A 144,179-nucleotide genomic window follows, 5' to 3' on the forward strand; every position below is an offset into this window, starting at 1 on the left:
GCGCTATAACCACTGTGCTATAACCACCAAGTCTCAAAATAATATTTCTAAATACATAAAATAAAATTTGAAAGATTACAAAAGATATTGATTGTAATGAAACAGTTATCAAAAAGACAAAAAAATTGTGAAATGCTTCTTTATTAATGCATGAAACAACAAGATCTTGCAGTGGACCTAATAATTCCCAGAATTTCAAAATAGCAGTGAGTGCAGATGATAGTTTGAGAGATTCTAATACTTAATAAAGTTGGAAATCTTTGCAACTTGTTACATCATGGTTCCCTAATTTTCTGGCCTCCCTGGCAGCTAGGGGTGGTTATGTGATTTCCTCACTCCTTGAACTTGGACATCTTATTTAAATGTGTAGTAACCTTGCAATGTTGGGGCAACAAGATAACTGTAGAAGCACTGAACCACATATCACTGTCTGCCTCCAAATTCCTTGTTTTGTGAGAAAACACCACCACCCACCCTCCAGAATTTTAAGCCACAGTTTAATTTTTGTGGTAGTCATAGCCAAATATATTTCTAATTAATACAATACAGTTTTCAAAAGAAAGATGTTTTTCCTCATGCTGGCAAGAATTTTAAACATTATTTTAATATTGAAATACATGTTAGTATTAGTTAACAGGGCCTGGGGAGGTGGCTCGCACTTGTAATCCTACCATTTTGGGAGGCTGAGGCAGGAGGATTGCTTGAGACTAGGAGTTCCAGACTAGTCTGAGCAAGAACAAGAACCCCATCTCTACAAAAAAATATTAGAAAAATTAGTCAGGTGTGGTGGTGTGTGCTTGTCGTCCCAGCTACTCAGGAGGTTGAGGCAGGAGGATCCTTTGAACCTAGGAGTTTGAGGTTGCAGTGAGCTATAATGACACCACTGCCCTCTAGCACAGGTGACAAAGCAAGACTCCGTTTAAAAAAAAAAAAAAAGAAAGAAAGAAAGAAAAACAAATCTTTATTAACAAATATGAAGCAGATGACAAAATTCTTGTGGAATTTTAAGGTAATTTTTCAGCATGTGTGGCTCACTTCTTGCTAAATCCCCAGATACCTTGGGATAAAAGTCTTCAATTCTAAGGGATTCTCCTCTGGAAATTTTTAAGGAGCACTTTTAAGAAAAACTAGATGGTAGTTTTTATGAAAGTCAGGGGGCGGCGCCTGTGGCTCAGTCGGTAAGGCGCCGGCCCCATATACCGAGGGTGGCGGGTTCAAACCCGGCCCCGGCCAAACTGCAACAACAAAAATAGCCGGGCGTTGTGGCGGGCGCCTGTAGTCCCAGCTGCTCGGGAGGCTGAGGCAAGAGGATCACTTAAGCCCAGGAGTTGGAGGTTGTTGTGAGCTGTGTGAGGCCATGGCACTCTACCGAGGGACATAAAGTGAGACTGTCTCTACAAAAAAATAAAAAAAAGAAAAAAGAAAGTCAGGGTTGACTGTTCTAAGAAAATAGTAACAGTCAATTTCAAAGACAGCTCTGTCACCTACCTTAGTATGATTCACAATGATGCCTAATAAATATTTGTGTAGTGGAACTAGTGAATTTTTTGTTAAATGAAGAAAACAGGTTTATTAATGGAATCTTTCCAATGGTTAAGAAGGGAGTAGATCCATTCAAATCTGCATATAATGGGCATGTAAGTAAATATGCTGAATGAATAAACGGAACTTCTTTTATGATATATAAAGTTCAGATTCTAACTATGATAGTCACTATATTAAGTGCTCATATAGCTCCACATAAAATAATCATGTGAAGCGGGGAGCACTCCTTTATCTGTGACCAGGTATGGGTTCAGGGCAATCAGAAAAATGGGGTCCCTAAAATTTGTTGGGAGAAAATGGTTATCTGATGTCTTACTTAAGAACATCAGGAGTCTTATAGCCAACATGGAAAAAATCAAAAGCTTTTCTAGATTATATTTAATAATGTTTCAATTTTTAATTATATATTGGGAAGTGCTTGTACTGCTAAGAGTATCTAAAGCTCTTCATCTGGTTCTGGAGGAAGAAGTTATGATTTCGTCCATTTTGCAGAACAAACCAAGGTTCAGAAAGCTTTTCTACTGGCTCAGATCACAAAGGTAGTAGAGCCCATTATGATGGTACTCAGTGTTTATGACACATTATGTTTATGATGGGACATACCAGTTTTCTTTTCAAAGTTGTGAACTTATTGGTGCTTCTTTAATGATTTAGAATTTTAATCAAGTAAAGCATACACCAAAGTTAACCTCAATATCTGTTTTGGGGGTATTGCAATGTATCTTTTTTCCCCCTTTTAACTGAAAGAATGAATGACACACAATTATTATTATTATTATTATTATTTTGAGACAGAGCCTCAAGCTGTTGCCCTGGGTAGAGTGCCATAGCATCACAGCTCACAGCAACCTCCAACTCCTGGGCTTAAGCGATTCTCTTGCCTCAGCCTCCCAAGTAGCTGGGACTACAGTCGCCCGCCACAACGCCTGGCTATTTTTTGGTTGTAGTTGTCATTGTTGTTTTGCAGTCCAGGGCTGGATTCCAACCTGCCAGCTCTGGTGTACGTGGCTGGCACCTTAGCTGCTTGAGCTACAGGTGCTGAGCTGCAATTATTATTATTATTACCTAAATGACTGGGCTTTGTATTAGTTTTGGGGTCAATCCAAGGAAAAGTGAGAAGGAACTCAAGTAGGCCAAGAAATTAGTCCCCTGCCTTTCTGAGGTTGCCAGAATTTGCAAGACAGGGGTTCCTAGATGTCTTTACTTTTTGATCCTTAGCATGGTTCCCATTTGGAAGACTCCCTTCTCCTTATGTTAACCGAATTAGGCAAAGGAGTAGGATTCAAGAAAATGTATTTTATAAGTCCTTTAAGTAATACTTCCTAAGGACTGTATAATCCTGTACTGATAATGGGAAAAGGGAAAGGTGAAATATAAATATGTTCTCTCAATATGCAAAAGTGAGAAAATGGAATTTTTAGTTTGTGTCTCCTACCTCAGAGTGTCTTGAATATTGGTATGCATAAAAAAATCACTTATTTAGGGCGGCGCCTGTGGCTCAGTGAGTAGGGCCCCGGCCCCATATGCCGAGGGTGGCGGGTTCAAACCCAGCCCCTGCCAAACTGCAACCAAAAAATAGCCGGGCGTTGTGGCGGGCGCCTATAGTCCCAGCTACTCGGGAGGCTGAGGCAGGAGAATCGCCTAAGCCCAGGAGTTGGAGGTTTCTGTGAGCTGTGTGACGCCACGGCACTCTACCAAGGGCAATAAAGTGAAACTCTGTCTCTATTAAAAAAAAAAAAAATCACTTATTTAAAAATTCACTTTTCTGAACCTTGTGTAGGCATGAGTGGACCTGGGAGTTGGCACCTCAGGTGATTCTGGTGCTGGTATTCTATTCACCAACCAATAAGAAACACCATCCTTATACAGATTGAGGAAGTTTAAAAAATACAAATTGCATGATGTTTATTTCTGCCATCCTTACAACAGCCTGGGCAACTGCCCTGTTACTGAATTTGCTCTTGTCCCCAAAACATTGACACTCCCTAACCTGAATAGCACTCTTTTGGGTCTCATCTTAAATTGTTTGCCCAACCCAATGTACATCAAAGTATTAATGAGATTTAAATCTTCTTTTAGGGCACTTGGATTAAAAAACGATTTATCTTTTTCTTCTCCTAAAGTAAATATCAGAATGTCTCTCTATTTATTTCTCACTTGGGGAATTAACCTGGCAGTACAGCCTACTTTAATTTAAATGCTGGAGAAGTCATGCCCACTTCCCCCTTCAGCCTATTGAACTCCTATGCTTTATTCTTGACTCATCCTGTCTCTCTGTGAATCCTCTTTGGTAAATTTATCCACAGTGAAGATGCTTTATGTCATCACCACCTCTTGCACACGTTTCAATTATAGCACTTACCATCTTTTACCGGGATTGACTTTTATTTTTGTATCTCCAATTCTATATGCAGTGCTTCGCAAATAGCAGGCGCTCACTAACCATGGAATGAATTGTGAAATTATTTAAAAATCACGGCTAGGAAACAAAACATGAAAATGTCAACGGCTGACTACTAGGCAGTGAGGGCCTAGAAGGAATAAAAATAATCCCTAACAGCACAGAATTTTCCTGAAGGGATCATCTGTCCCACTTTCTCGCGTCGCTCCTCGGCCTCTTCCCACACCCCAATTTCCCGCCCACTCCCTTCCCTTTAGAGACAGGTCAGGCAGGTATATCAGCTCAGCAGCTCTGATTGGCTGGCGATGATTTCATTGTTAGGGAACATCCGGGCTTTTTCCCTCCCGGCAGCACCTCTTGCAACCCTACCCTCCCAGTTCCCACTCGTGCGTGCGCCCCACCCGTGCGGAAGCAAAACAACCGTCTCTTCCTAGCCTGCTTCTTGTCTCCGCCTGTACTACCCCTTCCCGTCTCTACGTCGAAGAGAGGCGTCCTTATCCTCCAATGAGGGCCTAGGAGGACATTGTTAGCCAATCACTAGCCAACGCCCGGCAATTCTGGGTGGGGCTAGGCCTCCACACCTGTAACTGGACAGCTCGTTGGTTCCTTTATGGCGCTTGTTTTACTCCAGGCTTAGAGGTCAAAAAGAAGGGGGCATGGTCTTTACAGAACGTGAAGGACCCGCACTGACTCTCTGGGGTTTGACCGTTTTCGAAACTAACCAATCGCTTTTCCGATACTTCCCCGCCTTTTGCGCCTTCATTTGAAAAAAGCCGGTGTGACGGACTTGGAAATTGGTTCAGTGACGGACGCGCAGAGAAAGCCAATGACTGAGGTTTGGGATCACCATTTTGACCAATAAGAAAAGGGAGTCGTAAGGGCTCGGGCTTGGCGAGGCGGAGCGCAGGTGGGCGTTATTTGATTGACGGAGGGCTCTACTTATGGTTGTTAGGGTGGGCTGGTTCTTGGCGTTCTGGAGGTCGTACCTAAAGGAGGCGGGGCCGAATGAAGTAAATGGTAATGAAAGGTTGGGTCTCACTCAGTGGGCGGTGTTTGATGGATAGTTGACCTTGCCAATTGAAGGTGGTTACTGCTGCCCAACGAGAAATTAGGAAGTCAGAGGCGGGGCCTTATGGGCGGGGAAAACTAAGTATGGAAGTATTGGGGGAGCCGAAATGGGAGGGATAACTGTGATTGACAGGACTTTCGGCAAACCGAAGACCGTAAAAGGGCGCGCGGCATCCCACTGGGTGAGAGCCGGAGGCGGGGTTCTCCAAGGGGCGGGGAGGGACGAGGCTCGGGGAGGGGGTTGCAGAAGGAGCCCAGCGGCTGCTGCTCAATGGCGGAAAAGCCGCCGGTGCTCTGATTGCCTGGTTCCCCTAGCAGTTGCGGGGGAGTTTCCTGCCGGCGCGGCTGGAGTCTCTGTTTCTCTGCGTTCGGTGGTTGGAAGATGCTCCAGAGAGACGAGGCTGCGGCGGAGGAGGTGGCGGCAGCCGAATCGGCAACGGCGCTAGGGTGGAGAGAAGGCGGCGGCGGCGGTGTGAGGGGCCCGGAGGTCTAAACAGTCCCGGAGGTGGTGGAGGTGGTGGCCGAGACCCCGAGGGGGAAGCGGCGGCTGAGGCAGGGTCGCGCCTCCGTTGGAAACTTGGGCTGAATACGGCGGGGGGCTTTACGGCGGGCGCGAGCGAGACGCCTTAGACTTCGCCTCCCTCCCTCGCCACAGGTAAGGCCGCTCGGCGTCCCGCCGGAGGGGAAACGGCTGGCCGCTGCGCCGAGGCCCCGGGACCGTTTTGCCGAGCTGCGGCCCGGGCCTCTGCTTTTCCGAATCCTCGCCTTTTTCTCTGCTGCCAGGGAGCCTGGGAATCGCAACGCCGACTTGAGTCCTGCGTAGGCCCCTTTCCCGGCCGCCGCCTCCGTTCTCGGTTAAGGGGCGAGAAAGGCGCAGGGAGAGAATAGGAGTTTGCTCAAACGCCTGGAATTCAGCTGCTTCCCCCTTCTCTCTGCTTAAGTCTGCTAGCACCTCTTTCCCGCGAAGGCACTGGCGTTTAACCCAGGCCTTGGCTCATCACTTCCTGGTGCATGCTTATTTGAAAACACTACCTTTTCCCATTTGTTTCCTCGTTAGCTTCTGCCCTACTCTGCGCTTCACTTCACTTCCTTGTTAAATCTGCTTTCTCGCCCTTCTGCCTCTGCTTCTCACCATCTCTTTTCTCCTTAGTGGCTTTGAATCATTTATCCAACTCTGGCTTGTTTTGCCTGCCTTATCCAGCTCCTTCCTTTTTGGATGTCGTTCTTAACAGTGTATTTTTTAATTTCAAACTGCTAGTATCGTCAGTGCCCCAAATCTTCTGGAGGCCCATTAAGAGTAGACTGACCAGCTTTATGTGGTAGATCAGTTTTTTATACTGTAAGCCTACCAGCCTTAGGGAAAAAAATTACCTTAAATGTAGAGTGTGAAAATAACGTTGAAATAATTTTTGAAATGAAGGACTAAGTGGTGAAAATAGTTGCTGCTTCATTTTTTGAAAGTTGTGTGACCTCTAATGTCAGATTTAGCAGATCTAGGATGTTTGCCCATCATACTTGGCAAAATGCTTCTAAAGCATTTGATAGCAGCCCAATTCATCAGTATTCAAGTTGTAAAAGCAACTTGAAAACTTCCAAAAAAGACATTACATGAACAACTAGGGAAGCTATTTTGATAAAGTCACAGTTAAAAAGCTTTTAAAATAGGCTCCACATGTTTAATGTAGCAAATAAAGTTGGCACTAGTCTTGTAAAAGGATTATTTAGGAATTTGAGTAGTCTTAGTGTTATACGGCTATTTTGGGAAAAACATTCTTTTTCTGTTAACAAACGTTTATAACTACTGTGATGAGAATTACTGAGGTTTATTGTAGGATTAACACAGGAACTCTTTTTAAGCTACTGTATGGATGGAAAAGTGGTAAATTGTTAAGGGTGGACAGTGTAAGTCACAGTATGTTCTAGGAGGTAGAGAAACATGCCATGGACACTGAATGTTGATAGATATTATTTCATTTACTTTCTCTGTTGTGCAATAGCAAAGTTCCTATTGTTGGCCTACTTTTAAATAGAGCATTTCTAAATAAATAGTGAGACAATCTATTCTATTCTAATTATTATAATAGTCTTTTCCAAGTATACAGGCCTTTTACAAATAAAACTAAAGTAATATTAGGATGGCAATTTTTAAAGGCATTGTTTTTGTAGGCCTCCCAAATGGGGACAGTGTGTTGTTATGACAGAACTTTTAAAATTAAGTATTTAGAACAGACTATTTTAGTCAACAGATACTCTTTCAGGGGTGATCTTTTTTTTTTTTCTCCTGTGCTGCTTACTTTCAATGCCTCCTTTGTTCTTTTTTTTTTTTTTTTAAATGGTGGTTTGTGTTTTCCCCTTTTCATTTGTTTTTGCTCTCATAAAGTCTTATCACAGTTTCTGCAGTGGCTGTTTATGTTGTGTTATTAGCATGGAGTAATTTTTTTTTTTTTTGAGTACTATTCTTAATTAGAGCTTTCATACCTATTAGGTAAGATTTCCCCAGTTTCTTTTTTTTTTTGTAGAGACAGAGTTTCACTTTATTGCCCTCGGTAGAGTGCCGTGGCATCACACAGCTCACAGCAACCTCCAACTCCTGGGCTTAGGCGATTCTCCTGCCTCAGCCTCCAGAGTAGCTGGGACTACAGGCGCCTGCCACAATGCCCGGCTATTTTTTTTTGTTGTTGTTGTTGCAGTTAGGCCAGGGCTGGGTTTGAACCCGCCACCCTCGGCATATGGGGCTGGCGCCCTGCTCACCGAGCCACAGGCGCTGCCGGATTTCCCCAGTTTCTTATACATTATCCTTTGGGTTTGTTGATGCGATGTTTATTCTCTTAGAGGTGACTAGCAGAACTTTCAACATGTCTTTTCTTATACTGGGTGTCTGATTTCTGTGAAGACTCTAGGAATAGGTGAGAAGCCGTTTCAGTTTGTCTAGTCATATCAGTAATTCTGTTTTATGTTAGTAATTCACATATTATAATTACTAAATCCCTTAAGATTACATCATCTAAAGGAATGGTGTAGTGTCTAAATAGCCGTCCTTCTAAGAACAGCTGATTCACTAGTTGACAAGATCAGAAAAAGTGGCTTTTGTTTAAAGCTATTTTTTACTATAACTCAATTTTTTATGGAATTTTTGAATTAAAATGTGATGCTGTCTGTTGGCACTCTTGGAAGAGTAGAATTTGCCATAGTATCAGTGATTGTGGAGATTCTTTAAAAAGTGGTTGAGCCAATAGTGAAAGGATGCCCTTGTAAATGGGTTGGTAAACATTTCTTTTATTGTACATGATACTGGAAGTTAGTTACACATATAACTGCTATGTAACTCATTGGTGTTAGTTACACATATAATCTGTGTACATGTGTGTATATGTGTATGTTTTTCTCAACTCCATGTTCATAATACAGACCAGGCACAGGGCCTGGGCTTGGGTCTGTATCAGGTAGGATTTACTCTAGCTTCTTCTATATAGTCAGTGTAAGAACATAGCCTATGGTAAGCATTACAAGTCCTGGAATTTATATTTTAACTATTTATGTATTATATATAACTAATTTAAAGTATTATTTGACTTTCCCTAGCACAGGGTGTAATGATAGTATTAATTCCTTTTTTTTTTTTTTTTTTTGAGACAGTGTCATGTCGCCCTAGGTAGAGTACAATGATGTCACAGCTCACAGCAACCTCCAACTCTTGGGCTTAAGCAATTCTCTTGCCTCAACCTCCCACATAGCTGGTACTACAGGTGCCCACCACAACACCTGGCTATTTTTTTGTTGCAGTTGTCGTCGTTGTTTAGCTGGCCCAGGCCAGGTTCAAACCCACCAGTTTGGGTGTATGTGGCTGGCACCGTAACCACTGTGCTAGGGGCGCTGAGCCAGTGAGTATTAATTCTAACTCTAAAACTATCTTCTTAAAATACAACACAGGATACTTTACATTTTCTGTGAAATATCCCTTTCACAATTCACTGACTTTAAGAAAAATTAATTGGCAAATAACTGATGATATCAGAATAATAAAGGTTTTTTTATTCTAAAATTTAATAGTAAAATTTATTCAAGTACTAGTTTAAAATATAAAATCATGATTAGGGGTAAGAGAATTTGTGGGAATATAGTGCTTTTGAGTGATATTTTTCACATTGCACTTGATGCTTTTTTTTTTTTTTTTTTTTGAGACACAGTCTTACTCTGCCCCCCTGGGTAGAGTGCTATGGCATCATAGCTCACAGCAATCTCTAACTCCTGGGCTCAAGTAATCCTCTTGCCTTAGCCTCCCAAGTAGCTAGAATTGCAGGTGCCTTTCACAATGCCCAGCTGGTTTTACAGACAGGGTCTTACTCTTGCTCAGGCAGGTCTTGAACTCCTGAGCTCAGGTGATCCCCTGGCCTTGGCCTCCCAAAGTGGTAGGATTATAGGCATGAGCCACTGCGTCCAGCCATTGATGCTTTTTATATTTTTCCTTGGTGAACTAATTTCAAAATTGAATTCAAATGGACTACTGCTACTTACATTGGCAGCTTTAATGTATCTTACACATTATATTAGTAGAACGGATGATTAAGAGGACTTATCAGATAGGGATATGGGATAAGATTCCTAGAAACTGAGCAGACCTCAGATAGGTAAACTAGACTACTTCCCATCTCACTATTTATTTATTTATTTTTTGCAGTTTTTGGCCAGGGCCAGGTTTGAACCTGACACCTCTGGTATATGGGGCCGACACCCTACTCCTTGAGCCACAGGCACCACCCAGATTTATTTATTTTTGGCCAGGGCCGGGTTTGAACCTACCACTTCCGGTATATAGGGCCAGCACCCTACTCCTTGAACCACAGGCACTACCGCACTATTTAATTTTTAAGAGACAGGGTCTTAATCTATTGCCTAGGTTGGAGGGCAGTGTGGGGTGATTATAGCTTGCTGCAATCTTGAGCTCCTGAATTCGAGCATCCTCCTGCCTCAGTCTTCTGAGTAGCTAGTATTATAGTCATGCACCGCCACGTCCAGCTAATTTTTTAATACTTTGTAGAACTAGAGTTTCACTGTGTTGGTCAGGCTGAACTCCTGGCCTCAAGCAATCGTCCTGCTTTGGCTTCTCAAAGTGTTGAGATTAGAGGCGTGAGCCACTGCAACTGGCTGTCAAACAAAACATTTCTAATATGATTTAACCTCTTAGCTAGGAAGAAGATGGCCACTTTTGAATATTTCATATATATTCCTCCCCTTAAAGACATCTACCTAGAAGACTACAATGATCTGACTAGGTAGTTTTTCATCATTATAAAGAACTGTATACTGAAATTTTTTTTTTCTTTTTTGAGACAGTCTCTGTATAGCTCACAGCAGCTACAAACTCTTGGGCTCAAGAGATCCTCTTGCCTCAGCCTCCTAAGTAGCTAGATTATAGGCACCTGCCACAATAGTGTTTTTCTATTTTTAGCAGAAATGGGGGTCTCACTCTTGCCCAGGTTGGTCTTGAACTCCTGAGGCCCATAGAGTGCTAGGATTATAGGAGTGAGCCACTGTTCCTGGCCTTTTTTTTTTGGAACAAGGAGTCTTACTCTGTGTCCTGGGCTACAGTGCCATGGCCTCAGCTTAGCTCACAGCAACCCCAAACTCTTGGGCTCAAGCAATTCTCTTGCTTCATACTCCTTTGTAGCTGGGACTACAGGTGCACATCACCATGCCTGGCTAGTTTTTTCTGTTTTTAGTAGAGATAGGGTCTTGCTTTGGTCAGGCTGGTCTCCTGAGCTCAAGTGATCCTCCCACGTTGGCCTCCCAGAGTGCTAGGATTATAGCCACTGTGCCCAGACCTTTAGCATGTTCTTAGTAAAGTTTTGACTTACAGTTTTGAAGTTTTCCAAAAGTATAATTTACATACTGTATGTATTTTTTCTCACACTATAGACTTTGAGATTTAGTTCTTAGTAATGTCTAGCATCCTAGGAAACATACATAACACACAGGTGTCCAACCCATGTCCTGTGGGCTGCATGCTCATTTTTTGAGGACTTTTTTTTGCCTATCTGTGATATTGAATATCATGAAAAGTATGTATGAACTTATTTTTTTGCTAATCAGCTTTTGTTAGTACTTGTTTATTTGTTTATTTTTGAGACAGAGTCTGACTGTTGCCCAGGCTGGAGTGTTACGGCATTAGCCTAGCTCCCAGCAAGCAACCTCAAACTCCTGGGTCCAAGTGGTCCTTTAGCTTGAGCCTCCGGAGTAGCTTAGACTACAGGTGCCCACCACAACTCCCAACTAATTTTTCTATTTTTACTAGAGACAGACTGGTCTTGAACTCCTGAGCTTAAAGGCATCCTCCTGCCTTGACTTCCCAGCATTTGTTTATTTAATGTATGGCTCTAGATAACTCTTCTTCCAATGTGTGGGAGAAAAATTCTGCATGATCTATGTTGGACATACCTACATAGATCATATACTTAGATTTTCATTCAAATTTCAGGGTGCTTTATTTTCCCCCTTTAGAGTAATGTTAATAGCATTCCAGAAGCACTTTGCTTCTGAATTAATGGTAAAGTATGATAATAGAAGATATCTCAAGTACATTTTTTTATTCTTTTACTGTAGCTAACTGCAATCACATCTACAATATCTTATTGCTTGGCATAACAACTTTATAATGATACCTTTATAACATACGTTTGTAATAATGTGTTTAACTGCATGAACCCTGTAGCTTATTCAATTTTATTTTAACTTTTTAGTTCATATATTAGACACACATTTACTATGGTTTATAACATTTAAAGCATAGTTCACCAGTTTAAAGCTTTTGGTTTACCAAATAGTTTGTTAGTTTGCTAAATATAAAGTGGGTTCTAAGTTTTCTTTTGGAATATATTGAAATACATCAAGATTACATTTATTAGCTTTCAGTGAGTAGAGGTGAGACAAACTTTGGAAGTTGTCTGTTGACTATTAAGTAACTTGTCTTACTCTCAGAGGTGGAAACAACGGGCAGTGTTTCAGGGAGGGTAAGACCTGTATCTAGGGTTGCTGTGATTTTTTTGTCTATGTAGATTGATCTTCACTTCAGAATACGTTATGAACGAGAAGTTAAATTTGTATGATAGAAATAAGAAAACCTTTTTCCTCTATGGAAAATTTTTAAATGTGGTTGCATTAGCAGGTAGAACCAAATGTGCAATTTAAAATAAAATGAAACAAATGAGAAAGTTATGTTTGATAGCTAGTATATACTTGAGATGAAGCATATTTGATAAGGATATGTGGAGTAATTTGTAAGGGTCTGAGCTCTTTTAAGCTTGAAAGTAATATTGCTGATTCTTAAATCTGATTTCATTGTATTTTCTTGATTTATGTGTCAGGAGCATTGAAGAGGGGTAGTTAATGTTTTTATACATAGGAGAATCTAGTTGTGTCTATCACAAAGTTTTTCTTTTTCTTTATTTTGACTAGAGCATTTTACTCAAGGAAGTGATAGTTATTTGTTGGATACAGGTGACCCTTCTTAGTCCCTTACAAAGGAAATCATTAATTCCAAGCACTCCAGATGATAGACTGTATAAATCAAATTTAGATTTGGGAGGATTTCTGTTATTTAGGCAACTCCCTGAGAAGTAAAGAATAATCGTATTTAGTCTGTAGCCTTCCAACCATTCTTTTTTTTTTTAATAGTCCAGCAGTTTTTTATTCTTTTATAGTTATTAGATCATGAATTCACAGGGTACAAGTTCCAGCAGCTCATGCTTCTTTCCATTAGTTCTTGAAAAGTTTGATTCTCTGAGTGGAACAGGCTGGTGCTTTAATTGAACCTAGGTTATTTTTCTCTTTGGCTTCCTTCTATTTCTGATCATTTTCCTTAATGTGTTTTATTTCACTAAGGTGTCTTGGTTTTTAGAGTAATTGATATGTATAATGGGCACATTAATTTTTTTGGTATCAATCTTGACCTTGTTTGTTTACAGCAGTGACAACAGCATGCTAGGGTAACATTGTAGTCTCTTCCAGTTTTCCCTTGGTAACATTGGTGTGGCATTCCATTTTGAACAGTACCTATTCCCTTAATGTCTACAGTATCACTTTTTTGTAGATTTGCATGTGCCTGGCCAAGTAAACAACTCCATGTTTTCTAAAAGGACTAGAGAACATATATAGGGGTCCTCAAACTATGGTCCGCGGGCCACATGAGGCGGTGTGATTGTATTTGTTCCCGTTTTGTTTTTTTATTTCAAAATAAGATACGTGCAGTGTGCATAGGAATTTGTTCATAGTTTGTTTTTTTTAAACTATAGTCCGGCCCTCCAATGGTCTGAGGGACAGTGAACTGATCCCCTGTTTAAAAAGTTTGAGGACCCCTGAATTATAGTGGGTGCTTATCCTTTTTCCCTTTGTGTCTGTCTTTCTGGGAAATTACGGGAAGATGATTCTGGCTGAAAGGAAGCCCAGCCATTATTTTCAGTTCGCCTAATGCTTTCTGTACACATGGCACCCTTTTATACTGGGGTCTGAACAAAGCAAAAGTCTTGACCTCATAGATCTTACATTCTGGTAACCAACAGTTTTCCCTCAATTTACATTATAACTATGCTCTTTCTGTGGCTGAGTTAAAAAATCAAGTGGAAAATTTGGGATGTGTGTGTTTCCTGGACTAAAAAGCTATGATTAGAGCTTTAGTATTGTTTTTGTTGTTGTTGTTGTTGTTGTCACCCTTGGTAGAGTGCCTTGGCAATACAGCTTGCAGCAACCTCAAACTCTTGGGCTTAAGCCATTCTCTTGCTTCAGCCTCCCAAGTAGCTGGGACTATAGGCACTCGCCACAATGCCTGGCAATTTTTTTTTTTTTTTTTTTTGAGACACAGTCTTACTGTGTTGCCCTTGGTAGAGTGCCATGGCATCACAGTTCACAGCAACCTCAAACTCTTGGGCTTAAGCGATTCTCTTGCCTCAGCCTCCCAAGTAGCTGGGACTACAGGTGTCTGCCACAACACCCAGCTATTTTTTGGTTGCAATTCAGCCGGGGCCCGTTTGAACCCACCACCCTCGGTATATGGGGCTGGTGCCCTACTCACTGAGCTATGGGTGCCGAGTACTGGCTGTATTTTTGTTGTAGTTGTCATTGTTGTTTTTAGCAGGCCTGGGCCGGGTTCGAACCCACCAGCCCCTTGCATGTGGCTGGCGCCCTAACCACTGAGCTATGGGTGCTGAGCCGAGCTTTAGTATTCTTAACAAATGAAAAGGAATAGTTTTTTTTGGTTTTGAATAAAAACTTTAACATGAAAATATATTTTCAACGAAAATAATTTTATGGTGGGGGGGTCACCACAACATGAGGAACTGTATTAAAGGGTCGTGGCATTAGGAAGGTTGAGAACCACTGTCTCAGAGGAAGACATTTATTTAAGATTAAAAGATAACTCAATGAAAGAAAAGAGATTTCTATATTAGACAGGTATGAGGGCAGTCTTGGGAACTATGTATTTCTATTTACTATTCATCCTTAGGTAGATGAGTTCCTGGAAAGGAGGATGGGAGAAAAGGTAGAATAATGAGAGGAAGGTAAATAAGACTGTTAGTGAGCCTGGTTTAAATAACTTGGGATATACCTATAAAATATATGTTTTCATTGTGTTTGAAAAAGACTTTGTGCCTGTAGTCCCAGCTACTCGGGAGGCTGAGGCAAGAGAATCGCTTAAGCCCAGGAGTTGGAGGTTGCTGTGAGTTGTGTGAGGCCACGGCACTCTACCGAGGGCCTTAAAGTGAGACTCTGTCTCTACAAAAAAAAAAAAAAAAGAAAAAGACTTCATGGTTTCTGTCCTTAAGCAAGTGTACTAGTGGTTGACCAATAGTTTGGTCATGCTGTCACTGATTTGTGACTGCTACTTTTGTGCTCTGATAAAAGACGGTTTGTGGATCCAATTAGTCTCTTGGTTTATTGTGCTGAAATTGATTTGTTTATTTATCACTACTTCCCTAAATTCCATAGCTATGGTGTTACTTGAGGTTTTGCCTTTGTTTTTCCTGCATTGTAAATTTCGGCATGAGGTTGTCATATTGCACTTAAGATGTGAAGCAGGTTCTTCCTTTCTGCTTTTTCTTTTTTTTTTTTCTTTTAAACATTATAGGAAAGGCGAGTGGCAGCTGCAGGTATTGTACTGACCTAAGCTGTCAAAGTCTCTCCAGATTGTTCTTGCATGCAGTTGGAGATCCTTTCTGCTTTTTCTATAGCTTTTGTAGTGTAGGTCCAGTTGGGTAAAGATATGTCTTGAGTTTACACAAGCATTGCAAAGGAGATCTTTCATCTTTTTGTTTCTATTCCTGGTGGTCTTTTGCTTTCATTTGTGAGTCAGTTTCACGTGATCCTGATTGTTGAAGTGACTCAAGATTGATTTTTTTATTTTTTATTTTTTTTTTTGAGGCAGAGTCCTTGGTGGAGTGCTGTGAGCTGTGAAGTCACAGCAACCTCCAACTCTTGGGCTTAAGCAATTCTCTTACCCCAACCTCCCAAGTATATAGAACTACAGGTGCCCACCACAAAGCCCAGCTAATTTTTGGTTGCAGTTGTCATTGTTGTTTAGCAGGCCCGGGCTTGGCTCAAACCTGCCAGCTTTGGTGTATGTGGCTGGTGCCCTACTCACTGAGCTATGGCCACCAAGACAAGATTGATTTTTTTTTTTTTTTAGAGATAGAGTCTTGCTTTATCGCCCTTGGTACAAGAGTGCTGTAGCGTCACAGCTCATAGCAACCTCTTAAGTCCTGGGCTTAAGTGATTCTCTTGTCTCAGCCTCTCCAGTAGCCTGGACTACAGACGCCCGGCACAACACCCGGCTATTTTTTTTTTTTTTTTTAAAGGACGTTATGTGAGTGGGTCTGCCCTAATTACATAAGTCCTTTATTTTTATTTATTTATTTATTTATTTTTGTAGAGACAGAGTCTCACTTTATGGCCCTGCGTAGAGTGCCGTGGCCTCACACAGCTCACAGCAACCTCCAACTCCTGGGCTTAAGCGATTCTCTTGCCTCAGCCTCCCGAGTAGTTGGGACTACAGGCGCCTGCCACAACGCCCGGCTATTTTTTGGTTGCAGTTTGGCCGGGGCCAGGTTTGAACCCGCCACCCTCGGTATATGGGGCTGGCGCCTTACTGACTGAGCCACAGGCGCCGCCCCATCCGGCTATTTTTTATTGCAGTTTGGCTGGGGCCGAGTTCGAACCTGCTACCCTGGGTATATGGGGCCAGTGCCCTACCCACTGAGCCACAGGCGCTGCCCAAGATTGATTTTTTTTTTTTACGTAAATTGACTTGTTCTTATGTCACTGCCTCAATATAAAAAGACATTGGTTTCATTTATAACCTAAGAGGCCTCATTTATTGTACCCAGATAAGCCTTTGGATTACTAGTTTCGTCTAATTGTCACTGTATTGCTATATGAAAATGCTGATGTACAAGAGAACTTGAATTTTTTGAATATAAAAAATTTAATGTTGTAATTCAGACCAGTTCCTTAGGCTGAATTCAACATTTGGCCTTCTTTGACTACCTATGTATATTTAAAAATAACTAAAAATAATCTTATTTGAATTTCTTTTATTATTTCCTATAATTGGTTTTATTTACATAATTTAAACTTTCATTAAACTTTGGTGCTTTGAAGTTCCTAAACTTAAAGAAACTCAGTTTATTTCTATCAGAATGTGAAACTGAAATAACTTTTCAGCTTAATATGTAATAATTTTCAGTTATACCCTTCCCTTTTTTTGTTTTATGAACTCTAGTTTGTAAAGGTAGTTGAGGTTTGGAAGTATTAATGATGATATTGATTGCTTTATTGCTCTTACCCTACATCCTGAATTTTTTTCTTGGTGAAAGGTTTGTATTTTTAGTTCAGGTTATGTGGGTTGTTGTGTTTTTGTTTTTTGAGATAGGGTCTGTCTTGCTCTGTCTCTTGGGCTAGAGTGCGGTGGCATCATCATAGCTCATAGCAACCTTAAATTCCTAGGCTTGAACTATCCTCTTGCCTTAGTCTACCAAGTAGCTGGGATTAGAGGCATGTGCCACCTCACCTGGCTAATTTTTCTATTTTTTGTGGAGATGGGGTCCTGCTCTTCCTCAGGCTGGTATGAAGCAATTCTCCCACCTACCTGGGGCCTTCCACAGTTAGAGGGGTGAGCCACTGCCCCTTGGCTCATGTTCTGTGCTTTTGCTTTGAGTTGCTTTTTCTGCCTATGTCTTTCTTTATATGATTTTCATTGACAAGGTGGCCACCAAGTTTGGAAACAGATGGATACACAATAAATTATTTATTGATGTTATAGAATGTATTAAAATAATATCTATGTTTTGTGACCACCTCAGAGAGGGCAGTTCATGTAGGTGGATCTTTTTGTCTTCATTCAGATTTATTATTGTGTGGCCAAATTCCGGAGTCAGGTATTAGACATTTTGAATATAAAGACATAGAGATAAATAGTTAATTATAGAGAACTGGATGGAATCACATCGACCTTGTGTTCCTAAGTACTGAAAACAGTCCAACAAGATAAAAATACGTGTGGTATTTAATTGGCTGTCAGATGTTTTGGCTAAAAAGGCTTGGGAGATGGTAGATAACAAGAGTTTAAGGAGTACGCTTGAAAGATGGTTGCCTTTGGGTTGGTATTGTTTCTGAAATGTACATGAGGCATCTTTCAACAGATTTACATAAATACAGAAGAACCATACACCCAAGGGACTGTAATAAACTGGTCAGTATATAGAGGTAGTCAACATAAGGAATGAGGCCTAGTACATGTGGTGCATGTCCAGTCTATGAAAATTAGGTCAATTTAAGGAGGTGGTCAGTATAGGGAGGTGGTCAACCTGGAGGTTCTACTGTATTTCTGAATTGTTGTTACTCTGTGCTTTCAAGTAATGCTGTAGACTGCTTAGCACTGGTTACTTATGTATGTTTATGTGTATGTTAATTGTAAGAAGACTTTATATTTAAAGTGAGTTATCTTTCTGGAAAAAAGAGACTAGTGATTGGGAGCATTAGACACTTGGATTTGAATCCCTGCTCTAACACTTTATAGTAGGTGACTTAAAACAAGTTATTTAATATTTCTGAACCTCAGTTTTCTCATTTGTAAAATGAGGGTGGTGATAGTATATTTCATAAGATTTGGGGTTGAGATAATCTATATAAAGCTGTTGGCATAGACTGGCATGTCATAATTGCTAACATTTATCGAGTGCTCTCTGTTACTATTACTACTCCTAAATGCTATATGGTAAGTTGAAAGACTCCTTAGACTTGGGAGAAGACTCTGTGGTTCCCACTCAACCTTCTAATGTTTCTGTGACATGAGAGCTACATTTATTCTTCCTAGGATTTAGTAACTTTACTCTGTAATCTTAATATTTTTACCAGAATTAAAGCAAAGGGCTGGACATATTGATGCTCTTTTGACTCTAAAATCAAGAGTTCTGTTCTGAGATTCTGATTCACCATAAGAGTATAAGCACTTAAGGGCAATTACTGTGTGTGTTTTGTATGCTGATTTTTCCATGTATCTATTGTATTGTGCAAATATTTGCTGCATACATTTTCCCATAGAAACAGTATCTTTTTTTTTTTTTTTTTTTGCAGTTTTTGGCCAGGATTGGGTTTGAACTTGCCACCTCCAGCATATGGGGCAGCACTCTACTCTGTTGAGCCTCTCTGAGGCCCTAGAAAAACAGTATCTTATGGGGAGGCAACAGGGAGTAGGAGGAGGGAGAGATTTTCTTCTTAAGGATTTGATAGTGATTAAAGATAGGAATACAAGTTTTCCTGCTGCTCATTTCTGTTTTGTGAGTAATTATTGTTTATTAGCATTGGGCACTTTGGGGAAGAAAGATTTTGTGAGATTGACGTCTGGAGGTGTGAGGAAAGGGGTAGAACAGGTATATGAATAATTTTACAAGGTAAAAAGTAAAAACGCTATAAAGAAATTATAGATAACATTTCGTATTTAAGAGTCTTGGCAGGGTGCAATGGCTCTTGCCTGTAAGCCCAGCACTTTAGGAGGCAAAGGCAGGAGGATCTCTTGAGATCAGGAGTTTGAGACCAGCCTGAGCAACAAAAAAAAATAGAAAAATTAGCCATGTCGGCGGCGCCTGTGGCTCAGTCGGTAGGGCGCCGGCCCCATATACCGAGGGTGGCGGGTTCAAGCCCGGCCCCAGCCAGACTGCAACCAAAAAAAAGCTGGGCGTTGTGGCGGGCGCCTGTAGTCCCAGCTACTCGGGAGGCTGAGGCAAGAGAATCGCTTAAGCCCAGGAGTTGGAGGTTGCTGTGAGCTGTGTGAGGCCACGGCACTCTACTGAGGGCCATAAAGTGAGATTGTCCCTACAAAAAAAAAAAAAAAAAAAGAAAGAAAAATTAGCCATGTGTCGTGGTACATACCTGTAGTCCCAGCTACTGGGGAGGCTGAGGCAGGAGAGTTACTTGAGCTCAGGGGTTGGAGATTACAGTGAGCAGCTCCAGTCAGCCTAAGCAGCAGAGCTTGATACTGTTTGTCTCTCTAAAAAAGAAAAAAAAAAAACTAAAAAACTTTTTCAATTAATAAAAATCAAGTAGTAGTATTAATTAATCAGAGTATCTTTTGAGTTTTGCCTTGTCCTCACTGTTATTTTTTGAGACAGGATATTGCTCTGTTACCTGGGCTAGAGTGCAGTAATACCACCATTAGCTTAGTGCAGCTTAATACTCCTGCACTCCAGTGATCTTCCAGCGTCAGTCTCCCAAGTAGCTGGGACTATTAGGTGCAGAACATTGTGCCCAGCTAATTTTTCTTATTGTTCTATAGGCACAGGCCTCACTATGTTGCCCAGGCTGGTCTCTGCCCTCCTGGCTTCAATTGATCCTTTGCGTTGGCCTCCCAAAGTGCTATGATTACAAATATGAGCCATTGCATCAGGCCTTCTCACTTTTAGAAGAGAAAGCATCAGGGTTATGAACTTTCAGAGAATTTCTTTTGGGTAGATTTTGGTTTATAATCATGAGAACTTTGGGGACACTTAGTAATATAATGTTTGGGGGAGAGTGAATACAGTTTAATAAACTGAAAATTATCTCATACTGCATTTTTGTTTTTTATTATGAAAAACTTTAATTAATGCCATTGGACATTGTAACAGTACACTGAATACCTGTACACCTACCCCCTAAATTCACCAGTGTTTTGTGTTTTTACCAGTCTTAGTTCAGGCTGCTATTAAAGAATACCATAACTGGGTGGCCCATAAACAAAAGAAACTAACTTCTCACGGCTCTGAAAGCTGGGAAGTTCTAGATTGTGGTACTAACAAATCTCTTGTCTGGTTAGGGCCCTCTTACTGATTTTTAGGTTTTTTGGCCAGGGCTGGGTTTGAACCCGCCACCTCTGGCATATGGGACCGGTGCCCTACTCCTTGAGCCACAGGCACCATCCCTCTTACTGATTTTTAGATGGCTCTCACATGGTAGAAAGAGCTAGAGAGCTTTCTGAGGTTTGCCTCCCCTTTTTAAAATAAGGGCAGTAATCTATTCATGAAGGCTCCAGCCTCCCCACTATTTACTACCATCATCATTGCAGATTAGGATTTCGACATACTAATTTTGGGAAGTTATATTCAATCCATAATGTTGCTATATAATTTTTGCTCAGCCATTAAAAAATAAATTATAGACATAATGTCATTTTATCCCTAAATACTTAAGTATGAATCTCAAAAGTGACATTTTCCTCTCTACAAAATTATCACATCTAACAAAATTAATTTCCAAAAATCATCTGAAACCCAATTCATATTAAATGTCTCCAATAGGGTCAAAAATCCCTTTAGGTAGCTTCCCCCAATGTCCAAAAACAAGGTCTGTTGAAGGAGTGTGTATTATAGTGCTTTTGTTACTGTGTCTCAGTTCTCATAAATTTAAACACTCATTTAAAAAAAAAAAAAAAGACTTTCTTGCTCCGTGACCATAGCACAGCGGTTATGGCACTGGCCACATGCACCAAGGCTGGCGGGTTCGAACCCAGCCCGGGCCAGCTAAACAACAATGACAGCTGCAACAAAAAAATGGCGAGGCATTGTGGCGAGTGCCTGTAGTCCCAGCTACTTGGGAGGCTTGGGAGGCTGAGGCAAAAGAATCACTTAAGCTCAAGAGTTTGAGTTTGCTGTGAGCTATGATGCCACAGCACTCTACCAAGGGTGACATAGTGAGACTGTCTCCAAAAAAAAATAAACTAACTTTCTTGTTTTGAAGAGACCAATTATCTTTTAAAGTATCCGAAATTCAGAATTTGATTACATCTTTGAAGTCATGTTTAACGCTTATTCTCTTCTTCCTAGATTGTTAAGTTAAATCTAATGACTATTTAATTCAGGTTACACATTTTGGACAGGATACTTCTTAGGTGATGTTACTTCATATCATGCCACATAAGAGGCACAAAATGCCTGATTTTCACACTGTTAGTGATGCTAAATTTGATCACTGGGGTAAAGGTGGTAACTGCTAGATCTTTCCATGGGGAAGGAACATTTTCCTTTTTTGTAATTACCAGGTGATCATGGCGTATTTTGTTACTGTATAAATCCTTTTTTCTTTCAGATGTTCATTTAAAGGATTTACTGATTTCTTTTTAAAAGATGGGTCTAGACAAGGGTCATCAAACTGTAACTCATCAGCCGAAATTGACCAAGTGCCTAGTTTTTGTAAATAATGTTTTATTGAAAGTTGGTCATGCTTATTTGTTTTTTTTTTTTTTTTTAAGAGAAAAGGGTTTTTTAATATGCAAACTTGTATTTGGGCACCAAAATGCAATATATAACAAGAAACCATTATTTTGTCAATGACATTATTATCTCATCTAAGAACACAGAAATTATATTAGTAAGAAACAACAAAGGGAAAAAAACTTAAACTGACTTTGTTAGGGGAAAGGTTGTTTATTTTGGCTCTGGTCATAGTTCCATCATATCTACTTTCTTTGTAAGTTCAGCTTCAATGGAATCTAATTCTTGTTTTGCTTCTTCAATTTTCACTTGAGCAAGAGATGGATTTGGCATTAAATCTAAATAGGACCCCAGTTTTCTCTTCAAAGGAGTAGTCTGTCGTTTTAACTCTGCCAATTTCTCCGATAATGCTACTAGAGACTGATGAGACAGAGATGCATCCGTGCCTCTGGCTGAAAGCTGCTCCTCTGCAGCTTTGATTCTGTATCTGAACTCCTCTGACTTTGCTTTCAGAAAGTCCATGTTCTGAAGACTATGGTCAACTTTGGCCCTTTCTGTAGACAGATGCAACTCTGCTTTTTTGAGATCCTCTTGCAGACATTTTTCTAATACTAAAGTTGCAGTTAGATTTTTTTCAAGTTTTTCCAGTTCGAGCTTGATTTCTTCATTTTTAGATTTGGTACGAAAAAGATTAGAGGTCAAATCATTCACTGCAGGGATAAAACTAGCTAGTGAGGTATCCTTTGTTTCAAGGACCACTGCACTGTCAACCAAAGCATTCAGATATCTGGAACCAATGCTAGAGAGATTGGCAGGGGAAAAATTCACACTCTCCACGAGAAGGTCTTGAAGATGCTTGGCTTCTGATTCATATTCACTTGCTTTCTGTTTCAAGTCCTCTATTACCAGGTAGACATCCCTGTCCCGGACTCTGTTGCGTTCTGAAAGGTGATATAAAATCTCTGTGGTCCGTGGGTTCACTTCATACTGTGGAATGGGATGATCTCCAAATATTTTTTTTAACCACGCAGCAACGTGGTTTCCCGGGGCAACCACAAGGTCGATTGGAAAGCCTAAAGTAAATGTGTAACAAATGGCAGGCCCAAAGCTGGCGAATACCTAATCATTCATTTTGAGGCTTAAAGGTAAAAAATGATATTTAAAAATAAGTAGCCTGCCAAAAAAGGCAGATTCGCGTCGGGAGGTCAAAGCGAGGGGCCTGGTCATGCTCATTTGTCTGTGCCTGCTTTCCCACTACTATAGCAGAGTTGAGTATTTGTAACAAGAAACCTTTCAAGTCAAAAATACTCTTTAGTTCTTCAAAGGAAAGTTTGCTGACCCCTGATATAGGATGTATATTTTGTTCCTGTTCCTTTTTGTGGTATAAAATTGATATTTATATAGTATATCTGGTATTTATATTATGGGCGTTAATATGTAACTTTTCTTGTGCCCTGCTGTTTTTGAAGGGAGAACTTTTTTTGGTGGGGAGACAGAATCTCATTTGCCCTGGGTAGAGCAACCTGTAGCTCACAGCAACTTCAACCTCCTGCCTCAGCCTCCCGAGTAGCTAGGACTACAAGTGCTTGCTACAACGCCTGGCTAGTTTTTTCTATTTTTAGTAGAGATAGGGTCTTGCTCTTGCTCAGGCTGGTCTGGAACTCTTGAGCTCAGGTAATTTACATGCCTCAACCTCCAGAGTGCTAGGATTATAGAAGTGAGCCACCACTCCTGACAGATAACTTTATTTATTTATTTATTGAGACAGAGCCTCAAGCTGTCGCCCTGGGTAGAGTGCCCTGGCCTCACAGCGCACAGCAAACTTTAACTTCAGGGCTCAAGTGATTCTCTTGCCTCTGCCTCCCAAGCAGCTGGGACTACAGGTACCCGCCACAACGCCTAGCTATTTTGGGGTTGTAGCCACCGTCGTTATTTGGCAGCCGGTCTGGATTCGAACCCGCCAGCTTAGGTGTATGTGGCTGGCGCCTTAGGCGCTTGAGCCACGGGCGCCGAGCCCCGATAACTGTTTTAACATGATTACAATTGTGCATTTATTCCTTATGTCCTCCAAACCCATGAAATATATCCAGTTAGTGCTATACATTGTATAAAAACCTTACATTAAAAACATAGAAATATTTCAGATATAAATGGAGTTAGAAAGAATATTGAATGCCAAAGTACCCACCACCCACCTTAGTTTAGGATATAGAACATAATCAGTATAGTTGAAGCTCCTCTGTAACCTTCCTGGATTCCATTTCCTTTCTCTCTCTGACTTCCATACCTACCTTTTAAACTTGATCTCTGTACCTGTCTATCTTCTAAGTAGCATTGGGACTGTTTTAAAAGACTTTGTATGTGCGATCATAAGCAGAATGTCTTTTATACAATTTGTTTTTTTCACTTAATGTTTTTGCAGTTCTTTGCTCTGTTTTTTCATAGTTTGCATATGTGTTAGACGGTATCCATTGTATGATTAGAACATATTTTGTCTAGTCTTTTTTGAAAGGACACTTGGATTATTATATTTATTTATTTTGAGACGGTGTCTTACCAGACTAGAGTGCCATGGCATCAGCATAGCTCATAGCAACCTCAGACTCTTGAGTTCATGTAATCTTTCTATCCCAAGCCTGGCTAACTTTTTTTTTTTTTGTAAGATGGGATCTTGTTCTTGCTCAGACTGGTCTCAAATTATTGAGCTCAAGGGATCCTCCCATTTTGGCCTCCCAAAGTGCTACTGGAATTATAGGTCTGAGCCCTTGAGCTCAGCCCTGTATTACTTTTTATTGTAAACAATGCCCTAAAACATAGTTTACATGTCTTACTATATAAATCAAAAGTTTCTCTAAAAGGCACTAGGAGTATAATTACTAGGAGTATAATTATTGTATTGTAAGCTGTACTCATCTTAGTGCCAAAGAAGTTATTTCCATAATTTTCTTCAAAATAGCTGTACTGATTTATACTATCACCAGTGGTATATAAAAATTTGTTACTCTGTATCAGTATTCTCCTATATAAATGTAATGTAATTAAAAATTTTTCAGTAGCCATGTTAGTAAAAAAAAGACAGGCGAAGTTAATTTTAAAGTAATTTAATGCAGTATATCCAAAATATTTCAATATGTAAATAATAAAAATTGATATTTTTGCATTCCTTTCAAAACATTAAATATTTAAAATCCAGTGTATATTTTACACTTAAAGCAAATCTCAGTTTGAATTATCTGAATTTCAAATTCTTACTAGTTCCATGTGATTAGTGGCTACTGTACCTTGACAGCACAGCTCTGTTCTTGTCTATGCTTGGTATTGAGGATCTTAGAGTCTCTCCTCCATTCTAATGGCATTGAACTGGTGTTTTATTGTGACTTTAATTTTGGATTTTCCTGTTAGTTTTCCTATTAGGAAATCTGCATTTTCCTATTGCTAGTGAGGATCAGTGGACATTCCCATGTTTATTGGCCTTTTGAATTTCTCTTTTTGTGTGTTTACCATTATCAGTTGTATTTTCCATTTTCTTGATTATTTTTTATGACAAAATAAAATCTTATAGGAGTAAATGTAGAATTATTTTGCCTTTAGAATGCCAGTGTTTCCTTTTGTTAATGTTAAGGAGTATTTAGGAGTTAATTAGTATGTCTATAAAATGATGGTGCTAATTAAAGATTTTAATGTAAAGGCAGCTCTAAAATATTCCCCCAAATTATACTTGTATTGAAGTGAATGCTTGTAAGGATAATACTCAAATGATAATTGGGGGAAGGGAGTAGGGTGATTGCTTTATACTTATGGTAAATAATCCTTTGTATATATTTCTTTTCTTCTATACATTTCTCCCTTGTTTCAATCATGATTCGTCTTTCCTCAACTCTAAACCTAAAACCCCCTAGGAAGAGTTAGGCTGAATGGATCTGGCCTAGAGCCAAAGATGTTCTCAAAAAGGGCTATAAGGCTAGACAGATTTGGGGAGTTGGGGTTGTTTTATGTGCATCATCAGGAAATAAACCAAGTGATACAGATTCATTAGTGTGCTGTCTATCTGCCTTAAGTGGGTGTAATCGGGTAGGTGCTTTAAATGTGAATCACCAAAAGGGAAATTACTGGAAGTCAAGGCCTGTTTGTATTTAATAAATGTTATTGGAGGTGGTAAAGGTTAATCTTTTCCGACAGAACAGTCTATATATAGGTCTCTGCCAATTTAATATTTCTGGGAATGTCAGAATAGCTGACTAGGATATGCTTTCTTAAAGAAGGTATCTTTTACGTTAATAATTGATTTCTTCAGTCCCTGCTAGGTACCCAGGTCACAAGTTAATTAGGAAAGGATAGGGAGGGCAACAATGTTAAAAGGAATGTGAATGATTATATAGGAGTAGGCAGAGGGTGGTATGAAGGGTTGGGGATTACATCAAGGAGGTATTATTTCATAGTACCTTGAAGAATTTGGTTAACTAAAAGAAAGTAGGAAAAGTTGACCCTGAAGTATGAATAAACATGATGAAGTTGGGCTATTTAGGGTTTAAGCAGGGGCAGGTTAGAGAGAAAGGCTCCTGATAAGTAGATCTAGATTGGATATTTTTTACTTTATCTTTTGGGAAGTAGGAAGCTATTACATCCTTTTGGAACATTTAAAGTATATTTAGGGAGATTAAACTGGTGATAATCTGCAGGGTGGATCAGAGGGAGGAAGGAGAGATTGAAGTCAGGGAGACCAGCTAGGAAGCTGTTAAATAATCAATACATTAAGTGATGATGCTGAAGATTAGGATGGTGGATAAGAGATACTTACAAGCAAGATTGATGGAACATAGGGACTTTGTGGTGGTTGAGTTTTTATAAGATTGATGGTTTCTGCCTTGGATTAATAGAAGAGGAATACTATTGTTAATAGAAATGGACAGATGGGATTGGGTGCAAAGGTGAAATTTTGGGTTATGTTTGAAGAGAGATAATGCTTAACATCTAGACTTAAATTCCTCTGAGAAGTCAGTATAGAGGTGATAGCCAAAGCTTTAATGAAAATGTATCAGAAGACATACATAATACTATGTTTTGGGTTGAAGGTTTGTTATGTTGGGGGGGAAGGCCTACTGCTTTCTTTAGGAGGCTGAAGGAAAAAGAAAAGTCAAATGGTTGCAAGTGTTTTGAAAGTCAGTGTAAAGAGTTTCCAGAATGGAGGAGTTACCAATAAAATCACAAAAGATTTTATTTTGAGAAGCCTCCTTGAGACCAGGCTTTGCTAATTCTACCAAGCAGGATATCAGTGTTTTGGCTGTTTTTCCAGAAATATTGGGGATTTGGGTACTGAAATGACTATGAAAACATTCTCTATACAAAATATTCTAGACATGTTAGAAATACTGTATCATGTTCCAAGGTAAAGTATTAAAGTATTTGTGCATTTTAGGACTGTAACTATACGTTAGGGTCATGTTTTGTCTCACTTCACTGCTCATAAACATAGCACTAAAATGGCTAGATAATCAAACCTATAAATAAAATTTCCTCTAAAAGCCTCATTAAACCTTGCTGTCTGAATCCCCTCCCCACCCAAATTTGCTTTTATTGTAATCTGGATTTGTTTATCTTGGAGGGAAGGGAGAACAAAGAACAGCTAAAGGTTGAACCATGTATCTTTGAACTTATCTTATTCTTATTGCTTATTGAAAAATTGTTGGGAGTAGGAAGAACAATTATTTTATTTCTGATCTTCTTTGCTGGAGTTAAAAAGGTGATCTCTGTCAGTGTGCTTGAAATCAGACTTGTAGTGAGAGCAAGCATAAAATCATGATAAAGTTCAAGGTAGCTTTAGCCCTTGTTTCATCATTCAGGTAGTCAAATACAAACAGAGACATGAACTCTTTGGTTTCAGCAACATTAGCTGGAAAAATTTAGTGTTAAGATGAAGAGAAGTAATTCTTTCAACTTTGTCTTATTAAGCTGTTAATGAATACGTCCAGGTAGCTGATATGTTGTTGGCCTGAAGTACTTTCTTGAGGCTTTACCCTAGTCTTTGTCCACATCTGTTAGGATCCAAATTTATAAAAAGGCATGGAAGCAATAGAAAGGAACAAGTTAATGATAAACACAACGTGGATGATCTCAGAGACATTATGCTAAGTGATGGAAACCAGACACAAAGAGTATGTGCTCTATGATTCCATTTACATGAAATTCTAGAAAATGTAAAACTGGTCTATAGGTAGAAAGTAGATTAGTGGTTGCTTAAGTTTGGATGGGTTGGGGAGATTGACTTGCAAGGGGCACAAAGAGACTTTCTGAAGTAAGGGAAATATCTATTTGGCAGTACTTACACCAGTATACATATGTCAGAACTCATTAAACTGTATACATAAAATGGGTGCATTTTATAATATCTTAAAAAACAAAACCAAACTACCAGCGGTCTTCAGCAACAGGCGTAAGTTGGACAGATGAACAGAACTTTACGGGTTGGGCTTACATCTAGTAATCTGAGGTTTTAATAGTGAATTAACTTTTTTTTTTTTGACAGTGAAGGTGTCTAAGGCCAGTGATGCTTTTTAAGCATCACTTATAGGGAGTTATACCTATAAAAAGATAATTTAGATAAATGCAGTGATTTTACTACACTTCAAATACATTAAGCAAGCATATATACATATGATCAACTAAAATGTTCTGATAATATCTGGTTAAATATTTTTTTTTCCAGTTTTCTGGTTTCAGAAGTCATTGGAAGGATTTCAGAAATGAGAAAAATTTCAAAGTGTATTTAAATACATTTGAGCTTAATTGGAAAAACCTTACAGTTGAAGATGTTATTATCCATGGGATAATCATTCTATAAACATTAGATATTGTCTCATCTCTTAATTTATATGTGGATATTGGACTTGGGTCATAAACTATAATTTTTTTGGCTGTTTGAATATGTCTGATTTTGTTTACAGGTTTGGTTGGGTGTAATACAGTGGACTAAGGTGTGATTGATGGATTATGATGGTAATGATCGATAATACTTTTCAACCATTTTATGCCAGTGACTGAAGCAGTTAACCTGCACTAATCTTGCTCAGTTACTATAATGCAAAAACTCCCATGATGAGTTAGGTCATTAAATATGAAATGTCCAATTTCCAATTAAAAATTTATTATATCTCAGACAAGGAGTACAATCAAAAGTGTGCACCTAAACTATTGACATTATTTTTGTCATCTTAATAATAGCTTGTTTTTGCCAGCGAAGAAGCCTGGAGGGGGAGTGATGCTGAATATCAAAAGGCATTTTCCACAGCTTGTTCAGAATTGAATATCTTTCCTTGCAAGAAGTGGCCCAAAGTCTGGAAGAAGTGGTAGTCAGTTTGGTGCAAGGTCTAGTGAATGCAGTGGATGCGGAGTTTCCAAGTTCAGCTTTTTTAAGCAGCATTGTTTGTGTGACATGTGCTTGATCGTTGTCTTGAAAGACGATTGGCCTGTCTCTATTGGCCAGTCTTGGTTGCTTAATGGCAAGTATCCTTATCATAGCGCCCAGTTGGTTAAAGTAGACACCTGCTATAATTGACTGACCAACTTTCATGAAGCTATAGTGGATAATATCAGTGCTGGACCACCAAACAAACACCATTAGCTTTTTTGTACTGTGTTTTGGCACTTAATCTTTATCCAGCCAGCCATTGTGCCAAACACTTGGAATTGTCCAGAAGAACACATTTTTTATCCCACATAATGTAGAAGTGGTTCACCTCTATGCCATGGCAGCAAAGAAGGGCAAGCTTCCAGATTTGTGTAGAACCCATCTATCCACTTTTACATTGCTGATTTATTTCAAATGTGCTAGTATTGTTGGAATAGTAGTGTTAAACCTTGCTGCTAATTCATGTGTAGGTTGGGATGGATTTGCTTCTACTATAGCTTTCAGCTCATCATTATCCACCTTGACCTCAGGTTGCCCATGTGGGCGATTTTCAAGATTAAAACCATCAGAACGGAACTTGTTGAACCATCCATGTACTGTGCATTCATCACCACATCCTCCCCAAATACTTCATTGATGTTTCAAGCTATCTGCACTGCATTGGTTCCATGCTGGAACTCATATTTGAAAATAACATGAATTTTTGACTTATCCATGGTTTCACAAAAATTGCTATAAAAAAAAATTGAAAGACAATCCTAAGCCAAAATGTGCTTTTGAAAGAATGACGATGTACCTTCACAATACAAATAAAACAAGAAGTATCAAGGTGAAATATTAGAGATATCAACTGTCAAACTTAGTACTTAAGGAAATGGGACATTTCACACTTAATACCCTACATAAGTTCTTTTATTACCCCTATCTTTAAAATGAGACATCAGAACCTTGAGAAATTAATTGACCGGGCCAAGGGCACACAGTAAGTAGTTGAGCTGGCATTTGAATTCAATCCTAGTTCTTGCTACATACTTTTTTAATGTCAAAAAAAAAAATCTTGGGAGAGAGTGGTGATTTGAAAGAGAAGGGCATAATTTGAGATTTCTGTAGGTTCTATGTCCCATAATGAAATGGATCTTTGATACCAAAGAATCTGGCATTTGTAGCCTTTTTTTTGAGACAGAGTCTCACTTTGTTCCCCTTTGTAGAGTGCCGTGGCCTCAAAGCTCATAGCAACCTCAAACTTTTGGGCTTAGGAGATTCTCTTGCCTCAGCCTCCCAGAGCGGCTGGGACTATTGGAGCCCGCCACACACCCAGCTATTTTTAGAGATGAGGTCTTGCTCTGGCTCAGGCTGGTCTTGAACTGTTGAGCTCTGGCAATTCACCTGCCTCAGCCTCCCAGACTGCTAGTAATACGGGCATGAGCCACCACACCTGGCCTGGCATTTCTAGCTTGTGATGGCCCATGATGACAGGTATGAGTTCTGAGGTAATGGCTGTGCTGATGATTGGAAATAAAGTTTCTGCCATTTCCAGGGTCATTTATCCAACAGTCTGGCTGTTTGCCTTTACAGGACCCTTCTTCCTCTTCCTTATCCAAACAATATCCTAGATGGCCTCCTGTATTTTTATGTCATCATCTCAAGAGGGATTCCTCTGGAAGGCCTTAGGGGAGCCATATTCCCTGAGTTCTTACATGCTTATAGTAGTTGTTTATACTCTTTATACTTGAAAATCAGTTTTGCTGAATGTAAGATCCTTGACAAACACTTTCTTTTATTGCATATATCTAATGTCCTTGCTTTCTGGCTTAGGGCATCACTGTCAAAATTTGATGACAGTCTGATTTTCTTTCCCATATATGTGACTTGGTCTTTTGGCTGGATGCTGAAAGGATTTTTTTGCTTTTTCAAGTCCAGAAGTATAATTATAATATGTCTTAGTGTTGTCTTTTCTGGGTCGTTTTTTTGCCTAGATACATAGTATGCCCTTTCAATATGTTATTTTATTTCAGAAAAACTTTCTTTTAATTCTTTTAATTGACATGATAATTATACATGTTAATTGGGTACACAGTGATCAAATCAGGTAATTAGCATATCCATTATCTCAAACATTTATCATTTCTTTGTGTTAGGAACATTCACTGTCCTCCTCCTAGCTATCTGAAACAATATGATATATTGTTGACTTACAGCCATCCCACAATTGTGAGGAAAGTTTTCTTGACTCATAGTTTTTAGCATTTGTTTTGTCACATTACTTTGTCCTTTTTTTGTGAACTTCTGTTATATTTGTATTGAATCTTATCCATCTTTACATCAGTATCTTTTCCTCAAATCCTTTTTTTCTCTTTTCTTTTTTTATTTTTTGTCACCCTCGGTAGAGTGCTGTCACCTCACAGCTCACAGCAACCTCCAGCTCTTGGGCTAGGGTGATTCTCTTGCCTCAGCCTCCCGAGTACCTGGGAATACAGGTGCCCACCAGAACACCTGGCTATTTTTGTTGTAGTTGCCACTGCTGTTTTAGCTGGCTAGGGCTGGGTTCGAACCTGTCACCCTTGGTATATGGGGTCGGCACCCTACCCACTGAGCCATAGGCGCCACCCATTTCTTTTATGTTTTTGAGACAGAGTCTCACTTTGTTGCCCTGGGTAGAGTGCTGTGGCGTCACAGCTCACAGCAACTTCAAACTCTGGGCTTAAGCGGTTCTCTTGCCTTAGCCTCCCAGGTAGCTGGGACTATAGGTGCCTGCTACAACGCCCAGCTATTTTTAGACATGAGGTCTTCCTCTGGCTCAGGCTGGTCTGGAACCTGTGAGCTCAGGCAGTCCAATTGCCTCTGCCTCGCAGAGTGCTAGGATTACACTGCTTGGCCTCCTCAAATCCTTTTCATCATGTTATCTTTTTTCTTCCTTTCCATCTTCTTTTTAAAATTTTTTTATTGTTTGGGATTCATTGAAGCAGAAGTTCTCAACGAATTCCTGTCGCGACCCACAGGAATTGTATTAATGGGTTGCTGGCATTAGGAAGGTTGAGAACCACTGCATTGAGGATACAAAGAATTAGGTTACACTGATTGCATTTGTTAGATAAAGTCCCTCTTATAATTGTGTCCTGCTCCCAAGAGGTGTGTCATACACCCACCTTTCCCTTTTCTCCTCCCCCTCCCCATTCCCCTACCCGCTCCTTGTATTAGCTCATCTACTGCTTTCATATTAGAATAAAGTATGCTGGGTTCTTGCTTCTCCATTCTTGTGATGCTTTACTGAGAAGAATGTGTTCCATCTCTATCAGGTTAATACAAAGGATGTAACATCTTCATCTTTTTTAGTGGCTGTATAGTATTCCATGGTATACATATACCACAGCTTGTTAATTCATTCCTGGGTTGTTGGGCATTTAGGCTATTTGCACATCTTGATGATTGTAAATTGAGCTTCAATAAACAATCTAGTGCAAATGTCCTTACAATAAAAGGATTTTTTTTCTTCTGGGTAGATGACCAGTAATGGGATTGCAGGAAAAAATAAGTTGTATTAGTTTGCAGTAATGGGATTGCAGGAAAAAATAAGTTGTATTAGTTCAACAGCAATGTATCCATCTTCTCTTTCTGATATTATCAATTATGTTTGTTCTTGTATTCCTCTCTAGTTTTGTCATTAGTTTTGGTACTATTTTTAAAATTTCTTCTAAGTTCTTTTAGTCTCTCTTTCTCTTTTCTTTAAGTCTGAGTCTCATTCTGTCACCTGGGCTAGAGGTGTCATCCTAGCTCACCATAACCTCAAACTCTTGGGCTCCAGCTATCCTCCTGCCTCAAGTCTCCTGAGTAGCTGGGACTACAGGCCTACACCACTGTGGCAGGCTAATTTTTCTATTTTTAGTAGATACAGGGTCTAGCTCTTGCTCAGGCTGGTGTCAAACTCCTGAGCTCAAGGGATGCTCCTGCCTTGGCCTCCCAGAGTGCAAGGATTACAGGTGTGAGCCACTTTTTACTTTTTTTGACTTTTTTCTTAATTACCTAATTTCTGTACATTTTCTGATTGTGATTTTTTTTCTTTCACAACTTTTATGTTTTTCTTCATTTCTTTTTTTTTTTGTAGAGACAGAGTCTCACTGTATCGCCCTCCGGTAGAGTGCCATGGCGTCATACAGCTCACAGCAACCTCTAACTCTTGGGCTTACGTGATTCTCTTGCCTCAGCCTCCCGAGCAGCTGGGACTACAGGCGCCCGCCACAACGCCCGGCTATTTTTTTGTTGCAGTTTGGCCAGGGCTGGGTTTGAACCCGCCACCCTCGGCATATGGGGCAGGCGCCCTACTCACTGAGCCACAGGCGCCGCCCTGTTTTTCTTCATTTCTTTTAGTTCATTTTGAAATAATAGGTTACAGGTTTCCTCTGTTTAGAAGACACTTTTTTCTTAGTGTGCTTTCTTTGCCTCTAAAGACTTTATTTTCCAGATTCTCATTTTTCTTATAATTACTTTGTACAGAATTGGACCATGATCCTTTTTGTTGCTTTTTTTTTTTTTAATGGAAAATGGTTTTCCTAAACTTTTAGGAGGTTGGGATGGGTACTGTTTTGTTTTTTTTTTTTTTTTTTTTTCCAATTTATATTTTCTTTCTAGCAGTTTCTCTTTTGTATAGAGTTGTACTTAACAAGGGAGCTTTTGTTTGTTTTCAGAGTTTACAGGACCTAGATTGCTTCAGCACTATCAGACCTTATTGTACAAAATATTTTGGTCCCCTTGCACTAATTTACCAGTTGGATCTTACAGACTTCCCTTTCAGTTTTGGTTGTTACTGAATTGTCCTGCCACACTTTCCAGTGAGTAACTATTGCTGATGTTAGTGTTTCTCCTATCTCAGAATCGTTAGAAGCTTGTTTGTCCTTCTGCCTTTTATTTTTGGTACAAATGCTGGTTAACACTTGGGTCTTATAGCAGTTGGTGGTTTGTGGGGGGCATAATACCTTTGTCACCTAGATGTGGTAAGTGTTGTCCTTGGTCTTTGGGGAAGAATATTAAAAATAAGCTACTATTACCATTACCCCTTAGAATTTTCTCCATGCACATGTTCCTAACTACTTAATTATACTTCTTGCCAGGTAATTGGATGAAATTAGGCCATTTCAGTGAAGAACATCCTCAATTTGCTCTTTAATATTCTACCCCTGTGGTTTTGGAAGCAAATATCTGCATAAAGTAGGATTAATAAGACAAAATAATTAAGTAATTGGTTGGAGATTTAGTCTCCAAAATCATGCACAGCTGGATACTGGGGATAAGTTTTACATAAGTTAGGTAGTCCTGGATGACCTATCCCAAAGCAAGTCCACAGACCTGCTTTCTCACCAGGACCTACGATAACCCAAATACACAGCTTTTCTTTTTTTAAATCACGTAAGAACAGTGAAGGGCATACCTGTAAGTCCCAAGAGAAAGGGAGAGAATTAGAGAACTTTTTGACCAACTTTGAATTAGGGGATAGTGATTAAGAGATTAGATTATTATAACCTAGGTGTCTAATTAAGCAACTGCATGGGTTGTATCTTAGTTTTTCCACTTGATAGCTGTGTGTCTTTGGCAAATTTCTTAACCTCTGTATGTATATTTTATCATTTGGAATGATAAAATAACAGTTATTATAATAGTTATTTTTGTTGTGAGAACTAACTTGTTGAGAACGCTGATATTTAAAAGTTTATTAAATGACAATTTTATGGTTTTGATATAACCTGAATGTATATTTTTCACTTTTCAGATCTTCATGTAGCCTAATTTTTAGAAGACTATGCATACTGTAATATACCCAGACAGTGATGATTTTTTTTTCTCAGATTAAATTTACAGCTAAAGTAAAATACCACTGTCAGCAAAGCTGTTCCCATTTTATGACCTTTTTTTTTATTGTAAGGCTTGAAGAGGGATTAAAAAGTGGTACTATTGTCCAGAATTTGAAATTTCTAGTTGTGCTTTTGAGTTGGTACAAGAAAATCTAAATTATTCTCATATCTGATATTTCTCAGTTACAAATCAGTTTTTTTTTTTTTTTGAGACAGAGTCTCACTATGTCGCCCTCGGTAGTGCGCTTTGGCGTCACAGCTCACAGCAACCTCAAACTCTTGGCCTTAAGTGATTCTCTTGCCTCAGCCTCCTAAGTAGCTGGGACTACAGGTGCCTGCCACAACACCTAGTTTTTTTGGTTGCAGTTGTCGTCGTTGGTTTTTTTTTTTTGTAGAAACAGTTTAACTTTATTGCCCTCGGTAGAGTGCTGTGGCGTCACAGCTCACAGTACCTTCAACTCCTGGGCTTAGGTAATTCTCTTGCCTCAGCCTCCCAGTAGCTGGGACTACAGGTTCCTGCCACAACGCCCAGCTATTTTTTTGTTGCAGTTTGGGGCTCGGTTTGAACCCGCCACCCTTGGTATATGGGGCCGGCGCCCTACCCACTGAGCCACAGGTGCTGCCCTGTCTTTGTTGTTTAGCAGGCCCAGGCTGGGCTCCAACCCACAGCCTCAGTGGATGTGGCTGTTGCTGTAATCACTGTGCTACGGGCGCTGAGGCAATACCAATCAATTTCACAAAATTAGTGATTTATTGAATTTATTTCTTTTTATAATCTTGTTCTAATCTAGAGCTATAGTTTCTAGCATTTTTGGAGGAGTCTTAAAACCTGACCCGCCTATTTCCATCAGTAACGTCTCTTTTCTGTTAGAGCTGGGTATGATCAATTAGTTTTCCAACTATTATAATAAAAATGATATCTATTTAACAATTATTCAAGCTCTTTTGAACTTTATCAATTATTTCAAAATTGTATGCAAATGCCACTGATACTGTAATCTATCAGAATTGATTTAGGAGAAGAGAGGACTTTTAATTTAACCCTGAAAGTATTAAGAACTGAAAGAAAGGATCAGAGCAACATAGTCTGTTTCAGTGAGTTTACTGATGAAGGTTGTTTTTCTTTTACTTCTTATACAAGTAGTGTTTAGGATTGGATGAAGATATTTGTGAATGAATATATTCTAGAAAGCCCTGGATTGGCGTTACTAGTATGTGACTTTCCATTTATTTCTTTGAGCATGGCATCTGCTGATAATAGCTCTTATTACTACTATCATTTATTTTAGCAACATTGTAACAAAAAAGCCATTAATTTAGGCAGTATGTCTAGAAACAGGCTTGTTGTGAAGAGTACTTGCATAGTCACAGAAGTATTTCTTGATAATATTTAGAAGAATATATGGCCTCAGTTAAAATTTGAAAATAGTGGTACTGCTCCAAGCATTTCATGTGTCTAAGCTTTCAAAATTCTTTTTTTTTTAGGACACATTAAAATTTGTTTTAATACTTCTTTGGGGAAAAAAAAATAACACACTTGTAGTGAACGAAAAAGAAACATTTTTACACTGTTATTTGTATCTACCATGCTATGAATTCATAGGGAAGAGGTTCCAGTAGCTCAGGGAGGCACCATGCCATTGAATGTGACAAAGTGTTGATTGACTTTTGAATTCATGAGAAATAGGATCCGGCACCTTGTATCGCTGTTACATGGGGTCCTGTGTGCTATGCTGTACACCTATTATGCCATGAGCTCATGGGGAATAAATAGGTTCTTACACCTAAAGACATGGGTCCACTGGTACTTCTGTGTGCTATGTTATATCCTTATTATGCCATGAATTGATAGGGAATGGGTTCCAGGAGCTCAGGCTCCTTTCTGTTAGTTCTCACAAAGTGGGCTTCTCTGGGTGGAGCAAGCTGGCGCTTCAGTTGAACCCAGGTACCTTTCTCTTTGGCTTCCTTTGTTTTCTGATCATTTTCCTTCACACGTTTCAGGAAGCTAGCTCGGCTCCTAGAGTGCTTAATATGCTCAATATGAACATTAATCCTCTTGGCAAGAACCTTGCCCTTAACTTGTTTGTTTACAACAATGCCAACAGCATGCTGGGTAACATTGTAGACTCTTCCAGTTTTGCCATGGTCACATTTGTGTGCCATGCCTTTTTGAACAGTACCCATTCCCTTGATGTCTACAAAATCACCTTTCTTGTAGATTCGCATGTATGTGGCCAAAGGAACAACTCCATGTTTTCTAAAAGGCCTAGAGAACATGTATCGGGCGCCTCTCCTCTTTCCCTTTGTGTTTGTCATTTGGTGAATTACTGGAAGATGGCATCTCTGGCCGAAAGGCTTTCAAAATTCTTATAACAACTCTCTGAGAGTGGGTTTTATTCCCCACATTTTATAGGAACTGAATCTTTTTATAGGAAGGATTAAGTAACTTGACTATTATTTCCTAGCATGTAGGTAACACATTCAAATTCAGGATTGAAATTCAGCTCTGGTTCTAAAGTCCTTGCTTTTAATGGCAAATGAATAGAATAGAATGCCCTGAGGAGATATGTTATTTTAAGAGATATTGGCTGAGAATTTTTTAGATTTGATTAAAACTATATCATCTGAGTCATATTCTCAACCTTAAAGTAAAATGTCTAAAAATTTAGGGTGTTTTGTCAGGGATCTGGGGCTATATGTCACAGCATAAAATTAAATCAGATTGTATGTCTCTGTTATTGAATTACAAATTTTTAGTATTCTGGCTAGTTTGAACATAGCATCTCACCACTGCTATTTTGAATTCTATAATTATTATTTGTTATCAGCAACTATGTTTCCTCTAAATTTATTTTGTAGTAGATTTCTTCATTCCTAAGTGCCTTTTTCTTACTTTTAGAACTGATTTTTTAAATCCAGAGCAATATGCTTCATATTCTTAAACACAATAAGAAAATAAGGTTGTTTTAACTTTAACTATCTGTTGAAGTAGTCTATACAGCTAAGTAAAGCTACTTTCATATTAAACAGTATTTTAAAAATGTAAGGCTGGGTGCGATGGCTCACACCTGTAATCATAGCACTCTGAGGGGAGGTTAAGGTGAGAGGATCACATGAGCTCAGGAGTTCGAGACCAGCCTGAGCAAAGTGAGACCCCCCATTTAGAAAAAATTCGCCTGGTGTTCTAGCAGGCATCTGTAGTCTCAGCTACTTGGGAGGCAGCGGCAAAAGGATCACTTGAACCCAGGAGTTTGAGGTTGCTGTAAGCTAGGCTGACACCATGGTACTCTAGCCTGGGTGAGAGTGAGGCTCTGTCTACAATAAAAGAAAAATGTAGAGTTTAATGTAAAAAAAAAACCGAAATCATATAGAAAGGCTTATCATGAGAAACAAAAATACTCTTCTCCAGAAACAATTTTTGATAATATCTGTGGGCTCTTCTCATAATCACCCCCGTTATTTTTTTTCCTGTTGCCCGGATTAGAGTGCAGTGGAATCATCATAGCTCATTGATAGATATGCCTGTCATTGGTGACGTACCTCTTGTGTCTATGTTCTTCCTCCTGATTTTTCACTGTTGCATGTGCTATAGCTTTTTAAAACTCCTTTATGAACATTTTGATAAAGTATTGGAAGGGATTACAGATAAATGGCTACGTTCCATCTGTCTACAGCTAGAAACCCTTTGATCACATTCACATCATCATTCATAATCAATGTGAATAATTTTCAATACAAAAAATGTTTGATAAAAGATTAAAATTTAATAACTTTAAGATAAGGACTAGAAACAAAAACCTTGTAAAGAATGAACGAACATAAATACATTCAGAAAAGAAATCAGACGATTGCTGCATCGAAATACTAAGCAATAATTAATAATGCAAAGAAAGTAACACATTGTCAAATAAGAGTATATCTATTATAGAATGCTTTGACTCTGAGATTCAGTGTGAAGTCATCAGTTAACTTCTTTTTTTTTTAAGTCTCAAAAAATAGACAACTAGTATTTATAAATAAAAGTAAAAGATAATTTCAAAAAAAAAGATCATGCCAAATCTTACAGACAATAGAAAAAGAAGAAATATTAAAAGAAAAAATTGAATTTTTAAAGGACACTTGTATACAGATTATTTGATTAGAATGGAGAAATTCAAATATATTTGATTTTTGAGGAATTGAAACTTAGCCTCATGTCTATATCACTTTTGAAGTTTTTCTCTCCTGTACTTGTTCCCATTTTTAAAAGCATTTCCCAGGGCGGCGCTTGTGGTTCAGAGGAGTAGGCACCAGCCCCATATGCCTGAGGTGGTGGGTTCAAACCCAGCCCCGGCCAAAAACTAAAAAAAAACAAAACATTTCCCCCATTTCTTTTGTAAGTAAAGAATTCCCCAAAAATTCAGTAGGCAGATAAATTTAAATGAGTTGATCTTTTATTGGGAAGTGTTAGACCAGGCGTCTGTTAAACAGAAGTGACATTTATTTTGGCTAAACAGTTTCTGTTCTACATATGTGTTTACATAACATTTCCACACTCCATAAATTGAACAGAGCAGGTACCCATATTTTTCTTGCCTAAGTTTTACTTTAGTATTTGTCAAGGAAATGGGTATTAATGACCATTTAATAGTAAGAAAAATTGGTACAGAATGATTGTGTTGAAAAGAGATTTTAAATTTTACTGAGCCGTGAACTCTTATGTATGCAGCTTATTTGAATAGTCTGGCAGCATGAAAATTGGAGTTGATTCTTAACATAGGATCCATATTCTCATCACTGAGATTTAGCGGACAATAACATTCCTGGGTACAACTACAACTTGGCACTTTGCCTTACAAATGAAAACAGGGTAATCTAATTCTGTGTACTGGAAATTTTTTTCAAACTGTTCTCAAAGAGAAGAAATGTTACCAACTTTAAATATCAGCACCCCATCTCTTTTTTTTTTTTTTTGAGTCAGAGTCTCATTATATCACCCTCAGTAGAGTGCTGTAGCATCACAGCTCATAGCAATCTCAAACTCTTGGGCTTAAGCCATTCTCTTGCCTCAGCCTCCAGATTAGCTGGGACTACAGGCGTCTGCCACAACACCTGTTTTTTGGTTGCAGTCATCGTTGTAGCAGGCCAGGCTCGAACCTGCCAGCTTTGGTGTATGTGGCTGGCGCCCTACTCACTGAGTGAGCTATGGACACCGAGCCTGTTTTATAAATCTTTTAATTTTACATAAATGACCTCACACTGTATTCTTTTATTTTTCAGTTAGTTTGGTTTTGAGATTTATGCATGATGGTGTGTGTAAATGTAAATTCTGTAGAACATTACATTGTGTTAGTGTCATTGTATGCTTTTCCTTATACACATAGGAGAATTGTTCTAGGGTGGGTACTCTAAAACCAATAATTCCACAGGAAATTATGTGCTCTTCTATCAGAATTTACTCGAGATTTCTGATGCTGTTCTGGTTCCTGGTTCTCTGTGTGTGACCTATTTTTTGCCACTGGGGTTCTTTAAAGTTTTATGTTTTATCACCACTGTTTTAAAATTTCAGTTACTTTTTTTTGTTGTTGTGGTTCTACTTTCAGTTTTGACACTTGTGTTGTTTAGTGCTGGGAAACTTTTGAATCATTTCTTTGATAAATTCCTTCTCTTTCCTTTGTCCTTTTTTGTAGAATTTGTTAGTTGTAGAATTTGATCCTATAGCTTTATTTGTTTTATTCTCTTCTATTTTGAATCTTTGTGTTTGGGGAGAGGGATGTAGGGAATTTTACTTCTGGGGTATTTTTTCCAACTTGTTTTCCAATCTTTCATTGAAAATTTTCTGTATTTTTATTAAAATTTAAACATTCGTTAATTATATATTTAAAAGTTATGTTACGGTATATGTATGTGGCATAAAATGATTGAATCAGGCTAATTAACGTATCTACACCTTAAATACTTATATTGTATTCTTCCATTCTAACTATGACTTTATATCCTTTTGAACCACACCTTCTCATTCTCTCCACCCTCCTATCCTTTAATAACCACTGTTCTACTCTGTTTCTGTGATCTCAGTTGTTTCAGATGCCACATGTAAGTGCAGGCATGCAGTACTTACCTTTCTATCCTGGCTTATTTCATTTAGTAAAATGTCCTCTAGGTTCATCCATGTTGTCTTTAGATGACAGAATTTCCTTCTTTTTAAAGGCTGAGTGGTATTATATTGTGTATATACATGTACCACATTTTCTTTATCCATTCGTCCATTGATGGGCACTTAGGTTGATTGCATAACTTGGTTATTGTAAATAATGCTGCAGTGGAATGAAAGTGCAGGTATGTTTTCAACATACTGATTATAAATCCTTGGGATATATACCTATAAGTGGGATTGCTGTATCATAGAGTAATTCTAATTTTAGATTTTTGAGGAGTCTCCATCTAGCTGTTCATAATCGCTATACCAATTTACATTGTCATGAACAGTGTACAGGGTTCTTTTTTCTCCACATGCTCACCAATACCTGTTATCTTTATCTTTTTTTTTTTAAGTTTCTTTTTTTTTTTTTTTTTTGTAGAGACAGAGTCTCACTTTATGGCCCTCGGTAGAGTGCCGTGGCCTCACACAGCTCACAGCAACCTTCAACTCCTGGGCTTAAGCGATTCTCTTGCCTCAGCCTCCTGAGTAGCTGGGACTACAGGCGCCTGCCACAATGCCCGGCTATTTTTTGGTTGTAGTTTGGTCGGGGCTGGGTTTGAACCTGCCACCCTTGGCATATGGGGCCGGTGCCTTACCGACTGAGCCACAGGCGCCGCCCCTATCTTTATCTTTTTAATAACTATTCTAGCAGATGTAAGGAGATAAGTCATTGTGGTTTTAATTTGTATTTCACTTAATGATGTTGAACATTTTTCATATATATATATATACACATATATCATATATATATTTTATGCTATTTTAATTTCTAGAGTACTTTTTCCCCCCAAGTATTCTTTTTCTAATAATATATTCTTGGTTCATGAAGACAATACTCTCATTTCTCTTGAGTTTTTTGCTTTTGTTTTTGTTTTCTGTTTTTAAGATGAGGTCTTGCCCTAATGCCCAGGATAGAGTGCACTTAGCCCCATCATGGCTCACTGCAGCTTCAAACTCCTAGCTCAGGCAATCTTCTTGCTTTAGTCTCCTGAGCAGATAGAGCAGCTAGGACTACTCGCATATGCCACCACATCCAACTTATTTTTCTTATTTTTTTGTAGAGGTGGGTCTTGCCCAGGCTGATCTCAAACTCCATGGCTCAAATGATTCGCCCACTTTGGCCTCTCAAAGCACTGTGATGACAGGCATGAACTAGTGTACCTAGCTAGAAACCTTCCATCCCCATTCTCTGCTTGTTTTTTTCCCTTTTGATTTTTTTCTTTTCTTTTCAGTTTTTCATGTTGCATGTTTTCCTTCAGTAGTTGGTAATCCTTGGATATATCTATTTATATTTAAGTGTAAGTTTGGAAGCCTTAACGGGGATGTTATTAGATAGGCCTCCACTTGATGGTCGTGGAGACCTGAAACATTTTATAGACGTTCCTGTGTGTAGGTAATCTGTGGGTATTTTCTCCAGGACTACTGAATTTCCTCAAGGAGCAATCTGTTGGCCTGCTTGAGGTTTCTAAGACTTCTAAGTTGAGTTGAAAAAGAAGGCTGAGCATTTCAGCATTTGTCATGCAAATTTATAGTTTATATTTCTGGTTTTCAGTAAGGCTTCCTCCCCTGGCCCTCAGTGAAATCGGCTGTTTCTAAATCCAGAATCTCTGTAGTTTACCTTTTTTTTTTCACCGTAAACCTCCAGTCTTTTGCTGTATTTGATGGTTTAATATATGTCTGCAAATTGTGTTGGGTTTTTTTTTTTTTTTTTTTTTTTTGAGACAGTCTTACTCTGTTGCCCAGGCTAGAGTGCTGTGGTGTTAGCCTAGCCTACAGCAGTCTCAAACTCCTGGGTTCAAGAGATCCTCTTGCTTCAGTTCCCTGATTAGCTGGGCATTTGTCACAATGTCCAGGTAATTTTTTTTGTTTGTTTTTAAATTTTTGGTAGAGACAGGTCTCCTTGCTCCTGAGCCCAAGGGATCCTCTCACCTCAACCTCCCAGAGTGCTGGGATTACAGGCTTGAGCCAGTGCACCTGGCCTTGTCATCCAATTTATTTTAGGAGGTGTGGTCTGTGTCTCTTACTCTTGAATTTGAGTGGGCCTTAATAACTTGATTGTAACCAACAGAATGAAGAACAAGGAACAATTGAATGATTTCTGAGGGTATAAGTCAGAAAAGGCTAGCTTCTACCTGGGACAGCCCCACTGGGGGAAGCTAGGTCCCATGTAAAAAGTCTGATGACGCTGACACAGTCAAATGGAGAGGCCACATGTAGGAGCTCCTTGGGACAGTCCCAGATGAATTCTTAGCTAATAGCCCACATCAATTGCCAGTTATATAAATGAGCTTTCAAGTGATGATTCCTCCAACCAATGTCTGTATGCAATAATAAAAGAAAACCTAAATGAGAACTGCCCAGTTGAGCTCTTACAATGAATGAGCTAATATTGATATATTATTAACTAAGCCCTGATTTATTCATAATTTCTTAGGTTTTATCTAATGTCCCTTTACTATTCTAGCATACCGTTTAGGATACCACATGCCATTTTCATCACATTATATCAAAAGTACATACTGTGAACATGATCTGTGACTGTTAATGTCAATCATGATCACTTGGCTGGAGTAGTGTTTGTCAGGTTTCTCCACTGCAGAATTCTTCTCTCCCTTCTTTACATTTCGTGGTCTTTCAAAAGGAAATCATTATGCTCGCTTCATACCTCAGATAGGGAAATTTATGTTCTACCTCTTTGAAGGTGGATTATCCACATAAATTATTTGTAATTCCTCACTGAAGATTTCTGTGTTTTTCCTATTTATTTACTGATTCAGTCAGATGCTTGCATATTTATTTTATGCTTTGGATTATACTCTAATGCGGCTTAATTTTGTTGGTCAGATTGTTTATTCATTAAAAAAAGAAAATATGATCTACCATAGGCCAAGAATGGTGATAACTTCTTAGAAATTGAATCACTGGGTCAGAGTTTCCACTTATTTTATGACCTTTATTATTTTAGTGTACATTTTTAAGCCACCTAACATGATTGGCAAAGTCCTAAGTGAAGAGATTTTCCATAGCCATCTTAACCCTTGCTTTATCCAACATTTCAGTGAGAATGACTTAATTGAGGGATACCTTTTACTTTACATGTTGAAATAATTTTAGATTTGCAAAACAGTTGCAAAGATAGCACAGAGAGTTTCCACATACCTCTTACTCAGTCCCTTCTAATGTTCACTTCTTACATTAGTATGGTGCATTTATCAAAACTAAAAAAATCTACATTGTTCCTATTAAGTAAACTCTAGACTTTATTTGTATTTCACTAGTTTTTGCAGAACTTCCCTTTATGTGCGCAAGTATTCAATCCAGGATACCACATTACATTTAGCACACTTTCTTTTTGAGCCCTCAATTTATATAAATATTTTTGATTTTTAAAAAAGAAGGAAACTTGTAATGCATTAGCCACATAAGCCTAGAGTTTCAGAATGTAAGGTCTAGGCTAGTCTGCTTTCATATGAATTCTGATTTGCCTCTTATAAGTTGTATGGTCTGGATACACTAGGTATCTTAATTGTCTCAATTATAAAATGACAATATTAATAGTACTTAACCTTAGTAGATTATTATTAGAATTATATGATAGAGTACATGTCAGTATCTTAGTACAGTGCCTGGCAAATAGAGGGCATTAAAAAAAGCAGCATTTTTTATTACTATTGCTATTTATATTACATTTTTAGTCAAAAGTACAACCTTTGGGGAAAATCTTGTCCATAAGCCTGAAGCATCCCTAACACCACCTCATTTTTTCCCCCTTTGGATAGGAAGCAGATGGGATTGACAGATTGTACTGTTCTTAAGCAAGGCTTGCCAATGTCCATGTGTCCCCTGTAACAAAAATTGTGCCAACTGCAGTACGGAAGAGAATTTTACAGTATCTGAATGTCCTTTGTTGAAGTTTTATGATTTTCTTTGTCTAAGGATTTTTGGTTAAAGATCTCCTTGAGAACTGTTTGTTTGCTTTCTTGATATTTATTTTTCTAAAGGGCAGAATTTCAATAAATTAATGTTTGTGAAGCACTTAAAACAGTGCCTGCCACAGAATAAGTGCTATAGAAGTATTTGCTTATTCCTTAATGCCTCAAATAAAATAAAGCATATTATGATTACATGTGGTACTGCACCACTAGTGCAAAAATTAAATGAAATAATACAAGGTAGGAGGACCGTTAACCTTCTCAAATTAGCCCCCTGGTTGTCTCTGCAGAGGCTTTGTTCAGGGCAGTCCTCTTTGCAGTCTGCCCTATCATACCACTGAGACTGCTGAAGATTTTTGCCTTTCGGCGCAAGGCTGGTAAAAGTTTGCATAGGATAGTTGGCATTTGTAATTATTAGGGAATAAAGGGAGAATGAAATTGTTTAAGCATTTTTTTCTCTACATTTTCTGCAATTTAAATTTTATTATAATTAAAAAAAATATCCATGTATAGTTACAAGAGAGTAGTGGTCCTAATTTTGGTAGAACCTAGAGGGACAGCATTGAATTTACTTTAAAAAAATTGTTATGGAAAATTTCAGACCTACATAGAGGTAGAAATAATTAGGATGATTGTACTCCCATGTACCTATTATCCAGCTTCAACAATTGCTGATACACAGCCAATTAAAGGCAATATTAATATTTTTGAGTGTGTGATATTTGAGTCCAATAACATCATCAGTCTAAGAGCAACCATTTTGTTTTTTTGTATATGTGTGTACAAATTCTACATTTCTAAAGAAGGGTACGGGTTTTTTTTTTTTTTTTGGTCTGGGAATGATGGCTCATGCCTGTAATCTTAGCACTTTGGGAGGCTGAAGTGGGATGATTGCTTGAGGCCAGAAGTTCAAGACCAGCTTGAGCAAGAGTGAGACCTTGTCTCAAAAAAAAAAAAAGAAAAGAAAGAAAGAAAAGAAAAGTTAGCCAGGTGTAGTAATTTTTAAAGAAAAAATTAGAAAACAATTAGTAAAATTTTTTGTTTTTCTGTAACTGTATGTTGCTAGCTAAAATCCACATGAATGCATTTGTGTCATCTCTTCATGAGTGTTTTTATACTATGTTGTAGACTGAAGGATTGTCTTCCAAGAGTTATCAGACAATACTGGATTTTTGCTAACATGCTTCATTATGTAGTATTATATTGATGTCCAGGAAAAAATCATTAATCCTTTTTTATAAAATTACAAAATGTATCATAAGAATTTTGTTCACTTTGTCTCTTACAGAATTAGAATTGAATTAGGTGGAATTTGATACTTGTACTTACAGTGTAACAGCACTATTTAGTCTTGTTTTAGTCTTTCCAGAAAAAACTTTTTCCTCTGTTCCTGTGGCATGTATATCTATTCTTGATTTTATGATATGCTTCATTACATTTTCATGCAGACTTACAAGGGCCATAGCATCCCAGTTCCCATGCATTGAGTATACAATTCATGCTTTTATTTATTATTTTATAGTGGAGTTCCTGACAAGTTTTTTCAAAACAGCATGTATCTGATGGGTCTTTTTTTTTTTTTGTAGAGACAGAGTCTCACTTTATGGCCCTTGGTAGAGTGCCATGACCTCACACGGCTGACAACAACCTCCAACTCCTGGGCTTAGGCGATTCTCCTGCCTCAGCCTCCTGAGTAGCTGGGACTACAGGCGCCCGCCATAACGCCCGGCTATTTTTTGGTTGCAGTTCAGCCGAGGCCGGGTTTGAACCCGCCACCCTCGGCATATGGGGCCAGCGCCTTACCGACTGAGCCACAGGCGCCGCCCTATCTGATGGGTCTTAATGGCTCACTCACTGTGTTAATGTGGGTAATTATTTCCTCGGTTTGCAGAGAGAAACTTTAGGTACCAATGTATTGATATTTGTAGTGATTTAGATTTTTGTAGATTATAGCTTCTGATTACTAAAAAAGGATTCACTTAAGGAATTTTCTTCATTGAAATAATTTTAAGTAATTTTATTTTTATTACATCCAAATGGTTTGAAATGGAACTGGTACAAACTGCTGGTATACATGTTGGTATAATGCAAACTATCTCTTTCAGTCCTGTCTCCCGTCTTCATTTCTTTTCCTCAAAATTTGTGAGGTATAATTCCAGAGAGTGAATATATGTCTACATATATCTGCCCATATGCATGCAAAAATGTGTTATTCTACAATTGTAGCATATTGTGCTTTATCATTAAATATGTATCATATTATACTGTTAAGTAAAATAATTAATTCCCAAATGAGTGATACAAATACTGTTTTCATGGATTTTACCTTTGTTAACAGGGTTGTAGTGAATAGTCATTTTGTACCCATGGGAGTGAACCTGTAGGTAAATTCTTAGAATTTGCTTAACAGGTTTGTACAAATACAATTTAGATTGATTTTTATTAAATTGTTTTCCATTAAGGTTGTGCCTTTTGTTACCAGCAGTGTTAGTGTGTTTTCACATAATATTACCAAGCCTTTGATCTTTATCAGTCTGATACACAAAAAAATGATATCTCCATGTAGTCTTAATTTTCATTGCTCTTACTATTATTTTTTTTTTTTTTGCAGTTTTTTTTTTTTGGCCAGGGCTGGGTTTGAACCCACCACCTCTGGTATATGGGGCCGGCGCCCTACTCCTTTGAGCCACAGGCGCCGCCCTTCATTGCTCTTATTAATGAAAGTCTTTGTTTTTGTGACAGAGTTGCTCTGGCTATTGTGTAGTGGCATCACAGCTCACTGCAATCCAAACTCTTAGGCTCCAGCAATCCTCCTGCCTCATCCTCCCTAGTAGTTGGGACTATGGGCATGTACTGCGATGCCAGGCTGATTTTTTTCTACTTTCGATAGAGACAGGGTCTCACTCTTAGCTGGTCTTGAACTCCTGACCTCAAATGATCCCTGGCTTTCCAGAGTGCTAGGTTACAGGTGTGAGTCATTGAACTTGGCCTAGCTTAGATGTAGTTTAAGGGTTTTTTTGCTTCATTTTTCTATAATGTCGATCATTTTCTTACTGATTTATAAGTTCTTTATTAGTACATATTAGATGTGCATGTTTTGGGGTACCTGTGATAATTTGATATTGATATAATCAAGTGGGCTAATTGGGATATTTTTTTTTTTTTTTTGGCCGGGGCTGGGTTTGAACCCACCACCTCCGGCATATGGGACCAGCGCCCTACTCCTTGAGCCACAGGCGCCACCCGGCTAATTGGGATATTGTTTTGCTTCATTATTTAAAAAAAATGTGCATTTATACAGTGTAAAGAACTAAATGTTTCTACCAAGGTTTGGTAGTTTCTGTGCCCTTATTCTTGGAGAAGTTTCCTGACAAAGAACTCTTAATAACTATTCCTTGGGAATTTATTTTCATATTTCTCAGTAATGTGCTTCTGTTTCTGCTTCTTTTTTAGTTGTAGGAATTATCTATTGATCTCCCATTATAGAAGATGAGATTTAGCTCTTTCCCTCTGCTACTCTCCTACTGTATTGATACATACAAGTAGTGCATGGCCAGTGTATGAAAATTAGGTCAATTTAAGGAGGTGGTCAGCCTAGGGAGGTGGTCAACTGTGGAGGTTCTACTGTAATTGTTTTTTTTTTTTTTTCTTCTTTTGCCTTTTTTTTTTTCCCAAGAGACAGAGTCTTCATTGCCCTTGGTAGAGTGCCGTAGCGTCACAGCTCACAGCAACCTCCAACTCCTGGGCTTAGGCGATCCTCTTGCCTCAGTCTCCTGAGTAGCTGGGACTACAGGCACCTGCCACAACACCCCACTATTTTTTTTTTTAACAACTTATTTTTTTATTTTATTTATTTATTTATTAACACCCCACTATTTTTTTGTTGCAGTTGGGCTGGGGTGGGTTTCGAACCTGCCACCCTCAGTATACAGGACCGGTGCCCTATCCACTGAGCCAGAGGTGCCGCCCTACTATAATAGTTTTAAAGGAAGTAGTGTGTTAGAGAGCATTTGGGAAATAAGTATTTGGAAGTAGTTTGTTTTGGGATTTTTTTTTTTTTTTTTAGGGGAAAAAGATACTCTAACAATGAAATTTGCATTGTTTAAATTGAGAATTTAGGAAAACTCATGCATTACATCTAGACAATTCAAAACGATATAGTTTATGATAAAAAGAAAAAAAAAAGAAGTAACCTGAATGTTAATTGATAGTGGACTGGGTAAGTAAATTGTGGTACATATTATACATACCACAGAATATAGTGAATGAACTATAAACTCTGTATCATCGTGGACGAGCCTGAGAAGTACAAATAAATACTAGAGTTAATAGTACATACTTTAGGTCAATGAAAAGTGCCAGACATGTAAAACTAAACCACCACATGAATATGGTTAAAACCACAAGGGATACAAATTAGAAAATTCAATGTAGTGCCCATTTTAGGTGGGAGAGGGGTACAGTTGGGGAGGAACTAAATAGGAGCTTCAGTGGTCTCGATCATGTTGGATATTTTAAACTGTATGGTAGGTACATGAGTGTTCTGTTATTCTTTAGCTATATATACATATTATATAAACTTGTATGTATGATACTTCATAATATTTACAAAATTAAATCATTATGGGACAATCCCAACTTTAAAATGAGACCAAATGGGGACTTCTATAAAAATTTCCAGTTTGCAAAAGAATGGGATTCCTGGTACAGCCAACAGGTGTGCTGGTGACCAAAGCTCAGGCAATTAGATGCCCGTTTCCAGGACTTTGAATCTTGAGCTAGTGACTTTCAGAGAGAATTGAGCAGAGAAGGACAAGTAAGGCTGCTAGTTGGTGTAACCTTCACTTTTTCTTGCCACCCAGTCTCTCAGGGGCTATTTTGTTGCCTGATGGTTTTCCAAGCTGGGTTTCCAGCCTCCCGTTGGTTTTTAGGGTCTTCTATAGCTTTCTATTAAAGCCCTCTCCTTCCTTACCTCTCTCCTTTCTTTATTCTTAAATTGAAAACAAATTTGGTACGGTCTGGCCCCTTGCAAAAAATAATAAATTTGGAAATAGAGATTTCTAAACTATTTTTTAAAAAAACTTGTAAATGAGGAGGCCTTGTGGATTTTGAACCTACTTTTTAAAATGTAAAACAGCAGCACCTTAATTGCGAGAGTAGAAGGAAAGATGAAAACCTTAACAAAACTTTTTCCCATAATTGATAGATGGGATTGAAAAGTGGTTTAATAAATATAGTCGACAATTTGATTTTATTTGCCCACCACCTCCGGTATATGGGGCTGGTGCCCTAATCCTTGAGCTACAGGTGCTGCTCCATTTAGGTATCTTTTTAAGTTTCCTTTTTTTTTTTTAATTAATATTAAATCATAGCTGTGTACATTAATGTGATCATGGGGCACCATACACTGGTTTTAGAAAGAGTTTGACACATTTTCATCACACTGGTTGACAAAGCCTTCCTGGCATTTTCTTAGTTATTGTATTAAGACAATTATATTCTACATTTACTAAGTTTCACATGTACCCTTGTAAGATGCACCGCAGTTGTAATCCCACCAATCACCCTCCCTCTGCCCATCCTCCCTGCTCTCCCCCCTTCCTCTCCCCCTTCCCCATATTCTTAGGTTATAACTGGGTTATAGCTTTCATATGAAAGCCATAAATTAGCTTCATAGTAGGGCTGAGTACTTTGGATACTTTTTCTTCCATTCTTGAGATACTTTACTAAGAAGAATATGCTCCAGCTCCATCCATGTAAACATGAAAGAGGTAAAGTCTCCATCTTTCTTTAAGGCTGCATAATACTCCATGGTGTACATATACCACAATTTATTAATCCATTTGTGGATCGATGGGCACTTGGGCTTTTTCCATGACTTAGCAATTGTGAATTTAGCTGCAATAAACATTCTGGTACAAATATCTTTGTTATAATGTGATTTTTGGTCTTCTGGGTATATACCTAGTAGAGGAATTATAGGATTGCATGGCAGATCTATTTTTAGATCTCTAAGTGTTATCCAAACATCTTTCCAAAAGGAATATTAATTTGCATTCCCACCAGCAGTGTAGAAGTGTTCCCTTTTCTCCACATCCAAGCCAACATCTCTGGTCTTGGGATTTTGTGATATGGGCTAATCTTACTGGAGTTAGATGGTATCTCAAGGTAGTTTTGGTTTGCATTTCTCTGATGATTAAAGATGATGAGCATTTTTTCATATGTCTGTAAGCCGTGCGCCTGTCTTCTTCAGAGAAGTTTCTCTTCAAGTCCCTTGCCCAGCCTGTGATGGGTTATAACCAGAATCCACAGAGAACTCAAACGTATAAGCAAGAAAAGAACAAGTGATCCCAGCGCAGGTTAAGTTTCCTTTTTAAAAAGAAATAGCCATTAAAAATAAGAATCTAGGCTCAGCGCCTATGGCTCAAGCGGTTAAAGCACCAGCCACATGTACCTGAGCTGACGGGTTCAAATCTAGCCCAGGCCTGCCAAACAACAATGACGGCTGCAACCAAAAAATAGCTGGGTGTTGTGGTGGGTACCTATAGTCCCAGCTACTTGGGAGGTGGAGCAGGAGAATTGCTTTAGCCCAGGAGTTGGAGGTTGCTGTGAACTGTAATACCACGGCACTCTACCTACAGCTTGAGGCTCTCTGTCTCAAGAAAAAAAAAAAAGAATCTAAATAATACTATTCTTAGAACTAGGCTTTCATATCATTATATCACAGAATAACATTAAGCCTTGATTATCAAAAATAATCAAGCTTTCTCTGTGCCAGTGCTTTAAGTAGAAAATATACTGATTAAAAGAAAAAATAATTTTTAAGTATTGGTAATCTTATACTTTCAAGATTTCTGTAAGTATATGTAATTTAGCAATACAATATTATATAACTCATGAAAAATTATAAATATAAAATGCATATACAAAGTATATATAGAATACTAATATATATATAGTTTATCAGATTTTTATAAATGGGGATATGTAATTTTAATGTAAAGTTCAATAATGGTTATAGCTGGGAAAAGATACTTCACAAATATACATAGACCTAAGTGGAAGTCAGTTGATCCTAGAACAGTGTTTCTCAAAATGTGATAGTTAAGTCACCAGCATGCTTTTTTGATGGTCTCATCTAAAATGTATAGAAAAAAAATCTTTGCATGTAGGGATGGGGCTATAGGATCTGCATTTTGAGTAAATAATAACAGTAAACATTTTATGGCTGTTTACCATCTTTTAGGTACTATTATAAGCACCTTACTTCACTCATTATTCACAGCAACCCTGTGAAGTAGAGACATAGGTGGCTAAGAAATTTGACAGATCAGCCAGTTAAAGTACAGAGGTAACATTGTATGTAGAAAATATACCACATTCTTATCTCACCTTTGGGAACCACCGCTCTAGCCTAAGTTGTTTGAAGGTGGGAAAGCTTTATTCTGTATTAATAGTAATGTTGGGCAGGGAGAGAGGGGATAATTAAGAATGGTACTTTGTAATTCTGAGGATAAAAGTCTTTGTCATCCTACATTGGGTAGTTTCTTCATGGTTTATAATGCTCAGCAATATGAAGTATTTTTTTAGCACCATATTAAAGATATATTTATTTTTAACAATTCAAGTAGTGAATATATAGTTTTCAATTTGATTCATAATAAAACTTTGATAAAACCAAATGTTTATAGATTTTTGTGTTTTAATTAGAGTTTGGAGTTTTTAGGATTACTAGGGGGAAAATATTTGGATTTCAATACTTATTTTTGAAAGTCTTAAATATACCTATTAACATGCTTTTCTACCTTGATTTTTTGAACAAGACAACTCATCATTCTGTATTGTTCTCCTTGTCCAATCTTATAAACTTAGGACTTATAAATTGAATTTAAAAAATATTCTTAACCAAATTTCATTTTTGTTTTCCTTTCTTCTAGAACAGTGGTCTCAACTTGGCTGCATGTAGGGATCACCAGAGAGGCTTTTTAAAAATACTCCTATCTAGGTTCTATCTCCAGAGATTCAGATTTAATTGGTCTGATGATTCTCATGTTAGGGCTGAGAAACCAAGGAGGATGTAAGGGAGGAAATTTCTTTCTTTTTTTTTTTTTTGGCCGGGGCTGGGCCTGAACCCGCCACCTCCGGCATATGGGACCGGCGCCCTACCCGTTGAGCCGCAGGCGCTGCCCGGAGGAAATTTCTTAATGGTATTTTTGTTGTTGTTCCAGTAAATTGAGATAATCCTGAAAAATATACTTGAGAACCATTTAACACCTGTAATTTTTTTTTCTTTCAGATTTATTGCTAAACATGGGTGCATTTTTGGATAAACCCAAAACTGAAAAACATAATGCTCATGGTGCTGGGAATGGTTTACGTTATGGCCTGAGCAGCATGCAAGGATGGAGAGTGGAAATGGAAGATGCACACACAGCTGTTGTAGGTATTCCTCATGGCTTGGAAGACTGGTCGTTTTTTGCAGTTTATGATGGTCATGCTGGATCCCGAGTGGCAAATTACTGTTCGTCACATTTATTAGAACACATCACTACTAATGAAGACTTTAGGGGACCTGCAAAATCAGGATCTGCTCTTGAGCTTTCAGTGGAGAATGTCAAGAATGGTATCAGAACTGGCTTTTTGAAAATTGATGAATACATGCGTAACTTTTCAGACCTCAGAAATGGGATGGACAGGAGCGGGTCAACTGCAGTGGGAGTTATGATCTCACCTAAGCACATCTACTTCATCAACTGTGGTGATTCACGTGCTGTTCTATGTAGGAATGGACAAGTCTGCTTTTCTACCCAGGATCACAAACCTTGCAACCCAAGGGAAAAAGAGCGAATCCAAAATGCAGGAGGCAGCGTAATGATACAACGTGTTAATGGTTCATTAGCAGTGTCTCGTGCTCTGGGGGACTATGATTACAAGTGTGTTGATGGCAAGGGCCCAACAGAACAACTTGTTTCTCCGGAGCCTGAGGTTTATGAAATTTTAAGAGCAGAAGAGGATGAATTTATCATCTTGGCTTGTGATGGGATCTGGGATGTTATGAGTAATGAGGAGCTGTGTGAATTTGTTAAATCTAGGCTTGAGGTATCTGATGACCTGGAAAATGTGTGCAATTGGGTAGTGGACACTTGTTTACATAAGGTATGTAAGTTTTTTGGTCATAATTAAAATACCATATTAATTTTGAAAAAGCATGGTGAGTGAGATTAAGCAAACTTAAATTTTTAAAACTTCAGATATTTTCATAGAGAAGACTTGTGTATTTCAAAATCTTCACTAGAAACGAAACCATGGTTTTCTTTGCTATCCCATTTGCCCCAACCCTCTTGTTTGAAAATTAAGTTTAATAAGTTTGAGGCATTTGTTGTCTTTTAGATTCTTTATGGTTTGTTACTGTGGCAAAGCCATCTGTATAGAATTGTGACTTGATTCAAATTCTTGACATTGGCAATGGCTATCTTATGCCTGATTATGAATTGGCTTGATAATACATATATATATATAGTAGAATTCTGTATTACATATACGAAAAGATCAAAAGCTGCATAAAATATTAGAAGTTGTACTAGAAGCCCAGCCTTAGGAAAATTTCGTTCTGAGCCTCTGAACTGCAGAGACAAAACCTGAAATGAAAGTATGAATTGTATATTTCTCATTGTCTACTAAATTAAAAAAAGGGCTTTTTCTATCAATAAAATCTAAAAAGAATTTACATGTGACTATGTAAGTAATATAAGACTTGATGGATAGTATCTTTTGTGTTTTGTAGAAGGTAAAATTCTTCACATATAGATGCATTTATTATTATTAAAAACCAAAGGCTTATATAGGATGTATACATATAGAATACTAAAGTTTATTTAGATTTTTTATTTTCTATGAATCTTTATTTGATATATAGTAGTAATAGAAAAAAATCCAGAGTAGTAGATTGCAAGTCCCTTAAATGTCTTTCAAATACTCCATTATTTCAATTTTTTTTTTTGACAGCACTTATATAGAAATCAATTAAAATATGAGTTATTTGGCAAGTGCTGGGAGTAGGCAAGTTTTCTTTGACTCTGATTGAAAGCAATAGAGTTTGACCTACTTATTCTGTCCAGATGAGCGCTATTCTACTTCCCCTCCACGTGAGGTGTTGTGGAAGGTATAGGCATAGCCAGAAAATTTTTCAAGAAGGATCTCTGGGTCTATGGAAATGCCCAGATTTTGGTGTAGTACCTATTTATTTTCCATAGAATAGAAAGAGGCAATTTCAAAAACAAAATTTAAAGGCTGTTGTTATCAGTGGGCAGCTTTTTTTGAAAGGCTTTTAGATGATGCTCCTAGGTTAACTGATTTTTATTTTTAACACATTGTATCTTTTTATTTCTCTTGATAAGTTAAGTACAGAAGTATTGATGGTTGTCAGTGATCATGTAGTTACTGGGTTTAAAATTAACATATTTCTCATTGGACTGCAAATGAAGTGATTCTGACTTGTAGCTTTTTTTATTTTTTTTTTTAATTTTTTTTTAAATTTTTTTTTTTGTGTGTGGTTTTTGGCCAGGGTTGGGTTTGAACCCGCCACCTCCGGCATATGGGACCAGCGCCCTACTCCTTGAGCCACAGGCACCATCCTGACTTGTAGCTTTTTGAGATGAAATCAGGGATATGTTTTTGGCCTGACTAGCAAATGAAATCAGCATTTTCACTCTGGGAAGCTGAGGTGGGAGGATTATTTAGGGTCAGGAGTACAAGACCAGCCTGAGCAAGAGCAAGATGCCAACTCTACAAAAAATGGAAAAAAATTAGCTAGGCAAGTTGGCACATACCTACAGTCCCAACTACTTAGGAGGCTGAGACAGGAGGATTGCTTGAGCCCAGGAGTTTGAGGTTGCAATGTGCTAGGATGACACCACTAAACTCTAGCCAGGGGTAACAGAGAGGCTCTGTCTCCAAAAAAAATTATTTTTCCTTCAATTACAAATAATATATGCTTCTTATTTTTAAAAAATCCTGATAATACAAAAAATATAAACACTCAAAATTTTACCATCCACCTAAGTCATCTTTGTTCATTCTGGTATCTCTCTAGTCTTTTCTGCCTGTGTGCAAGTATATATTTTTTTATAAAAATGAGATCAATATATAGTGAGATATCTCTGTGTACATAAGTATTGATCTGCATTGTTTTTCATGGCTGCGTAGCCTTCTCAAATAACATGAGGGAATAGCCAAAAATTTATTTGGTCTATTTATTAGGTCTGTAATTTGGAAGAAGGAAAGAAGTTTATATAGTAGATATATGTATCTACTATTTAATGAGATTTAAAGGATTCTAGTGGGCCATCTCCACTCGATAACTTTTCTTAAAGTGCTAAAATGTTCATTTTGGGCGGCGCCTGTGGCTCAAGGAGTAGGGCGCCGGTCCCATATGCGGGAGGTGGCGGGTTCAAACCTAGCCCCGGCCAAAAACCAAAAAAAAAAAAATAAATAAAATAAAATAAAATGTTCATTTTGGATGGTGTTAAAAGATTCTAGGTGGAGTTGGTCTTAGCATCTCAGAAATGAGGAGTGATAGTAACAGACAAGTAGTTGTGTCTACATTCAGAAGGTGAACATCATAGTTCCTTTGAATAGTGCTTTATCCAAATTGAAATTAGTTTGGAGGTTTGGATTGAAACATAACAGACTTAAAGATTTTTTTGAACACTGAGAGTTACTTAAGGAAAACGCCATTTCCAAGTGTTAGCAATATTATAAAATAGAATACAATTACTTTGAAATTACTCAGAAATACTAAATATAAATTTAGTAATTCATAAAAAGCATTTAGTGATTGCTTAGTAGGTGTTAGTTTTATGGTTTAAGAGGAAAGACAGCTGTTTCCTTGATAAGAGATTTAAATGAAGTCTTAGTATTTTCTAATATTTCTGTTATTTCCTGCCCTACTTCATTTTGTGTTGCTATAAAGGAATACCTGAGGCTGGGTAATTTATAAAGAAAAGAGATTTATTTGGCTCACAGTTCTGCAGGCTTTATTGAAGCATAGTGCTAGCATCTGCTTCTGGTGAGGACTTCAGGAAGTTTCTAATCATGGTGCAAAGGGAAAGGAATGGGGATGTCACATTTCTTGAGAGAGACCAAGGGGGCAGGTGGGTGCCAGGCTCTTTTAAACAACCAGCTCTCATGTAAACTAATAGAGCTTATTAATACTCATTACTGTGGGGAGGGCACCAAGCCGTTCATGAGGGATCTGCCCCTATGACCCAAACATGTCCCACTAGGCCTCACGTCCAACATTGGGATCAAATTTCAACATGAGATCTGAGAGGGCAGATATCCAAACTGTATCACTGGTCATTCCTTAATAATACTTATATATATTAGCCTTTTGATATTCAACAGAGCCTTAATAATTTATAAACACTTTTGTGTTAACTCATAAAATCTTGAGAGGTTGTGAAAATCTTCATAATCATAATCACAATAGTGTTAGTAAATTATTGCTTTCTGTGAACTAAATGCTTTTTAAAGCACTTTACATAGTTTAACTCATTTAATTTTCACAACCATGTAAGGTAATTAGCATCATTGTTAATGATAAGTATTTTTCAGGGTTGCTCTTTAATAATAATAAGCTATAAGTGTTGGGTAACTCTGGTCAGGTATTATCCTGTTTAAACTATAGTTAAATACAAGAGAATGGTCCCTGTGAAAGCAGCCTTCCCTTTTTATTGCCAGTGTTAGCATTCATGGTCTTTACCTGCCAACTAATTTGGGGTTGCATAGAATATATAACTGCTATTTTGCAGAGCCTTTTCCACAACTTATAAATCATCTATATTGTTAACCCTCGCAGTAGCCTGAGGTGAACAAAAGAAAAAATTTTATTTTTAATTTGCAAGTAAGAAAATGGAGGTTGTTTGACATTAAAGGGTAATTGAAACTGATTCTAGAATTCAGGTTTAATATTTTTGTTAGCGGTGTGTCCCAGAAAGGTCTGATAATCGTGTATGTGTGTTTTGATTTTTTTGGTCTGAAAAAATTTTCCCCAAGGGAAAACATTAAGATTTTCCATTTCCCCCCCAATTATTACAAAATTAATACATATATTTTTAATATACAAAGATATTTGAAGTAATTTATCTTTGTTTCTTCTTTCCAGTCTCATCTTCCTTAGATAACCACTGTTTACAGTTTGCTGTACATCCTCCTGATGATTCTTTGTGTTTATTACACAAATGTATAAGCATAAAAATAGCATTTTTGCTGGGTGGAGTGGCTCATTCCTATAATGTTAGCACTGTGCAAGGCCAAGGTGAAAGGAGGCTTGAAAACAGGAGTTTGAGACCAGCCTGGGCAACATAGTGAGAACTTAAAAAAAAACAAAACACACCTTAGCCCAGGATGGTGGTGTACACCTGTAGCCCCAGCTACTTGGGTGGCTGAGGCAGAAGGATCACTTGAGCCCAAGAGTTTGCAGTTGCTAGTGAGCTATGATTGTGACGCTGTACTCAAGACGTCTCAAAAAAAAAAGAATCTTTTCTTTCATTTACTATTTTACCGAAATGGATTATGCTATGCATATTACTTTGCCATCTGCATTACTTTTTCTTAAATCACAAAGGTTATTTATTTTTAGGTATTTATTTATTTTAAATACCTTAAAGAAAAGATATTTCTTTAAATCATTCTTTTAAAATACTACTTGATTTCCCTAAATTCCATTTATATACCACCTATCAGAAGCCTTATTTGAAAAGATGATGTAGTATCTGGTAGTTGGATAAAATTGAGGGAAATTATTTACTTTCTATCAACCCCAAAGAATCTTTTGGTTCTGAAGTCAGAACTCTTCCCATTATAGTTTTCAGAAAATCATAAATAATGCAAAAGCAGACATAGACAATATTAGGGTGGGTGTGATTGGGTATTTGGAGGTGTAGAGAAGGGCTCAGTGTAAAAGCACAATATGTGTAAAAGCAATATAGTTTAGTGTGGAAATTTCTATACTTTTCCCTAATGTCTTAGTAATTTTTCCATAATACTACTTAGCGAAAGTTAATACTTAATAGTTCTAAGTATTAATTGATTAGCTCTAAACTTAAATCAGTCTATATGTCCTCATAAAGTAATACATATACACTGAAAAAGTGTTTCTTTTTTCACTTGATTTTTTAAAAAAAAATTTATAGTTACTAATGATATATATGTATCTGCTAGATACTGCAGTTTCTCAAATCTTATAATCATTACACACTGCCATCCTCATTTTCTGTATCATACTGATTTTTATGGGAACTTGCTTTTTATCACAGCAACCCCCAAAACCCCGGCTGTGCAAAAGTAAGATTTCATTGAGAGGAATTTAGCATTATCTACTATTAATAGTGTAAACTTCAAGCTAGTTTATGGGATGTAATCACTGTGTTTCTCCCTCATTTAAAGTATGTCTGGTGAGCACATTGTAGAAACTTGAGGCTTTTTGATATGCTGTTTGGGAAGCAGAGATTTAGTGTTAAAGAGCGTTTGCTTTGGAGCCATTGTTAAGTTACCTATGTCACATACTATATTATAGATCTCAGTTTCTTCTTCTTTGTAAAAGAAAAATCAAAACACCCTCTTCATGGGGTTGTTGAGAGTAAACTCTCTTGGCAAGTGTCTGGATAGTATAAATAATAAATTTTAGTTCTGTTGATGATGGGTTATGAAACAAAGTATAGAGAAATTTGTATAGAGAAAAAATTGATTCAAGGAATAAAGTAATGGTGCAGTGATTATTCTTGAACAAAAGTAATCATAGGCTTCAGTTTTCGTGGATAAGTGAAAATTTAGTTTGTTCCTTCAGCTCGTCTGATTTTTGAACTATATGTAAATGAAATAACTATAGGAATGCCAGGATAAAGTGATGTTAAAAATTGAGTATTGATAGTTTATTTGTCAGGTATTAATTTCATAACCTTGACAAGGATAGAGATTCTTTTCAGGACACTTTTTTGTAACCATATAATGTTTAGCTTTGAAACTAATAGCATCGAATTTTCTTTTTAAATTTAGCTGCCCTTGCTAGGCACAGTGGCATGTAGTCCCAACTACTTGAGAGGCTGAGGTGAGGAAGGATCACTTGAGCCCAGGAGTTTGAGTACAGCATGGGCAACACACTGAGACCCTGTTTCTAAAAATTAATTAATTTAATAAAATAAGGGGGGGAAATGAGGTACCCTTATTTATGGCAAGGGCTCTGGCTTCTTTGACCTACTACTATCTATTAGAACTCTAATTCATGAGAGTGTTGCTGCTCTGCTGTTAAACAGGTAAAATTGTACTGAAATAATCAATTTTACTTTTAGTTTTTGGAAATAGGGTCTACGTCTGTCACCCAGGCTGCAGTACACTGCTGGCACAGTAAGAGCTCACTGTGGCCTCAAGCTCCTACTGAAGCAGCCCTTCCACAGCAGCCTCCTGAGTGGCTGGGCTTATTGCCATGCACTACCATGCTTGGCTAAGTTTTAAAAAACAGTTTTATTAAAAAGATCTCGACTTTGGGTGGCGCCCAGAGCTCAGAGGGTAGGGCAACGGCCACATACACTGAGGCTGGCGCTTTGAACCCGGCCAGGGCCAGTTAAAAACAACAATGAGGGCGGCGCCTGTGGCTCAGTTGGTACGATGCCGGCCCCATATACCGAGGGTGGCGGGTTCAAAACCAGCCCTGGCTGAACTGCAACCAAAAAATAGCTGGGCGTTGTGGCAGGCGCCTGTAGTCCCAGCTACTCGGGAGGCTGAGGCAAGAGAATCGCTTAAGCCCAGGAGTTGGAGGTTGCTGTGAGCTGTGTGATGCCATGGCACTCTATGGAGGGTGATAAAGTGAGACTCTGTCTCTTAAAAAAAAAAAAAAGAAAAACAACAATGACAACTGCAACAACAACAATAGCCAGGTGTTGTGGCAGGTGCCTGTAGTCCCAGGTACTTGGGAAGCTGAGGCAAGAGAATCGCTTGAGCCCCAGAGTTTGAGGTTGCTGTGAGCTGTGATGTCACAGCACTCTACTGAGGGTGACATAATAATACTCTGTCTCAAAAAAAGAAAAGATCTCAGCTTTGTTGGCCACGCTGGTCTTTAATCTTTGGGTTTAGCACTCCTCCTACCTTGGCCTCCCAGAGGGCTGGGGTTGCAGGTATGAACTATTATGCCCTGGTCTGAAATAATCAATTTTAAAATGTCAGGCTAGTTACTTTTAGTTCAAGATGGATTTTTTTTTTTCAGAAACATGTTTTTCATTTCTGGACTTCATGAAAACTTTATACTGATGATGTAAGAGTGATTTGTCTCCAGAAAACTGAAGAGGCATAAAGGGAAGGGCCTTTTCAGTTGCTATTTAACAACTATTGAAGTACATTCAGACTTGATGTTTAGGTGATGATAGTCAGTATGTAGAAATAGAAGCAACATCGTAGAAATCATACATGCCTAAGGTGTAAATTACTTAGCCATGAACTTCTTGAAATTATCTTTCAGTTAATTTTCCAGAAGGATCTATATTTTATAACTCTAAAATCTAATGGAAATTTTATACATATTAGGAATTGTTGAACAATGTTCATGCCATTGTTACAAAATGGAAAATGATTAGAAGAATCTAGATTTCTAAAAATTCAAAGTGTTAATTCTGTTTATTCATAAAACTGCTTTAAAAAACATTATTGGTATTATAATGATGCTTAGATCTCAAATATTGATGATATACTTTAAATTTTTTATTTAAAAATTTTGATATATGCACATACGTGTAGTCATACAACTAAATACAGTATTTCTGATATTCAGTAAAGAAAATTTTGGTTGTTTCATTAAGGAATGAAATGAGTTTAGGCCAATTTGGAAATACTGATTTTCCAGATATGGAGAATCTTGTTACATATTCATGATGATTTTCCTTCCAAAGCTTGAGTCTGTGGAGTTAGCTTTTGTGAAGTCTCCTGAAGACCAGACCTTCATTGCCTTCAGACTTTATTCTTACTGATTTAGGAGGCAGAGGCAGAAGTTCTTTAAGGCCTGCCTGGCTTTTTGACTGTGTCATGAGGTTTCTGAAAGGGTGCAAGTCTCAAGTAAGCAATGTCTGCCTAAACTCTGATCATAATGACTGAGAAGACGAGGATGGGTATAGTATCTCTTGAGTTGGCAGATCTGTCAAACACCTGTTATCATCTCCATTGATAGAGCTTATCATCTCTTAGTCTTTTTAAACAAAAAAATCATTCTGAGAACAGTTACATTGGTTCTAAGAAACTCAAAGTAATACACCTGTAGAAAAAGTAATGAGAAGATTTTTTTTACTTTATGTAATCTACTAGAATGGCATATAGGCTGTGCTACCTTTTTAATATAGTTTGTGAGGGTGCGATCAAAAGATAGCAGTAAAATATACTCTTTTTTATTAAATCATAGCTCTGTTTAATAATGCATTTATGGGGTACAGTGTGCTGGTTTTAGAACAATTGAAATACTTAGAACAAACTGGTTAAGGTAGCCTTCACCATACTTTCTTAATTATTGTATTAAGACATTTATACTCTACACTTAGTAGATTTGACATGTATTCTTTTTTTCTTCTTCTTCTTCTTCTTTTGCAGTTTTTGGCTGGGGCTGGGTTTGAACCCACCACCTCCGGCATATGGGGCCGGCACTCTGCTCCTTTGAGCCACAGGCACTGCCCGACATGTATTCTTATATTAGGTGTTTTCACTGCCCTATGAAGACTCTGAAACTGTGATTCTGTATAGCAGTCTTATATCTTTAAAAGTTACCATATAAATTATAGTTTCATCTCATTTATCCGCTTACATTCCACTCCTGATTCTGTATTCTCAGAACAGTTTTTGGTAGTTGTTCATTTTAGCTTCTTAGGTATCCTACTAAACAACATCTTCAGCTGTGTTAAATTCTACAGAATTGTAGCATTGCTCTGATACAGGTTAGGTGGAAAAAATTTCATGTGTATTTGGGAGGATGCATTTTGAACCTCTGTCTTTCTGGAGATGTGAAACCTTGGGTAGGAAGTAAAGGATTTAATATGTAGGAAGGTATCTTCATATCTCATACTGTGGAATGGTGGTAGGTAGGAATAGTTAACACAGAATTAAAAATTCAAAAATAATTACAGATCTGCACATACCTAGACACCTTGTTTTTCAAGTTGTATTTTAAATAGTCCTTTGGAATAAAAGTGAGTATGTTGAATATATTACATTTTGAATGATTAAACTGTGATTGCTTAAAGTAATTAACTGTTCTGTAGTAAAGAATATAAAGTTGGTAGATTGTAGAAATAAAATTTTTTCTTTTTCTTTCTTTAATATACAGGGAAGTAGAGATAACATGAGTATTGTACTAGTTTGCTTTTCAAATGCCCCCAAGGTCTCAGAAGAAGCAGTGAGAAAAGATTTAGAGTTGGATAAGCACTTGGAATCACGGGTTGAAGGTAAGAAAGATGCTTTTTCTTTCTTTCTTTTTTTATTTAGAAGGAAAGTAAAAATATTCTTCCTTATCGAATGATTATTTTAAAATTTCCATAGGTAAAATAAGTATTTTGAGATAAGGCTTTAAAAAACATCTGTGTGCCTAAGATTTGCTGTCTTGGACCAATATGTGGGAATTTATTGGTAGGGAGAAATTGAATATATCTGTTAATACCACCAAAGAGAATTCTTTTCCTGATTAAATTCCTAGTTATGAGTGAAGAACCCAGGGAAATTTGCCTCTGGTTATTATGAACACCAACTGTTGTAATTTCACTAATTCTCCCTTCCTATGTTAATCATTGGAGTTCATTGGCTCAGCGCCTGGGGCTCAAGCGGCTGAGGCACCTGCCGCATACACCTGAGCTGGCGGGTTCGAATCTGGCCCAGCCCACCAAACGACAATGACTGCTGCAACCAAGAAATAGACGGGCATTGTGGCAGGCACCTGTAGTCCCAGCTACTTGGGAGGCAGAAGCAGGAGAATCTCTTGAACCCAGGAGTTGGAGGTTGCTGTGAGCTGCGATGCCTTGGCACTCTACCCAGGGTGATAGCTTGAGGGTTTGTCTAGAAAAAAAATAATAGTAATAAAATAAAATAAAAATCATTGGAGTTCATTACCATATCTTTTTCATTTTGTTGATAGTTAGCATTGATGTTTCAAAAGATGATTGATTTTACTTATTTTTAACCTTTCATTTTGTAATAATTTTAAACAGAAGCGTTGCAAAAATACTACAAAGAGCTCCCATGTACTTGTAGAATCCTTTACCTATATTCCTCATTTGTTTGTTATCAATCATGTTTGCCTTATCTCTATATATACTTTCTCTAACTTTCTCATATTTTCTACCCCCATATTACTAATCTTTTTCCTAAAAAAACTGAGAGTAAATCACAAATATGATATCCTAGTACCCCTTAATATAACAGAGATGGTCTCTACATAAAACTATAGTACATCTATCAAAATTAGGAAATTAACATTAATAACAATGTTATTATATAACCCACAGATACTGTTCAGATTGCCCTTATAATCCTAGTAATGTCATTTGTAGGTGCAGTATCTAGTCTAGAGCATGTGCTATTTAGCTGTTATGCCTCTTTAGTCTCCCTCAGTTTAAAAGTTCTGTCTTTTCCTGTTTTTGCTGGCCAGATTTGTTAAAGGAGCAGGTTAATTAATTTGTAGAATGTCCAAGTTGGGTGGCAAATGTTTCCTTTTCATAAGATTTAGGTTATATATTGGCAGGAGTACCAGAAAAATGATTCTAGATTCTTAGTGTATCATATCAGGAAGCATGTGATGTTGATTTGTCTTGTTGTTGACTTACAATGTTAACATTTTTATGACTTGTTTTCTTTTTCATGTTTCTCTCCTGAAATTAATAATTATAATTGTTATACCTGATAAGCACTTAATAAATGTTATACTTAATAAGCAGTCTATGGGGAGATACTTAGAGATTCTATTCCTCATCAAGTTTTCAGCAACCAGTTTTAGCCTCTATTGTTGTTTGTTGCCTGAATACAGTTGCTACTATAGTAATAACCAAATGGTGGTTTTCTGATTCATTCATTCCTTTTATATGTTAGGTAGCATTTTACTGAAAGGAAAAATTTTCTCTTCTATTCATTTATTTAATTATATGAGCATGAACTCACAGATTGCTGTCATATTCATTGTATTATAAACTGTTAATACATTATTGATGTTTATATTGTCCTAGCTTAAGCCAGTGGGAGCCTCTTCAAACTTGCAATATAGTATCTTTGTAATCTGTCCCCATAGTTCTTAGAACACTTCCTACTTTCTGCCATAATCAAGTGTTCCCAGGCTTATCTTTATTTTCTCTGCATAATTCTTTACTGGGCCATTTTCCTTTTCTTTTAGGGGAGAATAGTATTTAGGAACTGAGACTTGGGCTATTAGGTTATTTCTGTTCTCAGGTTCTCTAAGAGAAGAGAACACAAACACTTACATCATATATTTCTTTCTATCTTTATCCATTCATCAATCATGTATTTATTTAATGTTCCCACTAGTATTTCCAACTGAATAATACCATAGCATTTATTCTAGTTTTCTTTCTTTGCATATTTGTAATTCCATTCTCCTACGGTGAGAAACTTGGCTCCTATTAATCAGTCAAAGAAATCTTCCCTCACTGCTAACCTTCATGCAGATGCCTTCCTCACTCCACACTGTCTTTGACAATCCCTTCTAGGTTGCCACACACCAGTGCTAAAGCTTTCGTTACTATGCTTAAGCTGGATCCTGCTGCCCCTGTTCTCCCTCCAATCCCTGGAAGACTTAATTTGCTTAACTAAGCAAAACTAAAGGTTTGGGGTTAAATTATTCAGGAATGACAAGAGGGCAGAAGCTGGTCTGTTTACCTTAAATATAATTGCTGATATGTCTGGGTTTAAATCTATCATCTTTCTACGAATTCAATATTGAATTTGACCTGTTGCGAGTTATATTTTGTCCAAGTAGCCACGGTAATTGGTGAGAGTTTTGAAATGTAAAAGTTTGTGATTTCAGGGCGGCGCCTATGGCTCAGTGAGTAGGGCGCCGGCCCCATATGCCCAGGATGGCGGGTTCAAACCCAGCCCCGGCTGAAATGCAACAAAAAAATAGCCGGGCGTTGTGGCGGGAGTCTGTAATCCCAGCTTTTCTGGAGGCTGAGGCAAGAGAATCGCCTAAGCCCAAGAGTTAGAGGTTGCTGTGAACCGTGTGACGCCACAGCACTCTACCCAAGGGTGGTACAGTGAGACTCTGTCTCTACAAAAAAAAAAAAAGTTTGTGATTTCAAATGTGTATTAGCATAGAAAAACTCCACTCTTTTGCAAATTTGAGAAGGAGAATTAATCTTTTTTACCTTTACAGTTGTCTAGCTACACACTTGAAACAATGTGCTTAAAGTGTTTTCTTTTTTATTCTTTTTTTGGGGGGGTGTGTGTGTACAGTTTCCTCAATTCTAAATGAATCCTGCTTTTAGGTTTCAGGAATTTTTAGTTCCAGTGAGCCGTACTTTTTTAAGGTGATGGAAAGATGAGAAACGTGGGAAGACTTTGAAAACCATACCAGAGACACTTACATTTCTGCTAATAATATGTAATATAATTATTAAGAGGAGCTTTTATAGGAGTTGTTAGAGATTTTCTGAGAAACTGTAGTATATTAGGGTGGCAGATTGATGCCTGTAGTTTATCAGATGGCGGGAGGAATTTTTTTGGTGTCATTTTTCCTCATGATAAAGAAACTGGGTAGTTTTTATTTTAGGAAGTGCTCTCCCGTTTGGTTAGCTACTTGTTAATATGATCTTATCCAACTTGTTTGACCTTTCAAGGCTCCAGTTTCTTTATTCCAACTTTAAAGTAGAGGTTGTTTTAAAAAATTGTTAAAGAAAAAAGCTTATTTATGATACTTGTTGAAGATGGTGAAGCAGACTTTTTTTCAAAGGCTATGGAGAAAGATTTAGAGATCAATACAGTGGGCTTCTGCAGTAGCAGAGAGATTGTCCTTAATCTGGAGTCCACAAGGGTAAGTGGGAATTTATAACCAGGGAGCAGAGTAGGGGATCAAAGATTGCTAAGAGGAAACTTCAAGATAAGGGCTAAAGTGACTTGATAGGATTTTGCTCAGGGCAAGCCAGGGTGATAAGATATCCTGGTGGTCAGATTAGCAAGGGTGGGGACTTCCGGATAAACTGATTTAGCAGCATTCTTGCTCAGCCTGGATTCTGCAAGGACAGAGGAGACCCAAGGTCAGCCTAGTCAGAAGAACTCAAGAGTCTTACTAAGATTTTGGTCCAAGGATATTCTTTGGTATGGTTTGTATTTTTTTCAAAGTATATGCTATTCAGTAGAGATAAAAAATATATAATGTCATGGTCTTTGGTGCCTGTAGCAAATAATTTAATCATTATCACTCAGTCAGAAGACTTTAAAATACTTCGCAAGGTAGCCAGTACAAATCACTTTGAGTTGATACTTAAAATGTAATTTCTTTTTTATAAGGCAGTGTTCTTTGGGGTGTTATATTTTAATTCAAGTTTTAAATCATGTAATAATATTAGATTTTGAGGTAAAAGAATTCTGGTGTGTGGGTTGGGCAAGTCTGTGTATGTGCTTTTGTTAATGAGAGTGGTCAGGTTCAAGAGGTATGGTGTTAAACGGAATAGTATTTCACCTAAACTATTATATTTCGTGAGTGCTTTCTACATGTAATTTTGACTCATTGTTTGTTGAGTATGTGTGTCACCAAAGATACAGCAAAAAACAAAACAAGTCTCATAGAGTTTATGTTCTAGTAGAGACCAATATTTTTTTTTTGAGTAGGAGAGAAATAAAAGAGAATAACAAGCAATATTGGTTAGGAAGGTCTCTATGAGGAGTGTCATTTAAGCAGACACTTAAATATGGAAAGTGATTATTTCAGGGATGAGCATTCGGGGCAAAGAGAACAGCAAAGGCTGAGGTGGGAATGTGCTTAGTGAGTGTGGCTAGGTTAGAATGAGCTAATAGAGAAGTGGAAGAACATTAAAAGATGTTGCTAGGAAGCACGTGATGTCTGGTTCTGTAGACCAAAATGAGGACTTTGGACTTTATTCAGATCGTGATAGGAGGCAGTGGCTTACCTGTCCTGTATGAGTTCAGGAGTTCAAGACTAGCCTGAGCAAGAGTGGGACCCCTCCCTGGCTGTACAAAAAATACAAAAGTTAGCCTTGAAGTCCCAGCTACTCAGGAAGTCCCAGCTGAGGCAGGAGGATCACTGGCGCCCAGGAATTTGAGAATGCAGTGAGCTGTGATGATGTCAGGGGGACAAAGTGAGATGGTCTCAAAAAAAAACATTCTGATAGGGATTTGTTGGAAGATTTTGAGCACAGGACTGACATGCTCTGACTTTTTGTCAAAAGATTCCTCTTAATTGCTGTGTGGACAGAAGAGTGTAAAGAGGGCACAAGAGAAGAAGCCAGATTAGAAAACGTGTTAATGCGGGTGGCAAATGATGGTGGTGAATTAGACTGGAACAGCAGTAATGGAGGGGTGTGAAAATTGGTTGGTAATATGCAGGACTGCAGTGCTTCTCAGCTGGGGGAGATTTTGTTCCCAGGGAACAAGTGGCAATGTCTTGAGACATTTTTGTTTTCACAACTGAGAGAGTACTACTGGCCTCGAATGAGTAGAGGACAGGAATGCTGCTTAACCTTCTGCAGCGTGCAGGACAGCCCCTACAACAGGAAATTGTCTAAATTGTCAGTGTTGTAGAGGTTGAGAAATGCTATTACAAGTCTATGGTAGAAAATTATAGTTCTGTATCTTTCATGAAACCCACGTCAATGATACAGTAAGCATCATGTTTACGGGAGTATATAGCATGACTACAGTGTATGTCATGTATATGGGAGTATCAGAGAAAGATTTGAGGAACTAATACATAAAGTTGAAACCTGAAAGGCAAAACATCTTGTATGTTCAACATGCAAAGGGCTTGGTTGGATTGGCATAAGAACTGTTCCAAACCAAGGAAAAGAATACATGGGAAGATCTAGAAGCAGAAGGCTGCTTTGAATAGAGGAGCCTTTGAAGATGAGGGACTAGGGCAGGGTGGAAAGAGATGAATGTTAAAGTAAGAGTGAGCCTTACTCCTAGGCTCTTGCTTTGTCACAAGGTAGTTAGGGACATAGGATATATATCCTTATGGAGTTTGATGTTATAGTGAACTATGATGACACTGTGGCACTCTGCCTGGCAACAGAGCAAGATTCTGTTGCCCAGGCTAGAGAGCCATGGCCTCGGCCTTGCTCACAGCCACCTCAAACTCTTGGGTTCAAGAGATCGCCCTGCCTCAGCCTCCCAAGTTGCTAGGACTACAGGCACCTGCCACCATGCCTGGCTAATTTTTCTATTTTTAGTAGAGATGGGGTGTCACTCTTGCTCAGGCTGATCTTGAATTCTGAGCTCAAGCCATCCACCTGCCTTGGGCTCCCAGAGTACTAGGATTACAGGCATTAGTCATCTCGTCCAGCCCCACCTGTCCTTTAGTTAGCAGCCTTTCAATGTAGTTAATTCAATTTTGTGCCTTAGAAAATTGCCAATAACTAAAAGCATGGAGTTTGAAGTTCACTTGGGAGTAGGTAAAACCATAAATACATAAACCATAAATACAATAATGTCATGGACATATGGTACTAAGTTTTTATACTTTCTTGCTCCAAGTAGTTCATCGCTATGTATTTTTATAGTTTTAAGGATATATGTCCCTAATTGTGTCCCCTAATTCCCTTGTGAGTTCTTTAGGGATAGGATACTTCTTTTGAATTTTGCATACTGGCCTGGATTTTGAGAGCCTCTGAAGGCGCTGCTTTTTTGTAGTCTTAAAAGTATGCACTCATTGTTTTTTGAGAAGTTTCTATCTTGCCAGTGTCTAAATAATCATGCTTTAAAAAATCTGTTTCCATAAATTGTAAATAGAAATGGAAAGTATAAAATTTTTTGTTTGGCTCTAAGCAAGTGAGATATTTATTTTCCTTTTCTCTTTTAAATAAATTATTGTAGAACCTAACTACAATGTATAGGTATTGAAAAACCCGTAAAGTAATTTTTTAATCCCTCCCCTTCCTTATAATTCTTATCCAGCTTTTGCTTTTATTTACCTTTATTTATGAATTAATAACTTTTATGTTAGTATTTTTCCATATAGCTGTTACTGTTTTCATAAAGACCATTTTTAGTGATTATAAACTATTTCACTCAGTAGCTGCACCAACATTTTGTTAACTTCCCTTGTTGTTGGATATTGAACTCATTACAGTTTTTGTTTTTTTGAATAATACTGGAATGAACATATGTATGCAACCTTTTCCCTCCCCACATAACATTTTGGTCAACAAGTAACTTTTTGTTACTTTAAAAAAATTCCTTGTGTGTTGATGGTAATAGTTGGTTTTTATATTTTAAAGTAAGTACTACCAAATAGTACCCCCTTTTTTTCACTTCTTTGTAAGTACTGAGTTATCACATTAATTTAGGAACTTTTTTAAAAAACCCACAGAGATTATGGAGAAGTCTGGTGAGGAAGGAATGCCTGATCTTGCCCATGTCATGCGCATCTTGTCTGCAGAAAATATCCCTAATTTGCCTCCTGGGGGAGGTCTTGCTGGCAAGTAAGTAGAACAAAAAGAGCTAATTTTGAGCTCATTTATAATTAGTAGTTAAATAATTTGGAGTAAGAAAACTGAAATCAGAAGCAAATCAATTATCTCAAGACAAAATGGGTTAATGTTTCTTGTACTGGAGAAGAACTCTAAAACTTCATTGGAAAAAAGATTTTTTAAAAAAGAATCTATTTATCGGCTGAGCGCCTGTGGCTCAAGCGGCTGAGGCACCAACCACATACACCTGAGCTGGCGGGTTCAAATCCAGCCTGGGCCCGCCAAACAACAATGATGGCTGCAACCAAAAAATAGCCGGGCGTTGTGGTGGGTGCCTGTAGTCCCAGCTACTTGGGAGGCAGAGGCGAGAGACTCGCTTGAGCCCAGGAGTTGGAGATTGCTGTGAGCTGTGATGCACTCTATCCAGGGCAACAACTTGAGGCTCTGTCTCAAAAAAAAAAAAAAAAAAAAGAATTATTTATCATACCTTTGAGGATGAAAGTGGTTATTTCCTTGCCAAATGAGAACAGATAAATTGTGCAAAATCAAATTCTGAAAATGAAATGTAGAAACTGTGTTCTTGGCGAGTATTGAGTGTGGCAGTTAATTTTTTAGTGTAGTCATGATGAAGTATTGAAATACTCACAAGCTTAACATTGTACATAATTTAAGAAAACTAAAACATTGTTTTTTTTAGGCGCAATGTTATTGAAGCTGTTTATAGTAGACTGAATCCACATAGAGAAAGCGATGGGGTAAGTTTTATTTCATTTCCTAACATTTTAAGTAATTTTACAGTATTAATACTAGATATGAATACATTCACGTAATAAATTATAGCCTATAATAAATTACTGCTGCTGTTTAAAAGGATCAGTTAAAATTGAAGGAAATGTATTAAAATAGAGGTAGAGATAAAATTTTGTTTGTGGTTAGCTTTATTGTCACTTCATAGGCATCACCGTTTTGTTTGGGCTATCTTTATTTCCTTCCTGTATGTCTGCTTTTTCTTCTCTTCCCTTAACTTTGAGGCAACAATGTGCTTTTAAATATCTCACTTTCTCCTCTAGCAGGCTGCTACCTTCACCAGAAGTTAGTGATAGTGAGTTATTAACGACCAAACTTTCCAGTGTCCCTGTGCCCAGTTGGAATACTGAGGATAATTTCCTTCTAGTATTACTGTCATGGGTATATGAGTGTTGAACCGAGCTAACCATTTCTGTTGCACCCTGCTGCACTGTGTCTGAGCAAAATTCTTTATTTACCCTCTTACTTTTATTATGCTATCCTTAGAAATGCTGATGAGCTGTCAGCTGCTTGTGTAGGAAGGAAAGAAGGAAGTTTGTTTTAGTACTGGTACTAGGGGACAAAAGAGTGATGTTGTTTTTAGTTGCACTCGATTTCAAAGTTAGCAGTTCATATTTGTATTTTTTCATAAAATTTTCAAGTTTTTGGACATCTAAAAATAAATGACTTAATTTTGCACAAATATACTTCAAGAGCTGCAAGGGAGCCAAACTTAGAAGTGAAACTCATTAGGAGGAAATTGTCCCACTATAAATCTCCAGTTCGTTGTGGCAGGTTAAGAGAGATAATAAGTAGTAGCTGTTGGCTACAAATTATGTTTCATCTCAACTGCATTGTTTCTCAGGATTTGTTATTGCATAACAATATAATATAATTTCTTTAAGTGTAAAAGTATCCTGGCATAAAGGAAAATTTCACAATTAATAGTTTTAGTGAGTTGAAAGTGATACAGTATATTGCTAATAACTGAATTTATATCTTGGCCTAGAGCAATGATTCTGAGTCTTTTTTTGCAGCAGTTACCTCGAAGTATAAAGAATTCTATCCAAAACTGTGAAAATTAATTAAAAAATAAAGATATATCACGATACATTAAGAGACACCCTCAGTCAAACAAATGAGTATAGGATGTTGGCATAACTAAAAAGCTGGTGATTTGGAAGGTGGAGAGAGGAGAATTTTAACCTCTTCACGTGGTACCCATCACCTTGCTTAGAGGAAATAAGTCCTCAGAAGTTAGCTCATTATTAACCACAGAAGTACTCTCATTTCCTCAGGTGTTTAGAAACTTAACCCTTGCTGAATTTTTTGTTCCTCAAGAAAATCTCCAACCTAGATTTTTTAAATTTAAACCCCAAGTTTCTGTTTAATATATACTAATGCTGATGCCAGAGGTGGTGGGTTCAAACCCAGCCCCAGCCAAAAATTGCAAAAAAAAAAAAAGAAAAAAAATTTATGTACAGGAATAAATAGGCAACAGAACCATGGAACTGGGGGTAGTGATCAGTATATAAACCTTGCCTTAAATAAGATTCTTATATGGACATATAAAATTAGGATATATAAATACTTAAGTACCTTTGTATATAAGCCTTTTATTAACATCAGCAGGTCAAACATTGACAGTGTACCGTGTAGTGAATTGATGGAGGGAGGGAGAGGGGCATGAGCTCAGTGCAGCTTAGCTTAAACTGTAGTTATAAACACACAAGTTAAATGACAAAAATATTTCTCATATTAACAAATGACAAAATACAAATGTGATCATTGCTGTGTGAATTGTATAGTGATTGCTATGAAAGTTCAGCTAAGTAACAGAAGTTAGCTTCTCAGGGAAAAGATGATTTGAATGGCAGAAATGAGAGAAACATTTCAAGTGGATGAGAGAGGCAAGAACAAAGTATAAGTATTTTTGAAAGAAAGAATATCTTTTTGGCTAGAGTAGATAACTTGTTGGGAAAATTATCAATTTAGTTTGCAGAGGTATTTGCTAAGAGACTGGCTTTTTGAACTTCAGAGTAAGGGACCACCATATGTTGGGAGCATAATAATGATAGACTCAAAGGAATATCTGGCATTTTAATCAGTTATAAACATTTGCAATATTTATTTAAAGAGATGGTGAATTCAAGTATTTGTGAAATAATTGCAGAGATGAAATGGTAAGTATAAACTCATTCTTAGTAGATAAATATGTGGATTAGAGAAACTGTCCTATTTACTATAAAAACTGACTTTGTAGCCCAGAATTCCATTTTAGGAAACCTTACCATACCCTGTCAGAATAATCACTACCTTAGAAAAATGTTGAACCGTAATCACAAGTAGCAGAAATGTGCTAAAAATACTAAAGAATGAGAAAGATCAAAGAAAATATAGACAATTAAATTCTTAGCTCTTAATTTGACGCACGGTAACAACTGTTAGACACAGATGTTCTGCGTACATACTCTTCAATTAATTAGAAGGAGGTTTGAATGCATAAAAATGTAGAAGAGGTTTACTGTGTTTTGTTGTAAGTTGTTATATGGGTTAGGCAGGGCTCTGTAATTATATTTCCTCCCTTTTTCTAAAATACTAGTTTGTGTTTGAGAACTAGAATATCAATTCTCTGAGATCTGGAACTTCATCTGATTAATTTATGCCTGTAGTCTAAACATCTACAATAGCCCTGGTACCATGTATATGTTGAGAGCTTGGTGAAACTCAGTGAATAGGAAATATTTGCATTTATTTATTTATTTATAGTAGTTTGCTTAAGACTGTCCTTAATTCACATATTTACAAATTCTGTTGAGGTTGCTCATTGGTACAAAAATCTATATTTTTAGAGCTTTATCTTTGTCTTGCAAAAATGTTTCATTCTTCCCTCAAAAAAGGCTCGTAGTGCTTTTAAAAGTTGATAATTTTTTCAAAGGTAAAGAGAGAACTTGGTATTTACCCACCTCCTACTGTGCCAAACTCTTTGCTCACGCACGTGTGTACACACACACACATGCATCATAGGTAATCTTCTCAACACCCTTCTTTTATACAACAGACTTAGAATCAGAGAGAATCATAGCTCGCCCAGGTCACAAAGGTAAATCATGCAGCCAGAATTTGAATTGGGTTGACTCTAAACTCTGTACGCTATTCCACACCACCTCTCTAAGGTATTTAGAGATCATGTATGTCTGTACCCCATCTCTGTCTACCATCCAAAGGAAGCACTTTGAGTTCTTTTATGAATCTCATGTTTAATAGTCTTACGATACTCTATTTTTAATGAGGAATATTTTGTAAAGTTGTTGAAACTAAACAAGTGAAGTGTAGCTTCATTTAAATATACATTTTCTTTTTAATCCCAATCCAAAGACTTCTTAAGGCAATTGGAATTTTGAGAAGGAGAAAAATAGGACACATTAGACTCTTTGAAGTCCAAAAGAATTTCCATATTCTGTTTTCACAGAATTTTGTGTTCAGTCTTCTTTTCTTTCTTTCTTCTTCTTTTTTTTTTTTTTTTAAGAGACAGAGTCTCACTTTATCACCCTCAGTACAGTGATGTGGCATCACAGCTCACAGCAACCTCCAGCTCTTGGGCTTAGGCGATTCTCTTGCCTCAGCCTCCTGAGTAGCCAGGACCACAGGCGCCCACCACAACGCCCTGCTATTTTTTTGTTGCACTTTGGCCGGGGCTGGGTTTGAACCCGCCACCCACGGTATATGGGGCCGGTGCCCTACCCACTGAGCCACAGGAACCGCCTGCAGTCTTCTTTTCTATTTTACTCCAAACAGATCAGTGCTATAGTCAGAGCTGCTGTTATTTTTCTTTTCATAAACATAACATTTATTCAGGAAATGCAGTTATTAGAGTTCTTGATATTTCAATGATCATTCCACATTATAACATATTCACAACACGTATTCTTTTACATCTACAAGACATGCTGACGCTCTTTTCAGATAAGCCATAACCATTTCTTCTATGAAATGCTATGTTACATTTTTATATCAGAGTTTTTAGTGAATATTAGGTTTTTCTAAGTTGCTTCATGTTTATTTTTTATTCATTTGTCAAAGCATGCCTGAAGACAGATCTAGTTCACTAAATTTAGTCACTTTTCAAAAATATGATTGGACTACACTTCTCTTAGCTATGTGATTTTGACCATTTAAATGATTCTGCCTAAAATTATTTCAAATTCATTAAATTTTACATGCCCTTTCAAATAACATCTAATTTATTATCTTCATTCTTATTAGTCATTGTTAATTATATTACATGAAGTTAAATTTGAGGAGTTTTTATTTCCAAAAATTTTTATGGCTGAAACTCAGGGGATAGGACTCCACAAGAAACAAATTTTTACCAGCATTCTTTACTTTTTCTCCACTGTTTTAACTAATTATTTGAAGAACTTTGCTGACAGGAGTTATGTTTTAAAAAATAAATATATTGCTATAATTAATTTTAGCTGGTTAAATTTTACTTTTTAAATGTGCTTAGCCTCCCACCCCCATGTGCTTTCCACTTAATTTATCTGCATTCTTTTGTCTTATTTGGTGTAAGCCAGTATTTTCATAGAGATTTGATTTATTTTTTTAACCAAGATTTGAGAGATTTCATTTTTAAGCTGTTATCCTGTTTCCCTGAAAATAAGACATCCTCTGAAAATAAGACCCACTTACAGGAAAGATAAGACGTCCCCTGAAAATAAGACCTAGCGCATCTTTGGGAGCACACCTTAAAATAAGACACTGTCTTATTTTCAGGGAAACAGGGTAGCTGAGCTGACAGTTGAACCTTGGAAATAAAAACTGAGGAGGGGGCGGTGCCTGTGGCTCAGTCGGTAAGGCGCCAGCCCCATATACCGAGGGTGGCGGGTTCAAAGCCCGCCCCGGCTGAACTGCAACCAAAAAATAGCTGGGCGTTGTGGCAGGCGCCTATAGTCCCAGCTACTCGGGAGGCTGAGGCAAGAGAATCGCTTAAGCCCAGGAGTTGGAGGTTGCTGTGAGCTATGTGATGCCACGTCACTCTACTGAGGGCCATAAAGTGAGACTCTGTCTCTACAAGAAAAAAAAAAAAACTGAGGAGGAAAAGTCCTAATTTCTCATCTCAACAACTTCCTTAAATTTATTATACAGAGTAATTTTAAAATTTCATCTATTATGATTTTTTAATCAACATAACTAATGTCCTATAATTTTATTAATCTTACCTATATCAAGGAAATGCCTTATAGATGTCAGTATGAAATACACTGTGGTATAATTCTATAGTAATTGTCAACCAATACTTCTTTAATAAGTGTCTATTTATATGGGGCACTTCCTATGCAAAAACTTACCATAATGTATTGAATAGAATATTCAGATGGACATTGGTGTCATTTACACCTATACACAAGTCTGAGCTGTCATTTGCCAGTATTGTCACCTTGACAGTGAGCTTTATTTTCTTCACTTGTGAAAATGACAGTTATAACACTTCATAGAATACCTTTGATGAGTAAATAAGATCATGTATAAAAAGTTAATAGCACAAACATTAATTTTCCCTGGGTGGTGGGAGGATATAGAAAGGAATATGAAATTATCTTTACTCTCATAGACATTCCAGTCTCATTGGAGAGACTTGTGAACAGTTGCAAGGTAGATTTAATTGCTATAATAGATATGTCAAAGAAGGTGTCAACTGTAAGAGTTCAGGTAAAGAAAGTTCAGGAACCTAGATGATAGCTTCATCTTCTAGTATTAATGGAAGCCCATGAGAGAGTTATGTAATACTATTTTGAAAAATCAAATGTAACAGCTGACAGATTTCAACTATACATTGTCAAGCACAATGGGAAGATGTAATTTGCCATAGGGTTAAATGATTTATAAATGTCCTTAGCTAAAGGTCTTTTCTTTTCAGTGACTCTCTGATGGTAGCCACTGTGAAATTTCTGTATTTGATTTTCTGGTTTGGTTTTAAAGTGTCTTTTAAGAAGCAACTACTCTTCCCCAGCTATCACTACTGTAATAATGTGTCAGTTGGAGAGTGAGTGGTGCTTAATCTGTTGAACCCACCCAAATTGATCTAAATATAAGAATAGAATAAATAACCTTTGATCCAACTTTATCAATAAGTCCAACTCTAAGTATAGTTATAGTGCTTAGTCTGTATATCAGTGATTCTCAGCCCTGGTTGTATATAAGAAATGCCTGTCAGGGTTTTATTTATTTATTTATTTATTTTTTGTAGAGACAGAGTCTCACTGTACCGCCCTCGGGTAGAGTGCCTTGGCATCACAGGGCTCACAGCAACCTCTAACTCTTGGGCTTACGCGATTCTCTTGCCTCAGGCCTGTCAGGGTTTTAAAAGAAACCTCAGATCCACCAAATCTGTATAATTTGAGATGGAATTTTGGCATCTGTTATAATCCACAGGTGCTTCCTGATAGGAAACCAGGGTTGATAATCACTTCTGTGTGTAAGTCGATTACTTGTTTGATGCAAATTTTGTTTAAATGTCATACAAAAAATTTTAATTGAAAAGATAGTTTTGTCTGTTTAGGTATTTTTGTGGGGAGGATGGTGTCATAGGCCCTCCATTAAAGAGGCCTTTGTGTGGCTTAGTGCTCATTGTTCAGTAGTCAGGACACCGGCCACATACCTGGGTGGGCGGGTTTGAACCTGGCCCAGGCCTGCTAAACAACGATGACAACTGCAACCAAAAAAAAAAAAAAGAAAAAATAGCTGGGTGTTATGGCGGGTGCTTGTAGTTCCAGCTATTTGGGAGGCTGAGGCAAGAAAATTGCCTAAGCCCGAGAGTTTGAGGTTGCTGTGAACTGTGACGCCACAGCTCTCTACTGTGGATGACATGGTGAGACTCTATCTCAAGAAAAAAATCTTTGTGATATAAAGTAGAAAATTTCCTCTTGGAAAACCCAATTAAAGACTGACAAGGTTTATGATTAGAGTACAACTATCACATTGTTATATCTTAACCCTTCCTGAATAGATCAAAATGAGAAACTTTATTTAAAGGAACATGTTTTTTTATTTATGGGGGGAAGAGGGCAATAGGAAAAAAGTCTTAAAAAACAGCACATTTTATTGTATTCTCTCCACATAACAAATTTGCAAATTAAGTGAAAAAGGCAGTTAATATGCTTGTTGTAGAAAATTGGGAGATTCAAAGGAAATAAAGTATCTAGAATTCCCCTATTATCATTACATTGCTATATTTTCTTTGTTTTCAGAAACTTTATATATCCTAAACTGAACCAGATATACAGACTTCACATACCCTCTAAAACATAGGCTGTGCAGTTATATCTCTTGCTTTTTGTCATGAGGATACTTTTTTTTTTTTTTTTTTTTTGTAGAGACAGAGTCTCACTGTACCGCCCTCGGGTAGAGTGCCGTGGTGTCACACGGCTCACAGCAACCTCTAACTCTTGGGCTTCCGGGATTCTCTTGCCTCAGCCTCCCGAGTAGCTGGGACTACAGGCGCCCACCACAACACCCGGCTATTTTTTTGTTGCAGTTTGGCCGGGGCTAGGTTTGAACCCGCCACCCTCGGCATATGGGGCCGGCGCCCTACTCACTGAGCCACAGGCGCCGCCCATGAGGATGCTTTTTAACAATAGCATTCATGGCTGGGTGTGGTGGCTCAATGCCTATAATCCTAGCACTTTTGGAGGATTTCTAGAGGCCTGGAGTTTGAGACGAGCTTGAATAACATAGTGAGACTTCATCTCTGTGAAATAGAAAAATTAGCTGAGCATGGTGGTATGCACTGGTAGTACTATCCTAGCTACTGGCTGAGGCAGGAGGATCACTTGAGCCCAGGAGTTTAAGGTTGGCAGTGAGTTATTAACAATGCCACTCCAGCCTGAGCAATAGAGCAAGACCCCGTCTTCCCTCTGGCCTCCAAATTTGTATTCATGCGCTTATTTTTTTTTTTTTAATAAACATTGCAGTTTATTATGTGATTTTTATTAGTGTTATTTTGTTGTGCAATTATAGAGTAATAGTCTCCAAAGGGGGTTAAGAGTTTGTGTCAGATCATCTTTATTGGTAACTTTTTTTGTATTTCATTTTCTCAACATTTTTTGATGAAAACTTCCAAACATACATAAAAGTGAAACAGCATGTTGAACAGCTGTATAACTTCTACCTATTTTCAAGAGTTGTTAACATTTGCCATGGTTCCTTTCTCTCTCTTTATCTATGTGTGCACATATGTGCTGTTTTATTCTTGTCTGAACTCTTTGAAAACAAATTGCAGACATCATAGTATTTTACCTTTAACCATTTCACCATGCTTCTCTTAACAATGAGGACATTTTTCTACATAATCATATTAACATTATCATACCTAAGAAAATGAATAATAAATTTTACAATGCCATCTAATACTGAGCCCAGGTTTCCCCACTTGTCCCCAGAATGACTGTTATAATTGTTATTTTTAAATGATGGTATAGTTAGGCAAGTCATCAGTCAAGCATATAAAACAGATCTTTAATAAAGCCCCCCCACTTTCTTTTTTCCCCCTTGACACTGGCTTTGAAGACTCTGAGCCCCCTTTTTTAGTATGTCTGACATTCTGGCTTCTGTTATGCTTGTTTTCTCATGGTATTCTTTAACTTGATCTTCTATTCTCTGTTTTTCTGTAAATGAGAATTAGTTTTATTACATTCATATTAAACATTTTTGGCAGGAAAACAGGAGATTACTATATAATGCACATAGTGTAAGATTATCTTGAATTTAGTCTATCAGCTTAACTGTGATCAACTTTTGTTGACAAAATTAAATAATTATACTTATAGAAGCCTGCAGATTTTGAGTAGTTTGAGTACTTTACTATCCATGCAACATTTAAAATGATTTGCCTACTTTTACCTAGATATTTTTATTAACATATTTAAAACAAAAATAAAATTTTTATCCATGAAATATTTAAAAACTTCCCAAACCTACAGTTTATATAGTTTTATATTTCATATCTCCTCTCCTACTTATTACTATGCAGCAGAAATGATGAAGAAACTGTTTTGATGGCCTGCTTTTCTGTCCTTTTCCTACCTCTTTGAACACTAATTTCCTTTTGCACTCAATCATTTACAGTCATTACTGTTTTTTAAAGTAAGTCAGTTTTAGGAAATGCTTGTGTTGCTGTTGAATGCTAAAAGCAGAGTAAGTTTCAGATTAAACTTCAAACAACAATGTAAAATAAGACATAAACTAGTCAGTGGTGATTTGCCAAAAATACCAAGATGTTACAATCAAGTTTTTATTAATTGACACAGGTAAGAATGGATACTTATTTAATAAAATGTTCTTCTGCTTTGACTATATTACTTATGGTAGAGAAATTAGTGTTTTGTTGTAATATGTTACAAAATACATGTCATATCCTAGTTTGTCTACTGACACTGGGGTCTTGAATCTTAAAAAAAGGCCTCCGATGAAGCAGAGGAAAGTGGATCACAGGGAAAATTGGTGGAAGCACTCAGGCAAATGAGAATTAATCATAGGGGAAACTACCGACAACTTCTGGAGGAGATGCTGACTAGTTACAGGCTAGCTAAAGTAGAGGGAGAAGAAAGCCCTGCTGAACCAGCTGCTACAGCTACTTCTGCGAACAGTGATGCTGGAAACCCAGTGACAATGCAGGAAAGCCATACTGAATCAGAAAGTGGTCTTGCTGAATTAGACAGCTCTAAAGAAGATGCAGGGACAAAGATGAGTGGTGAAAAAATATGACTTTCCTTTTTGGTAATATTTTTGTGATCTTTGATGGTTTTTCTTAGGAAGTATGATGTATGCACTTATATAACCATTTTGTTATTTGAATCTTGAACTAGTTTTATTATATTCAGATAGCCTTGTTTTTAAAAAGGCCTTTGCATACACCTTTATGAGATAGTTTAAAATTGACTATTTATAGTACTTTGAATTTAATGAAATGATATGTCACTTCACATTGTATACCAGAAATTAGGCTACCAGTTATTAAAGTCAGTAGTTAAATTCATACTAGCTAGAATTAGAGATTAATTTATATTGTGAAAAAAATTGTTAATGTAGAATTATACTGCTTCATATGATTTTACATATTAGTACACTCAATAGCTTTGTAATAAATTTGTGTTTTCTTTAATAATTTTAATTCTTTAAAGAATGGCTGATACTGGCCTGTAATTTATCTTTCAAGGTTGCTAATTTCTGTGTTGTTTAATTTGTTCATATTTTACATCTTTGTAGTTTTATTTTTAGAAGTTGTGAGATATTAGATGTGTGGTTATTTTTCCTTTCTCTGTATTCTTTATGAAACATAACTTTTGAAAAAAACCTGTGTATTACTCATACAGCTTTGGTTTGTATATTCTGTATAGCCTAACTACACACATCAAAATGTATGTCAACCGAGTGTTTAGAATGAAATTATAAGTGTTTAAGTCCAAATAAAGCATGTGATGTGGAATAATCTATGCATGTTGTAATTATTTTTAAATTAATTTTTTTTAAAGCAACCAGGTTTGGTATATTAGAAAAATACCCATTACAAAGTGGCCAGGTGTGGTGGCTCATGCCTGTAATCCCAGCACTTTGGGAGGCCAGGGTGGGAGGATCGCTTGAGTCCAGGAGTTTGAGGTTATAGCAAGCTGTGGTCACTGTACTCCAGCCTGGGCTGGATCCAGTTACATTTGATATATGTAAAATTTAGCACACTTTTGGCTTAGCTTTTTTTCATTAACAAAAAGGAAAATGTTTAATATAAAAATACATGCCTTGCATACTCAAAGTAAATCTATTCTGTTTCTTATTCCCTTTCATGATACAAAATGTTAATCTTTAGGCAATAGGAGCATACAAATACATGTGAGAAAATTGCTACAGTGAGCATTTTAAAGATTGCAATGTTGTTGATTTTGTTACAAGTTTTTATCAGTTATTAATAAATGCAAAAATTATGGACTATTTTTAAGATAGTGGCAGGTATGAGTTTTATTTTGTTAAAAGGGATTTTTAAATTCTATATGGCTGTTGGTCACATGGGGGGGAAACGTTTTTAAACAATTTGTGATTGCAGAACACTAATGTTTTATATCATGCGCCTAAAGTTGATTAAGTTACCATAAGTTGAAACATTGGAATCTTTGGATGTTATAGCTGATGTTTTGATCTATTTTTCCAATGCCAGAATATTTTTAAATGGTTTGGGAAAGGAAGGCATTTGGTGAGGAGGTGAGAAAAAAAATCCCCAACCCAGTTATCTATCTATGTTAGATAGATACATGTGTACACGCACAATATCCAATACACAACATCTCTGTAAAAGTACCTTTTCTGACAAACAAAGGAAGGTAATTTGCTCATCTGATTTTGTTTTCTTTTGAAATTCAGTCCAGTTTGGAAGTGGTATAGGTAAATAATAATATTCTTCCTTTTCTCTTCCTGTAGGGTGCTGGAGATCTAGAAGACCCATGGTAGCCTTAAAAACCTTCTAAAATGCTTTTGATTCTGAAAATTGGGGGAAAAAAACTTTAAATCACAATTTTCTTCAATACAAAGGGAAAATATTCTTGTGGATTCCCAACGTTTTGTGATATGAGCAGAAAATCATTAGCATTTTCCATCATTTGTTCATATTTGTGTTTTCTGATAATTGCCACTCGTAGCATTGCCTGTACTACAGTATTTTTTGCCAACCTCAGACATACTGGTTACATCTGTATTGAACTTTTGGCCCTAGAAACCACCTGTGGAGTCATTTCACCACAAATCAACAAATGTTGTCTGAGGTGCATGGGAATATAGTTAGCTATACTCTGAAGATACATTTAAAAAAAAAAACAAAACATACAACATATAAGCATGTAAGAGTAAAGAATTGTATGATAGTTCCTTTTTCACCAAGTTGAAAGCCTTTTGCAGCTCTGTGGCTTGGAATTTCATTTGAGCAATTTACTATAGGATATGTATTTATTATTAATTGTTATTTAATTTTATTCCACCAATTTTACCTGTATTACCAAACTGGGTTCTCCAATAATGTCCAAATTGTAATGTTGCCTTGCTTCAAGATAAAGTGTATTTGGCAATAATATTATCAATTCTTAAAAATTTTAATGCATGTCTCTACTACATCCTTCAGTTCTCACTAGAAAATCTTTCAAAACCAAATGGATTAATTTATGGCTATTTATAATTTGCTTTGACATCTCACTGCTGCAAATTTTTTTAAAAGATGAGATTTGCCTTTATAATGTAAATTGTGATTTTTGTTTTACATGTGGGTTTCTATAGTTTTAATTTTTTTCAGCTTTTAAGATACAAGTTTTATGTAATTTGGTATTATTTTTAATCGTTTATTTTAAAAGCTCAGAATATCACATTGAAATTACTATAAATACATGTAAAATTATCTATTTTAGATCTAAGGAAATATTACAGAGATATTTTCATGGGTTCAGTAACTTTTTGTTTTATTACATTGGGCACGGTACAGAGTGGCTGTCACATAAGGTACTTGAAGATTATTAGTTTAATTCTATTTTTACAATAACCTTGAATTCTTCTGAGTTGTGCATGTATTAAATTCAATTAATGCTGAACATAAAGAGTATTTATCTAAAAAGTTACTGGGGTAGGAGAAGTAATGAATGTATCCATTTGCACATGGTTTACATGTTGTGGATGCTTTGTAAACATTTTCCTATATGTTCAAATTGTGTTTCCGCAGGATGTAATTGCCCTTGTGTATAGTTAAAATGAGTCATCATCTGGTCCTGTGTGAAAGGGAATTCATGGTATTTTCTGTAACATTTTCCTGAAGCTGTTTCTGGAGAGCCACACATTCGAATACAGATAGCTTTTCTGATCGTTTGATTTATTGTGCACCTGGTTTTTGGTCTAAAAGGAATTATTGCCACAATATATTTTATTTATTCTTTAGATTTTAGCCTTGTAAGTTAAAGTGCTTTACATGATGATGTTAAAAGCTATTTGTCCCTTTACTGGTGTGTGTGGGGGGTTTGTTAAGAGATAGGGAATGAAGAATGCAAAATGGTTTATTGTTCAAACTGTCCACTCTGATCCAACCCTGTACTGATAACACTTTCCAATATGATATTGTGATGTTTCATACAATGCAGTGAACATAACCAACTTGTTACCTAAATAAAGAATTGATAAAAACAGTGTGACAAATTGCTATTTGGTATGATTTTTAAAAATAATTTTGAATGTTACTTTAAACATTTATGTGGTTAGCATACTTGTGAAAATTTAACTACAAAGAGGAATTAACCAGATTGTGTAGGACAGTAGTAGTTAATGCCTTATCCATTCCAAAAACACTTTTTGTACTACCCTTTTTTTTTCCTGCAGTTTTTTTTGGCCAGGGCTGGGTTTGAACCCACCACCTCCAGCACATGGGGCCGGCACCCTACTCCTTGAGCCACAGGTGCCGCGTTTGTACTCACTTTTTAAAAAACTATCTTTTTCACGAGGGTTAGTGGCCTTTGGAATACAAATAATGTGTGAGTTAGTGAAAGAAAACCCCATGTGCAGTGTTTACTCATCTGAATTCCCTAGCCTGCCTATTCTAAAAGATTTTGGTCTTAAGATTCATTTATGCTCTTAAAAACTGAATATCCCTGAGACACCTGCTTTCATGTGTCATAGCTACTGACATTTAGTCTTAGAAGTGAAAACTGAAAAATAATATGTGCTATTTAACTCATTTAGAAAACAAAATGATTACATGTTAACATAAAATCACTTTATGAAGAATAGTTATTTTCCAAATTAAAAAAAACAGCGTAAAAGTGGCACTAGTTTTCATTTTTGTAAACCTTTTAATGTTGGGCTATAGTCTAATATGTTTCCACATTCAATCTGTTGCAATATGGCATGATGGTCAAAGTATTTTTTGAATAAATTGTTCTCACAAAGATATTTGGAAAAGAAAGGAGTATGTTATGGCTTCAGTTAATTGTGGATATCAAAACTTGACATCTAGTAGTTTCTGGAAGGTTACTTACAATGTTAAATCTGAAACTTTATTGAAAGACTTTTTGTAGTTTATCACATTAAAGTTCATTGGATCTGTGATGCATTTTGAGTGGAACTTCTACCTGTGCATGATTTTGTAACATCATGAATTGGTCATTTGGAAAATGCTGATTCACTTAATTATGCAGTTCTTCTGAATACTGACACGTTATTAGCAATGATTAAATTTTTTTTGATAATATAACTGATCTTGTCAGAAAAATCTTTTAAGGCCAGGTGTGATGACTCATACCTATAATCCTAGCACTTTGGGAGGTGGAGACTCCAGGATTACTTGAGCCCAGGAATTGAAGAGCAGCCAGCCTTGGCTACATGGAGAGACCCTGGCTTTACAATAATCTAATTCATTTGGTGTTACTATCTTAATTTGTGCTAAAGGCTTACAATTCTACCCCTGGTTTCATTTGCACAATTACTGCAAATGTTAATATGTTGAAAAAGACTTAAGTGTTATAAAAATAGTTTTGACTTCATGGACCTCCTTGAAAGGTTCTTTGGGCCTCCCAGACTTTCAGAACTGCTGCCCCAGTCCATTTGGACAGCTTTGGAGTGTGATAATTTATTCTACATTCCACAATATAATAGTGAGTCTTAAGGTAGATAGGGCAGATATGAAATTTCCTGGAGGAAGGTGGTAGAGAATGGTAACACTGGAACTTTGAAGGCAAGATTAAACAAGGTGAAGTTTCAGTTTTTTTTAATTTATTTTTGTTTATTTATTTATTTGGAGGGGTGAGATCTTTAATGTTATATTTTACCCCCAGAAAATTTTTCTATGCATTTGAACTTGAGGAAACCCATGATTTAAGGTTAAACTTAGCAATAGAGTTTAATTTTCTTATGACATACATTCATTCTTTAAGGCATCTTCAATTATTAGTCTGCTATATATATTGGTACAGTAATCTCCCTGTTTCTGGTACCCACAGGGATTGGTAGATTTCTGGATAAATATAGTTTCTGGGTGCTTGAGAGTTACTATTACTGTTACTCTGCATGGCTGAGGTGGGTGGATGGATTGCTTGAGCTCTGCTGTTGAAGACCAGCATGAGCAATAGTGATGCCCTGTCTACTAAAAATAGAAAACAACAACTGACAGGGATTGCTTGGGGTTGCTGTGAGCTATGATGCTACAGTACTCCAGGGCTGCAGAAGGAGACTCAGTCTCAAAGGAAAAAAAAATAGGCCTAACTAGTTCTTTTCCATACTATATCATAAACTCTGTATTGACTTGATATTAACATTGAAGTACACTAATTGAAAGCAAATTAAGGCCAAGACAGACTTCACTTACTGTAACACAGTTTTACTGTATTATGAAGCAGCTTTGTAAATGCAGTGTACAATTTTAGTTATATGGCAGTCAGTACACTTTAACTTCACTACCATATTTAATTTCAAATAACACATTAAAACTTAACCAGTATGGAGAACATATGGGAGCTTTGGCTACTGATGGCACACTTAAGTTTAAACTGATTTTGAGGGGGGATCTTTTGCTGGTTGCTTAAGTTCCAGATAATGGGGAGTTTACTGTATTTATTTGAAAAGATCTCATTCTTGGCAGCGCCCATAGCTCAGTGGGTAGGGCGCCGACCACATACACCAAGCCTGGCGGGTTTGAACTCGGCCCAGGCCAGCTCAAACAACAATGACAACTGCAACAACAACAAAAATGGCCGGGTGTTGTGGCAGGCACCTATAGTCCCAGGTACTTGGGAGGCTGAGGCAAGAGAATCGCTTAAGCCCAAGAGTTTGAGGTTGCTGTAAATCGTGACACCATAGCACTCTACCCAGAGCTAAAAAAAATCTCATTCTGTATTCAATTTTTACATTCATATTTTAAATATATTTTGCTACAACTGAGGTATCTCATCAGGCCATTTAAATACGAGACTTTGACTTTTTTTTTTAACATTAATGAAGTGGATAACAGTTATGTTGTGTTAGGGTTTTCAATTTTCTGGACATTCAGTAGGGCTGAAGAAAGGTTCTGTGGAGGTATAACTTTTAAAAAAAAATGTGCACTTGGCTGCGTGTGGTGGCTCACTCCTATAATCCTAGCACTTTGGGAGGCCGAGGTGAGAGGATTGCTTGAGGCTGGGAATCTGAGGCCAGCCGGAGCTGTGCTAAGCAAGTGTTTATTTTTGCCCACAGTTTTGGTGATTTGTGTGTTACACTGGTTTAGAAGTAAAACCATGTAGCTACTACTGGAGAATAAACTCTTTTGTAGGCAGCATCTCACTTCCTGCTGGCTTTTCTGGCTGTGATGCCTTCTCCCCTTTATTTTTAGTGTCAGTTTTATTCTACCTGGTGAACACTTGTAATTAGTATACTGTTTCATGCTCAGATGTCATGATAGCGTTCTAATTCAGGAACAAGGGGTGCTTAATCTTAGTGTTAGCAGCGTAGTTATTACTTTGGCCATATCTTGAGTATCCAGAACTCTCAGCGGGATATAAAAGAGCTATACCTTTTTTGTATGGGTAAAATCAAAAGTTTGGCATTAGGTTTTTTTTTTTTTTCTTGACTACTAAATAATTTTAGTCTGTAATATCGGGAATAGTCATTTCTTTAACGAGTAAGTATTTCTTTAATGATTAAAGTATGGAAACGCATTCTTTCCATACAACATTCATCTATACTGACAATACCTGCATATGTGTTTGAGATGGAGAGGAGCTGTGTGATCTAGGAATTATTCTAATATGTGACATTGATACTTGTCCCTCTCCTGAGTCATTTACACTTACTTTTATTTGTGTACTCACTATGAAGAGGTGATTTGCTTAATTCCTAAGTCTTAAAGACATCAAATAAGATTTATTTTGACAGAATTCAGTAACTTGATACTGAGGACCATGTAATTAATATTTTATGAGATTATGCCAATGGATAAGCATCTAATCAGTGAATTGATATAGTATAAAGCTTATTTTAAATATTCTTAATATTTTCTGTTAAAATTGATCTTAGATAAGACTGATTTTAATTATAATAGCACTATGGCTATTTCTTTTTCTTTTTTTTTTTTTTGGCTATTTCTTTTAAGAGAAATTATGTCATCCCCATAGAGTACTGTGGCGTCACAGCTCACAGCAACTTCAAACTCTTGGGCTTAAGCAGTTCTCCTGTTTCAGCCTTCCAAGGAGCTGGACTTCAGGCGCCCACCGCAATGCTGGCTATTTTTTTGTCGTCGTCGTCATTAGCTGGCCCTGGGTTCGAACCTGCCAGCTTCGGTGTATGTGGCTGGTGCTCTTTTGAAATATACTCTTGAATTGAAAATTATTTGATTTAATTCCTGGAGTGTGAGATCTTTAGGAGCCTGCAAAACTTTCATGAAAACGTCCCATCTGGCTTAGTGCTCATAGCTCAGTGGTGAGGGTGCTGGCCACATACACCGATGTTCAAACCCAGCCTGAGCATGCCCAACAGTAATGACAACTGCAACAAAAAAAATAGCCAGGCGTTCTGGCAGGCACTTGTTGTCCTGGCTACTTGGGAGGCTGAGGCAAGAGAATCACTTAAGCCCAAAAGTTTGAGGTTGTGAGCTGTGGTGCTACAGCATTCCACCAAAGGCAACATAGTGGTATTCTGAGTCAAAAAAGAAAAAAAAGAGAGACCATCTCATCTATTTAGTTATGTTAAAACAAGGTCTCACTCTGTTGCCCAGGCTGTAGTCCAATGGTGCAATCAGAGCTCACTGCAGCCTTAAACTCCTTTCTGGCCTCAAGCGATCCTCCCATTCTCAGCCTCTAAATTCCCTGGGATTACAGGCATAAGACACTATGCCCAGCTCTTCACCTTTTCAAATTGCACTCAGAAGTAAACTAGTAGTTGTTAAGAATTTTTATGTAGCTTATGTTGGAAGTTGTTGGAATGCCAGTTCTTGATCTCCAGGGGCACCTTTCATGTTTTTTTTTTTTTTACATGTAAGAATCTAAGATTTCAATTGAATAAAGGCTTTTTGACTTTGAAAAGTTTGAAGATTACTAGGCTCAGGTACTGTATAGGTAAATGAAACCAGTTATTTTATAGTAAAGGAGACTCAATAAGAACACATGATGGTGCTGTTGCCAGGGCTTACAGTTTTTGATTTGGTGATCTGCCCAGTATTGGGTTTAGTTATATTAAGAAGTGGGGGAAGAGGAAGTGGGATTGGAGCATGAGTCAGATACAGATACTGCCTACCATAAGAGGTCAGTCACCCACCCTAAATGTGAATTTACCTGCTCTGGTTAGTACCTCTACATCTTCATTTTGTGTGATACAAACTAGTAGTTAAACACATAATAAACTAGTACAGTATTCCAGTGTGTGACTGTACTATAATGTATTAATTTCCCCAATGAAGGATATTTATGTTGCGTGCAACTTTTTACGATTACAAAAACTGCTACAATGAGCATCCTGGCCCCTTTCCCTTGAGCACAGGTGCTTGTGTTTCTCTAGAGTATTATTAGTCTAGACAAAATGAGTAGGTCGTTGGGTAGAACATCTTCAAGTCACATTGCAACTGTTCTCAGTACTGTCAGGCTTTAAATGCTCATCAGATCAGCATAAAATAGTGTTACATAATTTGCATTTCTGATTGTATTTGAGGAGAACATCTCTTCCTATCTATCGGCTTTTTGAATTTCCTCCTCTGAATTGAATGCTTATGTTCTTTGTTCATTTTTCTATTGGGTTTGTCTTTTTCTCATTTATTTGTAGATTGCTTTTAAATATATAGTCTAGACATTAGTGCTTTGTTAGTTATAAACCCTTCGAGTCTGGGTTTGATCGGTCTTATTTGGTGTATGTCTTTTATTATTTGTCAGTCTTTTCCTATATGTTTTTTGTTACTTTTGGTTTGTTTGGTTTATTTTTCAGAAATCATTCCCATCCATATTCCTTTAGTCTCTAATTTTTTTTCCAGTAGTTTAAAAAATATTCCTACTTCCCAAGCATGCATATTTAGGTTTTTAATCATTCTTGAACTTACTGTTACATTTTAATTCTAATTTTTTCCATACAGCTAGCTAATTGTGCTGACACCATGCCATCCCTATCAAATACTGATTCTCCAAATACATGGTACCTTTCTAGTTTCTTTTTTTTTTTGTTCTTTTTTTTTTCTAGGCAGATATCTCATCATTTAAATTTTTTAGCCTCATAAGTGCCGATACCTGGTAGGCATGCTGCCCTTTTAATAAAAATACAATTAATATTTCATATGATGATAATTTTTAACAGCTTCCATCCATTTTGGAATCTCATATTGAAAATTGTTCGCCATCTTTGTAATTCTTTTGTATGTTGTACATTTGTATTTTAAACTATAGTGTGGTACCATGTCGCTTATTCATTTTAACCTGTTATGACCCCTTTCCTTCCCTTAGAGAGCAGGATTAGTAACAGTGCTATGCCAAGCTGTGCTGGAGCATGAGGCCAAAGGAAAATTCAGCAATAATGATTCTGTCTTTATTTTAAATACTGATATTTTGTTCACGAGGATTTTACATTAGTTTCGATTTTTTAATGTTGTGTTAAAATATTTATCTTGATTACATGCCACCTCTGAAATTTTATCCCAAGGGTAAGTGCCTCACCCTAGTGAGGATATGAATTCTGGCCCTTTGAAATAGACCATTAGACCAGTTTCCTCAGTTAAGCAGGTATTTGTTATCAAGGAGGAATAACTCCATAGCCTTTTTGTGTCTTTTAGCGTAAGACATAGTGGGGCATGTGTCATGAAATGGAGAAGGGCTGGACTCCAGCAATAACGAATGGTCTCCTTTCCTTAAGCAGTGAGACACTTTTTTTTTTTTTTTTTTTTGAGACAGAGTCTCACTTTGTCGCCCTCAGTAGAGTGCTATGGCATCATAGCTCACAGCAACCTCAAACTCTTGGACTTAAGTGGTTCTCTTACCTCAGCCTCCCAAGTAGCTGGGACTACAGGCGCCTGCCACAGCGCCCGGCTATTTTTTTTGTTGCAGTTGTCGTTTAGTTGGCCCGGGCTGGGTTCGAACCCACCAGCCTTGGTGTCTATGGCTGGCACCGTAACCACTGTGCTACGGGCGCTGAGCCTGAGACATTTTTAATTATTTTGAAATGTAATGCTTAGAGAAACAAAGCAAAGTTACAAAAGTATGTCTTTTATGTAAAAGTTTGTCTCCAACTTTTATTCCAAATTACACTTTTTTTTATATGCCGATATTGAAATCAGGGAGCATCTTAAATCAATGGCATCTTACAGTTGGCTGGGGCAGCATCAGGGCTTAGTTTCATCAACTTGATCATATCCATGTTTCAATTCATAATTGGGGTTTGTACAGTATTGACACTCCATGTGTTATGTTTAAATGTTGTTTAAGATGCCTTCGAAGTGATTACACTGTAATTTGTCATATAATACTGAAATAGCATTATGTAAGATTCAAAAAACATTTAAGTGTTTTAAGCATAAAATAATCCTATGTATTGATAAAGTATTGCTTCATAGTTTAGTTGACAGCGTTTTTTCTTGATGATACATAAAAGAATGCTATTAAAAATAATGGAATCTAAAAAAAAATAATAATGGAATCTTAGAGTTGAAGTATGATATACAACATGTATGTTTAAAACATGCATGAGAATAATACACATTAACTTCAGTAATTCAAAGGTATGGGGGAGAGTGAGATTTTTTTCTCATTAAAAAAGGTAAAGATGTAAAAATGTTAATTAAATCTGGGCAGTAGGTAAATGAGATAGTCTTTTCTGTAATTTCTGTATGACTTTTTAATAAATTTTTGAATTAAAAAATAAAATACAGAAACAGAAATAAAATAACAGTGGTCCTGAATTGCCTTTAAGGAGAGGGGTGTCAGTTTATCATCCCAGGAGTGTACAAGAATGTCCATGTATTTCACAGTGACAGTCCAGTGGGTAAAATACTGTCACTTACATTTTCTGACTCATTCCTAGTTATTTAATTACTAGTGAGTAAACATTCTGTTTCCATTTCCGCCAGTTATGTATTTTATTAAAGCCTCCTCCATACGCGTTGCTCATTTTTCTATTAACATACATCATTTTTCTTAGTGATTTGGGAGAGCTCTTCATCTATATAGGGAAGTAACCATTACCTTGTTACCTGTGTCATGAAGTATTTTCCCCGGTTTACTATTTACCTTTTAATATTGTAATACTGTTTATGGTTTGCTGTTGTTTTTTTAAGAATGATATTGAGAGATGAGACTAAGAACAAAGGGCATCTGACCATACTGAAAAGATCTAATTTTTGAAAAACCACAAGCTCAACATGATGGGCCATCCCCCTCCCCAAATCTTACATTGAATGACTAGGTTTTCTGAGTTTTTTCTTACACGATAATTTTATTTCTGTAGCTAGAATAAGGGCTCTCTATTCACTATGATTAGAGAGGCACTAACGGGAGCTAAAATGCTCAGATTGAAGAGTATAGGGTAGCTCTCCTTGGTCACAAATATTTCTTTTGGCCGAACATGGTGGCTTATGCCTGTAATCCTAGTATTTTGGCAGGCCACGGTGGGAGAATTGCTTATTCCCAAGAGTTTGAGACCAGTTGGGGCATAGTGAGACCCCAGTCTCCACAAAACATTTGAAAATCAGCCAGCCACATTGGGATTTGCCTGTAGTCCCAGCTACTCAGGAGACTGCTTGCGTCTGGGCGTTCAAGGGTACAGTGAACTATGTGCTGCTCCACTCCAGCCTGGGTGACAGAGTAAGACCCTTAGTCAGAAGCAAAACAACAAAAAAATCTACACACTTCCTTGTAAATCAAATATAGTAAGATTTATTTCATTTTACTTTTTTTAAAAGATTGAAAATTTTCTTACAGTAAACCACAATGATATTAGATGTTAAATTTGATGAATTTTAACAGGTATCTTTTTTGTATTCAGAAGTTTTAGAATTTTGTCATTTTTCTTTAACAGTTTGATCCACCTTCAGCTGTATACACAGACAATATTTTCACATTTTGAGTAAGTAAATATTTACATATATTTTAAGGCTTGGGCCTTTTTGATAAGTTAATATTTACTACAACAAGAACTTATTACTACTAATGTTTCCAATAATTTTTTCATTATTCCTTACACCAACTGTTACATAAGCCAGTCTTTTCTCATTATTTGAAATATATATATTTATTATATATTCTTGTGCATGCTTACATTTTTATGGGTGTTATATTTCATTGTATTACATATATCAGTACCATGACATACTAATTATTATCTCATAGGGAAAATGCCCCCTTACTACTATACTTTTACAAAAATGGAATATTTATTCTTCCAGAAGAACTTTTGAATAACTAGCCAAGATTTCCCTTGCAAATAAAATCCTGTTAATATGTTGATTGAGTTGCTATGTGTGTAGATTAATTTGAGAGTCACAGATATCTTTAGCAGAGGTGAGTTCTCTTCCAGGAACATCACTATATCTTTCTATTTATACAAGTATTTTTAAATACAGTATTGTAGTTTTCTCCATATTGTCTCCTCACCTTTCTAAATTTAATTCTTTGCTGGGTGGCGCCTGTGGCTCAAGGAGTAGGGCGCCAGTTCCATATGCCGGAGGTGGCGGGTTCAAACCCAGCCCCGGCCAAAAACCAAAAAAAAAAAAAAAAAAAAAAAAAAAATTAAAATTAATTCTTTGCTATTTTATATTTCTTGTTGCTGTTATTAACTCTATGTCCCACTCTCTGCCCTCCTGTATAATTACATTTTCTATTTTTTTAGTAGACAACTGTCATTATTCATGTACAAAAAAAAAAATTACTTCAATTTCTATCATTTCCACCAGATGGCAGTCTTGAGCACGTCCATTTGTAAACCTGCTGAGAACTGGTGACAAGAAAGGCAATGACTTGGCAAACCTTCCAAACCCCCGGAAGTACAAGGACAAAAAAAGGGTTTTTTGTAAACCTGAATGAAATATGAACCCAACATTTTATAATTACGGTATTCATATGGCTATTGACCTTTACTCTTATATCCTACTAGTGGAGACAGAGAAGAACTGTCACTGTGGCCTTCAAAGTCCTATTTTTTCCTGTCCATGCAATAAACACCTATGGTTTCTTGGCAGCACTTTTGGTTTTATTCCAGGGACTCTTGTGGTTAAAGGCAGGTTTTAATCTGTCATCATTGTTTTCTTAAAAGCACTGTTTGCGTCTGAAGTTGCTGGATTTGTAGATGTTTGTGTAAGAGCATCTTGTGTGACTCTGCTTTTTATCATTTCCAGATCTCTTCTGAAAGGAGGTGGTGTTTGTAGTTAATAAGAAAGGAAGCAGGTTTGTAACTTGGCTGCTCCTACACGAATACAAATCTTAATAACCTTTCTAAGTTAGACCCTTTTTGGTTTAATTTAGGTGACTTCAAAACCTATATTTCAGGAGTATAGAAAATAGTAAATTATTTGATCTGACAAAGAATTGGCTCACGTACTCCTCCAAGCAGCCAAAAAATAGTACTTTTGAACAGTCACTGCTTGGGCAAGCTCCTCTCCTGTGCCTTTTATTATAATTTCATTTGTTAATCAATTTGCTTTTAACTGGGGAATATTAAACAACTATAACTATACAGTAATTGTGTATATTTCCTTTCTGAGAAATGATATTCTCACTGTGGGGTTGAAAAGTGCAGGAAAGTATAGTAAAAATGAAAAAGGAACACTTTTAGTTCTTGAGGTCAAAGATAGGCTGAGATTAATCCTTGCTTTTCCAAGGAAAATAGATACAAAATTATAGGAGGTGCTATAGAAAAATTTTAAAGGATAATAGTAATCTCTTTTAGAGAAAACTATGGAAGAATTCCCTCTCATTTTTGGATCCCTGGTTAATTCTAGCATATAATTGTGTGGAATAACAAGCTTCTTTAGAATGTTGGATGGTTTTGTTCATATTTTGTTTAGTCTCTGAGAGTGAATGTTGAAATAGACTTACTGGAATCACCTATGTAGTAGTTGTGCATAGAGCGATAGTGCACTAAGACATACCTTTAAGACAAACTAGGTCAAAATTAGATACTTCCCACATGGTTCAGAATAGTTATGGGTAAGCTAAATTATATAAATCAAACCATAAGTGAAAGCGCACTCGGATGCTTGGCTATGTAAACTATCTTTGAGAAGGAAGGAATTCTTTACTAGTAACTCGTGTTTTTGAGTGTGTATGTGTCTACGTATAATACGGACATATACATACAGAGACACACATTTTTAAGGCTTTTGGTTTCTGCAGGGAGGGGCACACGTGGATCTTCGTGTACCACACCACTGTGGCAAAATGTCATTCATCAAAAATTTATCTATCAGTGATGATTACTTTAACACTAGAAAAAGTGTGCCGAAATAAACTATATTTTCTAGACGGATTTCAACACACAGCTTCTCTTCCATTTGAGAGAGTAGTCAATAAAGCAAACTCTCAAGGTTTGGGACTTTGACGTCTCGAAGTTTTAGCAGAGTAGTTCTGAAGACTTGTCATTTTGTGTGTTCTTCAAAGAGTAGGAAATTTTGTAGCTGGGCAGATATTTAAATACAAATTTGTAAAAGGTCAAAGTTGGAAAGAACACAAATACCAGATGGTTTTCAGCAGCCTGAGTCTCAAGACAGAAGTCCACTTCCATCTCTGGACAGCTCCGCCTGTCCTCAGCTGTCTGTGTCCTCGCCTCATTTGTCTTAATCAATCCTTGATGCCAAGTATTTAACCACATTGTTTAGGAAGCCCCTAGTTACCTTTTCTTTCTTCCATTATTTCATTCCGTATATATTGTGACTTTGACTGTATTTACCACCATAAGGACAAAATCCTTTGTCCACATAGCTGTCATTTTCTCAATCTTTCTTACAGTATGCAACTCAGAACTGAGCACTTTCCAATGGCAGAACTGTGTCATCCTGTGTTCTGGGGAATACTCCTCTGTTCTCCTGTTTAAAACCCAGGTATTGGACTAGCTTTTCTGACAACCACATGGTACTGTTTGAGTCCTTTGAGCTTAGTTATTGTTGCTGCTTGTAAACAATATTTTCCCATTGCACACTCGGGCAGTTTGGGTTTTGGTTAACCTCCTCGGTAAGTTTTCTTGAGTTAAGTTCATTAAATCTTTTGACTTGATCTTGGATTCTACGAGCCATCTTCTTTCCAGTCACTCCAAAATTTCATATGAAAACCTCCCATATTGAGTGAAACAGGTCCAAGGACTAAAGCCCTGTGGTAGGCCTCAGAAACTTTAGTATGATGCATATTGACCGATCTGTTAATCAACGTCCATTAGGTAAGAATTTTAGTAATGTGCTGATCCACCTTTCAGCCAATATCTCTCTAGGTTACATATAAGGATATCATGGGATTTTACATTTCTTGCTTAAGTTATCATATGTAGCTCATTTTATCTGGAATTTTCACTTTGACCCTTTTCCTGTAGGTCTATGCAAATTTCTGGGGTTTTTGCTTATGATGTTTATTGCATCATTTGTGTATTTTTTAAAATTCTAAAGCTGCTTACATTCATTCCTGTGCAACTGGTGATTTCTTCTTGTTTTATTGTTTTTAAGGATATATCTCTTTTTATCTTGTATGTTATACTTCAATAACAAAGTCTTTTTCCAAATAACCTTAATGCATAAAAAAAAAAAAATAAAACAACTCAAAAGTACAACTTGATCTGCAGCCCAAGAGCCATAGGCAGCAGTGTAGACTGTGCCGGGCAGAGCAGCGCCTCGTTCCTGCAGGTGCCGTTCTTATCATAGACATGTGGGCCGAGATGTTACAACTCTCCAGGAAGGGGCAGGAAGTGTTGTTATTCTAATAAAACCATACAGTTAGTTGTATTGGAACATATATGTAACAGGTGGGAGTAAAGTGACTTCAGTAAGGAGTGCTTTTCCAGAGTGCTTTTTTCTGATTTACCAAAGATGCCACATGGGTTAGCAGCAGCCCTAGGGTCTTCAATTGCTCTGTGAAAGGAGCCAGTGAAGCTTTTTGGTTTATGTTCTTTTCTGTTTTATATCCTTTCTGCCTTACAAAAAAAAAAAAAGAGAGACAAAGAAAAGAAAACGGTGGCATTGCAGGAGTGTGGCAGAGGAATGAAGCGTCATGTAGGCAATCTTCAAGGACCAGTTTGCCGTCTAGCCTTGAGTTCAAGCTTCTTAGAAGGGCCAGTGCCACACTCAGTTTGCTGTTTTACCTCTTCTTCTCTTGACATCCTCAACTACCAAGGCTCCAAAAATAGCAAGTGAGAAAAATAGCAGGAAGGGAATGGCCCAGTTGTAAGTTTCTGCAGATGTGTGTGTTGTTTATGACATACAGTCCATTTGTGCACATTTCTGTGTGTATGCAGTACTGCAATACAAAATTAAATAGCCTTCATATATATTTATTTATCATATGAAGTTTCTGTTCCATGTTGGTGGAATACATAAGAAGAGTCAAGTCGATGCAGTTACACTTTGGAGAGTATGGACTAAAATACAAATTACAAGTTGTATGAAAAAATCGCTTTCAGGGAAGGAGGGAGCAGCTTCAAGAGATGGGCAACAGTTCAGGCAGGGTAAGCTAAACTGCTGTAACAGAACCAAAATTGCAATGGTTGAAACATAACAGAAGCTTATTTCTTGCTCATGTATAAACCAGGCTTGGTGTTCCCAAGTCAGTGGGCTTCTCTCTTCCATGTGGTGACTCAGGTCTGAGGGTTTTTCCCTCTTCTGGCTACCATCTTATCACCCAGGGCCTTTTTGTCAACTGTATCCCACCAGTGAAAGAAGAGAGCCAGAAAAAGTTACCCCTGCTTCTTCAAAGCCTCACCTGGAGGTAGTGTGCTTTGTTCCTATTCATCTTAATTGGTGAGAACTAATCTCGTGGCCACACTTAGCTGTGTGAGGGGTGGGGCTGAGAAATCGTTTCCCCTGGTTGGGTAGCTACATCACAGCTCAAACTCAATGACTGTGGAAGACTGGGTGCACAGGGCAACCGACCATGTCTGCCGCAGGCAACCATTCTCCAGAGCAAGTAAGCAGGGTCTACTGTTGGGGAGAGATGCGACACACGCGTGAAGGCGCTGTGGACAGAGAAAACTAACAACAATTCAAACACAAGCTTAAAAAATGAAATACCTCTCTGCACTTGCTAGAATTGCTGACATTAACAAGACTGACACACCACCATCGATTGGCAAAGATGTGTAATACTTAGAACTTTGAGTATCATTGGGAGAAGGATAAAATTTGGAAAAATTCTGAGGTTTCCTATAAAATAAAACATCTACCGACATTATGTCCCGTCAGTTCCCCTCCTAGGTATTCACCCAAAGGTGTATGTGCACAAAAGGACTTGAGCAAGAATGTCCAGAGCAAGTCTATTCATACTAATGTCAAATGGGAAATCACCCAAATATTCATCAGAAGGAGAGTGGCCGGTGGCGCCCATAAGCTCATGTTGGCCACATACACCGAGGCTGGTGGGTTCAAACCCAGCCTGGGCCAGCTAAAACCAACAATGACAACTGCAACAACAACAAAAATAGCCAGGCACTATGGCTGGAGCCAGAGTCCCAGCTACTTGGGAGGCTGAGGCAAGAGAATCGAGTAAGCCCAAGAGTTGGAGGTTGCTGTGAGCTGTGATGCCACAGGACTCTACCCAGGGCGACATAGTGAGACTCTGTCTCAAAAAAAAAAGAGAGTGACTAAACTAGTATGCCATGGAATCCTCCTCAGAAATAATAAGGAAGGAACTACCAATACATGCAGCAGGATGGATGAATCCCCAAACATCCTGATTGGAGAAGCCTCATCCAAGAGTATATGCCATATAGTTATGATTATATGAAGTTTTAGAAAAGGCAAAACTAATCTATGCTGGAAAAAGCACAGTGGGGCAGGGGAGTTGGAGATTAACTGAGAAGAGACATGAAAACTTTTGGGGGGTAACAGGAATGTTCTGTATCTTAAAAAGAGGTTTGAATTATATAGGTATATGCATTTGTCAAACTTATGCATTTCATTGTACACAAATTTTATAAAATTTATAAACGAGCATTGAACTTTAGCTAATGGTACACTTACTGACACGTATTTAGGGGGAAATGCACTGCTATCTGAGATTTATCTTAAAGAACTAAAACGATGGATGAATTGAGGGATATATAGATACATGATAAAAACAAGTAAAGTGAAGTTTTAAGACACTTCACAACTCTCCAAGATGGGGAAACGGGGTCTGGATTCACTCTCCTACATTGCACAAGTAGATACTCGGGCAAAATATATGAAACAAAGGTTTTGTAGATGCTGGACAATGGGCAATGTAAAAAGGAGATTGCTGAGAAAAGGTAAACAAATGAGATGTACCCTTTTATTTCAGCTTACGGTCTAGAAGCAGTTTACAGGCCATGGCACAGAATGTGGGAACTCAAACGGAATCTGGTGGTGTTACTGAGTTGGGGAGAAATCTAAATTTAGGGAGCCGCAATGCTGTATTTGAGCTGGAGAGCAGTGAGCTGCACAAAAGAATTCTAGAAACCTTCAGAGGGTCTCATCAAGTCTAGCTGAGAACTGATCTGTAGAGGGCGAGAGGAAACCACCTGCGGCTTGAAGCCTCCTTTTATTGCCCTTTGTTCAATATTATCCTTTTCATAAACTGAAGGTTTGTGGAAACCCTGCATCAAGCAAAGAAAATGGTTTCTTGAGATGGAATCTAATTCTGGTGAAGATGCTGTGAACATTACTGAAATGACAACAAAGGGTTTAGAATATTATTATACATAAACTTAGTTGATAAAGCAGTGGCAGGGTTTGGGAGGATTGATTCCAATTTTGAAAGAAGTTTTACTGTGGGTAAAATACTATTAAACAACATCACATGCTATAAAGAAATATTTCGTGAAAGGAAGAGTCAACTGATGTGGCAGACTTCATTGTTGACTTATTTTAAGAAATTGCTACAGCCACCCCAGCCTTTGGCAACCATCACGCTGATCAGTCAGCAGCTGGCAAGATCAGGCAAGCTCCGGCAAGACCCTCTACCTGCAAAAAGATTATAGCTCGTTGAAGATTGATGTTAGCATTTTTAAAAATACAGTATTTTTAAATTAAGGTATGTGCATTTTTTTTAGACATAATGTTTAATAGACTCACTGTATTGTATAATGCCACATATAAACATAACTTTTTCTTTAAGACAAGTCTCTAGGCTGGAGTGCAGTGGCATTATCATAGTTCATTGCAATCTAAACTCCTAGGCTCAAACAATCCTCCTGCCTTAGTCTCCCAAGCAGAAGGGACTACGTCATGCACCATCACAAGCTGACTAACTTTTATATATTTTTGTAGAGATGGGATCTCATTGTGTTATGTTGCTTAGGCCGGTCTAGGAACTCCTGGCCTTCAGTGATCCTCCTACCTTAGCTTCCCAAAGTGCTAGGATTACATGTGTGAGCCACATACCTAGCCAAACATAACTTTTATTTTTACTGGGAAACCAAAGTTTGTGTGGCTCTCTTTATTGTGGTATTTGCTTTATTGCAGTGGTCTGCAGCTGAACCCACAGTCTCTCTGAGATATACCTGTACTTGAAAGAAGTAGGCAGAACAATTCCCAAGGCACACAGAGGTCTAGGAGCAAAACAATGTCATAACACAAGGACACCAAGAAGAATCCTTAGACAAGGCAGCCTATGGGACTGAGAAATGGCAGAGCTGATAGAACTTTCAACAAGTGAACACATACTGTCTGTGTGTTCAAGAAGATAGAGGAAAATATGAGCATGATGAGAGACGCAGAAACATTTTTAAGCAACACTATTGGAAATTCTAAGAACAAAAATACACAGTATCTGAAATAAAAACACTGGAATTGATTAACATTTGAATAGATAATGCAGAGCAAAAGAAGGAATAGCAATAGACATTATTCAAAATGAAACAGAAAAACTATAGGAAAGACAAAAGAACAAAATGTTAATAACAAAATATTAGAAAATATCAAGTGGTCTAACATGCAATTGGAGCTTTAGAAGAAAGCAGAAAGAAAGCTCCAGAATCTTCATCACACCATGAAGAAATCCCCTACTAAGAAACTTTTTTTGGATGAAGGATTTCATATTAAGATGTCTGTTATCTCCATATTGATTATTATTGATTTGAAGTTCTAACCAAAATCCTACCAGCCATTTCTTTGGTAAAATTTGACAAGCTGATTCTAAAATTTATAAAGAAAATCTAAGTGACTTTGAGTAGCCAAAACAACTTTGTTAAGTTGGTGGATTCATATTCCCCACGGCAAGAGTTCCTATAAAAGTATAGTAATTAAGATGACGTGGTTTTAGGGTTAGACTGTGTATGTCAAGGAACACAATACAGTCCTGAAATAGACCTATACTTACATGGTCACTTGGGTTTTAACAAAGATAACCTAGGAATTCAACAGGGGAAGGCAACAAACACATGGCCACATGCAACGACAGCAACCACAAAATCAGCCTTCCCCCTACCTCCTGCCACACAAGAATGAACTCAAGATGAGTTACAGTCTTAATGATAAGAGCTAAGGCTGGCCGGGTGTTGTGACCCTTTCCTGTAATCCTAGCAATCTGGGAGGCTAAGGCAGGAGGATCCTTTAGGCCAGGAGTTTGAGACCATCTCTATAAAAAATAGAAAATTAGCCTGGCATGGTAGCAGGTGCCTATAGTTCCAGCTACTTGGGAGGCTGAGGGAGACTGAGACAGGAGGATTGCTCTAGCTCAGTAGTTTGAGGTTGCAGTGAGTTTGATGATGCCACTGCACACTAGCCCAGGGAATAGAACAAAACTTGGATACCAAAAAAAGGCTAAAGCTGGGCGGCGCCTGTGGCTCAAGGAGTACGGCGCCGGTCCCATATGCCGGAGGTGGCGGGTTCAAACTTAGCCCCGGCCAAAAAAAAAAAAAAAAAAAAAAGGCTAAAACTAAAGCTTTTAGATGATAACATGGGAGGAAATCTTTGTGACCTTGGGGTAGGCAACACTCAGATAAGGCACAGAAAAAATAAGAATGTAAGACTGTGTATCATCGGGCAGCGTCTGTGGCTCAGTGAGTAGGGCACCAGCCCCATATACCGAGGGTGGTGGGTTCGAACCTGGCCCCAGCCAAACTGCAACAAAAAATAGCTGGAAATTGTGATGGGCACCTGTAGTCCCAGCTACTCTGGAGGCTGAGGCAAGAGAATCGCCTAAGCCCAAGAGCTAGAGGTTGCTGTGAGCTGTGATGCCATAGCACTCTACTGAGGGCAACAAAGTGAGACTCTGTGTCTTAAAAAAATAAAGAATGGAAAAAAAAAAAAAGAATGTGTATCATCAAAAAAAAAATACTGTTGAACTTAACTTAATAAAAATTAGAAACTTTTACTCTTCAAGGAATCTGTTAAAATGAAAGGGCAAGACGTAAGTAAAGCATATCTGTAAAGGACTTATATTTATAATAATTCTTACAACTCAATAACAAAATGCAAAAATAGGTAAAGTATTAAAAAATTGAATGGACACTTCACTAAGGAAGATATACAAGTGGCAAATAAGCACTAATGTTCAAAACTATTAGTCCTTAAGGAAATGCAAATTATAATACTGCTCACTAGAATGACTAATGTTCCAAACCATGGCATTGCCAACTATCTACAAGAATGTGGAGCAAGTGGAACTCTCAGACATTGCTCATGGGAAGGTGAAAAGGTCCAACTACTTTAGAAAACAGTTTGGGCTTGGGGCCTGTAGCTCAGTGAGTAGGGCGCTAGCCACATACACTGAGGCTGGCTGGTTCAAGCCCGGCCCGGGCGTGCTAAAACGACAATGAGAACTGCAACCAAAAAAAAAAATAGAAAACAGTTTGGCAGTTTATATAAACATTATACTAACCTTATGCCCTAGTAGTTCCATTGCTTAATATTTACCCATGAGAAATAAAAACATATTCACACAAAAACCTATATGTACATGAATGTTCATAATAGCTTTTTTCGTAATAGTCCAAAGTTGAGAATACCCTAAAAGTCTATCAATTGGTGAATAGATAAACTAGCGCCATAACTACTACATTAATTCATTTAGTGACACGGATGAAGCTCAAAAGCATCATGTTAAATGAAAGAAGACAGACACAAGAGACTACCTGCTGCCCCAGTGTACTGGCTCATGCCTGTAATCCGTTTGGAAGACCAGGGTGGGAGGATCTCTTGAGTTCGGGAGTTTGAGACAGTCTAGGCAGCATAGCAAGACCCTCCCTCTACCAAAAAATAATTTAAAAAATCATCTGGACACAGTGGCACGTGCCTGTCATCCCAGCTACTTGGGAGGCTGAAGCAGGAGGATTAGTTGAGCTTTAGAAATTCAGGATCACAGTGAACTCTGATCATGCCACTGCATTCCAGCCTGGAGACGGCATCTCTTAAAACAACAGTGGGACCACGCCTATGGTGCTTCTTACAAGGGTACATGTGAAACTTACTAAATGTGGAATATAAATGTCTTAACACAAAACTAAGAAAATGCCAGGAAGGCTATGTTAACCAGTGTAATGAAAATATTTCAAATTGTATATAAAACCAGTGCATGATACCCCATGATTGCATTAATGTACACAGCTATGATTTAATTTTAAAAAATTACATACTATGAGAATCCAATTATCTGAAATTCTAGACAAGGCAAAATTATAACGATAAATATCATTTGTTGACAGGACCTAAGCTGGGGAAGGGGCATGAAGAATCTATGGGGGGCGATGGCACCATTCCATATTTTTGTGGCAGTGGTTACATAATGTATACATACTGTATACATTTGTTAAAACCATGTCATACACCTTAAAGTGATGAGTATATATTTTATACCTCGTTAAGCTTACAAGAAGAAGAGGAGAAGGATGAAGGGGAAGATGAAGAATGTGTTAATGTGGATGTTGGGTTTATGGTTTTTTATTGTAAAATGCTTTCAAATCTACTTTATGTTTGATAATTTTTATTTAAAGTATGCCGAAACATATGAACTTGAGATGAACATCACAAAAAAAGAATAATATTCTAAATATTATGCCTTGAGTTACTTTTCCCATGGACACTTCTGTGTGATGATCTTAGGGTAGGTAGCACCAGGAATTTACTATTTATGCATTTATTTAGTGGCTGTGTGTGTATATATGTATGTATTATCTGAGTAATTATTTTCTTGAGCCACTGTTGGGGTACTAGGTTGGATTGAGGAGCAAAGCTAGTATAAAATGTTTTGCCAAGAAATGCATTTATATGCATTGAATATATAATATAAAATTGATCAAGACTACATTATTTTATAATCTCTTCTACTACCCTCACCCAATAATCAGGAGGATTAATAGGTTCTATTAATAGAACCTAACTTTAAAATTAAATAGTCACTAAAATTTTATTGAAATCCAATGATAGAAGATGCCCAAAGGTGATTTTTTTTTTCTCAAGAGCCATAGTTTTACAACCTTTTAGAACAGTTCCTTTTGCATGGCATCCTTACTAATGCAACATTGCCAAAACCAGCCTGTCATTTCCTCCTTAAAATGAGTAGAACACCTCTATGTTGATTGTGACTTTCATCTCCTTGTCTCTTTAAGCTTAGGAAAGTGGGCTTCTACCTTTATTTTGTGTAAACATAGAATCTTGGTATAGCCCAGGCTGGTCTTGAACTTCTGGCTGCAAGTAGTCTTCTTGCCTCTGCCTCCCAAAGTGCTACGATTATGGGCATGAGCCACTATGCCCCGCCTGTGAGCAGATTGTTGCCCTTCTGGAAAAAAGATAAACTATAGGCTTAAGATGGCACCCTTTGAGACTTCAGAAATAACATTTTTGTAGTGATCCCCTGACATACATGGTTATTGCCCTTTATTCTGCAGATCAGGGATTGACGAAGAAGCCAGAGAGTGAATCTTTTAACCTTTGAAGGCCACCTGGTCATTACTTCTTAGCTGTGCTGTGGTGGTGAACACCATAGATAACACATAAATGAATAAGAGTGGTTGTGTTCCAACGAAACTTTTTTTCGTTTATTTATTTTATTATTTATTTATATTTGTTTGAGACAGAGTCTTACTCTGTCACCTTAGGTAGAGTACTGTGACATCATAGCTCACAGTAACCTCAAACTCTTGGATTCAAAAGATCCTTTTGCTTCAGCCTCCTAAGTAGCTGGGACCACAGGTGCCTGCCACAATGCCCGGCTAGTTTTTCTGTTTTTAGTAGAGATGGGGTCTCACTCTTGCTCAGGCTGGTCACGAACTCCTGAGCTCAAGCAATCCACCTTCCTCAGCCCCCCCAGAGTGCTGGGATTACAGGTATGAGCCACTGCGCCCAGCCCCAGTAAAATTTTATATACAAAAAGAGGTAAGGGGCTGGATTTGACTTGGGCTACAGTTCGTTGACCCCCAGCTGTGAACTATAAACATCACCCAAAACAAATACATGACTTGTAATGACAAAGGGTTTCTATAGTCAAATAACATAGGTGCTACTATGAAGAGAACCACAATGAATGATAAAATGCTCATCAGAAAAGCCTTGTGTCAAAGAAATCAGGGTGTGCATATTCTGGGACTCTGTTTGATTAACTGGTATGCAAAAACGTGTTTTATAGAAATATACTTACTCAAGATAGCTTAGAAATGTGTCACTTGGGCGGCGCCTGTAGCTCATTTGGTAGGGCGCCGGCCCCATATACCGAGGGTGGCGGGTTCAAGCCCGGCCCCGGCCAAACTGCAACCAAAAAATAGCCGGGCATTGTGGCAAGTGCCTGTAGTCCTAGCTACTCGGGAGGCTGAGGCAGGAGAATCGCTTAAGCCCAGGAGTTGGAGGTTGCTGTGAGCCGTGTGAGGCCACAACACTCTACCAAGGGCCATAAAGTGAAACTCTGTCTCTACAAAAAAAAAAAAAAAAAAAGAAATGTGTCACTTATTAAATTACCACTTTAGTTGATAAAGTATAATTATAATCATAAAATTCAGAGAGTAGGTTTTACTTCTACTGTGTCTCTCTATAAGATTATACTTTTTTTTAAAAAAAGTTGAATATGGGATCTTTTTGTGTTGCCCCTCTAGTGTCGAGTGACTTCAAGAGCAATCATGAAGCTGAAGAGCTCACAGCAGCCTTGAACTCCTGGGCTCAGCTGTCCTCCTGCCTTAGCCTCCTGCATAGCTGGGAGTACCACGTACCACCACACCCAGTTAGGATTATACTTTTTTATAACTAGGAAGTAATCTAAGATGACCTTATTCTTGAGAAAATATTCCAATAAATCGAAGTCGGTTCTGTGAAGATTTAGTTCCACAATGTTGTATTCTGGGCGGTAAGGAGTAGATAAGGACATGACAACCGGGACTGGAATTTGTATCGTCTGCAGGGCTCCCTGTACTTAGATCCCTTCCTCTGACTTCAAGCAGAATGATTACGGAAGGACTGTACACGATTAGTTATGATTTAAGCAAAGGTACTGTCGTAAAAATAGAACTTAGAAGAGCTAGGGGTCCTTGTCCTTATGATTACGGCATTCATATTAAACAATTTTAAAAGGAGGAAGTAGGAACAAAAGGATATTATGGGAGATGTATTTCTGTCGCTTCTAGTCTCTTCATACTATTGAATGGATCTAATTTTTATGTCTTATTTAGTGGGATAATTTTCTTTTCCCCCCACTAGATCCAGGGACAGACTGGAAAGTGAGAGAATTTTAACTGCCTGCTTCTTGGGATAAGTGAAGATAAAAAAAAATTAGTTCCAAGCAGATCATTCTTATTTCATGAAGAATAATTTAATTTCCCTTTAAATGTAGTGAGTAGACCCCATTGTCCTGAGGGATGGACCTTAGAACTAATTGCAGTTTTTATTATTATAATTAGTTAACAACAGCTACCTTTCTCAATGATGTGGGCCTTGCTACGCAAAGCAGAAGAAGCTCTCTAATTTCTATGGGAAAAGCCCATTACTACTGGTGGGTAATTTTTATACACTTTTATTTAATTGTCACAACAGCCTATAAAGTAAGTGTAACAGATGAAAAGGTAGCTTGTGTAAGACTATGAAGCTTCGAAGATGCTTCTGTGGTATTCAGACCTGTGTCTGACTGGCCCAAGACCTCTACTCCCCATGCTGAGTGAAGGTGAATTGTGCTGCAGCTGCAGCTCCGCAAGCAAGAGCTCAAAGCCCGAGGCTGTGCCACTGAAGCCTGACCCAACTAGCAAGTCATTCGGTCTTGCTGCCCCTTGGCTTACTTGCCTGTCACTAGAAAGGATCAGCCAATAGTTCCACCAAACCAGGAGAACTTAGTCCACAGCTTACACTTGTTCATACAAAGTTAGAAAAATAAGGACAATGTATTTCTCCATAAAGCTATAATTTATTCTACTTAAAGAACTATCCTTTGATCTAAGAATATGTTATTCCTACATGTTTTGGTAGTACAATGTCCTTCATATAAAATACGGGATGTAGATGGTAGATATTTTTTCTTTGAGATAGTGTCACTCTGTTGCCCAGGGTAGAGTGGCGTGGCTTGAGCCTGGCTCACAGCAACCTTCAACTCCCGGGCTCAAGTGATCCTCCTGTCTCAGCCTTCCAAATAGTTGGGACTAAAGGCATCCCCACGATGCCTGGCTAATTTTTCTATTTTTGGTAGAAAGCAGGGTCTCGCGCTAGCTCTTACTGGTCTCGAACTCTTGAGCTCAAGCAATCTTCCTGTCTTGGCATCTCAGAGTGCTAAGATTATAGGCATGAGCTGCCATGCCCAGCCTGACATGATTATTTGATTAGAATATTAGATTATTTGGGCTGAATATTATTTAGGCCACAGATTATTGGGAGGGGGGCTGCAGTTAAAGAACTCTGGTCTATAAATAAAGCCTGATATAGAAAGAAAGCTGAAACTTCAGAAGGTTCAGGATATTATTCAGTCACAAAAAAGGTCCTTTAAATCGAATGTAGATTTGAATGAATTGCCAACATTTAAAATTTGGGAAATTTTACATCTTAGTATGAATTTCTGGCTTCACTGGAAAAATTAGATCTGGCGATCTTGATCTCACATTGCTGCTGGAGCAGAGTGGCCCCCACATGACCCACTGTTTTCTTCTTCATCTCACGCTGCCTGCTTTGCTCACGTGCCATCCCAATCCTACAGGCTTTCATACTCTGGTTTCTCTTCAGATCTGATAAATCTTTCGCCTTTTACCAATCCTACAGGCTTTGAAGCTTGCAGGGAGACTTTGAAGCTCATGCGAGTATGGCCCGGGGACCACAACGTCGCCATCACCTGGGAGACGGTTAGAAGTGCAGAATCTCAGCCTTCACTCAGAATCTCCTGAACCAGGGCCTACGTTTAACAAGATCTCCAGGAGAATCGTACGCACATTCAAGATTGAGAAGTCCATTGAGAAAGACCTGGATCTCCAAGATCCTTTCCTCAACAAGGTTCTAATTGTTGGGTGTGATCCCACTTAATGGGCACAATGTCAGGGTGTATGACACACCTCTCAGGGACGGGGCACAATTATAAGAGGGACTCTAACAAATGCAAACATTGTAACCTAATTCTTTGTACCCTCAAATTAACCTGAAACAATAAAAAATTATATATTGAAATAATCTCCGTTATAAGGATGAATATATAATAAATAACACAGACAGGGCTAGTTTGGTGTCTCTGGGGGTGATGGTGGTGGTGGGATGGACTGGGGATGGGGAATGGAGCTGGGACTCAAAGACAGGTAGGAAAAAATGTGCAGAAAGAGTTGTTCCTAATCCACAGCGAGGGGACCAGGAGCATCACTGATTGGCTGGAACATGAGGCCTGATATGGGTAACACTGGAAATACAGTTTGAGCATAAATTGTAGTTCAGACTTCTAGGCTATTTGAAATTTGTTTTCTTTATAAGGAGAAGCCATTAATAGCTTGAGAGTTGTAATATGGGTGTTTTGAGAAATTAATAGTCTCAGGGACACTTTCAGAATGGTTTTGTGTAAAGTCTGGACAGCGGTAAAGCAAATTCCTTCTGACACATTTTGTGTCTTTTCCACTGGTGCTCCATTTGTTTCCCGATACGTGTTCTCTGACACCCTGACTCAGCTCTCAGACTGTACTGATTATTTCATGCCTTGCCATGGGAATGACCATTAAAGGTCAGGAAGTCACAGAGCTTCTTCCAGGGGTACAGGATCTGGCCTGAGAGTTGAGGAATTCACTCAACATCCAAGAGCCACATTTCCCCAGCTGTGCATGGCAGAGGGTGGTGTTTGTGTCCCAGTGAAGTTCTAACAGTGTTTTTAGATGCCTGGCAGCATTTTGAAAGTATTTGTGACTGTAATTTATACTCTTTTGATTTTCAGTGAGACTATTCGTGCAGTACAGCATCTATGAATTCTACTAAATAACAGTTTTCCAGAACAGCTCCTGTGTCTGATTTGGAAATATTTGTCACAGGATAGGTAATGTGGCATTTAACTGTTGGGTCATCTTTCTCGATAGAATTTTGTTAAAGACCAGATATTAAGTGTTATTGTTTCTTTTGTGATTCTGTACTTTTTTTTTTTTTTTTGAGAACAAAGTGTGTAAGCCGTAAAGAATTGAGCCACCCTATTGTTGAATCAGTCCATTGCTCCATCAATTCCATTACATTGTTGGTCAATGCCGTCACATCAGGACCACATTCTGCCTTTCTGTGTGTGTTTGTGTTGCTATGTCACGCCTAGAGTCTGGCCGTTTATTATAAAGCTGAATATGGTCTTACCATGTGACAGAGGAAGACGTTGACAATAGTCACTGAAATCCCCTCGCTATGATTGTCACAAAACTTGGGTCTGAGACTCGCAGAAACGCTTGCCTCTCATCAGGCTGAGGCACGCAGCTCAGGGCCGCACCTTGTGCTCTCAGTCACTGTTGAAAATAGACATTTTTGAAATTCAACAACAAAAATTCAAACAGCCTGATGAAATGAGTAAAGAACTTGAACAAACATTTCTCTAAAGACGATATACAAAGAGCCAACAAGCATGTGAAAAGATGCTTAACATCCCTAATTTTGTTAGAGAATGCAAATCAAAACATACCATGACCCCAGCATGAGCCTTAAAAAAATAAATCGCCAGCAAAGTGGCTCATGCCTGTAGTCCTAGCACTTGGGAGGTGAGCTGTGACGCCACGGCACTTTCCTGAGGGCGACAAAGTGATACTCTGTCTCAAAAAAGAAATAAAATAAAATAAATAGAACTTAAAATTAAAAAACTATATACTGAGCTATCACTTAGTACTCATTAGTACAGCTACTAAAAAAAAAAAAACAACATCACTAGGAAGTGTTTGTGAGGAGGCAGATAAATTGGAATCCTGTGCACTGTTGCTGGGATTGTAAAACGTGCAACGCCTATGGAAGGGCAGTGTGGAGTTTCCTCAGAAAATTGTGCAATGGAACTACCATGTGATCCCACTTTTGAGAAATCCCAAAGCCACATCCACAAGAATTGAAAGCAGAGGCTCGAGGAGGTATCTGCACGCCACAGCACAGCAGAGTAATTCACAGCAGCCAGAGATGGAAACAAAACTACTGTTCCACGGATGACCAAATAAACAAGACGGAGTGCGTCCATATAATGGAAGGTTCAACCCTAAGAAGAAAGGAGGTCTTGTCACATGCTCTGGCATGGATGGACACTGAGGACATTATGCTCAGTAAAAGAAGCCAGTCTCAAAAAGGAAAATATCGTCTGATTCCACTCATGTGAGGTAGCTAAAGTAGTCAAATTCATAGAAATAGCAAGTAAAATGGTGGGGTGGCGCCTGTAGCCCAGTGGGTAGAGTGCTGGCCACATACACCCAGGCAGGCAGGTTCGAACCCGGCCCGGGCCTGCTAAACAACAATGACAACTGTAACAAAAAAATAGCTAGTTGTTGGGGCGGGCGCCTATAATCCCAGCTACTTGGGAGGCTGGGGCAAGAGAATTGCTTAAGCCCAAGAGTTTGAGGTTGCTGTGAGCTGTGATGCCAAGGCACTTTACCGAGGGAAGTAAAATGGTGGTTCCCAGGGGCCGGGCGGAGGAGGAGAAGGGGAGTTATATAATAGGTATCCTGTTCTAGATGGGTGGGATGAAAAAGTTCTGCAGATTAGTTTCATAGCAATGTGAGTATATTTAACACTACTGGGCTGTATACTTAAAAACGATTAAGAAGGTAAGTTTGTTTTTGACCACAATAAAAAATAAAGTACACATTGTATTAATTGCAGAAGTAGCACAATTAATAGCGTGCTGTACCCATGCCCTTTGTCCCGTAACCTCTTATCAATCCCCTCACACACTGACTCTAGGCTTGACACATAAAGTGTAGTCAAAAGCATGCTGTGTTACTTAAGAGGCTGGGTCTCTAAAACGACAGTTTCTGCCTTGCCTCCTCTCTCCTTTGGGACCAAGCCAGAAGGCTAAGAGGAAGCTCATAGCAGGCAACATGGAGACCACATTGAAGAAATACGTGCAGACAGAATTGAGACACCCCCCTCCCAGCACCAGCTGCACCAAGGGAGACAGCTGGATGGCAAATAAGCACAAGAAAAGATACTCCCCATCATCAGGAAAGTACAAATCAAAACCACAATGAGATACTAGTATCTATGTGCTAGAATCACTAACATTAAACAGGCTTAGCATAGCATGGCAAGTGCTGTCAGGGCGTGGACGAACTGGCACACTCGGACACCACCCTGAAGGGAATGTAAATGGTGCGACAGCTGGCCAAAACAGTGTGGCAGTTTCTTAACAGTTAAACATACACTTACCGTGTACTTATCTAAGAGAAAAGGAAGCTATGTCCTTACAAAGACTTGCGCATGATTGTTCAAGTTTCATTTATAATAGGTGAAAGGTGAAAAAATCCAACTGTCCAGTTACACATATATTGTGTTATTTTCTTAAAATGGAATACTGCTGGCTGGGCATGCTGGCTCACGCCTGTAATCTCAGCACTCTGAGGCCCCCCTCATCTCTAAAAAAAAAAACTAGCCAGGCATTGTTGTGGGTGCCTGTAGTTCCAGCTACTTGGGAGGCTGAGGCAAGAGGATTGCTTGAGCCTAAGAGTTTGAGTTGCCATTAGCTGTGACGCCATGGCACTTTACCAGGGGCAACGAAGTGCGACTCTGTCTCAAAAGAAAAAAAAATGGAATACTGCTCAGCGATAAAAAGGAATGTACTCAACAACAATGAGATATCACTGCACTCCTATCAGAATGGCAAATATAACACAAGACTGAATGCTGGCAAGGATGTGAGTGAGCCACTCTGGAAGACAGTCTGGCAGTTTATTACAAAGCTAAATATGGTCTCATCATGTGAGCCAGCAATCACATTACTTGGTATTTACCCAAATGAGTTGGAAATTTATGTCTACACAAAAGAACGAATCTAAATGTTTATTGCGTCATTCTTCATCATTGTCAAAACTGGAAAGCAACTAAGAAGTCTTGCAACAGATAAATTATAGTGCATCCATACAACGGGTTATGCTTCAGCAATAAAGGAAATGAGCGATCTAACAACGAAAATACGTGAAACTTAAACACATATTGCAAAGTTAAAGTCACAAAACTACACGTCCGTGTGAAAGAAAAACACAAGTGGATGGCGCCTGTGGCTCAAAGGAGTAGGGCACCAGCCCCATATGCCAGTGGTGGCGGGTTCAAACCCAGCCCTAGCCAAAAATGCAAAAAGAAAAAGAAAAAGAAAAATACAAGTATATTCTAGTGAACAGGAGGAGGGAAAGGAAATAGGGAGGAGGGAGGTGATTGGCAAGTTCTCACCTAATGTGCACAATGTTGGGGTAGACAGCACACCCGCGGGGTGAAGGGCTCAACTACACCTTGAACTTTACCATGGAAGCAAAACAATGTAGCCTGAACATTTGTACCCTTGTCAACCCGAATTTTGAAAAAAAAAAAGCCCGTCTGTAAAGGCTAATGCTGTTTTATTCCAATGATGTGACACTCCGGAAAAGGCAAAACTATAGGACAGTGAAGATTAGTGGTTACCAGTGGGGTGAGAGGAGGGAATGAGGGATGAACAGGTAAAGCTCAGATGCTCAGATGCTGTGATGCCGTAAGAGTGGAGACGTGCCACTATACCGTTGTCAGAGCACAGAGAATTACAGCGCCAGGAGTGAACCTTAACGTAAACTATGGACTGCAGTTAATCTAATCTATCGACCCTGGTTCATCCTTGTACATCAAACGTACCACACTGATGCAAGTTGCTAAAAATAAGGTAATCTGGGGGTGGAAAGGGAAGAGAGAGGGTATGTAGAACTCTGTATTTTCTGCTCATTTTTTTCTATAACCTCACACTGCTCTAAGAAAAGTTTATTAGCTAATAAAAAGAATAAACTATTGATACACACGGGATAAATCTCAAAATAATTTCAACGAATAAAAGAAACTAGACTAACAAAGAATACATACTACGTATGTGACTTGATTTATATAAATCCCAGAAAATGGTGATAGAAAGCATATTGGTGATTGGCTGAGAAGGAGGAGGTCTGGGGAGTGTGTTGCAGGGAAGGGAAGGAGGGAGAGAGAGATTACAAAGGGGCACCAAGAAATTTTTGCAGCTCACAAACGTGTTATTTTGACTGTGGTGATAGTTGCATCAGTGTGTACACATGGTAAAACTTACCAGCTGTATACTTTAAATGTGTATAGTTTATTGTTTATCAGTTATCTCTCATTAAAGCTGGTTTTTAAATGCCAAAAACCAAAATGTAACCTATTCATTTTCGTGACTTGACAGCTGTGGCTGGGCAGTTTTGCTGATTTTGCTGGGCTTACTCATGGGTCTTGGTCAACTGCAGTCTGGCTGCAGGGCTGTCTGGTCTAGAAAGGCTCTGGGTGGGAAGATTCAACCTTGCCCCCAACCAGATCCCCAACCTCTCTCCCACAACCTCAGCAGACCCGTTGGGCAAATTCTCAGGTGATGGCAGGGGTCCCAAAGACGGGCAGAAATGCACTTTTTAAGCCTCTTCTGTGTTGAGTTTGTTACTGTGGCATCTGCCAAAGCAAGTTACATGGCCACATTCAGTGTGTGAAGGGACTAAGAAGTTGTAGAGCAAAAGGTATGGCTGTAGGGGGGGTCATTAATTGGGCTATTAATGCAATTAACCTATGCTATATCTTAATAATGTTTGGCAAACATTATAATAAAATTTGGCAATTTTAAAATCTCTTATTGAATGTAATTTGGCTGTTAATTTTGTATGTTTGCATTAATTCTTTTTCTAAATTTTTCTTTTTGTTTTCTATCTTTTTAGAGACTCTGTTGCCCAGGCTGGAATGCAGTGGTGTGATCATGGCTCACTATAACTTTGAACTCCTGGCCTTAAGAGAGCCTCCTACCTTGGCCTCCTAAGTATTGGAATTACAGACAAGAACCACCATGCCTGGCCTAGAGCTGTTCTTAAAAACATTTTCTCTAGGCAAGGCAAGGTGGCTTATGGGCATAATCCTAACACTCTGGGAGGCAAAGGTGGGTGGATTGCTTGAACTCAGGAGTTTCAGACTACCTGAGTAAGAGCAAGACCCCGTCTCTAAAAAATAACTCGGCATTGTGACGGGCGCCTGTAGTCCCAGCTACTCAAGAGGCTGAGACAAGAGGATTGCCTGAGTCCAAGAGTTTGAGGTTGCTGTGAGCTATGATGCCATGACACTCTACCCAGGGCGACAAAGTGAGACTCTATCTCAAAAATAAAATAAAATAAAATTTTCTCCTGAACTATATTTATAATATTAACCCCACAACCAAATCAAATTTCACAGCTAAGGTAACAGAGGCTTAGAGAAGCTGGCAAATTTGCCTAAGATTACTCAGAGGGCAATGGTGGAGCAGGAAGGGCTTTAATCTCACTTTGTCTGCCTTAAATTTCACTTATTAAACTGTGTCATGTCAAGAACACATGGCTAAGAGAAGTGATAAAAATCTACATTTTTGTTCAGAAAGTACTTTCTACTTTGCTTCTCCCTTTGCTCCTTCTCCTTCTTCTTTCTTGTTTTTTATTTTTCTTTTTTTGAGACAGAGTCTCACTATGCCACCCTCCGTAGAGTGCCGTAGCATCACAGCTCACAGCAACCTCAAACTCTTGGGCTTAAGCGATTCTCTTGCCTCAGCCTCCCAAGTAGCTGGGATTACAGGCGCCTGCCACAACGCCCGGCTACTTTTTGGTTGCAGCTGTCATTGTTGTTTAGCAGGCCCTGGGCCGGGCTTGAACCCACCAGCTTTGGTGTATGTGGCCAGTGCCCTACTCACTGAGCTATAGGCGCTGAGCCCCTCTTTCTTTTTCTAAAGCATACGTTTTGGTCTATTCATCTTTCAATAACTAACCTTTTATTCATTTAATAGTGTGCCATGCACTGAAGTAGCTGCTCTGAACTTAGAGCTGACGGTGGGACACATCCTACCCTCAGCTCAGCCTCTGTGAGCCAGTCTGGTGAATAGCTTATAGCAACGTGGAAAATCCTTAATCTAAGTATTTACAAACCTGACATGGTAAATGCCATCTGTCACTTTGGTGGGTGTGCTGCTGAGTGACTTTTTCAGGTGATTGCTTTGAAATTCGTTACATGCAGGTTTTCATTAATTGTTGCTTTCTTTTTTTTTATTTTTTTTTTATTGTTGGGGATTTATTGAGGGTACAATAAACCAGATTACCCTGATTGCATTTTGTTAGGCAAAGTCCCTCTTGCCCCTAAAAGGTGTGGCACACACCAAGGCCCCACCCCCCTCCCTCCTTCCCTCTCTCTGCTCTTCCTTTCCCCACCCCTCCCTCATTCTTTCTCTCTCTGCTCTCCCCTTCCCCCACCTCCACCATGACCTTAATTGTCATTAATTGTCCTCATATCAAAATTGAGTACATAGGATTCATGCTTCTCCATTCTTGTGATGGTTTACAAAGAATAATGTCTTCCACTTCCATCCAGGTTAATACAAAGGATGTGAAGTCTCCATTTTTTTAATGGCTGAATAGTATTCCATGGTGTAGATCTACCCCACAGCTTGTTAATCCATTCCTGGGTTGGTGGGCATTTAGGCTGTTTCCACATTTTGGTGATTGTAAATTGAGCTGCGATAAACAGTCTAGGGCAAGTGTCCTTATGATAAAAGGATTTTGCCCTTCTGGGTAGATGCCCAGTAATGGGATTGCAGGATCAAATGGGAGGTCTTGCCTGAGCTCTTTGAGGGTTCTCCATACTTCCTTCCAAGGAGGTTTGTATTAGTTTGCAGTCCCACCAGCAGTGTAAAAGTGCAGATGCTGGTGTCAATGTGGAGAGAAGGGAAAACTTTTAATTGTTGTTTTCTATATGCTTGTGTCTTGGTTTACTTGCAGGATGTTTCTGGCTCCATTGTTCTGCCGTCTATTTTCTAGATATTTCATCTTCTTTGTTTTATTCTTGGGGTTTGAATTTATTGAGCTGGTTTATTTTTATTAGCTCTGATATTTTTGTTGTGATTATCCAGGTTAGTTTGTAGAGCTTTCTTCGTGTTCTTATTTCTTATTTATATGTTTTAACAACATATAAATGCTATAGATTTCTATAAAACATAGAAACATGTGGGTTTCTACAATCAGTATTTCCTTTAAATTTCTTTGAAAGTGATACCGATACCTTTGTGCTTGCTTGAAATCCTTAGCTTTGTAGATATTTTCTCCAGATTGCTGTCAACTTCTTCCCTTTCAGTGGTTCAATACTTGTTAATTGAATCTGTGTTTTCTTTCTTTTTTTTTCTTTAGTTCGGATAGTATGGGGTGTTTATGAGTTCCAGGTGGCTATTGCTGGAAGGAGTTACTTTGAACCTTACACTGAAATGTGCCACCTGCTGAGGAAGTTCTACACAGATTTCCAACTCGGCCTTCTCTAACTTAACTTTTTTTCCCATGAAAGAGTAACACACATGTATTATAGAAAACTTAGATCCAATATAGTTTAAAGAACACAATGAGTGTCACCAATAATCTTCGAACCCAGAGATTAACACTTTTTTTTTTTTTTTTTTTTTGCAGTTTTTGGCCAGGACTGGGTTTGAACCCACCACCTCCGGCATATGGGGCCGGCGCCCTACTCTTTTTTTTTTTTTTTTTTTTTTGTAGAGACAGAGTCTCACTTTATGGCCCTCGGTAGAGTGCCGTGGCCTCACCCAGCTCACAGCAACCTCCAACTCCTGGGCTTAAGCGATTCTCTTGCCTCAGCCTCCCCAGCAGCTGGGACCACAGGCGCCCGCCACAACGCCCGGCTATTTTTTGGTTGCAGTTTGGCCGGGGCCGGGTTTGAACCCGCCACCCTCGGTATATGGGGCCGGCGCCTTACCAACTGAGCCACAGGCGCCGCCCAAGCCCTACTCTTATGAGCCACAGGCACTGCCCCAGATTCAGACTTTAAACACATTTTCTAGTAGGACTTTACAAGTAAACATAACACTTTTTTACATAATCAGGACAATTTCTTTATATCTTAAACTTTTCTATTCAATAAAATAATGTGAAATTTTTTCCCATGTCATTAAAAAATCTCTGAAAATATGTTTGCCTCTTAAAGTGCTGGGATTATAAGTATGAGCCACCACACCCTTTTAGCTCTATTTGTTTTTCAAAATAGCTAGGTGGTTGGCCAGCTGCCTAAATAATCTTTCTTTTTCTCTGTGATTTGAAATGTTGCCTTTACCTATTTTAGAATTTCTTATATATTCCCTTATATTGTAGTCTATTTTTGGCGACTCCAATATGTTTAACGGATCTCTTGAGCTATCTCTTTTTTATTATCACCTCTTTATTTTTTTTTTTATGGAGTTTTTGTTTTAAATCCAGAAGGGGTAGCCACTTTATTACCCTAAAAAAAAGTTAAAGCTCATGATACACATTGCCCAAATTACTTCCAAGGATTACTGTCTGTTTATACTGGACCCTTGCCAGCACTACTATCTTTGTCGTCCTCTTTTTTTTTTTTTTTTCCACTCTGTTGCCCCAGGCTAGAATGCCATGGCATCAGCCTAATTCACAGCAACCTCAAACTCCTGCGCTCAAGTGATCCTCTTGTCTCAGCCTCTCGATTAGCTGAGACCACAGGCACCTGCCACAATACCTGACTAATTTTTCTATTTTTAGTAGAGATGGGGTCTCTCTCTTGCTCAGGCAATCTACCCATCTCAGCCTCCCAGAGTGCTAGGATTGATTATGGGTGTGAGCCACTGCATCTGGCCAAGCACTACTATCTTTTAAAAAATTCTTTGCCAATGTGATTGAAAGTGCTTATTTATTTTTCTGATATTAGTATTTGTGTGAAGTATCTTCATATTCTTTTTAAAATTTTTCTACTGACATATTTTAAAATTGATAAAAAATTACATACATGGGTACATAATGTCTAACAATACATACATACCTTTAATGTTAAAGACAAGTTCTTTGGTATATTTATTACAAATACATTTCCCATCTTATGAGGTGAGACAATTAAGTTTGCAAACTCATTCTAGAAAAAGTGCTACATACCTCAATTGCTGAGTGTCAGTTGGGGCACCACATGGCCAGCGGGAGTACTTCGAAGGTGACTATATACCCTTCAATTAGTGTGTTTTGTAATATAATGAATTTGAAGATTTTATCCAATCAATTCAACTAATCTTCTTTTATAGTTCCTTTTATTATTTAAAAAAATCCTCCCAAGGCAAGGATATATAGCACACCTCCTGGGTGAAGGGCTCTGCTACCACTTGGACTTCACCTAATAAAACGAACAATGTAACCTAATCATCTGTACCCTCATATAAATCTGAAATTTAGAAAGATCCCCCCGCCAGAGACCAGATAATTTTTCCAGGTTGTTCTTAAAATGCTTGTACTTTGCATGTTCTGAAAGTTCAAAGTATTATTGATGTTGTTAAATAAAATGTGGAGAAGAGGAAATAGAATACTTCTGTCATGAGGATATAGTGCTGTGATGTGGGGTTTTCTCTGCATTTATATGATTGTCCATTTAGAATTTAAGGTTTGTCATTAAAGGTTTTTTAATAATTTAAAATTATTTTAAAACTATGATATTTTTATGCATTGTTTTTTTCACCCAGATAGTAACTCAATTTCAAGAATTAGCCCCTAAGTGAAAATTTTCATTATGTGTTTCAGAGATAGAATAATAACAAGGAACAAAAATTAAATCCATTTAAAGTATTCAATGTGCATAATTAATAATGAATGATTGAAGAGGCCATTCATATGGATGCGTTCAATGAGCCAGCTATTGGAATCTGCTCATTTAAATTTGGCCACCATCAAGTAGCTCATTCTTCTATACACTGCTTCTAAGCCACTCTACAAAAAAAAAAAAAAGACCAATAAGATTAGGGACTCAGATAACTTTCTTCATTTAAAGAAAAAAAAAGATCTCCTTATCTGATCAAATGATTCATAGAGCTGCATAAGTGCTGCTGATCAAATGGAAATCACGAATCTCATTACATTCTTTTAAGGTTTGAAAATCTCCTAGGAGGGCGGCGCCTGTGGCTCAACGGGTAGGGCGCCGGTCCCATATGCCGGAGGTGGCGGGTTCAAGCCCAGCCCTGGCCAAAAATAAAAAAAAAAAAAAAAAAAAGAAAGAAAATCTCCTAGGAAATCACCTCTAACTTTAATGCAGTTTTCTCAGACTTGCAAATGTATTTTACGCTAATTTGTGATTAAACAATTCTTCAGTGGTAGTATTAGGAACTGTTTACTGCTAGTAAAGCGCTTAAACTTGCTGGGCCTAGACTCCTTTTCTCTCCTCACCTTCATTTGTTTGTTTGTTTTGCCTGGCTTATTTCACTTAGCGTAATGTTTTCAAGGTTCATCCATGTTGTAGCACGCATCAGAATTTCAGTCCTCTTTTAAATAGATTCCATTGTATGTATACGTCACATTTTGTTCCATTCATCTATTGATGGTCATTGGTGTTGTTTCCACCTTTTGACTACTGTGAATAATGCTACTACGAACGCTGGAGTAGTCAGCAAAGCAACAACTTAAATGGCAATGGAACCACGCCTCTTTGTTCTGTTTCTGTCCTCTGCTCAGCTCCACTCTGGAACCCAACCCTCTCATTATTGTTACTGTAGTTAAACCAGCTTCACAGATGTAAAGAGAATTTCTTTTAAACCCCCTTTACCTTTAACCTTTATTCTTTGGCTGGACTTTGTCCAGCCAGGTTTATTTATAAACCATGCAAAGCTCATTAACAAGAACAAGCATTCAGCAAGCCACATTTCCACCTGTGTTCCTATAGGAAGGCACTCCGAAGGGGTGAGTTGATGAGACATGGCTGAGGATGAAAGCAAGAAAAACTCCATCAAGATGAGTACGAAGGGATGCCAGATCAACAACGGGTTTGTGCAAAATGAAGACAATGTAGAGCAGGCCCCAGATCCGGGCAGCTCAGCGGGCAGCCTGCAGCACGGCGCGGTGGGTGTCACGGGCTCCCAGGAGCCCGACTTCCAGGGCGTCCAGCCCTATGCAGGGATGCCCAAGGAAGTGCTGTTCCAGTTCTCGGGCCAGGCCCGCTACCGCGTGCCCCGGGAGGTCCTCTTCTGGCTCACTGTAGTGTCTGTGCTTGTGCTCATTGGGATCACCATAGCCATCATTGTCATCTCTCCAAAGTGCCTTGACTGGTGGCAGGAGGGGCCCATGTACCAGATCTACCCGAGGTCTTTCAAGGACAGTAACAAGGATGGGAACGGAGATCTGAAAGGTGCGTATCCTGCAGTAGCTCAGGGAGACAGCCAGGATGAGGCTGGTTTATTGTTCTCTCATTCCTTGAGAATGTTTCAGTAAGCACATTCCAGTATGACTGGTCATGCTCAGTTTATGATATTAAAAATAAATTACTCAGGACTCAACAGTTCTTCCACTTGATAAAAGGCTATTTGCTGCCGGCCTCGGAGCCAAATGAGTGGCTTAATTCATTACCTACTGAGTACATTGGCTTGTTTGGATATCAAGTCTAACTTCTTGGTAGAACGAGTTTCCCCCTAAAATTCATTTCCTGCTTCTATGCACTTTGTAGCTGACTGTGTCCGAGTGACAGTTAGAATTGCTTTCTCAGGCTATGATGTGGGTAATTTGGCCGTGTGGCTGAGAGCATTAGTGAGTATAGCATAAATAATATTTTAGAAAAAATTATGTGACGTCTTTAAAAGGTCTAGGGGCTGAATGTTAACGTTTAAGTCCCAAGAAATGAAGGGAAGGATAAAAGCTATAGCAGTGTGTTCATTGTTACTTGAATTAAGGATTGTTTAAAATAATGTTCATGTTAGTAGAAAACAGGAGTGAAAAATAAGCCAGATGCGGGGGCCACTCTTGTCATCCCAGCTACTCAGGAGGCTAAAGTGGAGCCTTGTTTGAGTCTAGACTGGACAATATAGTGAGACCTGATCTTTGGGAAATAAGGTGAAAAACTACTTTTTAAAAGCAAATAATTTCTTGGGGAATTACGTGTAGACAATGTTTAAAGTGCATTGCTCAAATGAGCATACTGTTAAGACTGCAATGATGCCAGGCATAAAGGGGGACTGTCCTGAGCAAATTTGTTGGTGTGGTTACCCTAATTAAGGGTAACAATACAAAACAAATAAACTAACAAGCTAATGTTTTCCAGTAATAATTGGTTTGAAGAAAATAAAACAGAATGATAGCAGTGTGGGAAATAGGAATGGGTTGGATCTTTTAAATGTTGTCTTTTACAGCTTTTAAATGTTACAAATGAACTCTTAAAACCACCAACTTTCCTTAATAACAAAAAGAGGGCTTTCTTTTACAAACTCATTTTCTCTTTTTAAAATCCACCTGCTCTGTCCCTAATTGAAGAATACTAGCTCTGTCCTTCAAGATGGAGTTCAAACCCGTATGCCTTCGTTCATCTTTGTGGAATCTCCCCCATCGGAGGATGAGCTCCCTCCCCGGCTCCGGTGCTTTCCACTGTGTCTCTAGCACACTTTGATCCTGCCTTGTAACATAGCTAAGTGGCTTCCCTTCCCCCTGCCACATGACCTTAGCACCCGCTGCCTTTTTTACAGTGAATGTTTAGCAAAAGTGCTGTTTTAACTGAATAAAATCTCTAACTCCAGAGATAAGCTGTCCACTTCCTGGCACTGCCTTCCTAATCTCTTTCTAGATAGACCCAAAATTCTAATACACATGGCAGTTTCTACTCAGATCTAACATTTGTCATTTCCAGTAACTTTTCCTTGAAGGACTGCTACTTCCTGTAGTCAATAGTCTCTGGGAGTTCAGGGGTTTTTATCGTTATTATTATCATGAAGAAACCATCTCAGGCTTCAGTTTGGTTTTGGTGATTGCTTTCCTCCCCTGGAGGGTGGGGCCGGGATCTCTTGTGTACTTTGTCTGTCTATTCTTAAGCTAGTTTGTGCTGCTGTTCTGGCTTTGATCAAAACCCTTTGTTGCCTGTTGATACTCTGTGAGATCTCACAGCCACAGTCTGGGGAAACTGAGGCACAGAGAGGGCAAAAATCAGCATGTTATGGGGAAGAGCCTAAATCCCAGGGGTCAGTTGACTTGGTGCTTTGGTCTTACTGACCTTCACTTGCTATGTGGACTCTGAAAGTCTCTGATTCTAGTAGGCCACGTGGAGATCACACAGAAAGTTATTGGAGGTCGAGTACTCGACTCGAGTCTCTGAATCTGCTTTTAGCATCCTGAACTAGAAGCAAAAACGCACTATCTGCTGATCATCCCAGCAAGTTCCAAATACAAAGAGTTTCACTTCCACAGCTCTTCTCAGCCAAACCTTAACTTCTCTTCTGTGTAAATCCTTGGCTTCGTATGTAAGTGAGCAAGGGAAAGGTTCAAATTCAGTTGCTTCAAAGCCTGAGAGTAAAACAAAAGGCCCCTCAAATGTTGGCAGGAATGCACCTTCCAGCTCCTTGTCAGCCCCTCATTGTACGGCTTCCCCAGTCCCTAGGCGCCATGCAACTTTTGTCACCCTTTGTTAGACATGCCCTGCCTGTCTGGTTCCCTCCTTTCCATTCCTGGAAGCCCTTCACTCTGACCCCCTTGCTCCTACCCTCCAGTGACCTTCTCCATCCCTACCCTCTCAGGGGCTTCCTCTGCCCCAAGCAGTCAGAGCTAACCCCTGTCGGTCCTGCAAGCTCTTTCTTGGCCCTTCCATAGCTCTTCCTCTGGTCTGGTGTCATCCCATTCCTGCCTATCTATGCTTACTGGACCAACACTGTCCACAGGAAAGGTGACACGAGCCACCTATGGAATTATACATTTTCTAGCAGCCACATTAAGGAAAGGAAAAAAGAAACATGTGAAATTAATTTTAATATGCTTTGTTCAATCCCACATATCCAATGTATCATTTCAATGTACAATTAGTATAAAAATAGCAGTGGGATATTTTTCATTCTTTCTTTTTGTACTGGGTCTTCAAAATCCGGTGTGTGTTTTTCTCCCACAGCACATCTTAGTCCAGACTAGTCACATGCCAAGTGGCTACTAGCCTGGGCAGTGCGGCTTAGACCATGGAGCATTGGGGTTGGGGCATGTGTTACTCTGCTTTTGTTACTTGACACTTAGCCTAGCACCTGGCCTAGACTAAGGGCTCAGAAACCATGCAAAGTAACAATACTGTAGTCTTGGCTTTAAATATTAAATATGAACAAGTTGCAGATTTTAAAAATGCTAACCAACTGTGTTAAAGGTCACCATTTATTGCCAGATGACTAATTTGATGTTAACTGTAGAACTTGCTGTTTTAAGTCTACTTATATTTGACCAAATCCCAAATATACAGGGTAGCCATAAAGTTCATGTGCAATTTAAAATAGTAACTTTATGGCCACCCTGTATCTTAGGCATGTTTGTTAAATTTTTAATCCTTTAATTAAACAAATGAGCTCAGATTTACTCAAGACCTTGACTTTTTCTTTCAGGTATTCAAGATAAACTGGACTATATCACAACTTTAAATATAAAAACTATTTGGATTACTTCATTTTATAAATCATCCCTGAAAGATTTCAGATATGGTATTGACAATTTCCGAGAAATTGATCCCATTTTTGGAACAATGAAAGATTTTGAGAATCTGGTTGCAGCCATACATAATAAAGGTAAATTAAATGGGAAGTGGGCGGGATGGGGGGAGGGGTGAGAAAGGCACTTCTCCAAATGCTTAAAGCATTTTTTCCCCTTAACTGTAATGTATTACTCTTTTTTTTTTTTTACATTTTAAAATAGTGTTTGTTCAGAAATTTTATTAAATGTAAACAAAAACAACTGTTCTAGACCCCATGTATTACCCTTTTTTTTTTTTTTGCAGTTTGAACTCGCCACCTCCAGCATATGGGGCCGGCGCCCTACTCCTTTGAGCCACAGGCACCACCCAGTGTATTACTCTTTTTAAAAAAATAGAAACAGATCTTACTGTCTTGCCCAGGCTGGTCTCAACCTCCTGGCAATCCTCCTGCTTTGGCCTCCCAAAGTGCTAGGATTACAGGCATGTGCACATGGCCACATTGTATAATATTCTAATACAGCTTTTTCCTAATATTTGAAATGTTTTCACTCATCAGGTTTAAAATTAATAATTGATTTCGTACCAAACCACACCAGTGATAAACATGATTGGTTTCAATTGAGTCGGACACGGACAGGGAAATATACTGATTATTATATCTGGCATGACTGTACCGGTGAAAATGGTGCAACCATACCACCCAACAACTGGGTAAGTAGCAACTTGCCTGGTTTATAAAGGAGAGAGGGGCAGACCTGCAATGACTAAGTTAACTGATTATAAAGCCCTTCTAAGGAAAAACATTAATGGATATAGTTTATGGAAAAGGGGGAAATTTTCCCAAAGAAGTAGAAATAAAGTATCCAGGCCTCCAAATATTATTTAGATTTTTGACTTCATTGTCCAGCTGATGTGTTCTAGAAAATTAAAAACTATACCTCTCCTAGTCTCTTCTTCCCTCCTTCCTTCCCTTACCACCCCTTCCAACCTAGATTCCATGTCTTATTAGTTCAGTAACTGTTTTCCTACTAGCCTGATCCCTTTGTCTTTCTGACTTTCTGTCTGACAAAACTAGAGCTATAAATAAAACCAAATCATCTACTCTGTCTTTGCTGAATGTTGGTATCTGAGCCTCTCAAGACATCACACATCCATCGTCCCCGCCTGCACTGAGCCATTCACTCCTTTTCAGCACTTAGCTAACTCCCCCTTACCAACATGCCCTTCTTCCTTCTCCTCAAACATCTTCCCACCTCGGCAAGCCTGCCTGTCTTCTACTTCCCCCCTTCCTATTCACTTTTGTAACAGAGGCCAAGTCCCTCCTGTTGGGGGTGGCCCAACACATTTGGGGTGACCAGATTTTGCAAATAAAAATAGAAGATGTTCAATTAAATCTGAATTTCAGATAAACAGCCCACAGATTTTTTTAGCATAAAATATTGCATGGGTCATGCTTATACTAAAAACTTATGCATTATTTATCTGGAATTCAGATTTGACTGTGTGTCCCATATTTTGCCCAGCGACTCTGTTCTGTCCCAGACCAGCTCACCACCTGCTCTGGCTGTGTTCTCTGGATCGTCTCTCCCCACGCTAGTCCCTCCATCTCTCTTCCTGACCTTTTCCATCAACACTTCAACAGGTTTGCTCCTAGGCATCAACTGTTAGATGACCAAGGACACAGGTTTCAAGGCTGACGTGTGACCTTCTCTTCCAGCCTGCTGTCCCCGGGTTCAGTTAATGGTGCCATCACACAGCCTGAGAAACAGGCCAGCAGCAGGGCCTGGCAGTTTTACCTCTTTAAATTTTTCTTTAATCATTCACTCATTAAAATGATAACGATATTAGCAAACATTTACTAAATGCTTACTATGTGCCAGGCTCTGTGCTAAGTGTTTGAATTTATGAGTCATTAATCCCCGCTACAATCCTGTGAGTTAGGTGAAATTCCCTTTGCAGACAGGAGAACTGAGGTCACATGGCTACGGAATGAAGGGTTAAGGAGTGGATCTGGTCAGTCCACATCCGCAGTCCACTTTTAAAAATAGCTGCCCATACCTCAAACCATATCCTCTCTTGCCTGTAGGACAGTCAGCACAGCCTCTTCTGTCATCTGACTTTTCCATCCTTCTCTGCTGCAGTCAGGTTGAGTTTTCTAATGTGATAGATAATACACACAAAAATGTACGGACTGTGTGATTGGTGGATAAACACTCTGTGATATAAACATGTGGTGAAGGACTACTCGGTGGTGAAGAGGAATGAACCATGGGTACCAAACACCAATGGAATGTGTCTTTCTCCCAAATCAACCATTTACATTTCTTCATAAACCATGTTCATGAGGTATTAGCCTAATAGGGGTTAACTGAGGGGGGGGGGCAGATACTAACTCAGCCTAGTACTCTCCCCACAAAGAAAACTTTTAGGATTAGGCGCTCTGCTGCAGGGAGCCTGGAATGGCAATGATCATTTCTTTGTGGGCAGTACTATCCATGAATAATGCTGCGTAACTGATGCGCTGTTTTCTTTGTTTGCTAGTTAAGTGTCTATGGAAACTCCAGTTGGCACTTTGACGAAGTGCGAAACCAATGCTATTTTCATCAGTTTACAAAAGAGCAACCTGATTTAAATTTCCGCAATCCTGCTGTTCAAGCAGAAATAAAAGTGAGTATATCTATCCACACAGACGTCTCCATTAATGCAGGCTTAGGTGCTCATGGAACACTTTATATTGAACAATAATTGTGCAGTAGTGTTCTTAAATTCCAGGATTAAGGTTTCTGATGCAATTACAGTCGTCCAGATGTATCCTGTCGGTGGCTCCTTCCCTCATCTAGCCCAGAGTACTCTAAGTAGAAGGGGTCAGAAACACCTGCTACCCTCTCTCCAGGTCGCCCCTCTGCCTATGACAGTGAGCTGGTACAGGCAGGTGGATCAGAATGTGGCCTTTGGGGTCTGTCTCTTGCACCTGGGTGAATTATTTGGCTTTCTGTGCTCAGATTCCTCGTTTATGAAACACAGTTGATGATAATAGTTGTCTCCTGGGGCCCTTCAGAAGATTAGATGAGCTAACCCACATGTAACATTTCTGTACTCATTCAATAAATATTAACATAGTGCCTCCTCCGTGCCAAGCCCTGTTCTAAGCACTGGGAATGCAGCAGTGAGTAAAAGAAGGCCTGCCCTCCAGGAAGGCGCCTCCAGAATACAGAGGGGAAAGCGGACAGCTAACCCCTCGATATTTAGGGTCACATGCTGGTGCATGCTCAGGGGAAGGGGCATGGGAATGCCAGGTAGAAGTTGGTGCTTAGAAGACACCCCTTTGATGAGGTGCTGTTTGGACAAAGAGCTGAAGCGTGAACCTGTGACTACCTGGGGGAAAAGAACTGCGGGCAGAAAGAAAAGCAAAGGTCTCGAGCTGAGATCGTGGTTCATGGGGGCCGCATGTAGGGTTGCCAGATTTAGCAAATAAAAATACAGGATGCCCAGTTCAATTTTAAATTGCAGATGAGCAATGAATAAGTTGGTATTCGAGGCATCTACCCAAAAATTATTGCTTGCTTACCTGAAATTATAATGTAACTGGTGTCCTGGATTCTATCTGGCAGCCTTCCCAGGGAGCTGCAATGCGTCAGGGAGCTGAAGGCCAGGAAGTAAGAGCTTGGGTGCTGGTGACATGGGCGTTGGATGCTGTTGAAAGGTCCCTGGGTGGACACGTTTCCCACAGCAACCCAGGTGAGCTCCAGTGGGCTCGCACGTGTGGTGGGAGCAGTTCTAACAACACAGTTCACAAAAAACTTTGGCCATTTTGTTTTCATTCTTGCTGTTGGTACAGCAGTTGATGATCAGTCGTGGGCAGGAATTTTGTGGCAGGGGTTGAGGGAGTGCTCTGTGGGAAGTAGCTGGAGAGGAGACGAACAGAACAGGGAGCCACGGGTGCCTTCTACAGCTCACCCTGTCAGCCAGGTAGTCATTAGGGACACCTAGAGCCCTCAGCTTATTTTTGTTGTGCTTTGAAATAGCAATTTTGTTGAGAAGTAATTCACATGACAAAATTTGCCCCCTTTCATGTGTGTAACTTAGTGGTTTCAGTATTCCCCCAGAGTTATGCAACCATCACCACTAATTTCAGATCACTTTCATCGTCTCAAAAAGAAATGCCCTGCTCACAGGCAGTCACTCCCGGTGGAGCGCTCCCCAGCTCTCAGCATGAGATCTACTTCCTGTCTTCATGGTTTTGCCTGTTCTGGACATTTCATATGAATGGAATCATGTTATATCTGTGTATATGTCTGTGATAGAGGTTGATGTTTTGTTTCACTATTTGAGAAACTGCCAAACCACGTTCCAAAGCAGCTGCAATGTGTTAAGGGTTACAATTTCTCTACATTTCCACCAACCCTCGTTCTCTCTGTATTTTTTATTATAGTCATGCTGGTGGATAGGAAGTGGTATCTCTGTTAAGACTTGCTTTTCCCAAATGGCTAATGATGTTGAATATCCTTTCTTGTGATTATAGTTTATTTATATATTTGAATTGCAGTAATGTATATCCAAATCCTTTGACCATTTTAAAATAGGGTTATCTTTTTATTATAGGTCTTATATTCTGGATATATGATTTGCAAAGAATTTTCTTCCATTCTGTGGGTTTTCTTTTTACTTTCTCAATGGTATCCTTTGAAGCAGAAGAGTTTTTAATTTTGATGGTGTCCAATTTATGTATTTTTTTCTTTTTTTTTGAGACAAGAGTCTCAATCTGTCACCTTGGGTAGAGTGCCGTTGCATCACAGCTCACAGCAACCTCAGACTCTTGGGCTTAAGTGATTCTCTTGCCTCAGCCTCCCAGGTAGCTGGGTCTACAGGCACTCGCCACAACGCCTGGCTATTTTTTTGTTGTTGCAGTTGTCATTGTTGTTTTAGCAGGCCAGGCCAGGTTCGAACTCGCCAGCCCCGGTGTATGTGACTGGCGCCCTACCCACTAAGCTACAGGCACCACCCTATTTTTCTTTTGTTGCCTGTATTTTTGTGGCATATTTAAGAACCATTGCCTAATCTAAGATCACGAAGATTTGCTTCTATGTTTTCTTCTAAGACTTTCATAGTTTAAGTGCTTACATTTTATGTGGTTTGTAATCCTTTTTTTGTTAATTTCTATGTATGGTATGAGGATACGAAGTTCCACTTCATTCTTTTTCACATGGTTATCCAGTTATCCCAGCAACATGTGTTTTAAAATGCTATTTTCCTCCATTGAATTGTCTTGCAAGTCTTGTTGAAAAGCCATAAATTTATGGATATACAGCTCGGCACCCGCAGCTGAGTGGTTAGGGTGCTGGTCACATACCCCAAGGCAGGCAGGTTCAAACCCGGCCTGGGCCTGCTAAAGCAACAATGATAACAACAATGATAACAAAAAATAGCCAGTCGTTGTGGGGAGTGCCTGCAGTCCCCGCTACTTGGGAGGCTGAGGCAAGAGAATCGCTTGAGCCCAAGAGTTGGGGATTACTGTGAGCTGGGACACCACGACACTCTACTGAGGGCAACATAGTATGACTCTGTCTCAAAAAAAAAAGAGGAAAAAAATTTATGGATTTATTCCTGAAGTCTCAGTTCTGTTCCATTCATCTGTATGTCTATTCTTACATCAGTACTACACATTGTCTGAATTACTATAGCTTTGTGGTAAATTTTGAAGTCTGGAAGAGTCTTACAATTTTGTTCTTCTTTTTAAATATTGTTTCTTTTTTTAACACAAAGTCCTTGTGTTTCCATGTGAATGTTTGAATCAGCTTGTCAATTTCTGCAAAATAGTTTGCTGGAATTTTGATGGGGATGGCATTGATTCTGTGGGTCAGTTGGGAGAGTATACCCATCTTATATATAGTATTAAGTCTTCCTATCCATGAACATGGGATGTTATTTACATGTTTTTTAATTTCTGTAACAATCATAGTACAAGTCTTATACTTCAGTGAAATTTATACCTTTCGACTCCATAGTTTTAAGACCATTTTTACTGTATATGTTTGATGTTACCAGAATTTAGATGAATCACATTGGGATCTGTCTTAGAACAAGCACCATGAGTGAGGGCAGACTTGTTCCTGCGGGGGTGGGGTGAGCAGTGGTAGACATAGTCAGCAGGCTAACTTGGGGCTAGTTTTAAACTTCTGAGTTGTGGGGGTGTGGACTTCTCTTCTCCATCAGCAAAGCTCATTTAAACACTCACACCTCCCCATCCCCACACACTTATCAGGCACTTACAATGTGCTAAATGCCATTACCTGGATCACTGAATGCTCAGAACAAGCATAACTTAAGAGATGTTTATGATCATTTTACAAAGAAGGAAGGAAAGGGAGGCCTAGATAGGTAAAGTCACCCTCTTGGTGGGTGATGGGGCAAGATTCAAATCCAGACACTGGGATTCAAGTCCATGTCTTAACTACAATCTCACTCCTCCTTTTGAAGCAAGCTACATCTCTTTCTCTCTCTGTGCTTTACTTTTTCTGCAGTTTTTTCAAGGAGTTTTTCAACTATAAATTCATAAATGTGAGTATAAACCATGCAGTTTATCAGGTGGTGGATTTTTCCAGGCTCCTTGTGACAATGATGATGGGCCGTCTGGAGATGTTTAGACAAGTGTGGTCAATTTTGCCCAATAATGCCAGCCAATACTTTAATTCTTTTCTTACTAACCCAGCTGTACTCTCCAGGTATCTCCAAGTGATCTCATGTGATGACTCATTCCTGCCTCTGGTTGAGAGGTTGGACATTATTCACAAGGCTGGTTCAGAAGATTTACTATTAGAAGTAATTAAGACATTCTGAGAAGCTGGGAGGGGATGCTCTTTGCTCCTGGGAAGGGACTTTCACATGGAGGAGACTTGTGACACCCTCCTCCTCCCCATCCCACTCCCAGCAGCACTTATCTCTGCAATAGAGTTAAACAGGTTAATAATTTGAAACCAGAGAGTTTGTGGGGAGGAGGCATGTGGAATGACTCCTGCTTGCATACCAGTTTGCACTCTGGGAGGCTGAGCTGTCTTCCTCCCTCCAGATTTCAGTTTACCTGCGAGGTGGGAGGCTGGAGACCATCGGCATGGAGCACCTCTCCTCTGTTTTTCCTCCCCTTCACATTGCCCCCCCCCCAGGATTTGCTCTGCCCAAACCTCTTGGGGTTGAGTGTTTTCAGCTAGAGAAGCCTTCTTCTAGGAGTTGGGGACTTGCATCTGGGTTGTATTTTATACTTTTCCATTCATTTTGATTTTTCTTGCACTCGAAATCCTTTATTTGAGGAAACTGAGGCACAGAGAGGTGAAGTGAGCCAGGGGGTTAGCAGAATAGCTAGGAAGAGATTCCAGGTGAGCTGACCCTTTATCTGGGGCCTAATGTGATCCAGTACCTACCATGTGGGAATGCAAAACCCTAGAGAGTAAGTCCCCCTGCAGAGTCACTGCTCACAGCAGCTGGGAAGGGGAAGCCAAGATGCTTCACCTCCTCTAGCCCCCACCTTTCAGATGCAACTCAAAGCACGAGAGCGTAGGCTCTGTGCTGCTCCTACTGAGCACAGACTGTTGGAGGCAAGCAGCTCCATTCAAAATGTAATTTACTCACTGCCTCCTTTATAAATCAGCTCTGTGCTTGATAATAACTGTGCCATTTACTGTATCACTTTATATACCAGGAGCTTTATTATAATCATTCATTCTCTTAACATGTATTGTGTGATGACCACATGCTGGGGGTTGTGGTTGGTAAGACATGGTGTGGCCGTCCTTGGGCTTATATTCTGGCGAGGGAGGTGGACCATGGGTAATTACAATAAAGTGTGCTCAGTGGTCATGACAAAGGCACACATAGGGCAGGCACTTCTCCTGGACATGTTTGCAGAAGAAGCAAGAGCTGAGTGAGGAGGCCAGAGGGGAGGCATGGATCATGGTATATGAGAGGTGCTGGGAGTTGTCCAGTATGGCTGGGGTGTGATATATGGTGAGGAACAGAAACCCAAGGACGCTAGAGAGGTCAGCAGGGGCCAGGTCATGAGCAATATTGAAGGCCCTGGTAAGGATTTGGGTTTAATAGGCTTTAGACAGGGACATGATATTTGATTTTCATTTTGAAAAATCAATTCAGTTTTGGAGACAGGGTTTGAGTAGGGCAGGATTTGAGGCAGCGGGCCCAGGAAGGAGGATGGTGCAGTAATCCTCCCAGTATTCCCTGGGACAGGAAAGAAATGCTGGTGGCCTTGAAGCAGAGAGGGTAGGAAATCACCAGGACTTAGAGAGGCGCCCAGTACGACTCCCAGTTTTCAGACTGGAATACTGGGTTGGGGGTGGTGCCCATTTACTAAGATGGGAGACAAAGGAAGAGAAGGGGGATGTCGTAGGTAAGCAGAGTTTGAACTGTCTGCGAGGCATCCAAGTGCTCCGTGGAGAGCTGGCTCCAAGGACACAGAGCTCAGGGCAGGCTTTGGTCTGGAGATAAACCTTTGGGATTTGTTGACCTGGAGGATGCCTACAGAGCTCAGGTGAGCCAATTGTTGTCACGTGGGAATGAGGGCCAGGTGTGGGCAGAGCTTCCGTTAAAAGAAATAGAGGGCGTCCAGTGGAGCAAATGTGTCAGGGCATCATGCAGTGCCAGTTCTGGTTCACTTACTAAAGCGTATGACCTCGTTGAAGCCACTTTGTGTCCACTGGTAAGGTAGAACAACAATGGTACCTACTTACCTCACGCTTGAAGAGGAAATAATATAAACTCTGAGTGCTTAGTACCATGTGTGCTTTGTTATGTAAGTACGTGTTAAAGAATGAATACATGGGCGCCTCAGTGAATAAACACTGAAGTGAAATGAAATGGCCAGAGAGGGTGTAAGACGGGGTTCCAGGGAGCACTGACCGCAGAGTGGACAGGGAACAGCAAAGCCAGGAGTGACACATCACGGAGCTGAGGTGTAGGAGATGTTCTAGAAGACAAGGTTAGTCAGCAGTGCCAAACGATCAGGTAACATAAGGACGGAAGGGTCAACTGACTCTAGCAGCAACATCTCAGACACCCTGCAAGGCAGGGACTATTTTATTGATGAGGAGATGGAGGCAGAGCAAGGTGGTACCTCATGCAGCTGGAAGTGGGGAAGCGGAGGTGGTGCCCACATGGTCAGATTCCCAAGCCCTCGAGGCTGCTTTTCTGCCTTGCTTCTGGACCAGCAGGCAAAGGATTTTTCCAAGATTTCTGAACAGCAGCGGGGACCGTTTTCCTTCTTTTGCCTATCAGCAGAGGAAATAGTTTTCCCTGTACTTCTGAAATATCTTATCCTTTTTTTTTTTTGAGACAGAGCCTCAAGCTGTCACCCTGAGTAGAGTGCTGTGGCATCACAGCTCATAGCAACCTCCAACTCTTGGGCTCAAGCAATTCTCCTGCCTCTGCCTCCCAAGTAGTTGGGACTACAGGTGCCTGCCACAACGCTTGACTATTTTTTGGTTGCAGCTATCATTGTTGTTTGGTGGGCCCGGGCTGGATTCGAACCTGCTAACTCAGGTGTATGTGGCTGGCTCCTTAGCTGCTTGAGCCACAGTCTCTCATTCCTTCTTGAGATGACAACCTGAGGTTTATGTTGCTTTCAAAAGGCTGTCTTACACTGCACATAGGAGCAGAGTTTTTCTATTTCCCAAATGTGGCTTTTTAGGTAAACAGGCCTAAAAACTTCAGCCATCTCGGAAGCAAGCCAAATTCAGGTTTCACAAATTTGGATATTACTAATGTTGACTTGATTCCTTTTTTTTTTTTAACTCAGAGCAGCAAGTTGTTTAAGGAGAAAAGAATTAATTGATGCCCAGTGAAAAAAAACAGGACTGCGTGATGTCCTGGGAGTTAGGAATTGGGGACACAGTATACAGTCTAGGCCCCAGAATCCACGGCACCTACCTACGTGGGTCACCAGACCTAGCAAAACCAAGCTCTGTGCCTGTTTTTGCATCTGACACCCCGGGAGGGCTTAATTGGCATAAAGAGGTCAATGATTAAAATCTGGAACTCCCCTTTCTCCTGGGGAATAAATAGCATGAAGCGAACATTTTTCAAAGAGTAAACCTTGGATCATCTGGGTGATAATCTAAATTAACAGTATTTAAAATGGCTCTCAGAAAATATCCATCCAGCTTTTGCTGTTTTGTCTCATCAAACAGGGATACTATCTTCTATGCCAGAACCATAAACTTTCTCTGGGGTACCTATTTCTCATTTTTAATGTCAGGTTAATACTTAGCAATGCTGAGATCTGGAACTGAAGAATAATGATGACTTCATGGTAGGAAATCAGTGCCCGAAAGCTTAATGTTTACAACAGCATGGTGCTTAATGTTTTCCCACATTATTCTCAGAGGCTGCTTGGGTGCCTGCAGCTGTTCGTATTCTGCCTGGACCCATGTGTAGGCTTGTAAAGAATGGTGCCACCTGAGCGTGGACTGGGGTTGTGTAGGGTCTGAAGCTTTTTAAAATCTAGGGTCTTGTTTATGCTCTTTCTAGAGAAAATTAGGTGGAGAAAATTCAGCATTTATTTAGAATGAGAAATGAAGGGAAGTTAGAAGGTGCTGAATGAAGTGAGCAGCCTTGAAGTCTGAGCTTGTTAGCTGCGTAGTAGTAAGTTGGCTCCTGAAGCCACTGAGAGCTGGGTCTACGAATGTGCCCTCCACGCACAGGGCCTTGCGTGTTTCTTCTCAAGCCCAGTCACTAACAAGCTCCCTCACTTTGTGCTCTAGGGCTACGCACTCCTCCCAGGGCAAATCCTGCTTTGTTACTCTCTTGTATTACCATGTTCCTCTTTCATCACAACTTTATCACAGCTGTGACTTAAATATTTTTGCATTACTGTTTGATTATGCAGGAGGCCTACGACTGTGCCTGTTAACGCTTTGCTCATGTTGTAGTTCCAGGGTTAAGCAGCTGGCCTGTAGTTGGAACTCAAATGCTTCTTGAATTGCATGAATGTAGTAAGAGGTAAAGAGGCTAGGAAGAACAAATCTGAGGGTTTCATGCCCCCAAGAAAAATTCCACTGCTAGAGGAAGCTTGAGTCATTTGGGTCACCTGTATCCACACTGAGGCTTATCAGCCCCACAGCCTGCTTTTCATATCAAAAATTGGTTCAAGGTTTGCAAAATCTCAGCTTACAGGGTACTGACATCAGCAGTGTCAACTCTTGCATTTAGCCTTGCGCCCTTTGACTTGCAGTGTGGAGACCTCCACATTCACATGCAGATGTAAGAAACACATCAAACACATCACTTGTAGGATAGCATCTGTGGCTCTGTCCCCTCCAAAGGGGAAAATTGGCTATTTAACTAAATACAGAGGTTCTTATCTAAAGCGATACCTTTAAAATGTTCCTTTCAGCAAGGGATGAGCTGAGTAGAAAGTGGGGAGAGCCACTTTGCAGAGGGGGCGTGTCGGGTGCAGGAACAGTCCCAGTGGGGAGGGGCTGGCTGGAGAGTTGACACCGAGGCCCAGGCCTTTGGCTTTTTTTTTTTTTTTTTTAAATAGAGGCTTGCTCTGTTGCCCTGTCTGGAGTGCAGTGGTGCCATCATAGCTCACTGCTACCATGAACTCACTGCTTCTCAGGGCCACCCGATCCTCGTAGCCCTTCCAGGGATGGCTAGGCCAGTCTCTTCCTCATCCCACGAGGCCATCTCGCCCAATTCAGGCTCTAGCTCTTCCTCTTGGGTTGTGCCCACCCGTGTTAATCGGATCTTCTTAGACCTCCAGTGCCCCAGCAGATGGAGGTGTCTTTTCTGTGGCGATGGATCATGACCTGACCTGTGTTATTAGGAAGCCCTCTCCTGTCTCATGTGTCTTGAGCTATTCTGTCCTTCTGCAGTGTTTGACTCTTTCAGGCTCAACTCTTCATTCTCCTGTTCCACAATTGGTTCACTCATACCAGAGGCTGTGTGAGAAGCAAGGGGAAGAGAAATAAAATCCATGGTCTACTCCCAAGAACCTCCCAGTTAGGTTGAAGGGCTTACTGGTTTGACTGGAACCAAGTGCGTCTGGGCTCTGGTCATGCTGGTCACGTACGTTGCAGGAACAAGGATAAAGTCACTTAGGAAACACTATCTTTAGGCCAATGACTCCCCGAATTCCATCTCTAACCACACTGTGGCTAAGGTCCAGATTTAACAAGACCCCGGCCTGCTCAACATTTCCTCCTGCATGTTCAGTAGACACCTCTAGCTTGGTGTCCAAAACAATGTTCCATTTTTCTTCATCAATCAAATTCCAGCTCAGTCAATTACACAGGCCACTTGGGCCATGTTGGCAATAGCCTCACTTCTGTTCCCCCCGCACTCTCGCAGGCCCGTGAGCTGCACCCCCACAGCAGATTCCACATCTGACCGTTCTTGCCACCCACCACCAGCTCCCACCCCAAGCCACCATAGTAGGCTCCTAAAGGGACTCCCTGATCACACCCTTTGGCCTTATTCTTTTTTTTTTGAGATTCACATACCAGTGAACTCATCCAAAGTATACAATTTCAGTGTTTTTTGTAAGTTCAGAGTTGTACAGCCATTATCACAACCTAATATGCAAACTTTCTCATTATCCCCAATCACCATCAGTCATCACCACCCACTTTGTGGTCGTCCCCTCTTCACCCCTGTCCCAGCCCCTGGCAATCACTAATTCACTTTGACTCTATAGATTTGCCTACTCTGGACATTGTGTATTAATGAAACCATGCAATATTTATCCTTTTAAGCCTGCTTTCATTTAGCAAAATGTTTTCAAGTCATCTCTGTTGTAGCATGTATTGGTGCTTTATCCCTTTTTATGACCAAATCAGATCCATTGGGGTTGTTTCTACTTTTTTTTTTGACTATTAATAATGCTGCTGTGAAGATTTGTGTACAAGTTTTTGCATGGGAATATGTTTTCACTTCTCTTGGGTATATATTATACCTGTGCATAGACTTGCTGGGCTTATGCAGCTTGTTTCACCTTTTGAGGAACTGCCCGATTATATAGTTTATTCTTCAAACATCAGATCTTTCAAAAGCGTAAGTTAGACCAATCTTTTCTTTTTCTTTCTTTTTTTTTTTTTTTTTGCAGTTTTTGGCAAGGGCTGGGTTTGAACCTGCCACCTCCGGTATATGGAGCTGGCACCCTACTCCTTGAGCCACAGGCACCGCCCAGACTGATCTTTTCTGCTTGAAGCCTTCCAAGGGTTCCTATCACCCCCACACAAATTTCAAGTCTTTCCCATTAGCTACCAAGCCACCCTCACCTCCTTCCACTCTTGCTTATGCTCCTCAGGCCACACTGTCCCCTCCTCTTGGTCCTAAGTTGCCCAGTGTGGTTTCCACAGCTGTCCTCTCTGCCTGGAATGCTCTTCCAACAGACCTTCTGGTGGCTCACCCCCATTTCTCATTTTCCCTGCTGAGCTGTCACCTCAACTAGGTCTCCAGCCTTCCTCTCCTCACCCCCACCACCCTCTTTATCCTGCACTGCTTTTCTACACAGAACTGATAAATGAGCAGCTCCATAATTTGTAGGGCCCCATGAAAAATGAAAATGCAGGGCTCTTTGTTTCAAAATTAAGAATTTCAAGACAGTGAAACCAAAAGCAGAGCATTAGACCACGCCTTCTGAGGCAGGGGGCCGGGTGCCTGCACAGCTTGCATGCCCTCTAAGCTGGCCCTACACCTGCGGCTACTTGGAATGAAAGGGAATCCCATTTTAACCCTTCTTTCCTCCTCCCATTCCCTCACTCCTAGAGCTGTTTTAGCCATTTCTCACTTCTTTTCTTCCTGGAGAAAGCTTCTTCCCTGGAGGCTCCTAGCCTTTTGGTGCTGTTCTCTCATCTAACCTCTTCTCCAGAGCAGTCTTTATCTCCCCAGTCTTTGACTTCAGGATTAAAGAGGCTGGGCAAGCAGGCAGGCTGTGCCAGAGCTCTCAGTGGCAGGCAGGGCGGAGGAGAGGCTGAGCAGGCAGTGACCACCTCCCCTGCAGTAAGGGGTGCCAGAGAGAAAGCCAGGGACATTCACACAGTGATTTTGGTCTCAATCCCACAGCTGTGGAAGGAATTCTATCAAAGAATAAAAGTGTATGAGCAGATTGTTAGGTTTAACTATTTTAGCTCAGGATTCATTTCTTCATAAAATTAAAGCCAGTGGCATAATAGCTTCTTGGAATGATGTGCAGTTCATCCTGTTGTCTGAGTATATTAAAGACCATGTTTGGCTTGGCGCCCGTAGCACAGTGGTTATGGCGCCAACCACATACACTGAGGCTGGTAGGTTTGAACCTGGCTGGGGTCAACTGCAACAAAAAAATAGCCAAGCATTGTGGCAGGTGTCTGTATTCCCACCTACTGGGAGGCTGAGGCAAGAGCATTGCTTAAGCCCAGGTGTTTGAGGTTGAGGTGAGCTATGATGCCACAGCACTCTACCCGAGGGTAACATAGTCAGACTCTGTCTCCAGGTAAAGAAACAAAGACCATGCTTGCATTGAGTTGCTACCGGATCCTCACTGTTCCCACTTGCTTGGTTCATGGTTGATTCTATTTAGTGTTGGGTTCCTTCCATATTACTCCTAAGAAGTGACCTTTTAACACCTAAGCATTTCACCTCTCATTTGCCTTCCTGGTAAGGAATAAAATCGAATAATTGGTTATTTTCTTTCAGTTTGGAGTGACCGTTAAGGAGTTAGGCTTGAGAGAAACTATTTTTTTTTCCATTTGAGGGGATTCTATGCATTTTGGAAACATGCTTATACATCAGTTGTAATTGTAATTGTGAATTTCAATGTGAAGGTGTGGGAGTCCCTAACTGCAGTTACGTGAGAGTTCATTATAAGATGCAGTAGCTATGCTCAATAGATAAAAATAAGACTATATGAATACCGTGCTTGTTTTGCATAAGGAACTATCTATGAAGGTAAGTAATTAACAGACAAAATATCAAATGTGATGATGTTAATGTGTAATTAATGTAACCAAGTATTTTGCTTCTTTATGTTTAGGAAATTATGCAGTTCTGGCTTGCAAAGGGTGTCGATGGCTTTAGTTTTGATGCTGTTAAATTTCTTCTAGAAGCAAAGCATCTGAGAGATGAGATCCAAGTAAATAAGACTCAAATCCCGGTAAAGTTTTGTTTTCAATTTTTTTTAACCTTTTCTGAAAATTTGTGAGAGTTTCTTTTTCAGCCAGAGATACCAATTACAAAGATGAGCTCTGTCCTATCTCTGGGAAGTACTTACAATCATTTTCTTTAGAAAATACATAGGAGTTTCAAATGCATATGCCATGATGTTTCCTTCCAGGAGTTCCCTCCAGAGAAAGGGATCCCCACAGAGCCCTTCAATGACAAGGGCTCTGTGGACATGGACACTGGACTCTAGCAAGGGCTACAAAATGAGGACACTTCTGTAATGCAATTTTGTCATCTTACTTAAGCTTGAGTGAGAAGGCCTAAATTACACAGGCCGTTTTCTAGTTGTTAAAGGACACATTTTTGGAAGAGAAGGGAATTAACACTTGCTGAGTATTTATTGTATTCTATATGTTGTTTTTTTATTACATTTCATTTAACTCTCTCAGTATCCTGTGGGGACGGTCGCATGATTCCCATTTAGCAAATCTTAGCAAGGTTAACTTATGGAGGGTTACGGAGGTGATGAACAGGATTCCAAACCACGCCAGATTCTTTCTGGGAAATCTGAGCCTTGGGGGCTCTACACCAGTGATTCTCAACCTTCTTCCATATCCTGAGTGAGAGATGGTATTCACACACTACCCCCTTGCTCCAGTTAACCACCATCCTGTGGTCTGTTTTCAATGGTCAAGTAGACAGAAGTCCTAAAATGTGTTCCAAGATGATGAATTTGTATATTCACACAAGAGAATGTTATGTTACTAAATTACAGTGACTCATAACAAAATAGTGAATCTTAGCAATGTAATTCTTAGTGAAAACCTAAAATAATTATATATGAAGTACTACCCTTTTGATAACATTAAACAAAATGAAATCAAGCTTTTAGCTTTTGTCCTGAGTAGTAGTTTATAGGTTACTTATAAGTCCATTAAAGCAAGTCAGCTAAGTAGCTAAAGAGAAGTTGGCTGTGTACAGGTCAATCATGAGAGCATGTCATGAACCATAGGTTATGATTAGCTAATTTTTCTCACACATGATTTCCAGTGAAAAGGAAAAATAAAAAGATGATGTATTGTTGTTCCAGAGACAAAGACCTTCTCCTTGGAAAAGGAATCCTGTAATAACTTTGCTAATTAGAATGAAATGTAATGAAACAATGCAGACAGTGACCAATGATCAGAACGATGGGTTTTGTGTGCTACCTGAGAAGAACTTAAATAATTCGCAGTTTCATGAAAAGATCCAAGATACTACAACTATCACTTTAGCAAGGAAAATTTATTTATGGAGAGTGAATCCAGAAGCAGGCCCATTTCTGGAGTCCCTAACTACTGGGGATGCTGTAGTGGGAGAACTGCTTGAGCCCAGGAGTTGGAGCCAAGCCTGGGCAATATAGCAAGATCCTGTCCTTAAACCTTTAAAAAAAACAAAGGCAGCAGGAGTCCAGTGACTGGATGGCCACTCAGGTTTGGGCTGTCCAGCCAGTCCAGGCCACATTCCATCCCAGGGTCTATAACCTTGGTTTATATGTGATATACTCTTTTGCTTTGATTCTAAGAGATTTTTGTAATCCTAGGAAGGCACAGAAATGAGGATCAGGAAAAACTGCCAAAAACCTGAGAAGGTGTAACAGTAAGCATAAAGATAGAGTTGGTTAGGAAGCAAAGTTAAATGCATGGCATTAATATTTTTGTGAGGAGATAAAATCTAAGTGTAATAATGAGCCCTATAATCATTAAGGTCATTTGTTTGCTTTTAAAAGTGTCTGAAGCATTTAGATAACTAAATGTTCAAGACTTTGTTAAATATATTTATAATCAGTATTTTGATGTTTAGGAAAATATAGTGTGCTAAAATGGTATGTAGTACTTAAATTCGAGAAAGTGTTTTATGAGATTTATAAAGTTAGCAATTTAAACATCAATTGAGTACTAATAGTCGAGTATTCTCCAACCACAAAACCATCTTTGTGTGTCTTGCTTGAGCCTTTTGAAGAGAAGAGATTGTATTTACATGGAGCTGTGGGGATGTGACATGTGAAATCATGGTAACCATGCTGTCTTGGTTTTCAAAGGACACGGTCACACACTACTCGGAGCTGTACCATGACTTCACCACCACCCAGGTGGGAATGCACGACATCGTCCAGAGCTTTCGGCAGACCATGGACCAATACAGCAGAGAGCCTGGCAGATATAGGTAACCACAGGACATGTTTCTATTCTTCCATGCACAGTGTGGTCCGCAGGCATAATCAGATGCTAAAATAGTAATTTAACCAACCTAGATATGCTAGGGTCTGGTGGATTCTCTCATGTTGCATAACTGTTGATTTTTAGTTTCCTCTTTTGTAAAGTGGTGCTAACCACAGTACTTCACAGGTGTTTTGTGAAAATTAATTAAAAACAAATATATTAGCCAATTTTTTTTTTTTTTTTGAGACAGTCTTACTCACTACATTGCTCTGGGTAGAGTGCTGTAGCGTCACAGGGCACAGCAACCTCAAACTCTTGGGCTTAAGCAATTCTCTTGCCTCAGCCTCCCAAGTAAATGGGACTGGGTGCCTGCCACAATGCCTGGCTATTTTTTTTGTTGCAGTTCTCATTGTTGTTTAGCTGGCCTGGGCTGCGTTTGAACCCGCCAGCCTCAGTGCATGTGGCTGGCACTGTAACCACTGTGCTATGGGTGCTGAGCCTAAATGTTAACTATTATTTTTATCATTATTATTGGAGCTAAAGTTGCTTGTACAGTATGAATCCGTATGTTTTAACTTAACTGTAATATATGTTACATGTGTATATATACACTTATATACATAATGTTTACAAAGCACTTAAAATTGTACCTGGCACATAGTAAATACTCAATAAAACTATTGCTAAGTTTATATAGATCATCCAAAAAAATTAAAAATGAGTAAAAGAAATCTCCCCTCCAGAGCTGGGTGTGGTGGTGTACACTTGTAATCCTGGCTAGTCAGGAGGCTGAGGCAGAAGGATTGCCTTTGAGGCCAGCCTGGTTAACACAGTAAGATCCTGTCTCAAAAAAAGAAATTTCCCTTCAAAGTAGGTACTCTGATTACTATCTCCATTTTATAGATGAGGAAACTGAGGCTCTGAACATGTAGACAATGATCACGTGGTGGTAATGGCAGAGATGGAATTTGAACTGGGACAGTTGGGCTCCAGAGACTGTACACTTAATCATTAATATGAAGCCTCAAATAGCTAAAGCCTGTATTGAGTGAGGTCATTTCAGAAAAATGTGCCTTGTTGGAGCCAGGATGCTAGGTTCCGGCCCCAGCCTGTGAAACTGCCAGGACGCGGACCACTGTGCACACTCACTCCGGGTATAGCTCCCCATAAGTGCCGGGGAGCCCGTTGCCTCAGTCGGGTAAGGCTCCCCATCAGGAGGAGCCAGTCTCAATCAGGTCAGAGGTGCCGGGGCCCCTCAAAGGCGCAGCAGTCAGTCTCAATAGGAGCCTGACTGACTTCGTCTGTGGCTATTTACACCACAGGTGCAGAGACTGCCAAGCAATGATGTAGGAGCTCTCCTGCTTTTTTTCTTTTTATTTTTTTTTGTAGAGACAGAGTCTCACTTTATGGCCCTTGGTAGAGTCCCGCGGCATCACACAGCTCACAGCAACCTCCAACTCCTGGGCTCAAGCGATTCTCTTGCCTCAGCCTCCCAAGTAGCTGGGACTACAGGCGCCCGCCATAACGCCCAGCTATTTTTTGGTTGCAGTTCAGCCGGGGCCAGGTTTGAACCCGCCACCCTTGGTATATGGGGCCGGCGCCTTACCGACTGAGCCACAGGCACCGCCCAGAGCTCTCCTGCTTTTTAACCACAGACCAGTCCCTTCTCCATTCCCTTATTACCAAGGTGTTTCTTTTTAGGTGTCTCCTCCAGTGCCTTCTCCAGAGATTGGTTTTTAGCTGCTGAGAGCGCACATCAATAATAAGGCAAGATTTTATAAGGAGTCATATGTAAGGGGAAGTTCTTTTGGGGGCAAACCCCTCACCTTATATTTGCAAACATATACTTTAAATTTTAAATGGAGTGATGAGAATTGCTACAGGAAGTCTTCATGTATGTAAACTGAGGTTTTTTTTTTTTTTGTTGTTGTTGTTGCGGTTTGGCTGGGTTCGAACCCGCCACCCTTGGTATATGGGGGCAGCGCCCTACTCACTGAGCCACAGGTGCCACCCTGTAAACTCAGTTTTAATCAGGTTTAGAAGGAAGAGAACAGTAATGATTGAGATCCAAAGGTGTTTCTCAACTCTCAGGCACGACCTAGT

At 38.8% G+C, this 144,179-nt stretch overlaps 3 protein-coding genes, 1 non-coding gene and 1 pseudogene across 7 annotated transcripts in view; 2 read left to right on the forward strand and 3 right to left on the reverse strand.

Moving 5' to 3' along the window:
* The first annotated feature begins 5,222 nt into the window (after positions 1–5,222).
* PPM1B (protein phosphatase, Mg2+/Mn2+ dependent 1B) lies at positions 5,223–94,752 on the forward strand. Of its 3 annotated transcripts, XM_053588969.1 has the most exons (7): positions 5,223–5,669; positions 53,402–54,261; positions 63,464–63,581; positions 70,679–70,790; positions 71,476–71,533; positions 93,591–93,638; positions 94,465–94,752. In XM_053588969.1, the coding sequence occupies exons 2-6, from the start codon at positions 53,416–53,418 to the stop codon at positions 93,636–93,638; spliced, it is 1,182 nt and encodes a 393-aa protein (XP_053444944.1). In that variant the 5' UTR covers positions 5,223–5,669; positions 53,402–53,415; the 3' UTR covers positions 94,465–94,752. The 3 variants fall into 3 exon arrangements, with proteins under 3 accessions (XP_053444944.1, XP_053444945.1, XP_053444942.1); XM_053588970.1 differs by lacking the exons at positions 93,591–93,638; positions 94,465–94,752 and adding an exon at positions 83,031–84,767; XM_053588967.1 differs by lacking the exons at positions 93,591–93,638; positions 94,465–94,752 and adding an exon at positions 81,024–82,057.
* LOC128585250 (small nucleolar RNA SNORA51) lies at positions 8,398–8,527 on the reverse strand. Its single transcript, XR_008379972.1, has one exon. It is a non-coding gene; the product is annotated as a small nucleolar RNA SNORA51 (small nucleolar RNA).
* Positions 15,124–15,237, reverse strand: LOC128585232 (uncharacterized; annotated as a pseudogene).
* LOC128584291 (HAUS augmin-like complex subunit 1) lies at positions 21,769–30,692 on the reverse strand. Its single transcript, XM_053589329.1, has 2 exons — positions 30,585–30,692; positions 21,769–22,863 (listed from the first exon to the last, which is right to left on the reverse strand). The coding sequence occupies exons 1-2, from the start codon at positions 30,690–30,692 to the stop codon at positions 21,973–21,975; spliced, it is 999 nt and encodes a 332-aa protein (XP_053445304.1). The 3' UTR covers positions 21,769–21,972.
* A 26,180-nt stretch (positions 94,753–120,932) lies between the features above and the next one.
* SLC3A1 (solute carrier family 3 member 1) overlaps positions 120,933–144,179 on the forward strand; it is a 45,941-nt gene continuing 22,694 nt past the window's right edge. Inside the window, exons 1-6 of one of the 2 annotated variants that reach the window (XM_053588965.1) lie at positions 120,933–121,440; positions 124,646–124,825; positions 125,288–125,442; positions 127,273–127,398; positions 139,748–139,867; positions 141,956–142,080. In XM_053588965.1, coding sequence (XP_053444940.1) covers positions 121,011–121,440; positions 124,646–124,825; positions 125,288–125,442; positions 127,273–127,398; positions 139,748–139,867; positions 141,956–142,080 — 1,136 coding nt within the window. In that variant the 5' untranslated portion in view covers positions 120,933–121,010. The remainder of the gene's footprint in view (positions 121,441–124,645; positions 124,826–125,287; positions 125,443–127,272; positions 127,399–139,747; positions 139,868–141,955; positions 142,081–144,179) is intronic. The other variant, XM_053588966.1, reaches the window with a different exon arrangement.

The sequence above is a fragment of the Nycticebus coucang genome, chromosome 4, assembly GCF_027406575.1.
Source record: "Nycticebus coucang isolate mNycCou1 chromosome 4, mNycCou1.pri, whole genome shotgun sequence".
NCBI lineage: Eukaryota > Metazoa > Chordata > Mammalia > Primates > Lorisidae > Nycticebus > Nycticebus coucang.

Excerpts from the sequence above, each read along its gene's own strand:
- LOC128584291 (XM_053589329.1), bottom strand. The coding sequence starts at position 30,692 with ATGACCCTGGAAATGGCAGAAACTTTATTTCCAATCATCAGCACAGCC. Across the intron at positions 22,864-30,584 it reads AGCTAGAAATGCCAGGCCAG|GTATTCGCCAGCTTTGGGCC; the intron begins GTGTGGTGGCTC and ends ATGAATGATTAG.
- PPM1B (XM_053588967.1), top strand. The coding sequence starts at position 53,416 with ATGGGTGCATTTTTGGATAAACCCAAAACTGAAAAACATAATGCTCAT. Across the intron at positions 70,791-71,475 it reads GGGGGAGGTCTTGCTGGCAA|GCGCAATGTTATTGAAGCTG; the intron begins GTAAGTAGAACA and ends TGTTTTTTTTAG. Across the intron at positions 71,534-81,023 it reads CACATAGAGAAAGCGATGGG|GCCTCCGATGAAGCAGAGGA; the intron begins GTAAGTTTTATT and ends TCTTAAAAAAAG.